Source organism: Tauraco erythrolophus, chromosome 7, assembly GCF_009769465.1.
Source record: "Tauraco erythrolophus isolate bTauEry1 chromosome 7, bTauEry1.pri, whole genome shotgun sequence".
Classification (NCBI taxonomy): Eukaryota; Metazoa; Chordata; class Aves; order Musophagiformes; family Musophagidae; genus Tauraco; species Tauraco erythrolophus.
Window position 1 is genome coordinate 47,652,147 of NC_141471.1, and position 144,179 is coordinate 47,796,325.

The 144,179-nt window shown below is 39.4% G+C and overlaps 3 protein-coding genes across 7 annotated transcripts; 2 read left to right on the forward strand and 1 right to left on the reverse strand.

Annotated features, from left to right (window-relative positions):
- Window positions 1-356: 356 nt before the first annotated feature.
- CAPN7 (calpain 7) lies at window positions 357-35,945 on the reverse strand. Of its 5 annotated transcripts, XM_086614297.1 has the most exons (21): window positions 35,781-35,945; window positions 31,373-31,481; window positions 29,736-29,893; window positions 27,428-27,495; window positions 26,447-26,638; window positions 24,828-24,914; window positions 23,820-23,946; window positions 22,991-23,076; window positions 22,005-22,098; window positions 20,327-20,473; window positions 18,552-18,658; window positions 16,919-17,039; window positions 16,532-16,676; window positions 13,501-13,600; window positions 11,695-11,830; window positions 11,186-11,261; window positions 8,689-8,834; window positions 8,076-8,138; window positions 5,328-5,458; window positions 4,005-4,097; window positions 357-3,922 (listed from the first exon to the last, which is right to left on the reverse strand). In XM_086614297.1, the coding sequence occupies exons 1-21, from the start codon at window positions 35,880-35,882 to the stop codon at window positions 3,778-3,780; spliced, it is 2,433 nt and encodes an 810-aa protein (XP_086470423.1). In that variant the 5' UTR covers window positions 35,883-35,945; the 3' UTR covers window positions 357-3,777. The 5 variants fall into 5 exon arrangements, with proteins under 5 accessions (XP_086470423.1, XP_086470424.1, XP_086470425.1 ...); XM_086614298.1 differs by lacking the exon at window positions 26,447-26,638; XM_086614299.1 differs by lacking the exons at window positions 8,689-8,834; window positions 11,695-11,830.
- Window positions 35,946-49,842: 13,897 nt separating this feature from the next.
- On the forward strand, window positions 49,843-112,036 carry COL6A6 (collagen type VI alpha 6 chain). The gene is made up of 32 exons (XM_086615163.1): window positions 49,843-49,889; window positions 68,218-68,303; window positions 75,552-75,901; window positions 78,538-78,616; window positions 79,127-79,272; window positions 79,364-79,456; window positions 80,779-80,832; window positions 81,912-81,983; window positions 82,442-82,468; window positions 84,956-85,000; window positions 85,231-85,284; window positions 85,527-85,589; window positions 86,617-86,682; window positions 87,808-87,861; window positions 88,811-88,846; window positions 93,820-93,882; window positions 94,654-94,716; window positions 95,619-95,681; window positions 97,244-97,306; window positions 97,744-97,794; window positions 99,787-99,822; window positions 99,949-100,011; window positions 100,330-100,392; window positions 102,614-102,649; window positions 103,528-103,564; window positions 104,120-104,131; window positions 104,243-104,730; window positions 106,644-106,734; window positions 107,865-108,536; window positions 109,411-109,504; window positions 109,699-109,970; window positions 111,864-112,036. The coding sequence occupies exons 1-32, from the start codon at window positions 49,843-49,845 to the stop codon at window positions 112,034-112,036; spliced, it is 3,612 nt and encodes a 1,203-aa protein (XP_086471289.1).
- On the forward strand, window positions 68,581-72,042 carry LOC147528453 (collagen alpha-4(VI) chain-like). The gene is given in 5 exon segments (XM_086614814.1): window positions 68,581-68,587; window positions 68,668-68,822; window positions 68,824-69,253; window positions 71,086-71,334; window positions 71,945-72,042. Coding segments are annotated over 5 exon segments (939 nt in total).
- Window positions 112,037-144,179: the final 32,143 nt, after the last annotated feature.

Sequence of the window (144,179 nt, forward strand, 5' to 3'; positions counted from 1 at the left end):
AACAAGTTAAAGGTTCTTTTTTGAGTAAGTCATGAAAACCTCCACTAAATGTACACAAACTTAATTCTAAATAGCTGGCTGGTCAAACACCGCAGAGCTTGCGTGGTCAAGGGCATGTTTACTGTACAAAACAGCTGCATGTAACTAGGACTGAATCTCAACACTTGTGGGGAAGATGGGATAGAAGCTGTTGATACCACTCACCTATGTACTACCTCTCACTTGAGTCTTTGAGAACTGATGGATTGGATTAACCAAGGACTAACAGGTGTCTTACGAACAAAGTATCTGGGGGATGCGTGTGTCTGAGGTGGTGTCTCACCCTGAGCTATCAGCAGCAGCATTAAGGTAGGATTTAAAAAAATAAATACACAGAAAAGGCTTTGCAGTGCATAAGGAAGGAGAATGTCAAAACTTCTGAAGAGGCTATCTACAGTATACTGATAAAGAAATAAAAATAATTTCTTTGTAGTAGTCTTCCCTTGGTGAATCAAAGAAAGCGTAACTCCTCTTAAAGCCCCTTGCAGCAACCAGATTTCATGTTGTCGTTTATCCCCCCCCATGATGTGCTTCAGAACTGTGCAGTGTGTGACAAACAACTTGGGAGGGCAGGATGCTTGTTAGTATATTTTACGAGGCTTTGTATTTTAATGTTTAAAAGCTTGAATTACACGTTCATAGGCAGAGAAGACTTCAGGGTCAAGAGGAGTATGACCATCTTAACTTGGAAGTAAAGTAACATGAGCGATGTACGTTTGTTACAGTCTGAGCTGCTGTGCAGCTATGTCCATTTTTGCACACACAGGCCTCATTCCTTTCTAAAGGAATATGTTGCTGCGTTATGTTTCCGTGCTTACATCAGCATCTGATCTTCTCTGGCATATGGATCAAAAAACACCAAATGGTATAGGGGAAAGAAAAGCTTAACCTACATTCTGGCCTGAGGCTGTGTTAAACTCTAAACATCAGTTCACTTTCCAATAATTTTTCCAGATTTGTCAGGAAAAAAAAAAAAACGTATTTGACAGAAAATATCAAAGCAAATTATAAGTGGTTAAATGAACACTTTTTTTTCTAAGAAAAAAGCGTAAGGAAATTTTCTTGTGAAATTAATTTGCCACAACCAGGATTTGTGGACTAGAATTTATAAGAATATTTTGTATTTCCTTTTACTCCACTTGAGTGTTCTGTTCTGTACCTGAAGGGAAACGTACAGTGACAGTATTCTAGTAGCCTGTGTAGGTGCAACATCTGAATGGGACTTTCGTTATAAAGGCCATTGCTACTGAGCTTAAATCCTGGGCGTTTATGGGGATAAGCCCAATCCACTGACTCTGTTGTATGTGTAAGAAATGTCAGTGTACCCTGGTGGGGACAGGATCCTTTATCCTTAATGCCTTTGTCTGGCATTAAGAAACTGAGTATATTCTTTCCTTTTAGTTTAGCACAGTATGGAAGCTGAGCCTTACGCTTGTTTCATCTGGAATAAGCTTTGGCACTACACCTTGTGCTAGGGGCAAGGCAAGGGAAAGAAAGAAAAATCCCATTCTGCAGAGTAGAAACCAACTACACGAGAAGAACAGATTTTACTGTAGGCAAGTCTACCAGCATATCTCAAACAGCAGAGGATGTGCAAGAACTTAGCACTGAAAGCTGGCAGTTCTGGCATCTGCCTTTTCTGCTGTCGAAAAGATACTCAGCTGAGACTTCCGACCTACCTCCAACTTCATAGGTGATAAAATATATGCAGGACTCCGCTGCCACTTTGGCTTAGCCTGAGCTAAAACCTAACACAAACTTGTAGGGAAAATGTGAGTTGAATGAAATTTTAATTTTGTAGGGATGCAGCAGTCCTTGGCACACACTCCAAAAGCCCAGATAACCACAAAGAACCTAATCTGTTTTGTGTTCAGCTTGTGCCCATGCTGTTCCCTCCATTGCTTTGTCGCAATAATCATCAGAAATTTCTCTGCAAAAGAAGGTAAGTCACACTGTGACAAACTTGTCACAAATTTCCTAGCCCAGATGGTCTTTAGGAGAACTGCAGTCAGAACGGCAAGTGTTTTCAGTGCCCTTTTAAAGCTAGACATTTGTTAAGCAGCTGTCTGATGAAGGAAATGAAACAAAAGGATCTTGTACGTTCTGGAAGGGGCTAATAGCAGACTTCTACAGGAGTAATTTTAGCCCACCGATATTTCTGATGCTCCTGTAAGCATGTGTGCTCAGTTTCCCCATCACCAAATGGTACCTGTGCTCTAAAATAAAATTTAAATGCTACATTTTTTCTTGGAAAACTGCCAAACCAACCTGAATGGCAAAGAACTTCCTACGGCTGTTTTAAAAACACGTTCTCTCCCAACTGTCATGTAGTGGCATTTTAAGTCTGTCATTTGTAAAAAGATAAAAAATAATGCAGTTTAGGATCAGTGAGGCAGTTAGTATTTAAATTAAAAAGAAAAACTTGGTTATCTTTAATCCTCTTCAGATATACAATGTATATAGATCTTCTGGAGGAAGAGCACAGACAGTAAGCTTCTAAAAAAATCTTATTCTGGACTAATTCCACTTCCGCTGTTTCCTTAAGAACTTTGACTGACCCTGTTCCTGTTGAAGGCACTGGCCAAGTGCTCAATTCATCCACTGGTTTCCATGTAAAAGAAAAAGGTACCTTTTCAAAGAAGATGTTTTGCATAATGGGATCAGCAAGTGCATTTCTTGCAGCTGTGGTTTACTACAGGGAGAGGTTTAAAGGATCCTTCCCCTACAAGCTGAACACTTATAAAAACATCAAGGATAAAACGCGTCTTTGCTGGGATGCTGATGGTGGGTAGTTCTCTACCTCCTCGCACCAGCAAATGAGACTACCTCAGCAGATGACATGGAATCTTACGGGCACCCTTAGATGTAAGCCTTCCACTGCTGCTAAGGGAAGGGTGTGCTGCGCTGCCTGTGCACTACTGCTGGCTAACCTCCCGGTTTTACTGCTGGTCTGGATCAAGCTAGGTCTTCCAGCTAGTAGGAAGAAAGCCATGAAGTACCTTGTGCTGTGATATTATGTATTAAAGTAATATAGATAAGAAATAACACCTCTCAAAGTACAGGTAACACCAGTGGAGCCACTGCTGCTTTTTTTTTTTTTTTTTTTTTTTTTTTTTACAAATAGCTAAAGCAGGAAACTTCCTTGTTCTTTACTCGTATATACATATTCCAGATAAGCTGAGCACGTTAGTCTGGAACACTACATGCTCAGCAGTAGTAAATTTACACTTAGATGCAAGAACTAGTTCAATGCTGAACACATTCAAGGCAGCAGCACAAATATGTAGTAAAAGCTATTTGGTCCTGAGACTGAATAAGCAGAATACACAAGAATATTTTTTTCTTACATGTTTACTTTTAAGAATAAAATCTTAAATCCATATACCCTGTATTTTGGGAGAATTTCCATCTTAGTTTTTGTCTTAACTTACTAGACTTTGATTTGAAGTGTAGAAAATTTGCAATAAATGAGAGTTCTGCCAGTTCATTTGCATATATGCATTTTGACCTGTCAACAAGCCTGTTGAACAGTGCCCACTCTAACACCATAGCAGCAAACCCCACAGCTAACTGTCCTGCCACAATTAACTGGCCAATGGGCGATTCTGTGGTTTTGGCTATAACTTAAGAATGTAGTTTTCTTTTATGCATATGTGTAGTAAGAGTTATTCACCTGTTCTCAGACTGTAGGACAGATCAAAACCACCTCCTTAAGCAGTAACACACAGATCTGTCTCCTCACTGCAGCTGTGATACCTTAAGAGGAGTAGCACTGTTAAAATCTAAGAAAAAAGGACCCTCTTGTTGAGGCAGGAACGTGGTGGGGATAATGTTGTAAACTCCAGCAAATACGTTCTCCACTTCCAAGTAGCAAAATCCACACCTATGACAGAAGAAACTACCTGTTAGAATTAAGATCTGAAGTATGTTTCAAACCTCCAAGACTTCATTAAGTGGCATATTACCTGTAGTCACCACTGCTCTTTTTCTGAAAGCCATAGGAACCAGGATCTCCTACTGTCGAGACTGTGATGAGTTCAAAACCAACGCTGTATTGCCTGCAAGAGATGTGACAGACTGTTACTTTAGTTATTTGGGTCATCAGGATTACCATGAAGAGGGCTATTTATTAAAAACTACACAATGTAACTGGAAGACATCTAGAAGTTTTGTCACATTTGTGACAGAAACGTTAAGTCAAACTTACCATGACATCAGTGGTAATGACATCTTGGAGCAAGATGGAACATGTTTTAGGTTCTCAACTAGACTATATGGAAAATGCCTGCTAGAAGTCTGCCTCTGCCTTTAGGCAGACTTCAAGTAGTTAAACTTGTGGTGACACACTCCTGTGCCACATGGCACGGATCCTGGGGTGTGATCTGATCCCTGTCAGAGGAATCCATGTCAGTGATCTCAGCTGAATTTCTCATGTTGCACTATGTAACTTGGGACAGTTTGTCTACTACCTGTTAACACGTGACAGGCACCGCTGCCCCTGTCATTCAAACTACCCAAATAATCATCTGCAAGCACAGGAAAAAATGCACAAGAAAACCTGCTCACTTGGTGGAACAGTAGAGCCACACCTTTGCACTCACCTCCGTTTCATGAGAAAAGGAGTCTCCTCAAAGAGGGGAGGATGGATAAAGAAGTGCTGCCATTGTGTGTGGCCTGCTGTAGAGCTTTGCACAAGATAAACACTTGACTGCACACCAGGAGACGTTGCTATTTGGAGGCGCTGTATACTGCTAGTTTGAGATTGATCATTAATTTTGCCAAAGGAATTTGACCTGCCCAGGTCTGGTCCATAGGGCACTGACATCCAATACCTCGGACCTGCCAGCAGCAGAGTAAATGCACTTTCAGAGCTGAAGCTACTGCACGGGCCGTTATTTGAGAGCCTGTAAGGGTTTAGTATCCTGCACATTGGCTCTACTACAAAAGAAAAGGAATTATGATCATAATTAGTTTTAAGAGGAAGAAGCTCCTAGTACCTTCTTCCCTTCTGTGCAAGGCCTGGCTCTGCTCAGACACCGAAACTAAAGACAAAGGCGGCTCCTGCTTTCCTTACAGATCAAGGATTTCCTCGGTAGCAAACTTGCAGGTTTAAATCTTTATTGATGGTGAAGTTTGAAACATAAGTAGTGCTAAATCTGAGGCACCTCCCATAGCTTATCTTCTGGATATTCAGGAAGCCTCCCCCCCTGCCCACGGATATCGACAAAGCTTTATCTTTAGCACATAATACTACGTGCTGTGTCGAGGCACGCTTATTCTCTACCAACCTTGGTCCCCGTAGTTCAATTAGTAATGGCCCATTCTTGTCCAGCTGGAATTGATAAATGGGGTTATTTTTGTAGGTGTCTCTGAAATTTCCACATCCTCCAGCACTGTAACCTTTCCACTGTCCATTAACCTGGAAGAAGTCAAGAGTACAGAAAATACTTTATATCTTGAGGATCGGTATTGCTTTTTTATACACACAAACAAGACTAGACGTTCCTCTCACTTTAGAGGTGACTGACTTTAGTAATCCCTCCTGATTTTTAAAGTGCCAGTGACAGACTGTATTAAGTATTCTGAAAGTTTCACTGCAGTCCTCCGCCCACCTCAATCAAAGCCTTGGAGCATTTATAAGTGTACTGTATTTTTCAGCCTAAGTACCAAGTGACTCTTTCTGACTATGACAAATTGCACCTAACAAAGGATCTATATTCCCATCTATCCCATGTCTATGCAGGTTTTTTTTTTGCTCAGACATTCCTCTGTTGTGCTGAATGAGAAACAACAGTAGTACAGGAAGAACAACACTACTTGTGCTGTAACATTTCCTTTTGAAATCACTGCCCCCACCACTGTCCGTTCACCTCTATTCACTCTGAGAACCAGCATTACAGGGACAAGATATCCATAAGGACAGACTCCGCAAGGACAAAGACATACAAGAGGAAAAATGCTGCTCAGACTTTGAGAAACACGCCATCTGTTTGCAAGTTCTCCTGCTAGTCATTAAACTGAAAGGTTAGACTTGTGAGACATGCCAGGCATTCACACAAATTTATAGCTGAGATCCGTTTCTCCTATTACTTCATTGCAGTTTCTATCAAATCAGCAAGGAACAACACTTTTTCTTGTGATTTAATTTCTTATTGTCCAAAACCCTCAAACATGGCAAGTTTGGAAGCAAGGGGGATTTCTTCCCCTGCCATACTGCTACCCAGGAACCTAAAACTGCTGTGTGCTGTTAGCTTTCTAGGCCTTTTCCACCTCCGCTGCACTTAGTTCCAGGAATCCCCTTAGGGCTTGGTGAGCTCCAGAGGTGACCGCTCAACTTTAGCATAAAACATCTAAGAGAACTTGCTTTTACTGGTAAACTGTGAATTAATTATACATGCTTATTTTTAAGTGTGGTGACTGCTAAGCAAGCACCAAATAAGCATAGGCAACTTTTTCTATTTAATCATAAAGACAGAGCTGGCCTTGGATAGACAGAACACACCTTTTATTTGAATACTAGACAGACATCTTCAAATAAATAACAGGAGGCTTCCACATACTTAAATTTCTTTTTAAACATAATACAACGTAAAACAGATATCCTGCCTCAAACAGGATGAGTTTTTGACCTGTTACAGCATTCCACCAAACAAAGTCCAGTTTTTAGCAGCTAAAAAGGACAATGGTTCCTGGAAGAGCCAAGCAAATAATCTTGCTGTTCCCAGGAATCTCTCTAGCCACTTACCGTTCTCCAGAACAGGCCAGCTTCAAGGGGCTGTTGCAGAAATAACAGCTGGTATGAAACACTGTCTGAACTCCAGAGCCTAGCTGCAGGCCAACATGTCCCCCTGACCCCAGAGTAATGTAATCCTTGGCTTCAGGCATGAGCATCCTAGAAAACAGACTGTTCCACTCTGGCTCAAACTAGCCTTGTTTCTCTCTTCCTGAAGAGGTTACTGCTTGGACAGAAGACTTCTGCCTATAGTAGGATTCCTCAAGGTATGCATTGTAGGTACAGAGATTAAAGTTAACAACTGCTGGCTTATTCTTTCTTGAGGATAAAATTGCTAATAGATGAAAATATGTGCAAGTTACATTATCCTGTGAGCTCCTGGCCATATTTATACTTCAGCTGAAGGTATAAGTGCAGCTCACATTGACAGCTGAAATATGAACAGCAGCTAGCCTCAGAACTGCCTGGGCTTCTTAACTGCAGTCAAGTTTTTTGCTCTTGCGTCTGCTGCTGTACTCTCATGGAGCATTTTTACGTGAAATGTACCATGGGTATATTCCCTTGATCCTGTTGTTAGGGAGCATGAGTGCTTATCCCAATGATTACAGACCTTTGAGATGTCTTAGCAAAATTTAGGAACAATAATGCATTGTGATATTACCATCCTAAGTCCATTTGTCAGAGTCTTGCTACTGGTGCCTTTAGTTTGCCATTGCTGATTTTGTTGGGTCACGCCAAGAGGTTTTTTTTCCCCCAAGAAAATCATGCAATTCTCTCAAGGGAAAAGGAGCAACGCTTTTGCAGGGTTTTTACTCTGCAGTAGTACTAGCACAATCTGATCTCTGCAGAGCAATTACGTATTAGGGTACAGGTTGCTCTTCTAAAGGCCAGTCCATCCTACAAAGGCTTTACAGTGTATATGGAACGGTACAGCTATAACAGCACACTCTGCCGTGAAGATGGAACTTGCACACCAAATGCCCATGAAAGCTAAGCCGCTGTCCATACAGAGCGGTGTGAACCAAGTGAGCCAGCCCAAGGGCTTTTAGGTTGGCACAAATTATGCTAACAGTGCAGCTAATTGTTTGGTAAAGTGTATCTAGCTTGAGTACAGGATTGGTCTTGTGCTAATGACGCTTAGATTAAACTTTAGGTAAGAAGTTTCATTTGTTACATGATGACATAAGCTGACATTTTTGAGCAGCAGTATAAAAATCTATTTAAAAACCTTGTACACCTCAAATACGGAAAAGCCAAACCAGAATTACTATCCACTGACCCATAAAAGAAAATATTTCTTTACCCGTTTGGAAATGGTGTAAGGCGTAGGAATCTTCGAAAAGGTGAACTTGCACAAGGAATACACCTGTGTTGCAAAAGAAGCAGCTGGTCACACACTCATCTTGCACTTTTCATAGGAAATCATGGCTTTTTTAAAAAAAAGCAGAATTGCCTATACATAATTTTTAGATACTTTTTAACTACATGCCTGTATTACTCAGACGACCTCATCAAACTCAAAATCCAGAATAGAGCTGGGACTAACTAGACTTAGTTCTGTTAGTTTTTATCAAAATAGAAACAATCTGCATTTTACTTTTTTCAGTGACAAAGACATCTAGCATTGATCTCTTGCCTATACACAGATACTAATTTTTTATTCTAGGAAATAAAAGTGTTTTTCAGCTGATTTCATTACTAAAATTTTATTACTAAAACCACGCACACTATATTGTCTTAACTACAACGCAGAACACTATCAAGCACTTCATCCAGTGGTTCTGCTCCATCATTCATAGCCTCCCTCCCCAAAATAACATTATTGATCCAGAAGTACCATTGTTTATCAAACTTGCAAATAAAGGACATGTTATAGTTTAATTGTTTACATGCATTATGAAATCAACACTACATACCCTAATGGTGTAATGGATAGTGTTTTGTTTCTCGTACTGGGACACCACTAAGGTAAAGGTATGGGAACCTGGAGAGGTCAGTTTTATCTTGGTCAGATAATGAGGACTGTTGATCCGAATACCATCAATATACGGAGGAGGATCAGCTGAAAAAGAAAAGGATGAACACTTTTCCCAGATCAAAAAAGTCCCCCAGCTTAGTAAACTTCTTAGCCATTTTACATCAGTGAATTTTGCCAGGAAAGTCAGACTGTTGGTACCAAGGTTAGACTGTAGGCAGACTTGAGCACTCTCAAAAGAATAGAGCCTCAAGATTTGCCCATAAAAAGGACAGATAATCTCTAAAAGCAACTATTCTTTTCAGGAGAGGTACATCACACATGACAGGACACAAATTCTGCACCTGAAAGTACAGCTCAAGTCCCATGACTTGCAAGTACTGCTTATTTGTCTCCCACCAATGTTACTATTCAAAGGAGACCTACTGTGATTACGTTGAAATTTAAAGAGAAAAATAAGGAAAGTTTGAGCACTCTTCAAAAATCTGAGGACTCTGTCCTTTCTCCATTGGCTGGACAGTTCCAGAATGCAAGCTGCCAATATCTTTGGCCATTGGATAAACATGACTTCAAAACATTTCAAGTCATTTCTTTAACTGACACATGCTCTGCTTCTCTCTCCAAATCCTTGTGATTATTACACAGATATAGTTGCATCCTAGTACCAATACACGAGGCACATATTATCAACATCCCAAATATTTGCTTTTAAAATTAGACAATGTAATTTGTTATTTGGCCTCTAATTGGTTCTTTCTAGACTTCTTTTAATTTCAGGGAAGCAGGAACGAGTCCAGCCAATTATTTCAATAAGCCTAGGATGAGGTTCTTTTATTTTCTTCCACAAAGCAACATGGGAGAGGGGAAAGGATTAATATAAAACAATGAGAAGCTTAGGAATGGGAAATCCTGGCTTCCCCGCCAAAGGATTAACCTGCTTTGTACTGATCTTATTTTAACAGATGGTAAAAATAATTCTGCAGCTTGACCAATCTATTTCCATGAAAGGTTTCAAATGCATTTGAGCTCGTGAGATTAAAGTTTATAAAAGAGTTTGGGTAGTGAGACAAAACATATGAATCATCCAGTTCTTGCTCATGGTCTTGCTGAAAGACTGTCTCTTCCAAGCACAACCAAACAATTCCCTCCACTATACTAATGTGTTTGGTTTGCCCACTTAAGAACAGTTTCAGTAAGACACGTGTAAAATAAGCACTGCTACAAGTACTAGTAACACCAGAAGCATGTCTTGGGCTGTAGGAAGCAGCAGATGCTTTATCAAGATCAGCTCTTGCAAAAACAGATGACGATTTGGTCAGGTCTCAACAGATGCTTTCCACAGAAAGACAGCTTGGATTCTATGGGAATTGGTTGGCAGAGTTCACTGAATAAGACCAGAGATGAACAATGCAACCCTTACCAGCTGTTCCAATAGAAAAAAAAAAATCCCACCACAAATTTCACTCTTTGTAGAAGAGCTTTAAAAGCTACTCTAACTGTTGCTATTACCTGTTGCATGAGCAGCTATCTGAATGCAACCCTGGTTCTATAAAGGGGTTCCTTATCTGTAAAAGCAACAGGCCAAATCCTACCTGGCCTAGGATGCACCTTCACTGAATTCTTCCAAGGAATATTTTTTACACTGAGACCTCTAACTTGATGTAAAGAATAAATAAAATTATGACATTATTAGCTCTACCTTAAAGTTGCGGTCTACTCTATCCATTCAGCCTGGGCATTACCTTTACTTCCTGCGTCTCAACCTGTGTTTCAGATCTGTTACCTGTCTTGAAATAAAACATGCATGGCTTTTTCGCAGCTACAACAAAGCTCGAAAAGCCAAGCCCCTTCTTCTCAAGGTGAGTAGAATCTGACCTATAATGACCAAGAGTAATACTCTGATAAAATTTGAACATCTAAATATTTTTCTTAAGCATTCCATACTTCATACCTCAAAATACATTGAAATGCTCAGCTCTACCTCATGAGCTTGCTTAGGTACTTTACTAAGCCAATTTCATAGAACAATTAACCTTGATTATTTTCATGTAGGGGAAGCCGTAAACCTTTAAATGATTTCACAAACGTGGGAAATAATTATGCTATCAGATAAACAGAAGCACAACATCTGTTCCCTCTAAGCATTAACTACTGTCACTGCAATACAAGCAGAATAATAAAGAAAATGCTATGCCAAAATAAGTGTCAGCAGGACTACGTAGACCTCTTAGCGTGTTTCCAACACGTACAGCTCGGTTTATTCTTTCACTGATGTTAGAGGTAGTCAAACAGGGCTAAACAACAATTTCAGAAGAGTGACCTCTTAAGAGTGAAGCATCTAGTTTTAAAGCAAACAGTGCCTTTCCTCTCCAAAAATATCCTTTGCAATTCTTCATGTATTTCTAATATCCTCTTCTCAACAATTAAGGTACACTAACCTGGATAGTAAACTTTTTTGCCATCAGTCTTGTATACGACCATTGTAATGAATTCCCGATTGTGTGCAAAGTCATCCTATAAAAAACACAAATCGAGTAGTGTCGTTCACTTCTGCGGAATGTAACGAATGCCCTAAGCAGAATCAAGTACGCGTTCTATCATCCCCTTCGATCACCACGTGGTATGATCTGGTATTTGTATTTACTAAGATACCTGAAACAAACACACTGCCACTAATTTCATTTACAACAGTTCTGAGTTACTTCATTACCTTTATGGTGGAGAATATAATTAATCATCTCACTCAGTTTTTACTCTGGGTCTATTTCAACAATTGTGTATATGATTTTGCATATCTGCTGAAGTTAAAATTTATACGTATACATAGGTGTACATACTTGAACATGAAAATATAAGCAGTAATATACGAATAACATAGAAAGCTATTTAAAGATTTACAGAAGATGTTATAGAACTCGTAGCAAATGTAAGAAAAAGAAGCCAGCACCTTGTCTGTGATGTGCCTGCTAAGCAGAACCCAGACGGCAGCACCACCCTGTGGGCACTGGACCTCCAGCTTGTACTGAGGATTATTAGCCAGGCTGTAGGCATCCTTCACTGGACCTTGCTTTGCATCCCAAGTACTGAAAGTAATACGGACACGTTATTAGATGAGTAAGACACTAGTTTGTGCTTTATAAAAACTAACTCCAAATCCTACATGTGTACAGAGCTATCCATTACCAGTAAAAAAGTTACTGAAGGCTAATTTTCTGCAGGAATCTATGACAGTGGTTACATAATGCATTAGTGTCCAAAGCATTATCTTACAATTTTGTTTTATAAATGACTTTACAAGTGTGATAACGGAAAACACTAAATACAAAGAGATTGGCTGTTCAGTGTGGTGATTGCAGCCACACAAAGCACAGAAAAGCTGCACCCTTCAGAGAGCCCAGGCTAGCCAATTATTGTAATGATTGCACACACCATGCTTAAAACTAAGGGAAAAATACCCATGCCTTAGTGTTACAAAGGCTGCATATGTAAGCTACAGTGAGTTCCAAAAGTTTGCCAAATTTTTTCCTCCAATTTTTATTCACATAATTTTTCTTTTAAAACTTGATCTCTTTTACATTTATAAGACTGTTTGCATGAAGCGTTAAAAAAAAAAAAAATCTTTGAGGTACTCTACTGCAAAACCTGCCTGCTGCCTCATGAACTGTCTAGGCAAGGAAAATAAGGTATGAAAAACCAAAAAGTTCTGATGACTGAATGCAAAGCATGACACACTGGGAGCAGAAGTAGATAAAACTAACTGTAAGTCCCACTGACTCTCCCACACTTTTAAAACTGAACAGCACGTGTGGACGATGCATTATCAACTAAGCTTCAAATTATCACCATTGTTACTCCACTTTGTATGGCAACTGCCACTGTGCTAGGCATTTCCCTACACAGAGGTACGACAATCACTAATAATACAAGGACAGGCAGACTATGAGCTTTGAGATTAGCATGCACATTATCTTCTCTTGCTACATCACCACAGTGTATTTTAGAATTAATTCGAACACAAAGATGGAAGGGGCCTTTGCAGATAAACTCAGCAGCTGTACTAGGGATGAAGGAGCTTGTGCAGAGCTAACATACGCAGAAACAGTGTGGAAGCAGTGGCAAAGTGCAATATAGTGGAGTAGAAAAAAAAAAATAGAGAAACTCTTGCTTTCAGGAACTGAGACACACACTTATCCTTGAACTGGGTGACAAAGAGACTCAATGTGACGGATACTAGGTAGGAGACAGGTATCATGTTAAAAAAAAAAGCAGTCAAGGAAGATTACTTAAGATAACTATGACTGGTGAAAAACAGAGTAGTTAAACTACTCTTAACATCAGCGAACACACCCTATAAAAACAACATGCACTGCACAAATGACTTGCAGCTGCCCAGGAAAATGAATTCCAAATAAAAGTTAGGTCACTTGAGCACTGTCTGGTTACTGCTTCAAGACAGACTGCACAAAAATCTGACTTCCATTCAGACAGACAGATGTGGGACTGAGGTCAGAATCTGGTTACACAACCTTGGGTCCACAGGAACATCACAAAAGTCACTGGAGTTTCAATGATGTTACAGAAGTAGTCAAAAACAAAGCCTGGGCTGAGAATTTAGAAGTGTAAAGTCAGGCTCAAGAGAGCATCGCTGGAGCCCAACCTCTTCAGCTGCAAATAGGAAGAATGGAAGGAAGGAAGCACCACATCAGAACATTTAGTCAGGTATTGACACAGAAGTTTTCTCTCTTGGACCAACCTGTGAATACACGTAGATTCTTTAAAGAGACTTGGGTTCCAACTCAAATAAATAACATCATAGTACTGGCAGAGGTCCTCCCAGGCAATCCAGAAAATGCCTGAAGAAGAAATGCTGTTACTGTTTCCTTACCAGACACTTTGATTTTACTTGTTTTTCAAAAGTCTCTTTCCAGGCAAATGATATAGCTTATATAAACCAACATTTCTGTAAAACTTAGTAGTAACGTCTGCATTGCCCAAATTTCTAAATTTAAACTTCACCCCCAAAACAAACAAGTTAAACTAAGAAAAACAAGTTAGTCTGTGCTTATCATCAGGGACTTTCTGAAGCTGTCAAGATGCTTTCTATTCTCAACCACTAAGCAGAAGGCATTAGAATACCTGTTGTATTGAAAGAGAACTCATTAAATAATTGACCTGCCTTCCCATTTCCTAGGTTTCTCAATAAATAAATAAAAAATTACACAGTCAAACAGGTTTCTCCAGTTCAACAACCTACTTCAGTAGTCATCCAGCGTAATCAAGTATTCAGTCAACATGTGAGCACGTTTGAATGTACTTCTAAGGCACTTCATCATATATCCACGTGACTTGCTTAGTACCCTGAACTGCATCATCTTTACAACATTCTCATGCATTTATTCTCATTTTCTATAACTCCCTTAATTGCAACTCCAGCCAACAACAATGCCTGCAAGCTGACAGATTCGTGATGAAATGAACTCTCAAAAAGGTAACAGCCTTACAATTCAAGTCTCTGACATACACAGTTGCAGATCTTGCAGTACTTAAACAGCCAGAATAGCTACACACTTAGGCAACAAGACCAGAATGCAAATCCAGTCAGAAGAAACAACTCCCTTAAAAAATTATCAACGTAATTCTATATAAATTTTAACTGCTTGATGTTACCAATATAAATTCCTTACTAAATGAATTGGTAAATAAATAACAAGCTAATCTGATAACTGTCACAAAGGCAGGGCTGCTATTATATTTAAATGAAAAGTTTTCCTTAGGCATTTGCAGAGGGCTTATCCTTAAATGCTATCATTTAATTGTTTTGGATGCATACTGTTATCAAAATAGTACTGAGCAAAAGGGCCCCCTCACAGAGATACAGAGACAACACCTAGGATATTGTAAGAAGAGCAGACATCTCTTTCTGAATGTAAAACACAGCTTCTGCGGAATTTCTGAACTGTCAGCAGCCTGCCCTTCCGCCAGCAAACCCACACTGACTTTCCAGATGTTACACTCTGCTGCTCCCTAGGGAAGATGGGACAGGACAATCACTCCAAGCGGCTTCTCTGGACAGTGACATAGTAGTGCCATTGTCTCAAAGATGGATCTCAAACTACTGTAGCTAGAAATAGAAAGTATGTAAAGGTTTGTTTACAGATACATTAATGTAATGCAAGGGAAAAAACCCTCCACTTACCTCCACTGCATAACCTCAAATATAGGCAAGACAAATTTAAGTACTGATTACAGTAAGCACGTTGATACATATTTGCAAACATTAGAGGAAAAAAAAACCCACAAAAAGTCTGTTTACATATTAAAAAGCAGCATTATACAGCTTACTGTCAGAATGTTATCTTTGCACTGAACTCCCCTACACTGGATACTGAGACAGCAGCGCTGAAGCAAAGAGGTGACTTCTCGTCAATGAATTTGAGATATGTTAAACAGTCCAGATTATAGAATCATAGAATGGTTTGGGTTGGAAGGGACCTTAAAGATCATCTAGTTCTAATCCCCTTGCCATGGGCAGGGAGATGGGCAGATGCTCCTGGAAACTATGCTAAGGTGCATGGAAAATAAAGAGGTGATTGGTGACAGCTTACATGGCTTCGCTAAGGGCAATCGTGCCTGACAAATTTGGTGGCCTTCTACAGTGGGGTTACAGCACTGGTGGATAAGGGAAGAGCAACTGACGTTGGTTGCTTTGTCACTTGGAGAAGGAAGTTATCATCAACATATTCCAGGAACCTCCTGGATTGATTATGCCCTGCTGTGTTTTCTCTCCAACAGATATCGGGGTGGCTGAAGTCCCCCATGAGGAGCAGGGCTCGTGAACGTGAGTCTGCTCCTATCTATCAGTAGACAGTCTACAGACTGTCTCATCTGCTCTGTCTTCCTGGTCAGGCAGCCTGTAGCAGTCCCCTGCTATAACGTTGCCTGTCCCTGCCCTACCTTTAATCTTGACCCATAAACTCTCAGTCAGCTCCTCATCCATCCCCAGGTGGAACTCCATGCACTCCAGCTGGTCTTTCACAGAGGGTGACGCCTCCTCCTCATTTTCCCTGCCTGTCATTCCTAAGGAGCCTGTATCCTTCCATTCCAACATTCCAGTCATAGGATTCATCCCACCATGTCTCTGTGACGCCAGTAAGATCATAGCCCTACAGGCACGCACACACCTCTAACTCCTCTTGTTTATGCCCATGCTACGGGCGTTTGCATAGAAGCATTTAAGTTGAGCCCCTGATGAAGCTGACTTACTGGCTGGAGTGGCTGGAATTTCTTTCTGCTGCTCTTCAGGTGCTCTCAGCTTGTCTTGGGCAAGCCTAGTGTTATTCCCCTCCCCCTTCAAGTCTAGTTTAAAGCCCTGTCAAAGAGCCCTGCTAGCTCATGAGCAAAGACCCTCTTCCCTCTTTGAGAAAGGTGAATCCCATCCGGTGCCAGCAAGCCTGGTGCCATGCAGGCCATCTCATTATTGAAAAAGCCAAAATTTTGGCAGTGGCACCGGTCACAGAGCCATGTACTAATAGACTGGGAGCATCTGTTTCTACCAATGTCGCTCCCTGTAACTGGAAGGAGAGAGGAAAAAATAACTCCAGACAAACCTGAAATGACAGTTTTAAATACACAAATACTTCCTAAAGTTTGAGGCTATTTAGTTTCTAATATTGGTTTTACTCTCCCTTTCCTTGTGCTTAAGCATTTCTTTCCACCTTCCTGCAAAGATACACCACAAACATGTACATTATCTGAAAAGATAGTGACTTTTTAAGCCTTATTACCATTGTCTATTTTCTGAGCTGTTCTGGGATCGAAGTTCAAGTATTTTTGTAAATCTGGAGTCCAATTTCTTGTGTCGTTTTCACTGTATCGTCCTTTCCAACGTAAGTGGCTCCAGGGATTTTTCAACTGAAGAAATCGAAGTCCCTAAAGAAATAAAAAATAAAATCGCTGGATTCATCTTGTCAAGGTAATTTTTGTATTTGTATTAACATGGAATACGGACCAATAGCTCAAGAAAGTACAGCATTATTAAGTTTTCTGAAATTTCCCAATGGAGCTAAGATAAAATAAAATGTATAAGCCATTAGCGCAAAAAATCAGTAACTACCCATTGTTGACACAGGTTTCAAACAGGTATCTGAAAACACCTTCAGTTTACTTGATACCTTATATTCTCTTATATCCAAGACTGCATATGCATGGGTAGGAACTAAACCCCATTTTTCTCCTTCCTCTTCAGACATCACCCCTGTTGCTGTTGTGATAAGGACATCTCCCTTGTGAAATCTGTTCAAAGAGAGGTGAAAAACAGCTTAATTAAAATTTTGGAAGATGCAAACTAACATTTGTCAGACACTGTAATAATAATGATTTTACACCATCCATTAGTGTGACTCTGCTTTATAAAAACTGGAACACAGGGGGTTTTGTCAGCACATATCACTCCTAAAAAAGCTTGAGAAAGTAGAACTATTTTCTTTCAGTATTTAAGTATAGACTTTAAATGAAGAAATATTTTCATGTAATTTCATATTTTTATTTTTTATAAATAAAAATCAGCATTTATCAACCTGAAGTTCAATCTGTGTCACTTTTTAAAGATACTTTTCTCAGTGGTACACAAATGTTTTATCAACACTTAGCCAATCACTACATCTAGCAAATTAACAACTCTCTCACACCCCCAGGATTCTGAAGGAGCTTCCCAAAACCTGAAGAATGAGAAGTTCATGCTTCTATACTTCTGCAGGTATGTATACTGAAGTTTTGAGTTGCCCAGCATGGGGCTTACAGGGTCTGAGTTCTGCAACTGTTCTGAATTGCAATTGTTAATTTTGCAACAATTATTGTTGTGAAGACACACTAGCCCATGCTAAAATCCAAGTACGTACCCAGCATCCCTAGACAGTTTATAGGGTCACTGGACTATGGATTGTCACATTTTTAGTCTAGCATAGGTGAACAATAGTGATGCTATAACAGCTAGATCCCATCCTAATTGCAGTCACACCTCCAAACTGCAAAGCCAGAATATCTAAGAAGTTGTAGACAACCAAATGAGCTCTTAACCTACTGAGAGAGCATTCTAGAGTCATGCTCCTTCTTCATGAATGCAGATGTTTCAGTCAACAGAATATCCCCTTATACTGCACAGAAATGCATAAGATACTGCTTGCACAAAACAGTTTTGAAAGAAATCGAAGTACTTGCTAGCTGACATTTATACGTTACAGCTATATCTTTCACCTTAAGTAGAATTGTTATGGTAGGTCTGAAGTATTGTAGTTTTCAAAGACTTTTGCTGCTCCTCCAGGAGATTTAGTAATGGGGTATAATAACCAGGATTTTGAGATACAATATGGTATTTTTAATTGTATCTGCTTCCTAAGGACAGCAGATCAATGGCAAAGTTCTGGGGAACTGTGTTGGAACCCAGAACGCATTTCCTTCTACTTTTTAAACGCTAATAACTTGCACAGTGGTTCCAACATACTCTTCTCTGACTCTATGTTCTTTTTTCTTCATCAAGAAATAGGCTGCTTTTTTTTTGTCTTCAAATGTAAAGAAGAAAAATAATCTCATATGAAATTTCACAGTATTTTTACTGTTCCATTCTATCAAAGCCACAGATACATCAATTTTTATTCTTCCGGAAAGCATATGGAGGTTTTATAAAGCACAATTTGTAGTCGTACCAAAATGCTATCAAAGGATCTGTGATGCTGTATTGCTTTTACAGTGGTAACTCAGCTACACACAGCAAGCATTTTAATTACTTAAGAAAGAATAATCTTCTACCTCTGATAAAGCATTCTGAAAGTACTATCTTTATTGAAAGCTTGATTGTCAGAGTGCATAGCAATTCTTTCAGGTATCCAACCAGTCAGTGCATGGAGATCAATATTCTGAAATGCAAGCATTCAAAATAAATCAGAATAGATAATCCATCTGTAAACATACGATGTCTGTACACAATTTATGAAAGTGCCTTGAAAGAAATCAAGTATACATAAGTTACAATATAGTTCTATACGTAAAAGGCTCAAGATTAAGACTATATTGAAAAACCAACCAAACAAAAACTTAATTGATTAGCTTAGGACAACATTTCAAAATAGCCTCTAAGAAAAAAAAGCTGGAAAGTGAATTGATGAAACAAAATGGAATTTCAGACCAACAGAAACATAAGAGAATGTTCAATTGTGCTTAATTCTATGATGTGTTCTACTTAGATTCGCAGACTTTTAAAGCACAGTCTCAGAAACACTATTTGACCTTGCTATTATATATGCATTCTAAATAATTTATGTTTTACTTCTAAGGCTCAGGGTTTGGGTTTTTTATTCTTTTGGTAAAGCTGACACTGACATGTATTTCCATAAAAAGAGGCTTTAATCTCCCCATTTCATCTCCTTGAAATATTACTTATTCCCTTTTCTTTTGCTTTGTACTCCTTGAAGTACCAAGAGACTATAAATGCTTGAAGTGTCAATAACTAGCAGGGGTGGGTGGCAACTTAAGGAATTACACAGCCAGTAAACAACCCTGATTATACAAGGAAGCTATAATAAAATTGATAGCAGAGGGAGTGGGAAAGGTGGACATTAAGTGTCACAAGACAAGCTGTTCTTCCAGACAGCAAGTTAGAGGATGACAATGGGAATAAAACACAGCTATTCTCACCAGTTTCTGTCCTCCAGAACAAAGCAGCCCAACACTGACATAAACATACATAAAAACGTATGCTGCGTTTACCCCATATACAAAGTCCCATTTGTCTCCATAGTCATTTTTGAAAAGGTGATGATTACCCCAAGAATGTGATTATCAGGACACCAACTGGAATGCGAACAGCACCATGGAATAAAAAGCACAGTGTCAAAACTTCAAAGAATTTTAAACTAAAATCAGAAATGCTTCCTAAGTAACGAATAAAGGTTATGTGGGCTACTCATTTCAGTAAACCATCCCTCTTTGAAAGAATAATTTGCATGTCAGTCTGGCTGCAGTACGAGGACTGTTTCGTTAGTAACCACATTGTAAGAACCCATTACGTATTGATGTAAATGAATGGAACAATCTGACAAACAAACTTTCACAGATCAAAGTACTTGCTCCCTCTATATACATGTACAAAACAACTAGCCTGTTTCTTTCCTAGCTGACTTCCCTACCTAATAAGGGAGAACTGCCCTATTTATTGAATTACAGTTAGAAATCAAAATCGGCAGTATTGATAAGGGCAAAAAATTTATGACTTCACCCAACACTTTCATCCAGACTTCATATAAAACACATATACTTCCCAACCATAAGTGTCAATCCTGCAGTCAGAGAACTAAGATTAACTCTGCCCATCCAGATGTCTTGCTCATTCTATTTTGATGGAATAAATGTCATCACGTACCACTACGCGTATTTGTTAAAGAAAGAAATAAAAAAAATTTAGGAAAATTGCAAACTCAATACTTGCCTCCCCAAGCAATTCACTTTGATCTCACTGGAAGGAAAGTTATTTGACCCAAGATTATCTAAGTGAAATTTTTGTCTCTTAGAAATAATCTGATACTTACAGAATTTGATCCAGGAAAATCATATCCTCCCATGACCTTCATGTAAGCCTTTTCTATTAGTGATACCCATAATTCATTCTTATTGTTAGAGTAAGAGCAGAGAAGTTCCCCGCTATGATCAACAGGTAACTGGTCATCTATGATTACCTGTGTGAAATAAACAAAAGAAAAAGCACCATAAGGTATTTTGAGAACTATTTAAAAAATACAGGTGGACACCTCTACCAATCCTGCAGTGGTTTGCCCAAGTGAACAAGAAATTCTATTGCCAGCTCTTACTTGCACTGGTTCACTGTGTGACCTGTGATCAACTGCTTCACTTTCCCCTATGTAATATGGGGATGATGACAGTACATTTTTGTAAAGCCTCTGGTATCTATTGAGAAAGGTAGATGCAGAAAGTTCAGTGTAATTACCAGCATAAAAAGTAAAGAAAAACCTAACAATATACCTCATCTAATTAGGAAACAGAGCATGGACTGTGCTCGGTAGCCAGCAGAAAAATAAACAAGTATTTGTCTATAAGGAAACAAACTATGTGTCAGATCACTTTCATAGTCTCTAGTTCCAGATTTAAGTTTCTTCTCTTTGGAAAGGAAAAACAACCCAAAGCAGCAGTTGTGAAAGTATTAACATTTCTTCTTTAAATTAGGTGGAATATGGTTGGCATTATTACAGATTGTCACTGCAGTTATTTGTAGTGGTCTGAAACAGCTTCCCAGAACAGACGTTTCGGTTGATGTTAGCCCATTACCAGCACAGGCTACCAACACAGCACGTTTTCGGGTCAAATCCTATCTGTGCAGGAATGAAAAATCCTTTTCATAGAAAAGCAAATGGCCATTCATCCTAACAAAAGGGAGCCATTATGAGGTATTTTGGAAAGAGTATTAAGAGCAAGGCGAGCACATAAATGATACTTCCCTGAAACACTCATGCAGATTCCAGAATTTTACAACTCAAGGACTTCCTGACCCAGAGGTTGTATCTTAGCAATTAATAGCCTTTGAGAACTTTCCCCTTACTCCCCTGCCCCGTGAATATGACCACTCAACTTCTGAACTCCCATAAACATTCATCCATCTCCATGATATGCAATAATCAGTGCTACAGTTAAGTATTATTTGAAGAAATAAATTATTTTATGCCCTTATTTATTGCACTGAGAAGAAAATGAAGTTGTTCGTGCGTTTACAAAGTTCCATCATACATCTTCAGGCATCTCCTCTCCTTGCTAAAAATCTGTGGTCAGCTGAGTTACTCCTTTATTGTCATTCCATGTCTATAATCTTCCCAGATGTCCCTCTCTGTACTTTTCAGTTCTGTAACTTCCTTTCTAAGATCAAGTGGAAAAGTGGATTACTTGTACACCCTAATCATAAATATGGGATGCATAATTTTTTTTCTGTATGGTTTTCATAATGCTTTTAAGCAATATAAGGATTTTTAAAATTAATTTAATGTCAGTAAGGCTATTTTCATGAATGTCTGTAGAAGAAATATCTACATTCTGTTACATGTTTCACAATCAAAATGAATTTCAAAAGTTTTAATAATTAAAAACCACTTTCCAACAAAATGTATCTAAAATGTTTGCTATGCAAACAGAGATTCACAGTGACATTTAAAATACATGATTTAAACAGTAACAGCATTAAGTCTCCTCAAAACCATTTACCTTTCTAGGTACACCATTGATATGAAGCTTCACCATGTATTTGCCACATGGATTATATTCTGGTTCTCCTTTCTTATTTTGAGGATAAATTATACTGTTAAAAAAAGACGAAATTGTGATGTAAATGACTTGGCTGTACATACACTGACAACAATGAAAGTGAGATTAACATAGTCTGTTTCTGGAATTTACACTGAACATAAATATGGAATTTTTAATGAAAGAGCAAGTCAAATTTAGTAAAAATGACAATGATGTTTAAATAGCTCTTGCTGCAGTTCTCTGCTTAACATAGTAACAAAAGAACCTAAGTAACCTAATTATTTCTCCAATGGCAGCAAAGCAAACAAATTTATCTTACTATTAAACAAACAGTATTTACATATCTACAGTATAAATATAGTATTTGCCTGACAAGTCAAACATTTGAAGAAGCAGACAGTGCAGAACTCACTGCTCTTGAAAAGAATACTACTTCAATTCTAAGGACTATAGGTTAAACAAACAAAAAAAACCCACCCAGAAACAATGTTCAGACGCTGGTCTAGCAATGAGCTCCTGGCATAGTCTGTCAAACCCGCACCAAATTTATTATGGGATGCCAGTCGAGTGGAACTGAGACAGTGTTGTTGACACTAATTCTATAATGAGATGCAAGATGGACCACCTGTTGCACAGCAGTTGGCATAGCAAAGTAGGAAAACACACCTATGAAGCATTACAAGTAAAATTTCTATTAAAAAGCAAGGAAAACCTTCCAAACTATTTATTATTCCTCAAAGCACATCTGAAGTTAGACTCCAGCATCTGTTTACATATCTATATTAAGTTGGCTTCCTTCTCAGAAGTGCTGAAGCCACATGAGTCCCAGGGAGATGAAGGTGAAACAAATTCTAGTTTTTACTGTGTCCAACAATTATAGAACACATTGCGGAAGCTTGACAGTATTAAGTCTGAAAAGATCGTAGAAAGCAACAGCTACTTACCTTGTGATCAATTTTTTGTTATATCTTCTTTCGTATGCTGCACTGATGGCTAGCGATGCCACAAAAGAACAATCTGACACTATTGTCTATAAAGAAAAAACCAAAACAGTGAGGACATTTACTAATAGCTTAGAGACTGAAAGACAAACGGGTTGTGTGGTGGGAAGGAAAATGGAGGTTAGTAACTCCCTTTGAAAGGGAAAGATTTGACCAGGAGAAGCAAAGTTACTACTAAAAAGGCAGGAAATGTATGCTTGCTCAACATGAGGCCCCTACAGAGCAAACCAGAGTTAGAATTACTAATGACAATCAGAGGCAAGCAGATTCCTCAGCATTCACTCACACTTAACTCTCTCCTCCCCAAAACACATTGTGTAAGATAAACCATATCCAACGGCATAATCTATTGCTGATTCCAGAATAGCTTGGGCCATCTGCAACTTAACACCGAACAAGACATTTCCACCATCCTCAAAAGGGCCACTCTGCAATTTAAAACTTTTGCGTATTATTTTTTACCATGCAGTGAATAATTTGTTACAGAGTACATTTTGCCTTTTTTCATACTAAACTCACCACTATTTCTGAAAAACAGGACTTTCAGCTGGAATTCAAATTTTGAGTTTCACTTCCACTGCTAACACACCTGTTTATTCTCATGGCTAGAAAATGCATGGAATCTGAAGTGATGCTGTTTATTTATTTATTTAATCTCATGAGAGCCAAAGAAAGTACTCTCACACATGGGGATTTCTTTTTGAACACGAAGGTCTTATATTCCCTGCAATAAACTGGTAGCAGCACACATTTCCCTTTAGGAACAATTTACCTGCTTTATACTGAAACTTGATACAGTATAAATCATCGTAGGGTTATTTGTTATGTCATCTGGTCGCACCCACTTGGCAAACATTGCTTTCTGTTTGGGGGATAAAGGTAACTTCCCACATTTATCTCTAGATTTAAGAGAGAAAAAAGTAGAAAAAAATCAATAGCAGTTTAGAAAAGTTTTTCGTGGTACGTCCAGTGTTATGTATGTCTGATAAACGGTGCAAAAATACATGGAGAACAATTACAAAGTTTTGTATACAGAGTTGTGAACCCATTTCAAACAACACTACTGCTAAATTTGTGATTTTTAGGGAAAAAATACAAAAATATTAAAAACATGAAATAAAACCCAAAGCTTCCTTCATACAGGACTGAACAGGAGAAGGGAATTCTAGAAAGCCATTTACATGAGCAGAAACATAAATTCTTCACTTTATTTCAATATGATGAACCAATAATAAAAAGTTTCTTTAGTTCTGAAAATAGAGGCTTGTTAGTGGAAAACTCAAAAAAAAAACCAAGCCAACTCCAGGGGTCTTTGTCTATTAAGGCTATGTCATCTTAACATATTATTATTGCTCATGAATGAAGGTCTAGCAGTTACATACCACTCTTCCTCCAAATAGGCTTTTACAGAGGAAATGGCTATCATCTTCATTGTACAAGTAACTGAGGCAGAGGGAGCTAAACTCATTAGCATGCAGAAGAATTGGGAAATGGACCCAAGTTGCCAGCCCAGCCCAATCCTCCAAAAAGCCAAATATAATGTTGTCCTTATAGGCCCGAGGACACAACTGCAAAAGTACGCAGAGCAGGATCAGCTTACATTAAACAGTTTTAAGACTGGAAAATGGAAGCGTTAGTATTTAAATATATCTGCCTGAATTATGCTTTAAAGCCTACTTAAACAATTCTAAACTCTGAAAAAGAAAACATAGAAATACCAAATATGGGAAAGTTTTGGAAATAAAAACAAAAGTAAGTTCAGTAACTGAATAGCACTTACGAAAATGGCATAGGGAAGGCAAAACGTTCTCTCAGATCAACACTCATGAAAGGTACGTATTCAATGCCATTAATTTTTGAAGTCTTCCTGCAAGCCATAAGAGAAAAATATAGCTATAAATGCATCTACAAAGACTAAGTTCCAAAAGGTAACAACAAAATTAGTTTTTAAAAACTAACGAGCCACAGTGCTTCTGAAGACAAGACGACTATATCTTGAAAATGAAACAACCTCTATATGTATTTGAGTTTAAAATATGCAGTACTTGATGGCTCAGTCACTAATCCTGCAAGTACGTACCTGTGGACAAGTCCTATGTCAGGACAGAAATGATTATCAGCCACAAACCTCTTCAAAGGTCTAGAAGTCACATTTAAACGTACATTTGTCTAAACAGAATTTCGTAAGTCCCTTAAGTTTCTCATTAAAGAGAATCATAAGATGACAGCAATTAGCAATGCTTAGATTTCATCTAATTGGGGGAGTACTTGGAGTCCTTTGCCAAAAAAGTTAACAAAAATACTGCATATGTTTATTAGCACATTTTTTTACTAAAGTGCACAGAACATTTTTTTTAAAAATGAGAATATTTAAACAGGAATGTAATTTAAGTTTCAGACAAGGAGTTAACTGAAAAAAGTACACAAAATATTTTTAAATCAAATGATGATTGAAGACGTGAAACAACTTGAAGTTCTCTTACGAGACTTAAAAAAAAAAAAAATCAACAAAAATAAACCCCCAAAACCCCAAACTATCCACAAAACCAGAAACATTTACTGCACAAGCACTGCAAGAGGAAAAAAAAGTGGCATTTTAATAAGGTAATTGCTAATGCTCTGCAACTTCCCAAACACATGTACGTTCCTATCTTGAGGACCACATCCTCAGTCCATTTAAATCCCCTAAAGACAAGAAGCAGACAAACTGTTCTATGATCAAATACTAGACTGTGTTGAGCATCACCTCTGTCACAATCTTTTTTATGGCATGAGAAGGAGGAAGGTTGAAACACTTATCAATGTTGGGTTTTTTTGTGATGCTGCTTTTTTTTTTTTTTTAAAGATATGTTTGATAGTCTTCCAAATTCACAATTTAGGCTAAAGGTTTTATGGATTCTTTATTATTTGTAGCTAATTCCGCCTATAATAAAAAACAAAGCAAAAGGAACTGGACATAACAGAAGTAACAATCCTACAAAATATTATGCTTCCTCAATTTCCAGTGAAGTAGTAGTTGTACAATCTGTAAAAACACCTTTGTACCTTGGCATCTCAGAGACAGATCTTTCATGAACTCAGTCATGTGGTAGGTTATGCGTACCATACAAAAATAAGGCTATGAAAAATAATCCTGGCAGTCAGTTACAAGAAATTGTCTTCTAAATACACTCTAGAAAGTATGTTCTGTGAATAAAAGCCACTAATTACATTACTGTAGAGAATACAATGACTTATTAACGTGTAGGCAATACCAGCAACAAGCTTTGTCAAGAGGTGGTTTTCCAACCCTCTGTTTATAAACCTCATGCTTTGGCTGTTTCCATCTACTAGAAAAGATACATGAAGGATGTGAGCACAAATGATAAAAGTTTCGAAAAAATCTTGTCTTCAGCTTACCTGAGCACTTCAATCTCCTCTGCAGTGTATTTCTGACCTTGAGATTCACTAGCTTGTACTGCTCTGATTGTCTGCGGTTTATCATTTAACGAAAAATCAGGTCCCAATGGAAAGAATGTTCTGACTGGGAGATTTGGTTTAGACTTCTCCTTCTGAGATGACTTTGACACAGATTCCTTCAGTGCCTCTGCTCTAAAGCAAATAAAAATGCATTTTGTTTACAACAATGATAAAAATATAGTTATGGTTCAATTATTTATTTGCTTGGTTCATGTTCCCACATACATTAAACAGAACAAACAAATGCTCAAGTTGACGAATACCACTTTTCCTAAGAAAAATCAATTTCTGATGCCAGTACTTCATTATTTTCCAGTTCCAGAATCAATTAAAACATAGTATTTCAAATTCATATATAAGCTACTTCTGGCCACACTATTTCTGATGCAAGCCAGTCCATTATTCGCCATCATACAGCTGATTTAAAAGGAGTTACTTTGAACTTACACTCACCTAACTTGTTTCAGATATAGACTCCATTCCACTAGATCCACCCATGCAATTAGATTGCTACCATCAAGACAAGTATTTCCCAGTTTCCAACCTGTCTTCCTTACCAAGGGATGCTGACACTCTTGACTTAGTGCTGGCCTGAATTCAGCATTTTTATACAAGCCAAAAACTGTAGTAGAGTACTCTGATTTATATCTATGAAGACTGAAGTAGTGCACTTGCACTAAAAAATACAATCCTTTCCTAAATCTGCACATCCCAAGATTCCCAGAGGCTTGGCGCAACAGCTACTATATTCAGCAGTATAGCAGCTGGCAGCTATCTGCCAGAAGAACTCTACAGGAGCTAGGTCTACCCAGAATCCACACTTTTTGCAGTATAGAACAGACACACTAGATCGAGAATTCAACTCTGAGAGTGCACTTAGACCTGACAGCAAGTACGTTTACTAACATTGGGAATACTCACCTATCCAGCGCTTGTCGAGCCAGCTGTTTCAGTTTTGACTGGAGGCCTGCTTCTGAAGTTTCAGTAGCCTGAAGTGCAAAATAAAAGAAAAAAGCTACACATCGAAAAAATCCACAGGTTTTATAGGCTCAGTTTGTCAAATTCCACACTTACAGATCATAGCAAACAGTAACTAGCTATTTTTTCCACTCCTCTTTCAAAATGAGCAAATATGTGTTTGTTTTTTTTTTTTTTAAATCTCAGCATAAAAAGCACACTAAGTAAGTAAATATTTTGCTGTTCTACTGAATGTTCATGGAACAAAAGTGGTATTTAAAACTCTTCAGTATGGGCAATATTGCACACACAAAAAATTTGCCAGAAGAATTAACCATATTAGAACACTACAGGCAGAAAGAACACAAAACCAAATGTTAGGTATACTACTGAGCTTAGATGTGTTCCTCTTCTTTTCCCTAAATGAGTCAAAAATAATCGGTAACTTAGGAAAAAGATAAATGTCAATGTTTACTTTCATAAAATACAAACAAACAAGGTTGCTTGCAAGGTAAAAATCTTGTTCTTGCACATCAAAGGCATAAAATAATCTGTGATAGGGCACAAAAACAGATTATCAAGAGCACTAACTTCTTTTCCCAGCTGGGAGGTCAGCTATGGCCATTTACTCATACAACCAGTTTACACTTTTGTTTTCCATACAGATGAAGCATGGCTACTGCAGCTAAGCAATCTGCAAGAGGCACAACTTGAGGTCTGGCTTCTTCTGCAAACAAGCAGGTTGCAGGTTCTAGCTTTGTACCTTGACCAATTCTCCCAGGTCAGCTAGGTCAACTGAGGAAACAAAAGACAAGCTACCTTCACCCCAAGAAATAAAACTAGAAACATCCTCTATAAGCACTATTTTCATTTGCAAATAAAGTACACTCCAGAGTTCCTGGTTGGAAAAGATTTTGAAAGATGTATGAAGGTAAGCAGTGGAGATTGAACACCAGTAGACCCATGTAGGAGTCAGCCATAGAAAAGGAGGAATGGCTGCTTTCTGAGTACTTCAAGGGTAAGGAAGAAATAAATCTCTCCACCTGAATATACTGAGGAGAAAGACAGAAGTAAAGCTTCAAGATAGCAGAGTTCCTTCAATCTTCTTTCATCCTGGCAAGAAGAAGGTACTTTTTGATCACCCTGAGGGATAAAGCCTACAGTCATCTTAAAGTAATATGCTAGTCAAGATTAAAAGAAACTTCAGCAGTATCTGTACCTAATCAAATACCCGATAAAAGCAGTTGTTAGTATGAGATAATTTCAGACTAACTTCAATATATGTAAGTAATATTCGCATGCACTGACACAACAGGAGGACAAATACAGCAGAGGAGGAACAGTGTGCTGCCGCAGTAAATTTTATGTAATAGACTGAAAATGTTCTGCTCCAACAGCTCAAGTGGAAAAACTAGAGCAAGCTCTACTAACTCTTGAGCTGGTTACACTGTATCACCAGGGTTTTTAACCTACATAAAACCAGTTTACAGAATTCGGAGAAAAGGAGATTTTAATCTAGCACGTGGCAAAAGTAGCATTCCCCTCCCAACGACCCACCTATATTTACATTATAAAAAGGGAAAAGAAGGGAAAAAGAAAAACAGACTTGGTGGAGTTACATTATGATGGTGAGCTCTTCCTGTAATGAGTTAGTTAAGGCAACTGGACTTAAGGGAAAAAAGCAGTACCTGTAATTATATTCTTCATCATTTATGTAATGGCCAATTCATCCTTAACATTAATTTCAGTGTGAATCGAATTCACTTGCAACGGCTTTAATGTTGAGCGCTGAGTAATCAAGTAGTATTTTTACTAGTTTTGGCATCAGGAGACTACTACGTTTTCAGAAAGTGATAACACACAAAAATTTCCCTTAAATTGCTTCCTTTAATGTAGTCAGAAAGTAATATAGCTGACACATTAGCAGTTTTGACTGTTTTTAATTTCTGGTTTAGTGTTGCATTCACTCCAAGGCAAAAGTTAACATCAAAAAAGTTCCAGAATATTTTTAGTTTTTAGTATAAATCCAGTTCAGAAAAAAAAACATAAATCACAAGTCTCCATAAATTTATAGTGTTGAATAGCAACATAACATAAAGACTGGAAGAAACACCAAATAAAAAAAAACAGTGGAAAAAAAAGACTAAAAAATAGTTTTTAAAGTACAGGTACTCCATTTTTAAGTCAGCCTTTAAGGGTCAGTCACTTGCGTAAGTGGAAGAATTTCTTACCATCACGTAATTCCACCAAGTTAACCTGTAGCTTAACATACTGTTTTCAAACAGAGCTCCACCGCTTCTGTGTACAACTCTACAGCTTCTTCTGCATTGCCTTTATCGTCTTCATCAAACGCCTGTGTAACTAGGAAGTGAGCACGCTCCAAGTCCAACTGTTGCTTTGACTTCAGAGGGTCTGTGTTCTGTGACTGAACTAAATGAAAAAGACTGTATTTAGCTTTCTACAGCAGCAGACATGTAAAAACATCCTTAACATGGTACCGAAACACCAGCAGTTCTAATCGGATTGGTAACATCTATTTCTCAGCTGGAACCCAAAACTTTTTAAACTTTGCTAAAAACATATTTGCAAGAACAAGAAAATACCACCACCACTTACCACCCCCCAAAGCAGAGACACACTCAGGCTATTTCACATGTCAAATAATGTAAATAAAATCTCTTTCATACTACACTGAGGACAAGGATGTTTAAATATGTAAAATATTGCATGATTTGTGACTTGGGTGTCTACCTCATTTAATACCTTTATTAATGACCTGAAGGGGATTATGGAGTGCACCTTCATCAGGGCTGCAGACCCCACCAAACCAATTCACTCCAGGACAGAGCTGCTATTCGAAGGGACACAGACAGCCTAAAGTAATGGGCTGACAGGAACATCAGGAAATTCGATCAGGACAAACGCTATGCCCTGTATCTGGGACAAACATCCTGCAGGGTACAGCTCTGCGGAGAAAGGCTTGGAGTCCTGCAGGACAGCTGGGTAAGCCCAAGCCAGCAGGACCCTGGCAGCGATGAAGGCTAACAGCACCCTGGGCTGTGTCAGCAGGAGCACAGCCAGCAGATGGAGGGAAGCGATTGCCATCCTCTACTCAGCGCTCAGTAGAGCTGTATGTGGAATACCACATTCAGTTTTGGGTTGGAGCTGGAGGACTTGGCCTTTTGAGAAGAACCTGAGGGAGAAGGGCTTGTCCACCCAGGAGAAGAGATGGCTTTGGGGGACCAAAGCCATGTCTAATAGCAACCTGCCAGTGACTGTGAGGTTATCAAGAAAACAGATTCAAGCCCTTCACTGCAGTGCAAGGAAAGGGAACAAGAGCCAGTGGCTATGACCTGAAACAGGAGAGAATCCAACTAATATGTTGGGGGGGGGCAGAAATCACTTGAAAGACAATTGCATCCTGGAACAGGGACCCAGAGGCACTGGGGAATTTCTGTCCTTAGGCATTTTCAGGACCTGACTGCACCTGAACAACCTGGTTCAAAAATCAACGTCTACCCTGCTTTGAGCAGGAGATAGGTCTTTAGACCTCCCAAGGTGCCTTTTTGTCCAAGGGATTTTGTGATTCTAAATAAGAACTGTACGAGTGCAAAACTTTGAGATTTTGGTCTAGGCACTGAAACTGGATCAAACAAGTTCCTAAGAATATGTAAAAGGAAAGAATACCAACACCCAAGTCCTTAGGAAGTAAGTCTCTGCTTCATTTCTGATGTATTTCACAATTCAAAACACTGTTGTGCTCATTGTATTTGTGGTCTTTCACAAAGGACAAGAAAATTAGAATAATGAAAAACAGAGCAAACATTACTTATACGTATTTCACAGCACCAAAAGGCTTTCCACTCAATTAATTTAGGCAGAGGTTTAATTAGAAAGCTCCTTACCCACCTGCTGAATGGAGAGCTTGAACTCTCTCCAAGTACTCATTTATTTTTTCTTGAATATTTTCCAAGTTGGACCCTGCCATTCCAGCATAAATCAAGGCTTGTGCAGCTTCCTGCAGGGAGAAGAATTTGAGACAAAGTTAATGTTCGCTGCCTGAAAAATCACTTTCCACAAACAGAGGGCCTACAGCAACCATGAGTTGCATGAAAGCAAGCCACTACATCTGCAAAAAGACTTAGTGGTTGCAGGAAAATTCTGCTGGAAAGAACAAGTTTTGAGTTATAAACGAGATCACATTCAATTTCTCACATATGGGACAACCTGTAAGACTATAAGAAACCTTCTGAGGTTCTGTAAGGCCAGATCTTAGATCTGTCTGCATAGTCATGCATGGAGTTAGGAGATTTTAAGCCAAATTTTTAAAGCATGCACAGAAATCAGTTAAGTAAATCTCACAAGCTACAAACTGCCTTTTATTTTTAAAGCTGCAGATTTAAGGTTAGGAAACAAAAAAAAGCTACTCACAAGTTATTTGCATTTAATCTGATAATAATGCAAGTAAATCAATACAAAAGCTTTTCAAAATCAAATGTACAGAATTTTGGTTTAGAAAGTCTTTTCTTTTCATATTATTTACATAAAGCTATCAAATCTGGAAAGCCCATGAATGTGAAGTTTCCTAGCTCATCAAACTTTGGGTTTTTTTGAATGTTTGTATATACACAAAACATGGGATATTGACGAAAATCTACTTCCAGGAGGGAGCGTAGGCCTTCAGCTCAGAAGCACAGTACATTATCCACATTAAGACTTTTCCTGTGCTGCACAAATCTATTAAGAAAAAACGCCTTCAGTTGCATAAGCTGTCTATCCATTCACTAAATTTATGAAAAACATGTAAGTTTTGGCAGGATTGTAATAAACAGTCAGAGCTGACACAGTCTCAGAAGCATATGGAGAATTGAAATTTGTCACTCACAAAAATGAGGATAAAAACCTTATTTTGTCCTCATTACTGGCATGGAAAAAACCCCACACTTTTGTGGCAGTGCTTGTCTTCCCAGCAGCAGCAGAAGAAAGGAGGAGGTGGTTAGCAGGCTGAGTATGTAGGAAGCAGAACAATAACTAGAGAGCTGCTCCACAAAGATGGTGCTCAGAGACGCTACTCTGCACAGGGCAAGCACAGAGCCATGGCCAGAGGGTCTCATGTGCTTTATAGCCATGATTTTTGTCAAGCTTAGCAGTTTGCTTCCATACACATCTGCCTAGTCTGCCCAAGCTTCAAATTGATCCTGATACAGCCAGTACTTATTATCAGGATAAATTTTCACTGACAAGCTCACAGAGCCAAGTATTCCCCCTCAACATCCATCACCATATTACATCATGTGAAACGTCCACGGCAACAGAAAGGTAAACAGAATTACCATGCCCCGTTTATATGTAGCAATTAACTACTGTTAAGGTCTAGCACACAACTATTCTTTTTTTTTTTGGGGGGGGGGGGTGGGGGGGGTGGTGAGGGGAAACACTACAGATATCTGCTCGAAGAATGTATATATTTGTCTGTGACATACCACTAGTATAGACAGACAAAACCAGTGCTGTATAACGCAGAGAACAAAATTGGATTTTCAAACTAGTGCTGCAAAAACAATGCATAATTGATGTTGCTTCTGTGATTTCAAGCACAACTGCTCTGCCTGGTTTTAAGATGTAAACATAGTGAAAACAGTCTTTTACAAATTAAGGTTCTAAAGGACTGAAGCAGTTGAACACCTGCCTGCAGAACCAGCACACCAACTATTTCCAGTGACAAGATGGACGTGCAAGTCAGAGTTGATATTTATGACCTCTCCAATGCCAATACTGTTCTTTGGCATGAGTAGTGTGCCACAGTCGCATTAAGTGAACTACTGATCATCAGTCTGCAAGTTGCATACTGCTGGTCAACAGTAAAACTTACCAACAGCCTTCAGAAGTTTTGCTAAAGTCATCAAGTGCCCAAATATGTTTCTGACATTTCTGTAGAGCACCATTAACAAGTTACCCTACGTGAGTTCACACGAAGCCCTCCTCTAGGGATCTATCAAAGTTAGACGATAGCAGGAAGCGAACAGCACTTGCTAGCCACAGGAACTTGACGCAGACAGGTCCACTGCTTGTCTATCGGCAACAACTAGAAGCATTTCCCATGCTTCATTCTTATGGTCAAGTTCTTGCAGAACTTGTTCAGCACCCAACTTTTCCACATGCTTAGTAATTGCACCAGTGGGCTCTGAACTACTTAGAGCAGTTGATAAGAAAGTTGGTGATAGGCCAGAACTTATTTCCACTGCCAGGAAAAAAAAAAAAAAAAGCATAAAGTAATCTCAAAATCTGAGATGATATTTTGTAACTACTCTTGTTTAATGGACATCGAGAGTCTGGAAAGCCAAATCTATCCAGGCTAAATCATACATAAAGAATTCTGCTCTAATAATACCTTCTGAGTTTTCTCTCACTTTTGATCACAATAGGTTTGAACACCAGCACCTTCACATACAATCTGACACAAGAGTCGACACCTAATCTTGAACTGTCAAGAGTCACCTGTCCGAATAACAAAGATGGTAGCTGCAGAGTTTTGATTCAAAGCTTTCCTATTACACAGCAGTGTCCATAATTGTGCTGTTCTGTGGTCTAGCTTTTGCAGAAAACATTGCCTACATTACACTCTGTCATGTGCAATTTCAAGTGCACCAAGACTGCCAGAGATTCATTTCTGCACTTTGCAAGAATATCCACCCGTACATTCAGCAAGTGAAAAAGATTTTCCATACACTGTATAAAAGCGTACAAGAGCTATTACTTGCACAAAAAGATGGTTTTCTTCTGAAGAGCATTCAATAATTTCTTTCAGATATACTGAGAAAGGTACTGTAATAAAACAGTATCATGCACAGCTATGAGGCCACGCACACACACTGCTGCTGATAAGCACAGACCTTACCAGCATTATTATGGGTAACTATAACTTTTGCATATATACGCACACACGCTTTACATATGTAAACTTAGCCCATCCTACATTAACAACCAGGTTAAAAAAAAATACTCTTCTTCCTATCCTTTCACATGTATAGACCACCATGATAATAACACTATGCTTTTTATATGTTTCAAAGACACTTAGTCCTCATGAAATAAAAGGCCAACTACAGAGCTCTTGGCAAGTTAAGGGAAGAGAATTACTGTGGCAGGATAACGGAACATGTGGAATGATTACGGCAACAAGGATAAAGGTAGGCTTCAAAGAAATCCCTTCTCGCTGGTGATAAGTAAAGCCTGCAGGATACAGAACTTGAATGTAACTTTTGAAAATGTAAATCCAACAAAGTGAGACAACTTACACAGGCAGAAAAACACATAATAGTCATGCTGAAGCTACTAAACACCAGTAGTAAGTTTGTAGATATTGAGCAAGACACTGAATCTGTCTCATCACATCCTCCGTTACACCAACCTGAAGCTGTATTGAAATCACAGAATCACAGAATGTTAGAAATGGATTTTTAATAGAAAGAATATTCACATGTGGTTAAAAATATGTCATAGGTAGGTTATGATCTAAAGCTGGCTTACTGCTGCGCATCTTGTATTTCATCATGTACTTTTCTACTGATTTGATGACTGATTATACGACAGAGTTGTTTCCAGCTGCAAACTCAAGAACTGCAGTATGCTCACTTGCAGTTCTCCAAAACACTCAGCACTTACATCTCCGACATAAAATTGAACAGCTTTTCAGGCCTGGCAGGGGCAGGGCAGAGGCCAGGAACGAAAGTGGAGAACCAGCAGGGCAGAGACGTTTTTAGCTACGTTACGACAAAGCTTTCCGAGAAGCACCGAGGAGGTTACATGTGCAGGAGCTGGAAGAAGCACCCGCAGCAACTTGTCAGGCACCGTAGCTGCAGTGCTACCCCCAAGCCCTTAAGTGAACAGCAGCGCACGAGCAGTACTTGTTCCCACCTAAAAATAAAACGCGGGGAAAACATTTCGCAACCTGCCCAGAAGGGCGCTGCTCCTCCGGAGACAAACTTTCTACGCGCACGCCCGGCCTTCCGCCTTCTTCTCGGCTGGAACCGTCACGTCTTCTCCGAGGCCAAGCAGCGCTCCGTCTCCACGACACACCGGCGGAGGGCATCGGAGCGGCTGAGGCAGCGCTACGCCAGCGCATCCCACCCCGCCGGCAGGGCCGCGCCGGGCCGCAGGGGCGCGGCGGGCCACCCCTCCCTCCTCCGGCCCTCTGGGGCTGAGGGGCGGAGCGCAAACCTACCGGTAGCTCAAGGGCCTCAGGGCTGCTCACGGCGAGGGGAAAGGGGACACCGGCGCCCTGAAGGAACCGTCTGCCGCCGAGCACCCCCCGTACCTTGTAGTAGAAGACCGCTTCCTGGTAGCGCCCGCTCTGGTCCCGCTGCACCGCCAGCTGCGCGAACTTCACCGCGTCCACCTCCAGCGTGGTGGCATCCATGGCCGGTTCCTTCTGGGCGCCGCTACCGGCAGCAACACCTCTCTAGAGCAACCCCACCGCCGGCTCCACGCCCGCCAGCCGGCCGCTTCCCCCTCCCTCCTGACCCCGCCGCGGCCGCCGGCCCCGCCCCCATTCCCGCCGCCCTCTCCCGTGGCCACGCCCACCTGCCCTGACGGCGGCGGCCCCAGCGCCCGCCGACCCGCCCGGGGCCGCGAGGGGGGAGTGCGCATGCGCCCGGAGGGTTGTTTCGTTTTTGTTGGTTTTTTTTTTTTTTGCGTGTGTTTTTTTTTTTAAGGCGCGGGAGGGCGGCCTCGCGGGCTGTACGGCGCGTGCTCGGGCGCGCGGGGCTGGGCGGGCTTCTCGGGCGTGGCGCGAGGTGTGCGGTGAGGGGCCGGCGTGTGCGTGTCTGTGGCGCTTGAGGCAATGGCGCGCGTGGGGCCGTGCGTCCCCCATCCCGCCGCTCCCGCGTTTGTGAGCCGCTGGAGGGGCGAGTTGCGCCGTTAGGCCGATGAGGGAAGGCCTAAGGGCGTTACTGCTGTGTTTTAAAACAGAACGTTTGTTTGTTCGTTTCCCTTTCTTCACTTTTTAATGGCGGTGCTTGAAATACTTAGTAGCTTCTTCAAAGCCCTAAGCTGTAGTGGTGGGTGTTTTAGTCCATAGTTAATGTTTTGCTCTTGAGGGTGTTTTTTTCTAGCCTTAAATAGAGATTTTTGGTGTATGTCATACAAGTGTAAAGTAGAAAGCAAGTAAGGAAGGGTGTCTTGTACTGTCCCCTCTTTAGAAAAAAAACCCCACACTTCTGGTGTGTGGAGAAACTTTCCAGCTGCTGCAGCATCCTGTGAAAGTTCCTTCCCCATGCAGGCCAGCTGAGAAACACCTGCAGCTTGTTACACTGGGACAGTTGTTTTGAAACAGGTGTCGTAGCGTTCAGCCAATTGCTCCGGGAGGTGGATGGCCAAGAGACCAATTGCCTTGACCCATCTGGCGAACCACGTGATTTGTAATTAATTAAGGTGGGGCATTTCCTCCTAGAAGGTGGGGTGTTTCATCCGGAAAGCCGGGCATTGCCCTCTGGAGTGCTGGAGGTGCATCGGCCTGCTTTGGAGTTGCAGCCTGAAGACTTCTCGTGGTGATGCTTCTCGTGTGCTTCAGGTTGGCAGTTCTGTAACATAGCTTTCTTCTCTAGTGTGTTAAGGTTTCTTTTTTTCTTCCTTAGGAGCAGTTTAGGGGGAAACCACCCTCATTGTGAGACAGGTGCCAGTGTGTTATTTCTTGTTTGTGTTACATTACCTGCTTTTCTCTCTGCCCAGCTTGTGTTGCAGGATGAATTTCTGATGCTGGGCTGGTCTGAGAGCCCTGGGTTGGGGAGCCTTGTCTGTATTCCTTCTGGAATCAGTATCTTCAGGGCTGTGCTCTAGAAGGATTGTGTCTCTGAATTCAGAAATTGCGCTTTACTGTGAAAACCAGTATAGCTATATGTTTATGCTTTCAGAGTTTCTATTTAATAAGAGATGGAGTCCTTGAGGGGCTCTTTTATAGTAAGAATGACTGTTCATTGGAACAGCCTCCCCAGGGGTGTGGTAGAGTCCCCATTACTGGAGGTTTTCAAGATGGTATTGGATGGAGTGCTCGATAATCTTATCTATGCTCTTTTTCCCATCGAAGGCTGGACCAGGTGGTCTTTGGAGGTCCCTTCTAACCTGGATAAATCTGTGATTCTATAGGCTTGTATTTCTGCCTGAAAACACAGCTTATTGCAAGACATTGTTTTCATGACATGTAAAAACACTGCCTGGCAGTTTATTCTGAAGCTCTCTTCTATGAATGTGTGACTTTTCAGTCTGTTTTCTGATGATAGATTTACAAAGAGATGCAGCTAAATGCAGGAATACGAGGTACTGAAATACTAAAATCCATTATTTTTCCACTCTGATTTTCTGATGTACAGACTTAGTATTCACATTCTGTCTTCTCTTCCTTATCCCTTTTGTGCTTTACAGACTGCATTTATATAAAATGCAGTAATATTCTGTGTAAGATATCTCTTTTTTTTTTTGTGGTCTGCTATGTAGAAGGCAGTTCTCGTAATCTTCATAGCTTTGCTTTTGGTTGTGCTAATGATAAGGTTGGTGCTTGCTTTTTTTTTTTTTCTTTCAAAGTGTGTTTTTTTCTACTTATCTGAGCACAGCAAAGATCCAGATTACACTAAAGGATTTTCCTGAATAAGGACATACTGCTTCAGTATTTACTTAGTGATGCCATGAAAATGAATAAGGAATTTCAGTCAAAGTGCTTCAATTTGGTGTTCAGATGTCGTGTATATACTCATATAGCCTAAAATTACTTTGTGTATCATGGCTTCGGACTAAACCATTTACAGATCAAATGCAACTCTGAAGTATCCAGTGACATGCATGATGAAAAGGAGGCTGAACTGGACAGAACAACAGATAATGTTATTCCTTATTTAAATCTCAGTGTCAAAAACATTTATTCTGTAACATAAACTAAGATCTCTTCTAGCTAATCGGGATCAGAAATGTCACCTACAAGAATTAATTTTTCCCTAATTAATGGTTACTGATGATTTGCCCTCTTCAGATAATAAATGGCTTGTGGTATCCTCTCAATACCTTTGATTTATTGTTGTGGCCCTTTCCAGTCTCCCCTATGTTTTCTTTGAGATAGGGTGGCCAGAATGGTGTGCAATACTAGAGTTGTATTGTTAATCCTGTATCCTGATGTACTGTTTTATTTTGCCTTTTTCGTACTGACTCCTAACACTGTATTTGCCTTTTTAGCCACTGGTAGCATTGACTGAAGTTCTGAGAATTCTCCAGAATGGCTCATCTTTCCTGAGAAAGGATAGATAGTTTTGCATCTGCCGTTATATGCTTAACGTGTTGTTTTCTGTTTTCTCCCCTGTGATTTAACAGCATTTCATTTCTTAGGCTGTTTGTTACACATGCAGTGATATGAGATCCTTGCACAACTTTCCATGGTAGGCTTTCACAAACCAGAGTACTTGCATTACTGGCGTACCTTTTCACCTTGTTGTTTTTGCTGTTTCCAGATAAATTCTGAGCTTATACAATGATTCACCACTTTGTTCAGAAACAGAGCTGGGTATGCTGTGTGCAGGTTCTGTAGAGAATTCCCCCATTGCCATTTTAAGAACTGGTAGCCCATATATTTTACCAATGATTAAATTTTCCTCCATCTTGTTGCGAAAGAAAGGCACTGTGTGGGAACCTATAAGTGCCCCTGTATTGAATTGCCTTCCGAATTCTTACTCTCTTATGAGAGACATAACAGACTATCATTTCCCTAGTGCTCTCCTTTCACAAGGTGCTTTCAAAACCTTCTACACAAGATGCTGTTCATATGCTGAGCTTATTGGTTAGCCAGGATGGTGTTATCTCATTGCTTCCGTGGACTGTATTGTTTTATGTCTAGTGAGACTATAGGTAATCGCCTTCTATTCTTACAGTTCCAAATACAACAGGACTATGATGGAAGTGTCACTACTGTGAAATAAGTAATAAAATTAATCACTGTATCAACCCCCCATGTCATTTATATTATTTTAGTTAAGTATGTTGAATAATCTCTTTATTATGCATTAAAGGATTGTAAGCTTGCGTTATCCAGTTTGCTTGAGTACAGTAAGCACCAGATAAAATTATTTTAGATGTGTGATGGTTAATATCTTAAAGACCTAGACAGGCCTTAGACTTAGAGGCATGCACCAAAGTGAAAAGAAGTTAAGGAAGGTAAAATAACTTACTAAACAATGACTGCTGTTTGTTCAGAACATCATTGAGAATGAATACTTGTTTCACCAATAAGTTGTTGAACCTATATACACAATTGTTAAATGTGTTCTGCAATGACTTAGAGAAATGTTGCCTGTATTTTTATCAATTATGTAGGAGTAACTCGTGTCTGTATTTGTGGGCCTGCTTTGCTTGGGCTGTTCCAGAACAAATGCATTTTAACAGATGATTGGAGTTTTTGTATATTCTCTAATGCATAAAATGTTTTTGATTTTGATAGGTCTGATTTTGACCTATCTTTATGCTAAGTACCACCAACTTATTGTTACATAGAGTACCTAAGTATTGTATTTTTGGGGTTAAAGCCTTACCTATTGCTTATATTAAACTTTTCACTGCAAAATGAAATTTTCCTTGATTGAAGGTGTCTGAATCTGAACCTAGACCCCTGATTTCTACTGATGGTACTTATATGAAATTAAGAAGGCAGGTAAAGCACAGCTGAAAATAAAGCCTTTAAGTGTGTATATGGTATTTTAATTATTAACATGCTAGAAAGCACTTCTATCGATAGGACTTTGAATATATGAAGCTACTTGAAAAAAGGAGTCAGCTATATTACACCACTAGATGTCCATCTACTGTTAGCTTGAAGCTAGAAGTTTTTGTGTGGTTAAAAGAACGGAAATTGAACGAATACATTTTTAGCTTGGCTCTGGTTTAGTTACAAGTGTGGTTGAAGTTGCTTTGGTTCGTTTTGGTTTTAAAGTTTTCTTGACTCAGTCACAGAGATTAAGATTTTGTTTTTGCAGTCAAACATCCAGTATCTAGACTGGCCGGAAGTTTTGGGTCCCCCTGCCCCGGAAGACTAGAGAAATAGCAGTATGAAATATAAAATCATATTACTGTGATTCTGTAGATAATTTTTAATTAAATAACAATGTTTGAGCAGAGATTATTACTGCCTTCTAAAATTTCTTAAATGAGCTTCTTACAAAAAGTACTCTAAAAGTAAAGAATTCCTCCTTACACAGTTAAAACACTGACTCTCAACTTTATGGGCTGTAATTTGTGGTACCTGTTTGGAAGCAAATCCTCACAGTATTAGGGACCATGATCCTAACTATGGAAAGAGGGAAGAAAAGTGAGAAATATATGTTGTTAGAAACAATATTCCTCACCTTCGTAGTTAGTAAGTGTGCTTCTTTTGGGAATTGCAACTGCAGATTCTTTCTTCTGACTGGGAAAAGCAGCTTAATAATGAAATAAAACTTTATATGAAATAAGTTTGAGTGGAAGGCACCAATGGCACTATGAACTATTGCATTAACTAAGAGATGTCCACATGCTATTTATGCATATGTATGTAAATAATCACATGCATCACAGTCTGTAATCTTGTATAAAAAGTAAGAAAAAATTTCTGCAGTGAATTATGGCAGGGTGGCATTTCTCAATTTGCTTCAGATATTCTTGGGTTGATGACTTCGAATTTAGTAATCAGAGAATTGTGGAAAATATTAAATCCTGAAACTATGGCAGTCCTCTACCCTCTGCTTAGATTTCAAAGATGAGTTCTGTGGTTTTAGAAGGAGTCTAGAAAACTTGGTTTTGACTTGTATGGTGCTTTCTAAAGGATGCAAATATAAAAATATTTTGGATTGCAGTAGGGAGAGGAATACAAATTTTGTTCAAGTCTCGTACATGTGAGCTCTGATATGTTAAGATGTCATGAGTGTATTAAATTGAGGTGAAATTTTGAGTTTGTGGAATGACTTTGCAAGGAACAAGATTTCCCTTTTTAGGGACTGATGGGAGAGACTAGTGTAACTGTGTTTGATAATCAAAGGTCTAACTGGAATCATTAGTGCAAAAAAAATTAGTTAAACACTGCTTTGTCTGACAGGTGTGATAACAGTAAAGTCAGTACAATGTAAAGGTGAACTGTAATTCCTATGTTGTCTTTTGCTAATTTATGTTGACATAGGACTGGAAGAGTTACTCTGTTGCTCACCAAAAGGTATCTAGCATGCTGCTCAGTGTGCTTTGTGTAATTTAGTTGAATTTTTTGCTGTGCTGTGAGCTATCTCCTCTGACTTTTCGTCTTTCATCGCACTCACTGTCTACTTTTCAATGCTAATTTTCTCCATTCAGAAATGAGTTACGATAGGTACATACAACAGCATCTTAAGAAAAGCTAGATTGTCACTTGACAGCAATTCTTTTCTTCTTGTGTGCTGCACTGTACATCCAGGAAGTGCTCTGGAGCAAACTAACACCTGAGCACTGATAGTTTCTTGCTATTAATGTCCCATGTTACTATTCAAAATTGCCAAAAGTAATCAGAATAATGAATATAGCCCTAGTTAGTCTTTTTTTTAATTTTAAGGACAGAAAGGTTCTAAAATAGATTGTCAAGTGCATCTCTCATCTGTTGAAAAACATTTCTGTAAAGAAAACAGTATTCTTTACAGGATAGCAAATTTTTACGAGAAGGAACTCGTAAAGGTTTTATATGAACTGATTTGTTTTCTTTTTGAAGAAAAATAACAAATAATTCAAACTCTGTGCATTGAGGGGGAGGGGGCTTTTTTTAAGGTGCTCTTTACTTTCTCTCTTCCAATGAAAGGTTTTTAATTAGCATGAATAATGTTATTTGACAGAGACTTGAATTTACTCAAGCAAGTTCTTTACTGAAACAGCTTGTTATACTGTAAGATTTGTACTCCCAAGGAATTATAAATTTGAAGCTTTATACGTATTCCTCATTGTGATGGGTTGGCTTCAGCTAGTAACTAAGCTTGCATACTTCCATCCCCACAGCAGGACAATGCTGGGGGAGGAACAGGGAAAACAAGAACAGGAATGAGAAAACTTATGGGTCAACATAAAGACAAGGAAATCATTCACCAGTTACTGTGGTTGGCAAAACAGACTCTAGTTGGGGAATTTAATTTAATTTATTGCCTGTTAACATAAACGTTTAATTACTGATTTGGACACTGAAAACCAAGGATAACAGACATTTAAACACTTTGGGAAGACACTTTTCTTCCCCCTTTTCCAGGCTTAACTTCACTTCAGACATCTCTCTTCCACGCCTTGTTATTAATGCAAGTTACATGTAGTACATTCAGTGAGGCGGTGGGTGATGCGGGAGTTAGGGGGTCAGTATGTAGCAGTTACTCTTTGCTGCTTCTTGTTTCTCTTTTCTTCTGCTGCTCCTTTGTACTTACTTGTTTGCTGTGCTCTGGTGTGGGTCCTCCACCAGCTGTAGTCCCCTCAGGGGTGTACATGCTCCAGCGTGGGCTGCAGTCCCTTTGGGGTTGTACCTGGTCCAGCATGGAGAGCCTCCTGTTCTGACCTTGCTGCTCCTTTGGTACCCTATCTCAGTCTTTCTGCCCTTTCTTAAAACTGTTTCCATAGAGGTGTGACAAATGTTGACTGGCTCAGCTTTGGGGTGCAGTGGATCCATTGCCAATCCGGCTGTGTCTGACACAGGGCAGCCCCATACCTCTTCTCACAGAGGCCACCCCTGCAGCCCCACCACCACTACCTAAACCTTGTTCATTATACCCAGTACTCTCATAGAAGTATTAGCTTGAAGGCAAGTAAGAGTTAGATTATTACAAATAAGGATTATTTTTTCCTCCTCAGATTTGTAAGCAGGCAACTCAGTAAAGCTAAGGCAATCAGTTGGACTGGGTTAGTTGCTATTGGATTTTACACATGTAATGCATGACAGAAGACCTGTTGAAGGATAACGAGGTGCATAGAGAGGTTACATGGACTTCAGGTTCCCATTCCAAGGTTGCCCTGTGCTATTTGCAGTGGGAGAACCCTGAAGTGAATGTTGTAGGTTAAACTAAATCCACAGTTACAGAGGGAAGCAGTCCCCACTGCCTAAGCTGATGTTGCTGAAACGCACAGGAAAGACCCTTGTTGAAGACCCTGTTGTAACATGTTGGTGGTCAAGTTAGAACCACTAATACCTCCTGTGCTTTGTCTCTCATGTGCAGGTGGTATGTCTCTGTGGCTCCTGGTCTTGTGAAGGTTTGGATATTAAGAGTGTTGACTTCTGCTGATGGAATGTTGTTAATTGTGTCTTTACCAGCAAAGCTATGGTGTGAACTTGATGAGTATCTGCTGCATTGTGCCAAGTACCATGTAAATGCTTTCACCCTGCAATACTAAATAGTAAGTGTGAGATCAGTGAGAAGAAAAAAACACTTCTTTGTGCATAGTATCTTTGAGAGTGCAGTGTGCTTGGGGCAACTGCTGATAGACTTTACACTTGACCTTACCAATCAGCAGTGGTGTTTGCATATCACACTCTTAATTGAGAGTGTCTCCTTCATATGCCTGATCCAACTCTCTTGACTCTCTTTCTTTGCACCCCTTCCTTTCCTCTGAAGCTTATATCTTACATTACGTGCTAGGTTCATCGGAATTGAACTCCCTTTCAATTCCTAAGCCATTTGGAGAAACTTGGCAGAGGTGTTCTTTCCTGTAGAATATGACATCTGAGATGTCATTTTATCTAGGTAGGAGTTCAGGGTGCAGAGCAGATGTTTTTGTAGTGTCTGCTTCCTGTAAACTCTGTGGCCCAAAGAAATTCTATCAAACATCCATTTCTGAACTGCATGTATAACTGTCTGTAGAAACATGAGTACATACAAGAGAAGTATTGATGGCTCTTTCAGAGAGACTGCATATACATTGTAAAAGAGACTCCAGAACCTGGAAAAGATGCTTCCTAATCTTGCAACCGAATCTGGGCAGGTGGAATTCATTGGTTGGTTTTGTATACATCTGTTTTCAAGACTGGTATCATATCCCTGAGGAAGAGACCAATCTTACATTGCGCTCAAGCTTTGCTCACTCTCTGTGATTTGAAAGCATGTTTAACACTTCTTACAGATTACAAATATGTCAAAAGGGGTTAAATTTCAACTTTCATTTAAGCATGGAAACTCCCAACAATGTAGAAAGTTTGAAGAAAATTCACAACATTTGGATGTAATTAAAAAGGTCAACCAAGTGGGCTGTGGGGAGACTGATTTTGTTGGGAAATCCTTGGGATCACTGTAATGGTCTCTGGATCACAAGTGGGCTGGTTTGATAGAAGACTGGATAGTTCATCCTCTTGCTGATACTGATGGTAAAGTTGATCCATAAACTTTGCCTTGTAAAATTCCTGATTCTTTTGCTGGATATGCTTACTCTAATTAAGAAACAAGTCTTTGTTTCAATTAAAAGGGTGCTGCTTTGAGAAAGTAAATTCTTGCAGGATTTCATCAAATATTCATACTCTTAATTACTGTCTTTCAGGGCCAGCAAGACATTGGATGGTCGACAGTCTTTCCTTCATTCATGAACTTCATTACTGTACTAATGACTTTGGACCTAATTTTGGAGATACCTTTTTGGTAAAAGCACTTTGATGTCCTTATGCTATAAAATCTGGGTGGAAAGAACAAATGTATATGAAGGAGTGAGGAAAAACTGCTCAGAATACCTGTAATGGGAGGATGCTTAGGAACTGCTCCAAGACTGTTTTGATCCGTTTTAGTAATTGTCAGTATACTGAGAAAGTTTGTTGTCATGAATCAAAGCAGAGAACCCATTTGATAGCATTTGGAGTAAATAGCAAGCCTACATCTTTAACTTCCCCCAGTCTTTCCTCCTGTGCATAAATACACTTGTGCTCAGTCAAGCTGTTTTTTCCTATAGATTATTTCCATTTTTAAGTATCAGCAAATGACATGATTTGTTTGAGTTTGTGTTTTTGCAGGAGGCCAGGCACACTGTTGTTGGTAGACAGGCAGCAGGCAGGTCTCGCAACATATGCTAAAATAATGCTATTTGCACTGTATAGGAATGCAGCAGAAAAAACAATGACGGTGAACTCATGGTGGCACAAATGTGTGTGTAATGGTGGACTTCATTCAGCTGTTGCGTATTCTAAACTTTTACTTTATCCTTGAAAACTTCACTAGGATTAAGTTGTTCAAGTGCAAAAGTGTTTGTACAGCTGGAACAAAAGAAGTTTGTTCAAATGTACGCCACATTTGAATCCTGTAACCTAACCATAATTCTCCAGCTATTAAAACAAGCTTGCAAAAAAAAATTGAGTCAGTTTTTCAAATTAAAATCCAGCTATTATTTTTTCCTTCTGTAAGTAACCAGAGTCTCCCTTCAATCCTGTGGGACCATTGTGCAGTATTTGACTGCATGATAGAACAACACTGAGTGAAATTTATTACGTAGTGGGTTTTATCATCCTCGTTGTTACAGGATGTCTGCTCTGAACTACTGAAATCAAATGGATGAGTACAATCAGAAGGAATTAAGTACAGAAGAACTTTACCTGGAAATGTCACTTGCAACCTTGCTATCATATCCTATGAGCTTTCCACCTGGTAGTGGCTTTGCATATGACTCTCTTGGTTTTATTTTTACTTATGCATTGAATGTTTTAAAGTTAGGATATTTGTTTGGTTTTCAGTGAAATAATGTCTACCTCAGAAGACTGAGTGAACAGAAGGATAATATGAAACTCTTCCTCAGAACTAAGACAATTTCTGCTCTTTGTTTATTTCTTAAGTACTGCAGGCAAGGAAGTTGACACTGAACATGGTCTGGAAACCAGAACGGGGACCTCCAGCAGTATTGGTAGATGAACGCTTCTTTGCCTGTTTTGCTGCCTAGAAACAGACAAAGGAGTAGTTTAGAGCTGGAACTGGAGCAGTCTGGAAGTTATAACTGTTTAGGACAAAATCCCTGGTGTTCTTTACAGGAAATTGTGTTTCTACTCTGTTTTACAAGTGGCTTGCACACGTGCTTTTTTAAAGTGGACCCTACTGTTAGAGCTTAACTTCAGACTCTTGGCAATGACCATCTTTAACCTGAGTTCTAAGAGGAGTCTTAGTGTTCTGTGTGACAATAAATTTGTAAGATCCTTGGTTTAGCAAAAATTTTTCAAGTTACATTTCCCCTCTCCCTGGAAGTGTGTGTGAGAAATGTGCTACTAGAAGAGCTCTTGTCCTTAGGCAAGTAGAGTGTCATTTGGTAAAAATTAGTGTTGTTCTTTAACAGGCATAATCTTTTGCTTTTCAGAGGCAATAAATAAAATGCTGCAACAGGACTGTCCTTGATCTGTAGAGCTGGATGGCTTGGATATCTTCTGATGGTAATTTTAGCATTTGGATAACTAACCATAAAAGTGTGAATGACAATGGTTAATATGTCCAAGTGTCCCTCCGAGCTGCTATCTTGTCTCTGACAAACAAGTGCATCTCTATAAGAAGAGTACGAGAACGCAGCAGGAATGTAGTAATACTCAAGGACCAGGGACTCCTAGAGCTAAAAGGCAGCATCTTTATTGGCCTCTGATACACTTTACTTTCAGTTTGTCCACTCTTCGTTTGTGCTCATCTGAACCCTTAGCATTCGCATCCAGCTGCAAAGTGTTGCACAACTTAAGTGCCTAATACATGAACCTTCATTTTGCTTGCTGTGAATCTGCCAGCATCGAGCTTCAGTTGATATCTTCTCCTTTTGTTGAAGAGACATTGTCTCAAAGATGCTCATGGTTTTATAAACATCTGTCGTATCTTTACTCACTTGCCTTTCTTTTTTTCAATAGACTAAATAGTCATTTTGCTCTCAGAAGTCTTTCTGTAACTTTGATTTAGCCCTTTTACCCTGCTCTGTGATTGGATAAATCTGCTGAGTTATTGCTGGTCTCTGAAATCACTGTTACTTTACTCCAATGAGGACATGGGAATATGATCGCATGGGAGAAAAAAGAGCAGGAAAGAGAACACATGGACTTGAAAGATACGAGTTCTCCAGTCAAGTTCTCTTGTAATTAGAGGTAACTATGCAAACATTGCTGCTTCCTTCTCTCTCATATGACTCCCTGCAATAAACTTAGGCTCTTCAATAGATCAAAATCCTCAAAACCAAACAATTTCAAGAAGAACAGAAGTGAAAAAACAATTAAAACCAACACTTAGATGAGGGTAATACAGATTATGAAACACTAAAAGGAAATAAAAGAAAAAAGTAAGGATGTGCAGTTGTGAATGTTTTATTAACTCGATCTAATCTTATTTTTATGTACTAATCAAGTGGAAAGTATTCTAGTTTATGTAAGAGTGCTCAGTAAACCCTCCATTCTTAGGAACATTGCAAAAGTAATTTTGCCAGATGTTCTCATTTCCTTTCTTTTGTATGAAAAGCATTGATTGCCAGAGGAGGAAAACATATTTCCGTAAAAGATGTTGTCTTGGAGGATTTTCTTTGTGTCCTTTGGTTGAAATCTTTGTTACTGTCGCTAAATACCAAAAATTCCCACAGCAAGGTTTGACTTCAGTGATTACCTACCTCAAAAGCCAAGAGTTTAGCAATAAAGCAGAAAGTGTAGCTTTAAATCTTAGAATACTTTTTTCACTGTTAAAGCTGTAGAGGTTTTACTTACTACATTTCCTGGTTTGAAATACTCAGACTTTTCAATATCTGTAGTGGGACACAAAACAATCAAATGGAAATACAGCTTATTAGCTCAATGTTTGTTCTTCTAGACACTGCATGTGCATGCAGACCAAGACCCTAAGGACATCATGAAGATTTAATTTGCTGGAGTGAAAACGTAATGCTGCAGGAGTGGCACGGTAGTGTGCCGGTAAGAGCAGTTAGTTTTCACCATAAGCCTGAGTTTGATCCCTTCCCAAATAATCACACAAGAGTTGTATTGGGCTCAAAACCTAACCTCAACAGCAACAAAATAAGCCTGCCTATTGCTCCCTGCCCCAGTTTGCTCTGTCTGTGAAGTACCTTAATGTTTCCAGCAATGTATGCAAAAAGAAACCAAGTTCCCAAGAGACCTAGTTAAAAGCTTTGCTATTCATCATAAGAAAATCAATTATACAGTAGTTTTCTTTTGACCCAGAAAGCAATATTGTGCTTTGAGTTAATTAAGGAATAAACACTGATCTTGCATTTAATTGTGAAAGAGTATACAGATGCAGTGATTTATTAGACTAGCATAGGATTAGTCCTAGGACTGAGTTTTGACTGCATTTTAATAAGTTGTTTTGTAAGAACATGTTGACTTTTTTAATACAGAGAATTAATTTGCCTCTTACTGACTTCTGCAATGCAGATATAAAGCTCCCTGTGATGATCTTCATGTGATGGCTTCAGTCCTCTAAAACTAAGAGACTTTTTTCTTCTACTTGAAACAGGTAGCCACCTAAAGCATCAGACTGTTGACATGGTCGCTTGTCTGTATTAGAAAGGGTGGAAATCAGTTTTTTCCGGCAGCTAATACTGCTTCTCTGACCCCATTCTTTAACTTCACTAAGCCCTGCCTAGTTTCTTATAATTTAATTCTCCCTGTCCGTTCTTTCATTTTATTTAAAACTAGCATTTTTGACAAGTGGTGCAAGCCTGTGGGCAGATATAACTGCCTCGTAACAGGCAGTATTTTGTATTAGCTTTATTTGGGAGGATAAATGAATTCGGTGTTATCAGCTAATGGGATTAGATCATCTCATATCAATGTCAGCTACCCAGTTTTCACCATGTAGATATTTGTGTTCCCTGGTTTTGCTGCTGTTCTTTGACAACATGCGTTCGCTGTTGGAACTACTGTGAAGCCATGAGATGTCACTGCAGAGTTGAAAAATGAGCTAGTGATATTTGTAAGAATTTTAAAAAGTTGATTTCTTAAATGTGTTTTTTATGAACAATCTTCACCTTGCCTTGCTGATGTATCAAATGTGATTTTCCTAGGGAGTGAGGATTTCTTATCTGTATGGGATTAAGGCACCACCTGTGTACTGTCATCCCGTGAATGTGCCACAGGACCATGGTGGTTTCAGGTATTCTGCAAATAGGTATAGTTTGAACGATCCATTGGGAAGGGCAAACATGCAGCAATGTCTGTCCCATCCACTGACCAGGGGGCCCCCTATTCCCCAGGTACAGGAGAGATTAGCAAAACGTTGCAGTACTTGATACCAGAAATCAGTTGTTCAATAAAAGGCGTAGTAAAATAGAAGCTGTGCTGCCATGATAATTTAGCCTGCTACAGCCAGCGGTAGATCTGACGTGCCTTTGGAATGAAAAGGATAGCGGATGAGCCTTTATTTGTCTTTTAGGACAATGGAGTGTAAATGCCGATGCATCAAGCTGATGAAACTAAAGATCATCGCCCTTTCAGGTGAGAAGCGTGCCTTACAGCCAGCTGTTTTTTTATCTGATGTCATATTTATTTTAGAAAACTTTGTAGATCACTGTAGTGTTGACAGTTCAAACCTGTATCAGTGCTTTTATTGTGTTGTAGGAAACTGGCATTTAGTGAACGGTTATAGGTCTGCCTCTCCATCTCTGACAGAGCAATATCTTGTAATTTACAGGAAAAAAAAGGAAGATGGTTTTTCCATTATCCTTTCATTTATCCTTGATTTTGTTTATTCCATAAATAGGGTTTATGAAGTGAAACTGTAGTAGAAATGTTACCACATGGAGTTTATTAGGTGAGCTTAATGTTGCAACTCCGACTAATAAACTGATGCTCTTGGTGATATTTTTTAATTCATGTTAAGATTGAGTTGTCTGAAAGAAAGCAGTTGTGGCAGACTGACAGGCCCTGTCTTCCCATGCATTTACACTATATGTGGTACGTATAGGTGGCTGCCCTCTAAGGCAGGTGTAAAAGTTAGTAAATCACAGAATTTCTACTTTGCTTAGTCTGTTCACATCTGTGCTTATTATCAGGTAAACTGAGACAACTTGTATCCAACTTAAAATTTACATGATTTATCACGCTAGGTTGATGTGTTTTCATCCTGTCTGTTAATTAAAAAGAAACAATATTATGCATTTAAATTTTAATTCTGGGATTAAAGATTCTGATGCAGATCCTGACCAGTGTTGGGCAACTACAGTCTCCCTTATGTCAGATACTAAACTTGTTAGCGGAACCCTGAGCACATCCACCTCATTTGCTGTGACCTATTTTTCATTGCAAAAAAAAAAAAGCACCAAAAATTCCTTAAAGGTACTTCCTTGAGTATATGTGCTACAACTGTTTGTGTGTCTTCTTTAAAAGCTGTTTTCATCTGAGAGTGTCACAGTCTCATGAAAAAACAAGATGGTGTCAATGAAGTATGAAAATATTAGACTTGCAGAAGTGCACCTATGTGAATGTGCAGCCATGAGGAGGGTGTTTCAATCAGAGATAGTGTATATTTTCTGTCACTTAGTCCTTTCTCACTGCATTCTTAAATTTTTCAAGTGGATTAGCTAGTTTTCCTCATGACCAGCTCTCAGGATTGTAAGCTTAGTGGTAGTTTTGCCTACGGCATGTAAATTTCCAAATTTAACTTAGCAGTGATGACAGCACTAGTTTTGATGGTTGAGTATATAGAGACTAAAATAAAAGTTATGAAGAAGGACAACTGAAAATTTGGGGCCTGGAATCAAGATCATGATAGGATTCTTTTCTCAATTAGAAAAATCTGTTACAAGCAGTGAACACCATAGTTGGACTTACTGCTTTTTCTGCCTCATTGTAATAAATTTCCTTCTTTTGCATCTCCATGATCCGAAAGTATTTTGGACTTTGTATCACTTGTCATCCCACAGAGACTGTCATGCTTCTGCCAGCAAACTGGAAGGAATGCTTTTTTTTTTAAAATTAAAACCACTACATCTTCCCTAAAAAAACCCCAAGCCAAACAGTGCAATTGCCTCACTACTTGGTGTGCTATAGTCCAGTGTGTCGAGTGCCTTGTGATGGGAGCAGGGATAGATTCTGCAGAAACATTAACTATGTGATCTCTGTTCCAGCATTAGCCTTGCTTACAGAGGCATAATTAGCTCATCCACATTATGGCTGCATCTCACCCTGTTTTTTACACCTTTTTCACTTACTGTGTTCAGAAGGTATGGACTTTCCTACTAAATCTCTCTTTCGCTGGAAGTGAACCAAAAGATCTCTCTAGTACCTTGAAGTAGTGTGACCAGTACAGTCGCTCTTAAAATAGTTGGTCATTGCCAGTGCCAGGCAGTCTAAAGTGCAATAGCTTTTTTTTCCCCTTCTAAGGAAAGAGATTAATGGAGAGGTTGGAATGAAAGCCCCATCTGTATGCCAGATTCTTATCTACTGTAAAATGTGATAATGAAGTCAGTAGTGCTTTGCTGATTCATATCCCAAGGGATGTGTTGGATAGGAAATAAATTGAAAAAAAGCAGAATTGCTGCCTATCTCTCCTGAGACAGCTGATTGCTGTGAAACAGAAGAGAACAAAAAGTGTGTGAGTTTTGAAACTGTATGATACATAGAAAATGTTTCCTGGGGGGAAAAAAAATGACGACACAGCTGTAGGTTAAAGCAAGTTGAAAATAAAATGAAAAACTGAAGAGAAAAAGTCAGAGTGCATAGAGGGAGTCAGGAAAGCCAAGGCAGAGCCGGAGCTGCACCTGGCTAGGGATGTGAAAAATAACAAGAAGGGTCTCTTCAGGTATGTAGGACAACAAAGAAGGAGAAAGAAACTGTACAACCTCCCCACCCCTCTTGCCCCCACCAGTAAGATGTCACTGGTCTCTAAAATGGAGAGACATGGATTTGATGGGTGGATCACTCAGTGGATAAAGACTTGGCTGGATATCATACTCAAAGAGTTGCGGTCAATGGCTCAATGTTTAGTTGGAGACCAGAGACAAGTAGTGTCCCTCAGTGGTCCTCAAGTATATGGACAGTGGGATTGAGTGCACCCTCAGCAAGTTTGCAGATGACGCCAAGCTGAGTGATGTGGTGGATACTCTAGCAGGAAGAGATGCTATCCAGAAGGATCTTGACAAACTAGAGAGGTGTGCCTATGCCAACCTTGTGAAGTAGAGCAAGGCCAAGTCCTGCACCTGGGTTGAGGCAATCACAAACAGTTGTTGCTTCCGTTTATTATTTTAGTGAGCAAAATCAGCAAAGCTGTACTCTACATTTCTTTTTTTTTCCTTTTTTCCTCTCTACTTTTTTGGGAGTTTGTTTTATTGGGTGAAATTGGCTCAAGCAAGGGTCTGAGGAAAGCTAAGCAATGTCAGTCAACAATGAGAGATGTCATGGGAGACAGGAGCAAGAATACCTTTCAGAGGCTGTGAGTGGTTAGCACCATGCGTCTTCTCTTTAAGATGGTTTAAACAGCCCTTGGCCTCCAAACCCTATTGCCTCTGACAGCTTGCTGTTGCTTTGGGGGTGGTCCCCATCAGGCAGAAGTGCATTTTGCAGCCCTATGGTGAACTGGCTTAGGGAAGTGATCAAGCTGAGAAGTACCTGCACAGGAAAAAAAGGTGATTTTTTGACTGCGAGACTTTCACAGCACAGCATCTTACTCCCACTTTTTCAAGCTGAAGCTGATGGGCCTAAGATTAGGCATTATTGTACAGCACTGCCGTAGCTGGGTCTTTTTAGTTAGTTGAAGCTAGAGCACCACTGAAGTCAGATGTCAGGGAGACTCTGATGTTCTTGAAATGATGCTTCACTGAACTCATGACTTCAGTGATATTCCTCGTAACAATTTGTATTCCTCTGGAATGTGAATACTTTTACCAGAGATGTGAAAGCTGAAGATGTCCCGTAGTCTTGCTTAACTTCATACATAGCAGAGGAACCTGAATTTGAATCGCATTGATAAGCTATGTGGGTAGACTTGATTGTCTTAGCAGTGCGTATTTGACATCTGCACTGTATCTTGGCAACAGTTTTGCTTAAGAGTAAATTGTGTGACTATTTGCATAGGTAGTTGTTATAATAAACATGCCAATAGGAAATAGTGAAGTGGAAGACTTATTCTATTCCTAAAATCCCCTAAATGACTATATATGGCAGTGTTAGACTACACCCAGTGTTTGCCGGTTAGGAAAGGCAGATTTGAGACTGAAAATTGACTCCTAACTCTTCCCATTTATGATTACAGTTTCCAATATTGAGCCTAATCCTGGGTCCCAGCTGATAAGGACATGGTGATATGAGGTTTAGGAGTATGCATGAGACATCTTTGTATTTCTTTGATCCTGATGAAAACTTACGACTGATCCTGAGTTAGTGGCATCTCAAATGCTGAGGAAAATTATTGGCACTGGCATAGCTACTACAGTGAGTTTATTCCTTAGTTGTGCTAAGGGCTCCTTGTGGTGTTCTCAGAACCTTAAAGAGTTCCAGAGAACATCTCCTTTGCAAGAGTCTTCCTCAGCTGATATGAAAGCCTTAAACATGCTAAATGTTCAGATTTTATGACAGAGAGCGGTCTGGGTGTGTGCAGGAGAGGAGTGCAGTGAGATTTGGCTGTTCTCTGCTTTCAGTATCCACAGATGCACATGTTAAGTTTATATGGCTGCAGAATTTACTCATCAGTGGATTAGTTCAAAGGGGCTTGTGCTCAGGAACAAAAGTACTGTGTACACTTACTACTGGGAGAAGGTATAGAGGCATATTTTCTCCTGCTGCTTTTACAGTACTGCTTCATGTTGTCCTCAGAGCAAAAAGAACGGATTTTCCTCAGGCTCTTCCTCAGAAGGGTTGACCAGAGTTGTTCAACTCTGGAAAGAACACCTTTGCACAGGTGGTCTGACAGCGTGCTAAAGATAACCCTACTGGCACAGCAAATCTCTGACAAGCCCGTAGAAATATCCTGAGCAAGCAGTTGGAAACTGGTGCCACTTTTTCTGTCTGTTCTATTAAAAAGCAGCATTGAAATGACCTGAAAATTCTTCTCCAGTTCATTGCCTTTATATATTTTAGTCAAGCAAGTAGTTATATCTGTGCTTTTAAGTTGTCAGGTTACATTTGTAGAGGCCGTCTGCTTCAGTAGTTGGAAGAATAAGTGATAGAGCATTTTTATCAGCCTAATCCACAGATGAGAGTTTGTTGACAGAATTAACCATTTTTAGGAGAATCTTTTAGGATTTTCATGTATTCATGCAAGTAATACCTATTGAATTAAATTGTGATGTACCCACATGAAGTTAGAGATCTTGACCGCTGCTGTTCTGCTAGTCAATCTGTTTAAGTTTTCCAAATAATTTTTTTAAAAAATGAGTGAACATGTAATTTCCTCATAAAGCACTCAAAATGTTTAGAAACGCTGGAATACAACACATTTGTTGACTGCAAAAGATCTGTGATTTTTCTTATTAGCTGTTGAGAGCAATACAATTTCTAGAAACTTTCTGTGAGCTTCAGCAGAACATAAATGAGTTGTTTATTTCTGTTATGCTCCTTGATCTTTTTATTCTTTTTGTTTTTTTTTAATTGTTCCAGCATGTGGCTATTACATACACTGTATCCTGAGAGTAGAGTAATTAATAGGGAGTGGGAAGCCAGGACGCTTTTTTAAAAATCCCACATTTGATGAGTACATTATAAAAAGGTGGTGAGGGACAACATAACCCCTATGGAGACAATTCTGAAGAGTGTTATGCTTTTCCATCCCCAATCCATTAATTAAAGAATCTGAAAGAGAAGTTGTATCTAGATGTAGCTGTTCTATATATAGCTGATGAGCACAAGCTTGGTGTACTGCGTATGTAAGTGAGAAGATACCGAGGAAGACTGTTATTTTTAATACTGTACAAGTTTAAGTATTTTTAATTAAAATAAAGTAACACTTTTTTCTCTGTAAGATTTAGGCTTGTGCACTCTCCCCTTTGAGATTTTTGTCTTCAGTCGTTATCTCTGATCTGGGCAAGTGAGCTTTCAGCAATTTCCTTCCAATTTAAGTCTGAGACACCTCAAACATTTCTACAGCGTGTACAAGCATTTTTCGTACCTAGAACAGCTCCAGATAGATTTGATTACGTGGTCGCTGCTGTCTCCCTTTCATTGAAAGGATATTTACTATCTGTTGAGGCTAGCATCACCAGGTGGTACTGGGACACACTTTGATGCTCAACTTTCATTATATCCCAAGAGCTCTGCTTTCAGTGTTTGGAAGTAATTAGAAAACTTTAAAAAGGGACAGAACTGCAGTTAAATGATGTATATATCACCATGTTGGGCAATACAGTGTGTAAAATTTGACTTTTTTTGTTGTTTTTGCTTTCTTGACACCTGATGAAGTAAAAGCATTTATTCAGACACTCTTTTGAAACTGAACTGAACCTACAACTTTGCAAAGCAAAATTGGAATGTAGAAACATAATTGCTTGTGTAAGAATTCCAGTCAGTAAATAACTAAAGGCACATGGTAGTCTTGAACTGAAACATTGGCCAGGAAATCTGAGTAGTGGTCAGGGAAAAAACAGTGATGCTGTATTTATTCTGTTCTTTTACGTGGTCCTAAGGAAACAGAGGATTCTTTTTGTAGATGGCGTTGTAGAAGCCAAATTCCATGACTGACTCCCTGTGTATATGCAGTATGAACCAGTGTTTAATTGTATGTTATCTCAAAGTGTTTTTCCTGCATAGGTTTTTCAGTGTGCATGAAGAACTGGCTTTGTGGATTTAAAACAAAATAAAGTAGTGAAGGCGGCTATGTGCACAATTCTTACTTGATTTATTGGAACAAAAGGGACAGGGCCTTGAAGGAAGAGAACTCAGCACCTTCGGTGCTATTCTAGAGACTCAGATGATACTCCTGCATCTGCCAAGGTAGTCCTGTGTAATACTGGCTGATCATATATGACAAACTATTGACAAGTAGTCTCTAATTGTGTGTTCAGGAGTTTGGAGTTTTTGGTTTTGTTTGGTTTTTTTTCTCTGCATGCCTGATTTCTTTCTTTATTTTTTTTTAATGCTGGATTCTAGCTTTTTTTAACAGAGATCAGTAAGAGCTGTACTTTGAGTGCTAGGTACTCTGAAATGCCACAGAAGTTGAGATAGCAGATATTTTTATTCTTAACAACTTGATTCCTTGGCTTCCCTGTGTCAAATGAAGCAAAAAGCACCCTCATTTTGCAGGTGTGATACAGCTCGTTTCAGTGTTTAAAAGCTTGGTATTGTAGTATTTCCAAAAAATTGGTGGACACTGCTTTTTAAGAAAATGCAGTACTTTGATGGATACCAAATTATTTTAAAATTAATTTCCCTTGAAGAAGAAATTGGAATTTTTGGCTGTTATTTTGATTGTGTGAAGTCATGTTTTTAAGTTCCTCAGCTCCTTGTAAAACTCTTTTTTCCTACTAAGAGCTCTAGGTGTCACAAAAAGCATTTTCTATGTTACCTGCATAAGTACTCTAAAGGCTTGAGAAAGTGTGAGATTTCCGCACTTCTAGCATATACTTTGGTTTGTTCTTATGATGTGGCAATATAAAACACACTGTTTAATTTTCATTGCTTTTGCAACAGCTGTAGTTGTAAAGATGATGGCCATAAAGCTATTCAGCTTTGATTTGCCTGCATACAATTATTTACATAATTCAAATCCAAATGTAGTATCATTCAGTCAAACAAATCCCGTTCGTTTCAGTGAATAAGCAAAGAGCCTTTGGATAAACAAAGCTTATTCCAAATGATTCAAAGTAAAATATGCACCTAATAATAATATTAGGACGCTTCAGAAATTTATATGTAACATCCTTGGGCTAAAATCTCTTCCATGTTGATATTAAAGACGTCTCATTTGGCAAGACATGATGAGCTTTGAACTAATGATGGATGACATGGTGGTGTGCAGTAAGGAAGGATAGGATGAGAAAAGTTGCTGTTGCTTTTTCAGTTTTCCTAGAGTTGTGGCAATGAGAAAAGCACTGGAAGGTTTCAGAGAAGACATTTAAATTAACAACATCTTGTTTTCTTTATTTCTTATTGCAGGATATATTTTTTTTGCATCTTTTTGAAAACTTGATCTAAATTTTATTTACTTACTTTGAAAGAGTAGTTGTAAGCAATTATAAGCCTAGAACTGGCAAGAAAAAGGAGGTATACCTCACATCTGTAGCTGCAAAATGACAGTTTTCCAGTTGTTTTTAGGGCAGAGCTTGTGAAGATATTAAGAAGCAAAAGTCTTGATTCTCTCTAGCTTCATGTTTTCCTGCTATCAAAAGTGGTAGATTCTGGTAAAACTGCATGATTTTCAGCATTAGAAATGAGAGGGCAACTAGTTTCTTTTAGCCAAGTGATGTTAGCAGAAGTTTTACATCTATTAACTATGGCAAGGTTTCAATTTTCTTATATAAGGCTTTTATAAAACAAGAACCTGCATCTTGCCACCACAAGTAAGCTCAGGTTGTTAAAGTCCTATTTCAAAGGTATGTCTAACATATGTTAGTGGATAATGTACTGGGGGTTCAAAAACTTCTGTAATGTTATATGTAAACTGTTGCCCTTAATTTTGAATTCCCCATTTTGTGGTAGTTCAACATGAGTTGACTTACACTATTTCTATTCTAAATCAAGACCTTTTATAAAAATAATTTGTTCCAGATGAGACTGGGTTTGAGTACTTACTCCTGTGTATAGGATGCTTTCCCATTCAGTATTCCTGGGAGCAGGAGAGTCACATCTGCTAGTTTTCTTAAGCACTTTTGGCTTTGAGAAGCTGCTTTCATGAATGAAATGTTTGTGTTTAGTTCACTTCATATCCTTTACTAAATGAGTCAGTGAAGCACATGTGGGTGAAGTTGATATTCTTAGCCTTTATGCCGTTCATGTTTGTCTGCTTTCCAGTCAAAGGAACTGGCAAGGATGTGGCAAATAACTTGTATCATCCTCCAGGTTTAGCTGGCCCATTTTACAAGACCTGTAAAAAGGTTTTCGTCTCCTGCTTTAATGCTTTTTATCTCCTTTGTATTCGTTTCTATAAGCAATCAAACTTGATCCTTGATACTTCTTTGGTACTGCCGTGATACTACATGTCTTATGCAAAATAGGTCTAAAGCCAGATTGATAGGAAAAAGAGAAGAACAGTAACAAATGCATCTCCTGCTCCTTAAGGACTTTCTGATTTGGGAAAGTAATCCTCATACTAAGGAGCTCTTTTGCCCTCATTTACTTCCTTTTAACAAATTCCTTAGTAGGAGGCTGTGATAGTTTGATGTGTGGGGGGGGTGTTCTGGTGGCAGGGGAGGGGATTTGCTCCCTGTGCCACCAGATCTGAGTCCCATCCCCCCCGGGGGAGGTTGAGCCAAGGCGGCGCCTCTGCGAATTGCCCTATTTAAGTTGGGACAAAGGGGCGGGAAAGGGCTTTTTTGCTCAGGAGCGAGGAGAGAGCAGGAGGGCGCGGCCCTCGCTCCCGGCTCCCGGCCGAGCGGCTGCTCGGGCCCGGGCCCGGGCCGGCGCCATGTGCTCAAGATGGCGCCGGGGAGCCGCATGGGGGACTCGGTAAGCGCCCCGCTCCCGGGGTGCCCGCCGGGCCGAGCTCCCCCAGAGAGGATTAATATCTAAGAGAAGACAACCACAACGACCGGGTCAGCAAAGATGGAGCAGGAGGAGGTGTACTGGAGCTGAGGCTTCCCTTGCAATCGGTGTGAGATGGCAGGCGGCCCCCCTGCAGCCAGGGTGTACTCGGCGGAGCAGCGACCCACTCGTGGCCTGTGGAGAAACCCACGTCGGGAAGGAGATGCCTGAGCCCAGGAGAGGTCGTGGAGCAGGGGATGCGCGACCAGGTACTGTTGATAATGGGGCATGGAATGCACGACGAGGTCGTGGAGGCATCTGGAGACCGTGGGACGACCCACGCCGACGCGAGTGGCAGCAGCTCCCTAAGAGGCCGAGACTGGTAAAGCCCGAACTGGTGCGATCCATGGGGAGGATTGCAATCCTGCGGGCAGGACTTACTTTGGAAAAGTTTGGGGACTTTTTCTTTGTGAGTAGGGGATCCACCGAAGCAAGGGAAAAATGGTGTAAAGACTCCTCCTCCTTTAAGAAAGGAGCGGCAGTGAACAACATGGATGAACTGACCTGTACTCCCCCATTCCCTGTCTCCCTGCGCCGCTGGGGGGAAGGCAGAGCCAGGAACGAAAGGAAAATAGGGGGTGGGGAGGTGTTGTTTTAAGATCGGGCCTTGTTTTCTCTTTCTCCTCTCAAGTAACCGGTTTCGTTCCCTTTTGTCTTTTGTTTAGTAACTGTTAATAAATTGTTTTGTTTTTATGAAGAAAGCCTGAGTCATGTTTTGCCCGAGACCATGGTTAGTGGGTGCTCCCTTTTCGGTTCTTGTCTCGACCCTCAGTCGAAAAACCACGACAATTTTGGCGCCCAACGTGGGGCTGAGGAATTCGAGATAGGAATAGTGATTGGGAGAGGTAACGGGCAAAACATGGACTCCAGAGTGGTGAAAAACAGAGGGACCTTGGGAAACTTTGATTGTTGTGTTTGGTGAAGGGACTAGGGGTGGATTGTTTGTGAAATGTGTGTTCTTGTTCAATGTTTTAAGTGAAGTTGTGCCTAAATAGGGAATTCGCAGAGGCGAGGGGTGGAATGTGATAGTTTGATGTGTGGGGGGGGTGTTCTGGTGGCAGGGGAGGGGATTTGCTCCCTGTGCCACCAGATCTGAGTCCCATCCCCCCCGGGGGAGGTTGAGCCAAGGCGGCGCCTCTGCGAATTGCCCTATTTAAGTTGGGACAAAGGGGCGGGAAAGGGCTTTTTTGCTCAGGAGCGAGGAGAGAGCAGGAGGGCGCTGCCCTCGCTCCCGGCTCCCGGCCGAGCGGCCGCTCGGGCCCGGGCCGGCGCCATGTGCTCAAGATGGCGCCGGGGAAGCCGCATGGGGGACTCGGTAAGCACCCCGCTCCCGGGGTGCCCGCCGGGCCGAGCTTCCCCAGAGAGGATTAATATCTAAGAGAAGACAACCACAACGACCGGGTCAGCAAAGATGGAGCAGGAGGAGGTGTACTGGAGCTGAGGCTTCCCTTGCAAATCGGTGTGAGATGGCAGGCGGCCCCCCTGCAGCCAGGGTGTACTCGGCGGAGCAGCGGCCCACTCGTGGCCTGTGGAGAAACCCACGTCGGGAAGGAGATGCCTGAGCCCAGGAGAGGTCGTGGAGCAGGGGATGCGCGACCAGGTACTGTTGATAATGGGGCATGGAATGCACGACGAGGTCGTGGAGGCATCTGGAGACCGTGGGACGACCCACGCCGACGCGAGTGGCAGCAGCTCCCTAAGAGGCCGAGACTGGTAAAGCCCGAACTGGTGCGATCCATGGGGAGGATTGCAATCCTGCGGGCAGGACTTACTTTGGAAAAGTTTGGGGACTTTTTTCTTTGTGAGTAGGGGATCCACCGAAGCAAGGGAAAAATGGTGTAAAGACTCCTCCTCCTTTAAGAAAGGAGCGGCAGTGAGCAACATGGATGAACTGACCTGTACTCCCCCATTCCCTGTCTCCCTGCGCCGCTGGGGGGAAGGCAGAGCCAGGAACGAAAGGAAAATAGGGGGGTGGGGAGGTGTTGTTTTAAGATCGGGCCTTGTTTTCTCTTTTCTCCTCTCAAGTAACCGGTTTTCTTGTTCCCTTGTGTCTCTTGTAACTGTTAATAAATTATTTCGTTTTAAGAAGTAAGCCTGAGTCATGTTTTGCCCGAGACCATGTGTTTGGGTGCTCCCTTTTCGGTTCTTGTCTCGACCCTCAGTCCAAAAAAAAAAAAAACCACGACAGAGGCAAACCCACCTTGCTATGAAATGCGTGTAAATATATGTATACACATTATTGCTTACAATCCCAAATTATCATGAGGTCATCTTCTGCCCTTCTTTTATTGAGGCCAAAGAACAAAATGGTTAGGAGTTTGAAAGTGAACTTGTTCTGGGTCACAATGAGTCATTGCTAGGTGAGAACTCATTTAACAAGGTTAAGAGACTCTTCAGCTTCACAGCTCCCTTTATAGGTTTTGATTTTCAAATTCTTTCGTCTGTCTGGAATGAAAGGTGAAATGTAACATTCCACCTGACTTCTTTCTTGAGGAAACTAAACCAGGACAAAAGTCTTAAAGCCATGGTCCTGTATACAGTAATGTTTGTATTTTAATGACAGCATGGGATAGTCTCATTGAATTCATGCACTTGAAGGCAAACTTCAAGTGCATGAATTAACTTCAGCTGAGTATAGCAATTAAACTAGGGTGTGATTAGTACAAAGCTATTTGCAGAGCATGCAAAGTGAGGAAGTGAGAGCTTGTTAGGCTTTCAGAATAGCCAGCTGTGGTCAGGTGTGGTGAGTATTCTGCTTAGGTCTTATTTTCAGCTAACGGGGTTTTCAGCCATTTGTTTTATTTTATTCTGTGATAAAGATTAGCTTTCTGGGGAAAAAAATAGACTTTCCACTGAAGATTTCCCAAAAGCGAAGTATTAGAGGTTGGGGCAGGCAGCAGAGCAGTTTCAGAAATTTTGTTGTCTGAATCTTACAGAATTTTTAGTTCTGATACCTGGCAGGCAGCAAGGACAGCTGTACTTGTCCACCTGCTTTATCTCTTCCTGGAGGAGAGACTATGATGTGTTGTGGGAAGTGCAGGCTGATCATGCCAGGCTAGGGGAAGGTGAGTAGATAGAGCAGATTTTTAAAGGCCGCTGAGAGCTCAGGTCCTGATCCTGAGGGAATATAAATATGTACGCAATACATTCAACACATTTGACTTCAGGAGGGACTACATGGGTATGGTTACTTGAGATATGGAGACATCCTAATTAGTTGGGTGCTCTGATAGATGCTTTGGTTTTGGACCATCCTTTTGACTGGAGAGAGAAACTATAATTTGATTTTTAATTTCATGGTAGGTTAAGAACTGTTAGAGGCTGCTAGATTACCAGGATTCATTTTTAAAATTTTGTTAAGGTATGCTTATTGCAATTTGTGCTGTTTAAGCCAGCAGGAAGATACAAGTACGAATGGTAATGAATGTTTAATGCTTACAGAATAAGAACATGCTAATTATTAAGCTTTATTCAGAAAGAAAAATAGACAACAGGCTTATAAAAGGTGCATCAAATATGGAAATGGAAAATTTTTATGTCTCTCCATTCTTTAAAATCAGGTCAGCAAGTAAACGTCCATCTCACTAGCTTGCAGACAGGCAGACACCAATTCTAATAGTAAATGAAATTGACTTTTAATGTCAGTCAATTTTTCCATTTAAGACTTGGTGTAGACACCTAATGGGCTGATTGTGTGCTTGTAGGTACATATGTCTATATGTGGGAGTGTTCCAATCCTTACGGCCAAATCCTTTCCAGCTGTGGCTGCTTGCCCTCCTAAACGAAACCACTCTTTGGAACATCTTGAATGTCATGTTGATCACATGGACTTCCTAAGTCAGGTAAGTCACCTAGGGTCTCCTTGCTTGAATCAGTGTCTGGCCATGTGATTGCACCTGGAATCATTAGAAAACACTTACTTTCTCTGAGAAACCTCCAGTGAGTAAAGCTGCAACTTTGTTCCTGAGACATTTTGGTGCTAACGAAAAGGTAATCTACTCATAGGAAAAAATGTGTCTGTAGAGAGGAGATAACTTATAAAAAGATTTCTTCATTTATATAAAGAGCTGACACTCAGAAAATATTTTGCATTATTTTTACTGCATTATTTATCCTTCTTCTGGTATTAGTATGTCTCAGTGGTGAAAGCTCAATATGTGGACATACAAGGAGAGTGGTGAGGTGGGAGGATGGGGTGGATTTCTCCTGGTTTTACTGTTTGATGAAACCAGGAAGTTCCACGGATGGAATCCAGGCTTTCAGTTTGCTTTAGTGAGAGAAAAGGGGGTGGCGGAGGAAAGGGCTAGCGAACTAGTGCATGTGAGCTGAAGCTGTCTGCTGCACTCCAGGACTCAGGCTTTTTCCGAAGACTTCAGAAGGGATAAAATCAGCATGTAAAGTTGAAGAAATCTAACTGAAGTACTTCAGTAGGTAGGAGAAAGCTGTATGATCACATTCATTTGCACTGGTGGAGGTGGGATTTGAAGTTGTCACAAGAAAGATTGTGTTCCTTCGCTTAGTATATACAAACAGAGGAGGGAAAATGTCCCCAAACCAGGGTGTGCAGGGAGATCCTGTATGCAACATGGTTATAAGTGAAAACCAGATGTTGCCTCAAAATCTTCATGCTTTAGATAGTGTGCTTAAGAAGTGTATTCATGTTTGACCGTGCATTTTGCTCTGGGAGCAAACATCTACAGAATTACTTTCTCTTACCTGCTTAAAACTTTGGAGCAGATGAAGGTAAAATTGGGACATTAATTGATTAAAAAAAAAAAAAAACAAAATATAGTTGCAAGCAATCTTTGTGAAGCATTTGAAGAATTCAGAGGTACTCTTGATCTTTTTCTTCCTTTGAGATTTATTGTATACATGTTGGTGGGTCTCTGGGAACAAATAAGGAAAAATGCTGGCAGTAAAATCAGCTTTAAAATATTTATCCTTTTATACTTTTTTCTAAGGGCTTTTAATAATTTTCATACTGTTGTCTCCTAAAATAGCATTAAAGTGGAAAGAAGTCTTAGATTTTTGAGAATTGCTTAGAATCTTACATAGATTATGCCTATACAGATTTATATAAACAACTACAGCTATGCATATTTGAGTAGCTTATGCTAGGACCTTTTATATACTGTTTTATGTTCAAACACATTTTGAAATTAACATGCTGCTGGCTTAATATGCAGAATTGGTGATGCTATGTGACACTGTGTTTGAGGGAGTTATTTAGGCTTTGATCCATAGTATCTATGAGCCGTATGACATGAGTTTTCCATTAAATGACTTCTGTTGTTTTACTTCAGCAAACAATGAAGAATACACGTAGAAGGTGTAAAGTACCTCTATTTTTGCAGCTTGTGGTGCGTGGTTGGAATTGTCTATGTGAAGATAAGGCAAAATAAATTGTACAAGTAGGGAAATCAGTCTGCACGCGTTTTTAAATTGCAGAGTCCCTGTGTATTTAAAGAAGCTGCAGAAGGTCAATAGAGGATACTGGAGGGAAAAATAAAGAGCAAGTGGGAAATATGTTCCCATCTGCACTCACTGTTTAGGAAGAGTGGGAGAGATTTTGCAGGTGTAGAGTATCTGACCCTATGAACAGGGAACATTCTTGAGTCATGAGGTTGGAAAAAGCTGAAGGAGGCAAACAGACTTCAGCTGTTAGAAGGTATGGAGATAATTGTGTAGCTCAACAGTCACTGATTGTTGTGTGTGCTGTAACAGTAAGAGCTAGACTTGGGTACAAAGCTCAAATGTTTGCCTTGCTGAGGAAAGTCTAGCCCTGTGCTAAAACAGCAGCTGTGTTTTGCTCATCTAACTGTGGGCAGCCACATACACCCTGGAAGCATGGTGATATTGGTGCCTTTGAGTTTTTCACAAACCCATAGTGGTGGAATTTTTTAGAGCAAAACACTAACTAGAGGCTTTGGAAAGACTGGCAGCATTTTACTTAGCTGCCCTTGAATATGTACGTTTCTATCTGCATCTATAGAACTATGTGCGGTTTATTAAAACAAGATAGTTCAAGATGCTTACTGCTCCTCTGTGTATAACAATAACTGTGCTATCAAAGTAGATATTGCATAATGCAGTAATGAAAGTTAGTAATCATAATTCTTTTCAATAATATTAAAATATTTAGTTGTGTCTCAGTATAAACTTTTTTCTTAACATCTAAAAAAGAGGCTGATGTCATGAGGCATATTAGTGAAAATAGATAACTTGGAATCAAGTCTGTCAAAGTGATCAAGGAGAACTCTTGAAAGGTTCTTTAGCTGTCAGGAGTATACACAGAAAAAATTATTAAATCCAAGACAAAATTTAATTGTGAAGATGATACATAAGACGATTGCAAAACATTTTTATTTGTCGTGGTTTCATATATGACATACCTCAGTTTCCCTTGTGTTAGAAGTGCTTATTAAAGAAAAATGTGATGTGCAGAGGCATGAAGATTTCCACAATGCACAAACCCCAGCATTGCCTTCTGGTCTTTTTAAAGACCACATAGTACCTGGAACCCCTTTTGTTGCATAGGGACCTCAGTTACCTCTGGAATATTTGTCTTACTGCAGTAGTAATAATAGTAAAGAGTGCTAATATGTGATAAATGTCTTGAAATACAAGAAGTGTGGCTTTTTTTCTGCCCACAAGAGAAGGTTCCAAATAATCCCTCAAGAGCTATAATGAGGCTTGGTGTGGAGATACTTAGAAATGAGTTTTGCTACTGTCCAAGGGTAGAATATAGAGTCAAACAGATGATTTTGATTAATTACTTATTACAAGACCTAGGGTAATATTACATACAGTTACCCTAAGAATCTGAAACTAAACCCTCTGCTATGATGTTAGACCAGCTGCAGCCTTCACACTAAATTGTCTTTGCAGATCCAAGATATAGTTTAAAAACCAGTGTAATGAATTGTTAACAGTAGCATTTCGTCATCAACTTATATTTTCACTATTTTCAGAGATATTTGGCTTACTTTTTCAGTAGAATATAAATGATGTTTACAATACGATAAGAAATCTAATTGGTTTGTGATTTTAATATAAAAGTATAGCTGGCTTCAAAAGATACTAGAACATCCACACAGACTGGAAGGGATAAGATACCTACATTCTTTAACTTTCCTTTTATGCTCTTTCCTTAAGCTAATGGCCATTGTCAAAGATAAAGGACTGGGTAAGATGGACCTTTGCTCTGATCACTAGGGCTTAATTTTGAGTACTAGTGGCAAAGGGAGGTTTATCAAGCAAAAGTGACAGAAATAGAGGAGCAACCCGTGTGTATAGGTAGATACCCTGCCCCCAACACAGACCTTGAAGATACTGAAAAGGCTAATGTATGGCTTAACTGGATATGCTGTAGCCATCACGTGGATATCCTCTCCCTCTATACAGATTCAGTTCCACATCCTTCCACAAGAGGAATTTACCTGTGTCTTAAGACTGGTTAATTCTGAGAAGGATGCCCCTTGGTTCCAAGAAGCATGCCTAGGAAGTCCCCCAGTTGCTGGGAGGATGAACTAGCTTGTTTTTTTACCTGCTGTCTGATTGCTTCTGTGTGTCTCGGCATACATTTCTCTCTGTTACTCACAAGTTTAGGCAGTATTCATGCTGACATAATTATTAGATGTTAAGTAATGGCAGAGACACAGATGCTGGGGAAATTTGTGTGCAAATCAGCTGCAAAATGAAATTCTAGATTCATTGTTCTCACCAGAATTCCAGAAGCTGTGAAGCCTTTTTTTTTTTAAAAAAAAAAAAAAGCCAAGCCAGGATCCTGGGTTTACTGAGGTTGCACTTGTGTCAAACCGAAGCCTGGAGTATAAGTGGCTCAAGCTGTCTCTTCTGATCTGAGCGTCTGCCAGGATCAATGAACAGGTTCAAAAGATAACCTGAGACAGAGCAGTGTCAGCTTATTCTCTACTAATGGGTAGCTCAACAGTACTTTGTATTAAATTTTGGTAGTAAACAGATACAGATGGTAGCACATGAAAGTCAGTAGCCATGCATCTTCCACATGAGTATATCTTTAACATAGCCTGTATATTAAGTATGAGATTCTTAGGGCAGCCCCAGTGCTTTTACTTGTCTGTTTTAAATACTTGAGTAACTAAAGGTCATAGAATAAGTGAGCACTATACCTCATCCTCCCTGCTGGACATACCTAGCCAATCTGGTTCTCCGTTACTCACATCACCATGCAGAAGCCTTTGGCCTTTATATTGATAAATTTTACCAAAAATCTTTTCTTCCACTTGCTGACATCAACCTTGTGATATACAGTTTAGTTTTGATCTGGGACGGAATGTGAGGGTGGAAGTAGGAGGAAGGCAACTGGAACTAGTCAGAAAAGAAAGAAAAAAACAAAACCAAAAACAACTTCAGCAACTCCAAAGAAAAACATGTGAAATATTTTCATGTTCATGCTTTTTTGCATACTTGGCCTCCTAGGCTCTGGTTTATTATCTTTTTTTATTCTTTAAGCTATTTAGTGTACATGTGTTATAGAATTGAAAGTTTTTCAAAACTCTTTTGTTCTCACCTGTTTATGGTGCTTAAGTTCAATGTGGTTTAATTTTGTACTTTCTTCCTGAGAGATTTTCATTCCCATTTCTCACAGCATTGTGTCATGACACTTTTATATAGCAAGTGTCTTCATTACTGGCCAACTGGCACGTTTTATTTGTAAATGAATGCTTGTTCTTATCTATGTGTATTGTATATAGATGCCACCACCAAATTTTTCTTTTAAAGATGTGTGGGTGGGCAATTTCAAGGTTAGAGGAGAATCTTAGAAGCATAACTCTCATTAATCTTACTTTATGAATAGCTTGCTTTTAGATGAATTTTAGATCCTGGCAAATATAGCTGTGTGAATCAGAACAAAGCATGATTGTGAGAGCAGAGCAGTGAACAGTTCATTTTGGTTATATGCTGTACATCAGTGTCAAACTCTAACAGCTCTGTGTTCAAAGCCTGTATGTTAAAAGCTGAGGGAAGAAAATATGAATTTAAAGTGCTGCTTTAAATTGCATACAGCTAAAAAGCCTCAATATTGCTAATAAAATGCACTTACCTCCACAATTAAAAATCTCTTTCTGAGAAATTTTGCTCTGTATTTCTTACTGTCTTTGTTTTTTTTTTCTAGGGAGGTTTTCAAAATGGATGACTGGAAACCACTTCTTGTTCTTCTCTTTGTTTCCACCTTCTGCTCTACAGATGCACAGCAGACTGGTAATACACTAAAGAAATTACTTCAAGTTAAAAAGAAAAATATTTTGTCCATATATACCCAATGCTAGAGAGAGTTGAAGAATCCATGACAGTTTATTCTTTGTATAACTGAGGATAATGTGGTGTGTTTTTATGAAATACATATTTAAGCTAGGATAGGGGTAGATAGCAAAGTAGATAGCAAAAATAAGTGCAACAGCCGGGGAGGGAAGGTGAGGGGAGAAAGAGGAAGAAACAAACATGCAACACAGTTGCAATTCACTTCGTGAATGATAAAATGCACAGTCAGTTCTTCCTTGCTCGTGAACAAAGCTGGAAAAGAAGCTATAGTAATTCATTGTTTTATGTGATCTCCCTTGGGCAGCCTGCAGAAAAGCCACGTTGGCAGGTGTTGTTTTTTTTAGTAGATATTCAACAAGTATTGGCCAGGAAAACTTCCAGAAGGTGAAGAACTTCGTCTCTACCTCAGTTTTAAGTCTTTATGTTGGTCTCGATGCCAGCTGAGTTGGGCTGGCACAAATACAGTGATGAGACTTACCAAGAATTCTTCCTGAATAAGTATTTGAAAAGTGATGTTTTGGAGCAGATTGAGAATTTGCCATATAGGAGTGGAGAAGCTTACACAGGGAAAGCTCTGGATTTTGTCAACACAGAGTATTTCACTGAACCTGCTGGTAGCAAAGCTAAGGGCTATGTCCTGCAGGTAGCCATGCTAATCACTGGTGGAGAATCAAGTGATGAAGTTGAATTGCCTGCCAGGAAACTGAGGAACAGAGGCATCTCCCGGTATGTCGTTGGAACTGTTGTCCAGAATACAAATGAGCTTCAGCAACTAGCCAGCAAACCTTTTGGTAAATATCTGTATAGCGCTGGTAATTTTGATGACCTTCCAGATTTTTCCGTAAGACTTTGGGGAAACTTTTGTTTTGCAAGTGAAAGTGAGATAAAAGGTATGAATTTGTCCTTAGACTTGTGCCATTTCAGTTGTTCATACTGTGTAATTGTGAAAATAAAGTGTAGAAAAGTAATGCTCGTTTTGATGTTGTTTGTATCAATGTTACTGTCATGTAATGTGATTGAAAACAATAGGGCTAATTTTGAGTTAGGCTGCAGTTCAGGATGACATTCCTGTTCTTTTTAACACGTCTCAGTGTCTGTGTTGAAGTCAATGAAGTTTAATTGTTAAAATAAGAGGGTAAGATTATGCTCAGTGCTCTCTGAAGCTGAGACTTAATGTATTGCAAAGAAAATCAGGGTCAGATTAACAGAGTCTATGAAGTACATTCAGTTTCATCTCGTTCGGGCTGGTGGAGCCTTTTTTAGAAAATGTTTTGATGTCGTTGAAGAGTTGGAACAGAGAATTATTTCTCGACTAAGCTATACTTTTGATAACTCTGAAATCCTCCAAAAACCTAGTGCAGAAATTGAATGTTCTAGGAGTGACAAAAATGAAGGGAAGTCCTATTTTCTCTTTCCATACATTTGCCAAACAGTGAAATTCAGAAAATGTATTTTCCCTCTTTCTTTAAGGACCATTATTGCTGAAGTGAAAGAGAAGAAATTTGTGTTTAAAACAATAATAAATGTTTAAAATGTAAAGTAGTTAGAATTTAAAAATTAATTCCTTTTTTTCCCTGATTTTGCAGAGGTCAGTGTGGATTCCTCCACTAGTTTTTGTCAATGAAGAGAAAAGGTTAGGGGTTAGAGCCTATGCTGATAGTTAGGAACTTGGCTTTAATCCCCTTCTCCATCATAAACTGTTACACCAAAGGATGCATTTAGGTCCAGTTTCATTTGTCTTGCAACTGATATGCCCTCCAGATACGCATATCACTTTTCACTGACTGTAAGTGAAGTTATAATCTATATGTTCATGTGCTGGTGCCTCCTCTGATATTCAGAGGAACTGTTTGCTTTGGAGCAACTCCTCATGAGGTTTTCATGAAGGTCAGTGTATTCTGAAGTGCTCAAATGGATCTAGTTCTCAGACGCAACCTATATTTCAGTAGTGATGTAGAAGACCTTGGTTAATGAAGTATCAGAGGAACGGAATAATGTTAAAAGAAGAGCTAACTGTCCCAGGTAAAACTAGGAAATAAAGTATGCAGTCTCACTCCCACAGTCATAATGAGAAGATTCAGTGGAAGGAAGATGAAACTTTTATCTACAAAAGTACTATCAGATGTAGAGTTTCTCAAGACGTTTTCCTTAGGACTTTTTTTTGCAGAGTCTGTTTCACTAGAATTCTTTGTTTATGTTTAATTTGTCAAAATGTAGAATTACAGCAATTATATAGCGTGTTAAATGGTATGCTGTAGACATAAAACTTCAGTCTAAAAATTGTGGAAATCAATGAAGAGGTGGTAATTTTTGTTTATCTTGCATTCAAAGCCAGGTCTGGGTATAGGTTGACAGTATTCCTTTTGACAGCACATCCATCACTTTTTTCCCCTCTCTGTGCAGCATTTGCGAAACAATATGCTGATGTTATTTTCTTTGACTCCACTGAGAACATGAACCTTTCAACCTTTGGGAAAGTAAAACATTTCATCTCCCAGATAGTCAGACAGCCTAACAACTATAGGATTGGCCTAGTCCAATTTAGTGGCATAGGGCAGGTGGAGTTTTAACTGAACACACAAGAAAATGAAGAAAAGATGCTTGACCACATTCAGCACAGCATTGCGTTTTTGCAGGAAAACTTTTTCATGGATAGTGCTGGAAGCTGGCTCAGTGAAGGCACTCCACAGGTTGTAGTGGTCATCAAACCCTCTGGATCCAGAGACAGTATCATGGAGGCAGCCTGGATGTTACAAGGGGTATCATGGAGGCAGCCTGGATGTTACAAGGGATGAGGGTGAAAGTGATGCTGGATACTTTAATGAGGCAGAAGAAAAGGTGAGAGCCACCTCTAGCATGACTTCCCAGAGTTATGAAGGAGAGAGCATCGACCTTCTCCAGCAAAACATTGTCAGTGATATGGAAGCCTCACTTCAGAAGCTTTATGATCTTGACCCAAGTGTGCCAGCAGGTACGATGTATCACCAAAGCAAAAGCAGCAGCCTGAGTAGCTTCTAACTCACTGCTAATCCAAAGCAACTTCTCAGGTCACTGTGAGGTAAGAACAGAGTGCAAATGGCTGACACTTGCCTGTGCAGAGTTTGTTGTAATTACCTGTATTAACCAAGAGGAGCAGGGCAGTGATCTAGAGGGGTTGGCTGCAGTAGAATTGCCTGTTCTGACACAAAAAAACTTGCTTGAATTTTGTAGAAAATGGCCATAGGAGAGTTTGTATTTAACCACAGAATAGCTTCCCTAATATCCTGGAGTGTCCTGATTAGCAGTCACTCTGCTGGAGAGCGAGAAAAGCATTCATCTAGCAGACTTGCCTGTAGTGTGAGCAAGGAGCCAGCTGAGGTATGATGTTTATTTCAGGGATTTCTTTTACTGCAGAAATCAATATATAAATCTTTGCTCTTCGGCACTGATAGGGATTTAGATTTCATGTTTTGTTGTTGCACCATCTTGCTTATTACCTTGAGATGATCCTTTTTGTATCAACCTATTCTGATTATCCAACCAATTATCCCATGGTGTGATCTACGTTAATCTTATCTTCCTTATGTTTAATTTGCTTTTAGCGTGTTCCAGTGCAACTGTTGCAGATATTGTGTTTGACTTTGATTCCAAGCTCTGTCTTGTTATGACTCTGCCAGCTGGTCTTTTAGATGATATGTAAACATCTGCGATTTCTTCAAGTTAATAGTGGAAAAAGATGCATTTTATGTATACACGGAAGGTCTCTGGGTCGAAGTAGGATAGATGATAGGTTGGCCTTGCATAGCCTTGCAGTGAACAGCTTCTGTGACTAAAGATTTACACGCTGCAGAGAAAAAGGAAAAGATTGAACACTGTCAAGGTTATGTTCCTTACAGAACAGTCCTTCCTACAGAAGAAACAGAAGGTGGTACCTCTTGCTACATCATCTTGGTGGCAACAGTAGCTTGGATGCCGTACAGTCTGAGAGGCTCCCAACCCCAAAGAACCTAAAGGTTCAGTATTGCCTTAGATTAACGTAGCAACTTCTATCATGTCGGATGCTAGTTTTGTATCTGAGTTTATTCCGACTTCGTGCCGTGGTATCAGTCACCTTGTCATGTGGGAATACTGAAGCAGAAAACATACACAATTGCTCTTTAAAATTACACCTTTATGCCAGTTATGTAGTACGATAATACTGTAGATGTGTTTGTTAAGTTGCAAAAAAAAAAATAGTAGTGAATGGCAAATCGAAAAGCTCTTCCTCCACTGAAGGTGAGGGGGACCTACTCTGTGTAGGTGGATGGCATTGATTTGGAATAGCAAGAAGAGACGGTGCTGGAGCAATTCTCTCTGTGCCTGTCCTTACAGGGACTGTGACTGTCCTTTAAAGCTCCTTGTTGTGTTCCTTTTGTTTTCACCATATAAATGATGTTTTACATGTGCTGGATACATGCTCCTTGTTCTCTTTGTTATGCCATAAAACTGATCCTACCCACTTCTCCAGGTTTCATTGCCGTAGTGGCCAGAGACTTAGTGTGGTAAAGGAATACTGGGATGACCACGCTGCTTGTCTAAGGCTTTTTGTAGCAACAACTGAACTGTTGCTCACCAGCCTAGGCTGCGGCTCCAAGGATGTTGTTGCATATTCTGCAGCCAGGAGGAAACGGCCCGCCTTTTGTAGGCAGGGCCTAAACCTTGATTAGATAATTACAAGCCAGCTGGGTGATAGACATACTGAACAAATGGATAACTTTGCCTCTCCTGCACCCTGGGCTTGTGAGATCTTAAACACAGTGAAACTGACTGGTGTTTGCTGGGGTGTTAGGGGCCAAGATGAAGAGCTGAGCCTTCTCTTCTACAGCCAGAAGCTACTCTCTGCATGAATTATATCCGCTCAGGTGGTTTTCAGAGAGGAGGACAGCTGGGCCTGTTTCAGTATAAGCTCTACACCCCCATCCTCTCTTTTTCCCATCAAGAGCTGAGCAAACCTCCAACTGAAAGGGCATCTCCTGGCTCCTGAAAGCAGAGGGAGGGCTGCTGCGGAAGTGGAGTGCACTGCGATGGAACAGCTGATGCAGTAGCACCTCCTGGTGTTTTATGGCCAGAGAACAGGGAGATTTAATGGGAGATACAGCAGTAAACTTTTAATATGTATACAAGCACATTTGTTGAGAGAGAGAAGTTAAGGAAAGCATATTGGCTTTCATCTCACAGATGCATGTATTTATTGTTAAGCTCTGCATAAATTTGTCTCATAAGACAGAGATCAACTTCCTGTGAAGCCTATTTTATCTTGGCCTGTCATCTGTTCTCCTATATTCGATGACCTTCTTTCCTGTAATAGATCATCTAATTCCCCTTCTCCAGTCATCTTCTCTATAAACTGCCAGATTTTTCAAATTCGAAAAACTACATTCAAGGTATGGAAAGTCAATAGGGGAGAAAGATGCCTTTGTAGCCATAAGACGGGGCAGTTTAACAATGTAGATCTGTGTGGGAGAACAGGGATTAGAAAAAGAGGTTAGCTACATGGAGATGTTTACTCCTGCAAATAGAGATGATCAACGGAGTATAGAGTACCTAGCAGAAGCTGGTTTACACATTCTCCTGCACAACACAGTAACACAAAAATGAAATTACTTCTGTTTTGGTGTTATTACTGGCACACTGGGGAGTTGGCAGGGAATGTTTTAAGAGATAGGCAGCGTGGATGACCAATTGTCAGGGCTAAACCGCTGAGTCCATGGCTGCCCTTCGCACTCCCTCCAAATTATGTGGTTAAAAAGACCCAGATCTCAGACAAATCTCATTGTGAAAACATACAGTGTGTGTGCTGGACATGAACACATACTGGAAGAAACATCCAATAAATTTCATTTATATTCATGGAAGTATTTAATGAGAAACATTTCTCACAATTAGAAAAATTCTGTTTCCTGAACTGCTCATGACCTTTGCATCACAGTTGTTCTGTGAATCTTGAAATCACATGTGCTGTGTCACAGCCTGGCTAAGGGGCATGACTGAGGGGTGTGTGTAGACATACGTGTATATAGATATATTTAACTTTTAATTTTTCTTATAGACTAAACAGAAAAGCTGTATTGATTCCTTATGCTGCTGTGAGGCCTGAATGTTGGATTTTTTAGCCATAAAAGCACATTCAATGTGACCTTTTGCACTTAGATTTTCATGGTGCTTACCAGCAAATCATTCACTCTAGGGGGCAGTTTGTACCACAGGTGAAAATACTGAAACCTAACGATGGCCACTCCAAGGGGAAATTATTTCTGGATTTATTTGATTAGAGCTGAACACATTAATCTTTTTCATGAGTGAGGGAAAACCCAGAAAACTGTAATGAAGCTTATATGGAATAATGGTCCATAGGAATTAGCCCAGACTAGCAAATATGGAAAACAACCTTGTGTTTGCTAAGTGTTTCAGAGTCAATGGGTGAGGGAGGAACAAAATTAGGGAGAGTGATATTTTGCAGATAAAATTGCTTGCTTCTGACATCCTTGCAGAGGTACAATAATGGATGATAACGCATCTAGGGGCACAGAATAAAATTCAGCATGACACATGAAGAATCAAGGTATGAAAGAAATAAGCCGAGTGGTTTAGCTGCTTGGTGAGGGTCAGATGAGTGGGGAGGGGGAAGGAATTAACCAGATAGCAGTATTTGCTGTTATTTTTGGGAGGTATGCAAGCAATTCCATAGCTGAGGTCGCCCTCACCTTACAGCAGCTGTTAATCACAGTGGATGTATGACATTGCATGTCAGCAATGCTGCCTGTTTCTCTCATGTTTGTTTCTTTGGACTATTTTTCCACATAGGTATGTATCATCTGGTCTTCTGATAAAGCACAGTCAGCCATGAAGCTTCCCATTGTAATTGGAATATGTGTTGCACATTGGCAGTTAGTAGCAAATCTTACGGAAACATTTGCAAGGTTAGGCCCTTTGGGGACATGTGACAGCTGGAGAACAGTGACCGCTAACATAGACCTTAGTATCTGCAAGTTCACATAGCCCCACTGAAACAGGTGATATTTTATATTCACGGAAAACCTGCCTCGCTGATTCTGACTTCTAGTTTTAAATCTACCGTATTGAATTTTGTTCTACCCCCATGATTCTGACAAAAGACAAGATCATGAATAATGTATGTTTATAGTTTCCTGCTGCTTCTTCTTTTTCCAGATTGTGACATAGATCTTTCTATAGCAATTGATATTTCAAGGCACGTGCGGCCAGCATCCACAGTGCTTCTGAAACAGAAATTGCAAGCATTCCTCCCCAAGCTTTTACTCCAGATGAAATCGCTTCCAAATACCAGCTGTAACGCTAGCTCTCCAGTCAACATTAGATTCAAGTTCCAAGTATTGGCACAGACTAAACAATTCATCTTTGACTCTGATTTTGAAGACTATAATGAAGAGATCATCCAGAATTTCTTAGACGCACAAACCACTGTGGACACCTACCTGGATGCAGACTTCTTACAGGCAATTGAGGAGAAGTTCTTCAGTGTGACCTCTGCTAAAGTGAAGGTAATTTAATGATGTAAGCATATGTGTTGGAAAAATAATGCAGTTTTATGTTTACAGATTGATGCTGAGTGCTCCAGAGAGACAAAAAGGTAGTTTAGGAATTGGTGAATTCAATAAACAGAATCACAGAATTTTTGAGGAACCTCTGAAAGTCATTTTGTCCAACCCTCCTGCTCAAGCAGGGTCAACTAGAGCAGGCTGCCCAGGAGCATGTCCAGATGGCTTTTGAGTATCTCTGTAAGAATGGAGTTTCCATGATGATCAGGAAAATCTGCATAGGCACTGCAGTTAATTCATCCATCTTAAAGTGAGGTGAAGGGAGAAGCTTAAGGCTTGATCTAATCTCTTCCAAAGTGAATGGGAAATCTTTCCACTTAGGTCAAAGAAAGTTAGATCTCATTGAAGTGTTTCAGGGTCGTTGCACTGAAGGTTTATTTTTAATAAAGCACTGACTCAGTAAAACACTGAGCATGTCCTGTAGCAGCTGTTTGAGTATTATCACTTACTAAGGTTTCCATGCAGGAAGACCTTCCTACTGAGGAAGGACAGGTTAGCCCTTGCAAAACGCATAAGGGGTTTCCTCCATGAACCTTACTTTGATTTTTATAAGATGTTAATTTTAATCTGATGTGGAGTGAGAAAGCTGTATTGTTATGAATTCCCCTGCTTTCAGTTGCAAGTTGGCATTCTGTTTTTTTTACAGCATTTGCATAGGTATGGCTTACCAATTTAGGTTTTAATTTTGTATATATTTAATACTATTTTTTTCCCCAAAGAATTTTTAAAACATCATATTATTCTGAACGGGGAGCATGACCACATAGGATTTTGCTTCTTTTGGGCCTCAGTAGAGAGAACTTGTGTGACATACAAGTTAAAGCAGTGCTTTTGTCTCCTAATTGCCAATTCTGTTAGATCCCTGTTGAAGATTAGAGTTAAGCAAGGCTTCTTTCTGCTTATGCGTTATTACTAGAAATAAATATCCTGCGTATCTCAGCACTTTACCAGGGGTTTAATATTCCTTTCTGATACTGTTTATGTGCAGATTGAAAGTACAAGACTTTAGAATGCATGTGAAATCACAATCTAATCTCCCCAGGACCCTGAGCAATAACATGGTTGTTCTATAAAGATTATTAGTTACAAACCTCATCAGGGATAGCGATTCTCTGTTGTTTGCATTTCTTCTTTTCTTTATTATTTGTTTGTGTTTCAGTGAAAGAGTGAGACCTAATTCCAGCGTTTTTGACAAAGCAAGACTCAGATGTGTTCCAACAAGAGCTTTATATGAATGAAAGCTTTGAAAACATATATAAGGCCCATGCTAATAACTTACATTTCCCGCTGTCTCCTTGTTTTTAAAATGAAGATTGCCAAAAAAACCCACAAAAAACATCAAGCCCAGGCCTACAATGTTGTTTCTAACAGTCTGTGATCTGGATTACCCCATCCATGGTCCTGCTCTCCACTGTATCACACTCTGCTTGAGCAAATGTAGAATTAGTACCAGTGCCTCCATAGTAGATGTTTGGGAACTTTCTGCCACCAAAACCAGTTGACTCTGTCCACTCTTAAATTCTAGTCTGCTTGCTGCTTCAGCACAGAAGTAGAATGTTTCATGTGGCAGTCACTTCACTTACCTTTGTCACTTGTGGAAAAATTCACCTTAACAGAAGTAATTCTCTAGAGTTTGCATTGGTTGGAGCTGTGCATTGTATAGGAAATGTAAAATAAGGAGGATGGGATGGAAGGAGCCCTAGCTGTGCTTGTCCATTTGTTGGTCAGAGAGTTTGAGGGCTTTATTATTGTCATTATTGTTGGGGACAGGAGACAGTTTACCTATACAGCCTCTTTCTGGGAAACCTAATTGCTGGATGAGTGGGGCCTGAGAAGACTTCTGCTGGTTTGGAGGGGGAAGGTGAGGAGAGAAAAGGGAAGAGACTGGTCTCTTGGAGGAAAACTGTAAGAAGTTGTGCTTTCCTCAGCCCTGAAAGAGGTTTAACTATAACTCTTTGGCCTGAGAAGGTGGGAATGTAGCCAATACAAAGGCTTAGGATTAACGTCCTTATTTGAGCTAAGCCTTATGTCTTAACCAGGGAAATACGGCAGAGAGTGGAGCCGGGTGGTGCGCACTGCCTATGTGGAAAGGGCAAGGGGGCATAAGCATCTGTGGGGGGAGGTTTGGACCCAGGGAGGATGCACTTCCTTGTGTGACTCAGATGACGGCCAACTGGAGCTGCTTTGCAGAAAGGGAAAATTTTGTTTGCTCAAAGTTCTTCATACTCACGTATAGGAGAACTCTTCTGACATCAGAGAAAGCTCTTCAGTGGATGAGTCACAGCAGAATCAGCCTTCCACCTAGCATATGGAGACGGTGACAGATATAATTAACAGCAATGCTATGAACTGGTCAGCGAGACAAATCCCTCAAATAAGAGTTCTGTCAGTGAAGGGAGGCTTTTTTATTTCATTCTCCTTGCTCCTCAGCACTTTTCCCAGCACACATTTCAGATCTACCACAGTGTAGTGCAGTTTGACCATCTCATAGCCAGTTTTCAATGCAAACTGTAATTTTTACAGTGGCTCAACTTTTAGTCTCTTCTCAATTAACTTGACATTACTCCCTTTCCTGACAGGTGCTGTTAGTATTTTCAGATGGGCTGGATGATTCACTGGAAGATCTCAGAAAAGCAGCTGACTCCCTTCACTTTAAAGGTATTACAGTACTGCATTGATGCTTCAGCCTCCTACTACCAGTACCCAATGCATTGCTTCCCTGCTGCAACTTTTCCACATAACATTACCTCTCCACGCTCATATGGCATTCCTCAGGAGTCACTGGGAGAGTGTTTGCTTCTCCATGTGAACCAGTACACGCGATGCTATCTTCTGGAGTCCAGCTCCACCAGCTGTGACAGCCCCTGTCACTGATGAGTGCAGCACCAGAGGTTAGACCCAACTCTGACTTCTGCAGGAGAAAACAGTTTTACACTTCTGTTTGGGCACTGAGTAGCAGTCCAGTCTGACAACTGGGGAGAGAAGTTGATTAGAAAATTGCTGGTTTGAATTTTTCTCTTGTACAGTGTTCTTGATAGCTTGATTTCTTTTAACATACTGTGTTGAAACCATAAAACTAAGAGTCTTTTAGAGAACTGCTGTTATTCACAGTGATATTGTTGGTTAAATAATACAGTTCACTAATTTAAGTCTCTGCTTATATTGAAGGTCTTGATGCACTTCTATTAGTTGGCCTGGATAATACACAGAACTTGACTGAACTTCGGGAAATAGAGTTTGGCAGAGGGTTTGGATACAACGAACCTCTGAGTGTTGGGTTTGCAGACATTGCAAACATCTTGCAGAGAAACTTTGTAAGTCCTTCTATGATATCAACAAAAGGGGGAAAAATCAGTCTTTATTTTATTATTAATATACATAAGCAAAACATTTCTTGTTTTTCAGGATACTGTTGCAGAAAGGAAATGCTGTAAAGTTGTTTGTAAATGCCTTGGAGAAAATGGTGATCGCGGTGGCCAGGGAAGTCCTGGAAGGAAGGTAAGAGTGCTGAGATTTTTTAAAAAGTTTTCATTTTTTGTGGTATTTTAGAGCATGTATTCATGCATGTGCCCATGACCTTTGCTGTTAGGACAGATGAAGGAGAAACATGAAATGTTTCTTTGACGCATGTTCCTATTACGAAAGTGGTTTTGTAATGAAGATTGTTCATGTATATAAAAATCATTAAGCACTCTCCTTTACCAATTCAGCAGAAAATGCAGAGGGATTGAAGACTTAAGTCTGATTAACCAAGAGGCTTATTAGCTCTTGTGAAAGAGAAACTTCAAGCTGACAAGCTGAAAGTACAAAATAATCCTTCTTCACTAGGTGTGAGCCTTGTCCTTTTGTGCCTCCAGTTATTCCAAATATCCTCTTCTGTGTTTCTTCGATCCAATACAGTACTAATTTACATTATTTTCTTTAAGATTTTATATTGTCTGTTTTAAGCCTTTTGAGTATTACAAATATCATCACTTCTACAGCATGCTAGTAGACTTCATTATTAAAGTTTTTATTACGTCTTCTCCATTTGACTACTATTCATTCCCTTATTTCTACTTATTCCATTTATATTTATTCATAAACTAATTTACTGATTTCTTCCATTACTCTTGTTGATTTTCTTACACCTTTCTGGTTTATTAAAATGTCTAGATTAATGTGCTTAGACAAAGCAGTGTTCAGAATGTAGACACAGCTGTTTTGCAGACAGACATGATGCCTGGGTTGTACAGTCTACAATTGCGAAAACATGTTTTTGCAGCACAAGTCCACGTTTCATTTTTGTTCATTTCCATTCCTAAAAATTCTCTTTGTTCTAGTTTCTCTCTGTTCAAGTTTTTGCCCTGAGGGTATGAGATTTGCATCACTTCAAATACAAAGTTGAAATATTCCTAAAAGTCTTTGTAAGGTATTGCAATATCTTTGTCCTAACAGGTTTTTGACTCCTTATATTTTTCATTTCATCTCAGAATTAGCTGTGTAATGCTTCCTTTTCCAAATCATTAAGGCAGAGATTTAATTTGACCAAATGTCTCAGTGAGCTTGGTTAACCCATCAGGCAGTTTCTTGAAATAACATTATGAAATTTTGTATTAAACATTTTTGGTTTGTTTTTTTTTTTCACAGCCATGTCAAGTATGTAGGACTGCACAGAGTGTCTATGTAAATGTAGTTGATAGAGCCTGCCCTCCTCAGCATTAACCAGATCTAATTTTCAGGAAATGTTTTCTATCTCCATATGCAGAGTAATCTGATAGAAATGAACCCAGTGTGCTTGGAGAACAGTGTTACTTATCTCTTAAGTTCCTGTTTTTCAGGGAAGCACGGGTTACAGAGGATCTCCTGGCCATCCTGGTGAAGAAGGTGGGATTGTAAGTAAACATTCTTTTTAGTAAAATACTTCCTGCTAAGATGATGTTGGTTGGTGCCTGAACCTGTCTTGACTTACTCATTCACTCAGTGCTCATCAGTGTTAACCTCAAATGTGTTTAAGCAACGTGTATCTCAAGGCAAATATATGGACTTGACTCTCTGTGCTTCCACACCTCACCATAGTGAAATATAACTTCTAATGCAGAAACAGAATCTATTAAAAAGAATGTGGCATATTTGTGGCTAACTCATATATTCATTTTTTGTGACAGACTATACCAGATTCTGTGCTGATAGTTCTTACAGAAAAAGCCATCCCTTCCCTTCTTAGCATGAGTGAATATCTTCTGACTGGATAACAAAGCTAAATTTCGGAATGTGTTTTGGTGATTTCCAAATCCTTTGTGGTGTGTTCTTCCTGACATGAACTTGAACATAATATGCATAAACCAAAGCACAACTCACTAGGATTCCTCTTTTGCTGTCTAGAAACGAACAAACAAAAATCTCACAAAGAATAAACATAATTTGCTTAGCACCATAAGCACAGAACTAGGTTTACAACACTGCACCCATGACATGAATATTACTCCTAATTACAGATGTTTACTGTGTGTTCTCGTTTTGTTTGTCATTGTTTACCTGTTTAGACAGCAATTTTAAGGGAATCTGCTGGGAGATGCTATTCTCTTTTCAATTTTTTTAAGATTTTCAATTTTTTTAAGAGCTTCTGTCCTAACAAACCTGGAATAGAAGTCTTCAGAGACCAGTGACTAGAGGAAAGGCATTCAATATTCAGTTAAAAAACAGCTCACCAAAAGGCCCACCTCCAAGTACAGACATTTCAGTCAGAGATTGATAGTGCAGTCTAAAACATGGCATAATAGTGAGAGCAGAGAACAAGGGTGCAGCTCAAACCAGTAATTGACTTATGGCAAGTATGAAATTTTCCAGGTGACTTCCATTTGTGTCCTTAGTGCAGTGAATGGTGTAAGATTAAAGCAAGACCGAATTGTGATGATTTGAGCAGTAACCATCATTGCATGGATGAATTAGAACATTCTCTTTTGTTTCATAGGGGGAGAGAGGCCCAGCTGGTTTCAATGGGACTCAAGGAGACAGGGGATGTCCAGGTGCCAGAGGCCATAAGGCAAGTATGTCACTTTGGAGTGTTTCCTAATTCTGTTTCCCACAAAACTGATTTCTGTACTGAGGAGAAATTCCCATACTGTCGTCTTGAAGCGTGGATGGACAGTAAGACCCAGCTGTAAGAATAGCAGGCAATTCTTGCTGTCTCCTTTTGAGGGGTACCTTGTGTAACCGAAGCATGGTCAAATGGCTGAAGAGTTTGCTGACTTTTCCACCAACTCCTCCAGACTGGCCCTAGGTAAAAGTATAAAGCTTTACAGAGTAGGAATGAAAATGAAGGTGATGCTATCTTCCCACAGGAAAGAAGTCAATCTCGTATGTGGCAGTAGGGGGTTTTACAGTAGGGACTACGAATACTGAGCCCGACATGCCTCTCTGCAGCAAGCTATTGTGCCCTGCTTCTCAAGCTTAATGAAAATACTTTCATCAAATTTCATCTATGTTTATTTTCAATTCCAGGGGGCCAGAGGCTATAGAGGAACTCAGGTATGTGTTTTCATGTGTGAGAACAGTGTTCTGCTTCCTTTCCAGTTTGTGTTACCTTGTAAGATGAAAATATCAACAAGGAAGGAAAACAGTGTAAAAACTTCGTAGTGTTTAATGTACTTTTACTATGGTTGTATAAGAATAGATTTAAGTTGAAGCTGTTAGGTATCACATTGTTAAAAATCAGCAGTCTTACTGGTATTATATTTTTAGCATAGTTGCAGTCATAGTTGTTTTGGCCTAATTGTCAGGAAAGGAATTTGTTTACTGGCTATTTAAAAAATCTGTCAAGGTGGTAATTCTGGTGAGCTGAATCTCATATTCTAATTGTTAAGGAAGCAGAGCAGAAAGGAGGAAAAAAGATTGATACTAATGTTTCTTTTGTATTTGGACAGCATTTTAACTGAATCATTATTGACACTTTTTCAATATCCAGACTTCTCTTGAGCTGTTTTTGTCATCCGTTGATCTTGCAAGTCTGCTCATTTAACCTTTCAAACATACCTGTTCATCAAAAAGGTGTCACCAATTCATTAATAAAATGTGAAGCCTGGAAGACAATCTATAATGGCAATATTAGTTTTCAGGCTAGAGCAGTTAAAATGGAATTCAAATTGTATTGAGTACTTTGATACAAAACCACTCCTAGAAAAGATTTAGCAGTCTCAAAGACTCAGAAGATTCTTCCTTCCAAACCTGAGCAGCTGTACATATGAGAAAATTTGGAGAGTGTTTCTGATACCTCAGCTCTATTTAAAGTACTGCTCTCTACTGGCTTTTTTAATCCTCCTATGTGTTTTTCTTCCCTTTTCTATTTTTTACTCTATTCCCTGAAGTAACTTGTCCTCCTTTAAATATCTGAAACATCTGATAATAGAAGAGTGACAGTACTTGCTGACGATTTTGATTTATCCAAGTTGAATTATACAGTAGGACTCATCTGGAGCACAAACCCTACTGAAAGCCAATGAATATGTGAATGTCCTCGTTACGTTGTGTCATTATATCTAGTAATTTTATTTTAACTAAAAATACGAAGCTTTCAGCGCATAAAAAATGCAACTCAATACTGCTAATTTAGTAAGGTTGAGGCAGTTTCTTGAAGTCTGCAAGGCATTTTAGTACAGCTGTTTGAAGAAAAAAAGACAATACTGAATATTTAATACTATGAAGTTTGGCTAGAGTGTTCTGAGATGGGGAAGAATTAATACTATTAAGACTTGAATAAAAGTCATGATTGCTTACTTGGTGCTCAAAACTTGTCTGGAATACTTAGTCAAGAAATTCTTGTGACATATTAATCTTATAAAAATGTACAGCCAGCTATTTTTTTCTTATAGTACATACAAAACTGTTATAAATGAATGAAGATTTTCCTCAGGAACTTTAACTAGGTGGTTTTGCAAAGTCAATTAAGCATCAAAACCTAGAAAGCAGTCGTATCTGTAGTCTCTATCAGAGTGAGACTCCTGTTGTTTTAACTAACACTTATAACATGCTCTTGTGCAGCTTTCAGTGATTCGTTGAATATCCTTTCAGCTTTCATGGTAGTGGTCTCTGCTAATTTTATTTCTGACTACAAATGAAAACATTACAGTTAATTACTTCGTTTTTATCCCGGTAAAGAAGAATGGAAGAAGCACTTCAAAATATCCTTTAAAAATTGAGTGTGTTGTTTGGCCAGATGTGAAATACTGTGGAGCACTCATAAGTGAAATAAGAATCTGACAATTATAACGCTATTCAGAGGGCTCACTCTTCACCTGAACAATGAGTTAACATTGCAGACTCCCTAAGGTTGGGACGGGTGTTTTGTGAGAAAATGACTTCCATAAATGGTTGCAATATGGTGATTCGTTTTTGCAGATAGAGAAGTGCGTGTTTGAATGGGAATGTGACTGCTGTTTATGGAGCAAGCATCACCTTCCTGGAATAGTAGTGAATTTCTTTATCAAGTCCTAAAGCCTAAAATCAGTCTTCTGTAATCACTTTTGTCATGGTTATTCTTTCTAGCTTTTCAATACACTGTTCACGGTACAAAAATATTTAAAAAAAAAAAGGCAAGCACAATACAAATAGATATAATAGTTGACACTAGAACGACAAGATTATCAACATGTTAGATCAGACATTAGTAGCTATATTTTGGAATATGTCTAGATTTTGAAAGTGCTGCAGTTGGGAAAAAGATTTGAAAACTGAAAACTAACAGATGGAAAAGAAGAATTTAAATCCTGGTGAAGATCTATAGTTTTAATAACCATTGTTCTTATTAGGTATTCTTAACTATGAATTGCTTTAAAAGTTACTAATTCATTTAAAACCAAGAATAATTCCTGTTTAAAATTTTTATTCTTAATTATTCTTGCTAGCCATTGAAAACCACTGTTCTTATTCAAATTTCCAGAAGTAGGGTGAATACTTCTTCCCTTGCTCAGAGAGGCAAGTGGACTGATGCTAATAGGGGTTTTTTGCTTACTGCTACAGGGTGAATATGGTGAAAGTGGACTTGATGGCACTGATGGAGAGCAGGTAATCATTGCTTTAAATGTGCAGTGCAATTAAAGATACCTACCTCAGGGTTCAAAAGCACAGATTTTTGTGCCTTTGAGCTTTAAACCTGAACAGAAATTTTGTTATTTAGTGTTTATGGTTGCATATCTGATTGAAGTTGGATTCTACCAGACAAAACTTGGGAACCGCATTCATCAAGAAGAACAACCATTAATTTTTTCTTCTTTCTTCTCGCTCTGTGAGCATAGGGAGAACATGGATTTCCTGGACCTTCTGGAGAAAAAGGCAGCATGGGAAAGCGGGTGAGAGATCCTTTAGAGTAATGTTTAGATTTTATGGAAACATCTTTCCAAGATGTAATGCTATCTGTAAATGCCTGTTGGTTTTCATAGCTGCCTGTTCTCTCATATGATGTGGCTCCTGCTGTAAATCAGTGTGGCTCCATTGACTTAAACAGATCTGTGTTCTCTTATCTGGCCTTCCTCTGCCACGAATACTATTTCTACCTTTACCTGAATTGCTTGTGCTCTTTCTATGAATTTAGGGCAGAAAAGGCCCCAGAGGAGAACCAGGTGAACGAGGAGAATCTGGTCTAAGAGGAGATCATGTAAGTGTATTCCTTCATTTTTGTTAGGTTGCACTGACTTGTGCCTGGATTTTGTGATGGAGCTGTCTGAAATATGATTTGAAGAGTTTTTCACAAATCCTAGATGGTGCAGTGTTCTGCAGGAAGTATGGCATATTCCAGGAGTCCTGAACTCTTTAGATGCAGATGGACTGATAGGTTTTGATATGTTGCTTGGAACCAAATGGTTAAGCCTCAAGTGTCCTTCTTGCTCCTTGCATTTTTGTTTTATTTCTTTTTTTTTGTTTTTACCATGAGCAACATAACTCCTTTTGGAGCTACTTAGTTCTCCCTGGTGGTTCCCACCCTAAAGAGGAATTTCTGGATCACTTGAAAACCCTGTGCACTGACTCTTAATTAGCAATTTATAATGATGCAAAGGCAAGTTACTTCTTCATGCTGACTTTTTTTTTTCCTTGTATGCTCCAGAGCCCTGTGTAAATTCAGTCCCTGAGGACTAAAATCTCAGTGGAGACACTACACTACTTCTATCACAGCTTTAAGTCTTGTCACATGTATTTCAAAAACCGTTGTTCCAAACAGTCAAATACAGTGTTGACTCCTGTCTTCTAAATGCTTATAAAAAAAACCCCAAACAAACAAAAACAAACCACCAAAAAACAAAACAGGTGTCATGGTAACTTGCCTCTTTGAAAGATTAGGATTTCACCTGTGTCTAGCATTAAGTGGCTAAATGGAACTCTCTTCTAATCTAAACCCATCTGAAACTCAGTAACTAGTTATGATCTTAATTTACTGTATCCAAAGAACAGCTTCACATTTTCAGGGTTTAATTTTTTGCTTTTCATCTTTTTGCAAAAGAAACTTGTGGACTTTGCAGAACTTCCTACATAGTGTTCTTAAGCCTCTTCATTTAAAATAGCCTTTGTATTTCTTGTTGGCTGCAAGGACAAATCTCGTTAATCCTATTTTCATATCCTGCCTCTGTAATCATAGTAATAAAGGTGTGGTCACTGAAAATGCTGAGCTTTCTGCTTAACTTTTACAGGGAGATCCTGGAACTAGCAATAATGTTCCTGGTCCTAAGGGTGAAAAGGGAAAGCTAGCACGGCAGGTAAGAAAGTAGTTCGATATTACAGAGAGAGAATTTGCGTAATTGCTAAGTTCTATTGGCTGTCCAGTGACTAAGCATCTCTCTTATTTTGTATTTTGCCTTTAGTGTATGTCTGCAACACAGGAAGCTTTGAGAAGTGCTTGATATTGTAAAAAAGAAAAAAAATAGTTAAGGTTAACAAAGACTATGGAAATATTCTTATAATATAGAGCTAAGGGCACATATGGATTTAGTATAAATATATTATTCTACCACATATTTACGTCACCAACCTGAGAGGCATCCAGTAGTGGGTTGTAAGGATACTGTTAAAAACCATGCTGGGAGAAATGCATTGGATATCAACAGGCTGTACTCGTTTTACTGTAGAAATGCTATTTCCTCAGGGTGGTGGATAAACTCAGTTTTGACCTGTACCTAGAATATAAGAGCTGGGATATGTGCTTATATAGTGATGTCTCAATTTTTAAGAGGTGTTTGAGCAGTACCTCAAGAAAAGAAACACAACAGAAAAGCACAGCCTATTTTACTGTTACACTTTGTTTGGGAAGAATAAGCAAGGATGATAAGTAGTTGGACAGTAGTATATGAATGATGGTGGACAAAAGCTTAAGAGGATGAGAACTGGCAACCTGTGAGAAAAATCCACTATTTTAGATGTTTGGTTTCTGTCTGAACAAGTAGGGTTGTGTGCACATGTTCAGGCACGTGTGTGTGCATATGTCTATGTAAGTGTGCTGAAAGCAGTAGAAAAACTGTGAGGGTCACTCTGGAGGAGAACTGTGTTTTGATGACTTTTTGGAAACAAACCTCATCAAACTTTCTCATCTTAAGAAGCCTAACCAAAAGGCTGAAGTCAACAAAAATGATTTCACAAAAGCCTTGACCAAGTATCAGCTGTTAGTAACTGATGGCTTGGAAATCCAAAGCGAGCATAATCTTTCTGGTTTATAATTTTTGATTGTAAATCATCTGCAGAAAACAAGAATCTGCATTTAGCATGATACAACTGATTGCAATGAAATGACTTATGAGAAGAAACAAGAAGGAACGTATAAAGAAGAATGTGTAAGTACAAGAAAAGAAAAAGTATTTAAAGAACTTATTCATTACTTTGTTTTTCAGGGAGACCCAGGACCACATGGACTCCAAGGAGAGCAGGGTGATGCTGGCCCTGATGTAAGGATAGTAATCAGTACAGGGTGGAAGTAACTGATGCAAAATACAATAGGGTTCCCATTGAGAAAACCAATTTTTCTCTTCTTCCATTTATCCCACACTTGAAACTCCTGCAATGAGAGGGAACAAAAATCTTCTAAAATTTTCATAGTGGAACATATTTGGCTTCAAATTTAGTAGCTTATGTGTACTGCAATATGTTCTGGTTTGTTTTTTTAAATCAGGAATTTACTGTCCCATTAATTCATGTGAAGTCACAAGCCTTAAACTCAGTACAACCTTTTCTATGAGCCTTAATTGCTTTATAATTTCACCCTAGATAAATCTATCCCTTCTTCCTTCCTGTGACTGCAAGTTCCATATGTCTGTTCGAGCTTATATATAAATTCACTGTCAGCTGAACTGCTCTTTTTAATCCACTGGAGACTGGAATTTGTGAAGGTACCTCTTCTAGTCTGTCAGAACGTCTGGAATGATGATCACTTCTCAGTCAGGCTGCAGAAACATCTTAAAGGCCTCAAGCTGTGAGGTTTAACAGTAACATTCACTAGTGCTGCTGAGCAGTGTGCAGCGGGAAGTGGTGCAGACCTCTTAGCTCAGAGAGAACAGGGCTCTTGTTCTCTTTATTTTAGCCAAGGGGCAGCTGACTGGGAAGATGTTTTCCAGAATTTTGTTGAGATGCCTTCCCTTGGTACTCACTAAGGGTCTAAAGCCTTTAAAGCCTTTATTTTATTTTTTATTTTTATTCGATAAGGATTACTTGTGTAAAAATTTCTGTCCCAAATCCACCCTTTTCTCATTCTTACCTTAAACCTTTCTTTGGAAATAATGTCTGCGTTCTATAAGCTGTATTTGATTTGATTGTATGTACAGTGTATTTTATTATAAGCTGTTCTTTTACATATTGCTCAGTGTTCTGGATGTAATTTCTCATGCTGCTCCTTCCTAGGGTGCAACAGGTCGAAGAGGCCCTCCAGGCACAAAGGTGAGTGGCTGACACTGCTGCTGCCTGTCTATATGCAGCTACATGTCCAGCCTCAGCCTTTGCTCCTCTTAAAGGAGAAATTTCAGTGTGTCCCAAGATACAAATGTTTAGCAACCAAAAGTCTATTTCAAACCAAGGCAGCCTTTGGATCTCAGGTGGATGTACCAGAGGCCCTCCTGACTTGAAGGATTTAGAATTAGAAAGGAGCTTTCGATGAAATAAAAGGACAGTTACTTTTATTATTAAGGCAAATGTGGGAAGGTAAATAGAGAAGAAAGTCGCTAAAGATGATGGGAATGAGTAGTCAGGCTGCATTCCTGCAGCATAAGGCCAAAAGTCTGACAGTTTTTTCCTCCTTTGCTGCATGCACACAGATACATATATGATGTGCATATGCAGCAGAGACGAAATTAAGGCAAGTTCTAAATGATGCTTTACTAAAACGTAAACATAAAAATGTTAACTGCAGCTCTAAAAATTGACTCTAAACATATAAAAGGATCAAGATTTTGAAAACAATTTAATTTCCCAAGTAAATATCTAAAAGAACATGGTGTAGTTTAAATGCTGGTATAGGATGTAAGGAATAGGTCAGCCCGAGTGCATGCTGACTGATCATTCCAGACAGATCCTCTGGTGGAAAATTTTCTCATGTCATTGTTAGATGGTAGCCCTGGTTTTCCTAGACCTATACCCCCTGGAGCCACAATGAAAGGAAACTTTCCTGAGATGTAAATGGTAAAGACATCACTGCCATTCTCTTAAATTAAGTTTTAGATAATGTTCTTGGAAAAGAAAGCTTGTTTGTCCCAGAGTACAAATTAAAAAATACAATTATCAAAGCAAATCTAAAAGCAACTATATTCAAGAGTAGATAAGTGCAAGTAAAAGTTGAATTCTAGGAACATGAGAAGACTAAGTTTTTGTTGTGTTTTTTAATTTTTTTTTCCTTTTTTTTTTTTTTTAATAGGACAGGGTAGAGAAACATTTTGCTTAGTTCATCACCCTGGCGGGAGTCTATAAGAACACCTGAAACCATAACTCCCATACATCATCTTGCAAGATATATCCCTTATCTCTATTCTGTTGCTTGCTTTCTCAAGTATAGGTTACGTGATCAGTCGAGAAAACACATTGCTCTAGCATGAGTAGGTCACATTTGACCCAATCTCTCTGCAGAGTTGCTAACATAGATAAGAAAGATGGAATATGCCTTGGTATAGCATTTCCCATTTGTCTTAGTTCATGTAAACTCAGGGAAACATCACAATTTAGTGTATGACACTGTCAGTACCTGCAGGATGGAATATGTCTTGAAGTACTGCCCTGTGTTGGAGTCTGGGGAATGGGCAGAGTTGTAGTTTCTGAATAAATGTGCAAACCAGCATTTTGAGTAGAGTTTTTTCTATGCAACTCTTCACTCAGAAGCATGGTCAAGGCAAAATTCAGACCAGCTTTACCTCATCTCTTCTTTCCAAGTCATACTCCTGCAATTCCAGTGCAGTCCTAGTATCAGAGGAGACAGGTGAAGTGCATGCGGTCTTTATCTCAGTCCTCAAGTAGCGATTGTTTCAAAGTCTGTGCTAAAGCCCTGTTTCCTTTCTCAACATTCACAATATGAAAGTGTTTGGCCTGTAGAAAATATGCTGTTAGAGGACACCTGTAATAGTTTACTCAGTTTGATAAGTTTGGTATGTTTCTTCTGTTTTCAATTGTGGATGCAATATGTAAATTTAAGTGCTTGCTGTGTTCTTAATTCGACAAAAGGTTCATGATTTTTCATAAAACTTTTGCATGGATTGAATGCTTTTTTCTGCAACAGCAACAAGGATTTAAACTGAAGATCAAGTGTAAAATGTTAATAAATAACAGTAAGAATAACTGTAATGATGCAATATAGAACATAAGTTTCAGCAAAGGAAAAAGGCTACTGGGAGGGGTGTGGTGTCTTTTATGGTAATGAAATTTCTTCAGCAGCGCAGTGTTTGATTTGACTCTCATTTCTGGGCTTCCTGTCCCTCTCCTGTTGAGAGGAGCAGAGTTTTGGTATAACTTTATTGCTGTCTTCCTGTGTGCTGCAGCCAGGTAACACAGATTTTTTTTTTTTACATTTATGTTGATTCAAATTAATTTTTTGCTGGGAAATGACAGTCAGAAGTGAGAGTCCTGCAGGTTCCTTAAAGTACAGTCCAGCCACACTCCAGCTTGTGCAATACACAGATAGGCCGTGTGCTGAAGCCTCTGCCTCACTTGGTTTCTGAAAATCCCTATTTGGATTTCACTTTGAGAATCCAGAATTTTCACTGTCTGAGGTATCGCAGATAGGAATAGAATCTGAAAGATTTCGATACTGTATGCCAGCAGGGGAAAGCACCATGCTTTGGCTACTCACAGGGATCAGCATAACTTGAAAGAATACAAGCATTTTATAGTTACTGTTTCCTATTTCTATCTCAGAAATTCTTTACAGCCTTTATGCAGACGGAGGTTGGATTAGATGATCTCTAAGGTCCCTTCCAGCTTATGCCATTCTATGATTCTATGATTTTTAGATTAAAATACTGAACAAGATTCATCAAGCTTGCCTCTTAATTATTCCAGTTCTGGCTTAATAGCTCAGAAATCTATTTCTTAAGTAATTATGTAACTTTGTGCTTTCTTTTTTTTCCCCATTTGATTGCTGCTGAATTCTAAAAATCTTTGTTTGCGTTTTTCTGTCAGGTACCAGCAGAGAGAAATAATCCAAGTGAGCTATGAGAGTAACAGGACAAAAACTGAAGTCTGTGGAAATGGATTTATACTTTATCTTGTTGTGCTAACAAGCACAAGAACTCTGTGGTTAGAAAATAAGAATGTTCAACTTTAGTAAAATCAGAGAGTGTAGAATTAGCTGAACCTTTTGAGACAACCCTCTTCGTCTCCAAGGGGGCCCCTTCCCCCAGTGATGAGGCCACCCTCTAGTAATAGGGTAGAGAACAAGAGAGATGACTGAACCTCATAGCAACAGAGAACTGCCAGACTGTTTTCTTTTAAGTATTGATGTCCAGCTTTGACATCTAAAAGTATAACAAAAAATATTTGCATGGGTCAGTAGGCAATACAAGGTAGGTCCAAACTCATATTCAGAGCATAGCTTGTGTAAATAATCTGATCATTGAAGAGGTGTAAGAAGCAAATGGCAAAGAGTATTACCCTCTTCCGCCTTCCACATCTCCTGGAGGAACTAGATGGAACAGGAAACCCTGCAGTATGACACTGGCGTCCATCCTTGGGTGAGATTTTGAGTGTTGCGTTCTCCCACTGAGATCTCTTGCATGGCAGGATGTTGCAAAGCTGCCACAGGGCGTAGCTCTATCAGCAAAAGATATGAGAACTTCACTGTACAGGCTTCCTGGTGTCCTTAAGCCAGGAAGCAGAACTGTGTAGCCCTACTGTTTGCAGGGTCTTCAAGGGCCCTTCTGTGGACCACAGGATCTGGCTCTGTAAGGAAATATGATATGGCCAGTCCTTTTGGAAGAGGAAGGTTTGTGCTGAAATGGAATGGAAAGGAAATGAATGCCTCTTTCAGATAAAGGTAGATATTGATGGTGGTGTACTCAGGGACAAATAATCAAATTACAGGCAGTGAGCCAGAATTCACCCAGCTAAGGCCTAAGAACTTCTATCAGGGTTAGCTGTTAATAAAATGCGCTGAATAACACCATCGTCAACAAAGTTAATTTGCCTCACAGTCAGCCTGAACACACTGCTTTTCACCTTGAAAAGGACAGTTTTCCAGGACTTCTGGTTCAAATTATCTGTCATTTTTTGTAATAAAAGGAAGACTTAACTTTTTGAAATAGTTTAAAACAATAAAGCACAGCTGGCCATTCTTAACAGTCAGAAGTAGGCAGAAGGAACAGATAGTGTGGTGCAGCCTCAGAGAGGTGTTTGTCCTGGACAAAAACATTGCAGCCTGTGTTCTGAAAGCAAAGCAGAATAGTGAAAATGGAAAGGAGAGGTGTGAGAGAAAAGAAAAGGAAAAAGAAAAAAAAAAAGAACTCTTCTGGATTTGATTCAAAGTTAATTTAAGTAACTGAAAACTTTCTGTAGGTTTTGAATTCTGGTAGAGCGTGCCTAAGAGATGTGTCCATTTTCATTGTAGTCAGTGATTTTTTGTGTTGTGTGGGGGTTTTTTTTGCTATTGTTATCTTGCATTTCATTCATATGATGGAGAATGGAAGTACAGCCTTTTGAATGCAGTTTTCCTCAGGAGATCTTTTCCAGAACCATCTGTTTCTGAGACGTATGTTTAGAATTTCTCCAGTGAAGAGAGATCTCCAAGGCCTGGGAAATCTTGATGCTAATTGTCACCATTTTACTCAGTCCAACAGACAGCAAATATTTCTTATGGATGTCAGCTAAACTTGACTCATCCTTAGAGGCAGCTCTATGTAGATGGGAGCTGGAAAAGGAGAGTTTTTTCCATCATCAAGGAAGATTTGACTTGCCTCACTGAGTAACCAGAGAGAAAGATGGGAAGTATAAAGACATCTAATTCTAGGGTGAATTGTGAAGTCATGGTTCCCCCTCAGTCCTCCATGGGTAAGAGTGAAGGGAATCAGCTCCTGTGGCCCTGGCTTTATGACTTTTCTCATGGTCTCTGCAGCGGACAAGGGTAATGCAGGAATATTGCTGAGACCATGGTGTAAAATGCACTAAGCAAAATGCAAAGCAGATAGAACTGCCCTCTTGCGCTGCAGCTCTTATGTTCATTGTGTACCTTAAACAGAAAAAAAAAAAGCTACTCAACTCTTCTGCTTTTTAATTACATTTTCTTCAACAGGAATTTGGAGCTGCTTGAAAACTGCTTGAGAGCATTGAAAAACATTCCATTAACTGATACTCTGTGCGGATATGAAATTATCTGTTGATGTACATGTGACAGGTGTTAATTTGTTTGGTTTGCTTTTTTGTTGTTTTTGTTCTGGCAGGGTGAGCAAGGAGATCTGGGGGAAGCAGGTTACCCAGGAGACTCTGGTCTTCCAGGCCCACAGGTAGCTAAAAGAACTTCTGAGTTGTTTTTGTGTTAGCTATGGAGAAGGTGAGTTGTCAGTCTTGATCTTTTGTTTTTCTTTTGGAGTGCTTCATTTACTTCAACTAAGGAATATTGTGAGTAAGATTCTTCCCTGGCAAATCTCTTCTGTATCTCTGAGGAATGAAATGTGACAAGTTTCTTTTTCAGTTTAACTAACACATCTGTAGCTTACAGGATAGTATCAAGCAGATATCTTAAATTAATTCGTTAGAGATTGCTAGAAAGAAGTACATAAAATCTTTTTCATTTTTGAATGTACTGTATTTCCAGGGTGCATTAAAATGATATGCTATTGACAAAACCAATGAGGAAAGCTTTGTGTTTTAAAAATTTGCTTGGTGGAGTAATTTTGAAGAGAATTATGGTGGTAAACTGCTTACAGTAGCTTCTAGTTTTAAGATACTCTTACATGCTCTAAAGGAGCTCTTAACTTTAAGTTTTAAGATACAGGCATCTAGAGAAAGTGTGCCTAATTGATAGTGGGTTGCTTATGGCTCCCTTGGTATCTTAGACACTGCAGTGGCTCTCTGAATATGGCCCTCAGGCAGTGACCATCTCAGCTGCTTCACACAGGCAAATCTTTACAACCAAGCAGCCAGAAGTTTTCACCTCTGCATTAAGGCTTATGAAACAGGCACTTGGATTCTGGTCATTGGAGCAATCTGATCTTCATTGAAAGGCTGTCAGCATTCAACTGACTTTTTTTTTTTCAATGGCTTTTTTACATCAGGGCCCAAGAGGACTACAAGGGATCAGAGGACCTCCAGGACCACAAGGCATGCCAGGCCCTTTGGTTAGCTTTAGATAATATATTCCTGCTGTGCACATTAGGGCTTTTCATTCTCAGTGTTGATATTATTCTTATAAAGAGTTTTAAAAAAACTCACAGAAGGGAGAAACTGAGTATTTTTCAGTATAGTACCTAAGGAAACTGATATGCAGCCTCATACGATAAAATAACAGCCTTGAAAATAAGTTTAGGTGGGTGAACAGGAAATGAACTTCAGTGTTACCAAGCTTTTGCATGATGACAATGAAAAGCCTTAGCTCTAGATTACACTCTCAGTTCTATAGTATCAGGACTAACAGTGTGGCTTGCAGCATGTATAAATACAGATGTACAGTGGTGTAGTTGGGGGCAAAGTTAGATAATGGTCAGGCGTTTCATTAAAGTATGGCCTGTGAGATTTAGTGCTGGTGTATGATGAGGTTGTAACTATTGAGTGCTGCCTGCTGACCTTCTCACTTGTGTGATGCTGTTGATTTTGGGTCGTTTTATTCTGGAATTACACCAGTGGAGCTCAGGACCGGAATGTCCTACTCTGTCAGCCTTGGGCATCTGCTTCAGTCATGTAGTGATGCTCATGCTTACACATACATTTGTATGTGTGTGCATATATGTATTCATATTGTTTGTGCATATATGCATGTACTTATTAGGTGTATCTATGTAGACAGAAAATAACATTAATGTCATACTTAATAACATCTTGAGAATTTTAAAGCCATTGTACAGAAAACAGAAAGAACTGGAGTGATACTTTGACCAGTAGCTTACTGTGATCCTCAGAAGTCTGTTAATGTGCTAATATTTGTACTGATTCTATAATAACTCCAAGTGATAAGGAATCCTTGAGTACAATGAGGCCCTGATTTCTTCATTGGGCACCTTTTAACTGATGCTTTTGATTACAGGCTAGTCTGGGGGCCCCAGGTTCACCTGGCTCTGTGGGGAAATTAGGCGCAAGAGGAGCAAAGGTAAAGATTTTTAAGGTACCTAACTGCAGCAATCTAACTGTATCATTCTTTCAAGAATCTAACTGAAGAAGCATGAACTAACACTTGTGTTGTTCCTACGGAACATATGAAGAATGTTAAGTTTTATAGAAGTTCTTAGATTGCATAGGAAGGCAAGTGATATGTTCAAGATAATCTTACAGGTGTCAGAGCTATACTAAGAAGTTTTTAGTGTTACCATGACTGCTGTTCTAATTGCTGTTCTGGTCATTGTTCTCAGTGGGGCCTGGCTTCTCTCAAAATGTAGTAGTCCTGACCCTTGGCGCTTGTTCTATGATTCCTAGAATCTGTCCAATCCATTGAAAGTATTTACCAGTTAATCACAGAGTATCTCAAGTTGGAAGGGACCCATGAGGATCATTGAGTCCAACTCTCTGCTCCTCACAGGACTACCTGTGACTAAACCATATGACTAAGAGCATCGTCCAGATGCTCCTTGAAGTCTGACAGGCTTGGTGCCATGACCACTTCCCTGGAGACCTTGTTCCAGTGACTGACCACCTTCTCAGTGAAGAACCTTTTCCTACTGTCTAGTCTGAACTTCCCAGTTTGATGAAGCATAGCTGCTTATTTTAACCTTTTTGTTCTAAAGGTTCCTAACCACTCCAAGGAACCTTGACTGTTATGACATCTATTATACAGGAATTAATATGTTGAGAAGAACTAAAGGTACATCAAGTTAAACAGAAAGGCTTGTACTGATCGGTGGTCCACATTACGGTTCATTTACTTATAATAATCCTTTACTTTCGGTAATGTGCATTGATATGGGAGACTTAATAAAAATAACTCATTTTAGGTGTTGTTGCATCTTTGCGTCTAAAAGGCATAAATACCAGTGAGCTGAGCCTTTCAGTCTCTTCGAAGGGTTATTACATCCAGTATAGTATTACGTTCAGTGACAGAGAGGTATCGGAAGGTCAAAGTGCTACTGTGAGAAGAGTCACTGTGTGAAATTGTACAGTGAAACAGTGGCAAAAATTAGGAAGAAACATAGGGATTTAATCCATCACACATTCCATTTTCTCAATCTGGCTTTCTGCTGTTTAATGTTGGAGTTCTCATTAGAAGAAAGTGAAAACCAAAAAAGGAAGTGAAGAAAAGAAAACTTGCAGGAGGACTAAGAGCCGAGTGCAGACAGCCTGTCTGAGAAATATTGTCTGCTATCAACAGATGCTTCAGGCTCATAGAATTCCAGGCTATGTCCCACTACCATTAATATAACTTCTTCCGGAAAACACTCTGTTCACTGTTAATTCTGTATAACAATGGGATTTTTATTGAATGAAGACCTTTGGGGTTTAGCTGCATGAATGTTAAGTACTTCACAGTTCCACTGCAAGGAACCTTTCTTGAAACATGCTCTGTAATGGAAACATGGTCTGTAATGGAATGCTTTTGACTGGCATCAAGTAGTCCATAAAATGTATAAGCACGCTTCAGTCTAGCAGAGAAGTATGCGTTTCAGAGAGAATTCTCCTGAATGAGCCAAATCAATGCCTCTTATGTTTCAATTATAACAGGGTGAACCTGGTGACCCTGGAGAGAAGGGCTCAGTGGGACCAGCTGGACAGAGAGGCATGCCTGTGAGTCTTTCTGCCCTAATTCAGGGCCCCTGTAGTTTAATACCCATCCATCTGAATCAGTAGAGTTAATTCCCTTCCATTTTCTCTGTTTTATACAATTAAAAATATTTCACATTTGGTTCTTCATTTCCTTATGGATGCTAGATTTCTTGTGGGCTAGAGAGAATATCTTTTCCCTCAGGTTCTCTAGGAGACAGAGAATATGCTAGAAGTAAGTCACAAAGTGGAGAGGAACTGTGGCCTTAATCCTTGTATTCTCTCTACAGATTTTGCCACCATTTGCTCCTGGTTTTAGACTGTTGTAATAGCTCACCCTGCTTCATTGGTCTTAACAGCCTGGACACTCCATTGTAATGAGAGGTCTTTATTCCAAACTCGTTGGATGTGAAACTAATCCTCTATTAAAAGCTAACTCATGATATATTCAACCTATGCAGGGTATGGATGGCAGAGATGCATACGGTCCTGAAGGAAGCAAAGGAGCAAAGGTGAGTGCTTAGAGACATCCTGTCGCGTCAAATGTCGAATCAAGCATGACCATCTATATTTCATTCAAGAGAAACGTAAGACATGGCCACAGTGCATTTCTGAGGTTCAGTAAGAGGCTTAGCCTTCCCACAACCATCCACGTGCGGAATTCTGCAATAGGATAGTCTTTTGAGAACCACTCTCTCTTATTCTTTCCCTTGATGTGTGTATGTGTGTATATGGATATGGGGGACTGTACTTCTTGGAGCACACAGTGCTTTCTCCCCACTTCAGTCTGCTTGACTAGCCGCTCTTGTTGGCAATATTGGTGGGCCAGTCACCTTGGACTCTTTTACAGAGGAGGAGTTCCTTGGCTGCCTAGGTGAGGATGATATTTTCCAAACATCTTCACTGTTTTAATGTGAAGTATTCTTCCTTATGCTCCTGTGGTCATCAGTAAGATCTGAGGATTAACCTCTGGATTGCTACATTTTTAGGAATTCTTACCATTCCTTTCACAGTCCTGGAAGAAATAGTAGTGAAATACCTACTTCTCTAAACACATACAAGAATCCAGCTAAAATAAGAAGTATACAGAAAGGATGAGGTCAGGGTCATGGCACCAGTGGCACCAATGAGTCAGTCCGTGAGCAGAATGGTCAGGACGGTGGAAACAGCTGCTATTCTGTTTTCAAAGCATTTGTGTGCTGTTACAGTACTAGTCCTTCCGGTTGCTTGTGAAAGAGAAGTGGTCCAGTGGATCTCACTGGAGGCTCATCTGTCTCACTCGCCCTTTTTGTGGGAGAAGCAGAGTACTGCAGAAGCTGCAGAAAAGATATGAAAGGCTTCCCAAGAGCCTCTCCAACTGATGAGCTCCTTTTTTTAAAATGGCTTTTTATTAAAATGACCCTTAATGCTTCTTATTTATCCTGTCTCTTTTCTTACCTTCTTAGCCCCAACAATTTCCTTTGATGGGAGAGTTTCACGGGTTACACATAGGTTACTTGTAAGACTAGTTCTTTTGACCTCTTGGAATCTCCCACTTGTTCATTTCAGGGAACATCTTCCTTGTTATGGGAAATGAAGAAAAAAAGGTTTCTGCTGAATGTTCTTGTCATTATTCATTGTTTTAAAGGATTGATTTAAACTCCTTCTTATACACTGATGTGTCTGCCCAAGGTTTGGCAGGGCCTGAATTAAAACAATTAATAAAAACAAACAAAAAGCCAATTCATCCCAGAATAGTGGTCCAGAATTGCTTTCCCCTGATAGCTAAGAAAACAGCCTTTGGTATAAGTTTTACTTAAGGTTGCTATGAATTATACAGGTTCGTAGTCACATTATGCTTTCTTAGCTATGTGAGGCCTGTGTGCATGTAATTTTCTAGAAATTGTGGGATAAAGTCATGTGATGTTTGACAAACATGTCCACTTTCCTAGGAAGAAACTCTTAAAGACATACGTAAGTAGTGTGAATTCTGATAGTTACTCTAATGCCAAAGATACACTTTGGTTCTGATTGATCTTCGTGAGAGTTCTCCGGTTTCTCATAAATGAGCAAAGAACACACCAAAAACTGAAGTAACTGAAAACAATGATGTGGCTTCCAATATGCCAACGAAATATTATGGTATCACGTTTAGTACAGAGCATGCAATGTTTTGAAACTGCATTCAGACACTGAGTTCTGAATGTTATACTTATGATCACTGAACATGAATTCCGCTGTATGTTACTAGGAGGTCTAAACAAGTTTTGATAAAACACTTGTTTGAGACACGGAATACTTTCGAAAAATTCAGAAGCTGTTGGAAATTTTTAAAATACTCTTCCTTTAGATGAACAAGGTGTTAATCTAAAATGATGTTTAGAACAGAATAGTATTTACTGTTACTTGATCAGGGTGGAATGCTAAGAGTAATTTTGAAATTCTTTTTGGTTTAAAGACATCAAACGCGAAGCAGATCATAAAGCTCTAGATTCTTAGGAAGTCTTTGTCCTTTCTTTTGGTAGGGAGAATCTGGATTCATAGGATATCCTGGTCCAGAGGTATGATTAAATAGGCATGCTTGCTTTCTTTATGTCTTGTTTTGCATTTTTCTTGTTTAGAAGTGGTTCTCTGTCTTTGTCTGTCTTCTCCTTTCCTGTAAAGTTCTGGATTTCATTAATTTTCAGGGAGAAGATGGAGACCCAGGCGTTCCAGGAGCTGAAGGACCCAAAGGAGTTAGGGGTAGAAGAGTAAGAACAATAAATCTGTTAGCTTTGTGAAGAGTTCTATAAGCAAAGCCCTTATGTCTTAAGTGTTTCCTTATCAAAAATTTTTCAAATTGGTTCCTACTCTGATCTTTTATTGTTATATCCTCGTCAAGAGGTTTTGAGAAAATGCAAGTCTACATCTTTAGAGATGTTCATTCCTAATAATTCTTAGAGGTAGTATTCTGTCTTTATATAAATGCAGGATCCAACTCACAATAAGGTTATAGAGGTTTTTCTCTGCTGAAGTTCTGCACCTGTGTGTGCAATTATAAAGAATAAAACTTTTATTTCTATTTTTAGGGTAATGCTGGCACACCAGGTTCTCTGGGAGATCCAGGGGACCAAGGGCCATCAGGACCTATGGTAATATTTTTTTATTTTAAAAAAATCACTTTTAGATTGCTCTTAAACTTGCTCTTAGATTAATGGAATGTATAATAATGTTTCATATAGTAAACGATGCTTAATCAGCCTGGCAGTTGTATAGAGTTACGTCTTGCCTGTGGATGTGTGTGCACAAGAGCACCTGGTGTTGGAAATGGAACTGCAATGATGCAATGCAGGGCAGAATTTCTTCCATGGCATTTGGTATTGTCTGTTGGCTGGGTAAATAGCTTTTTAAAAAAGAAGAGAGTACTAAAATGTAGAACTGGATTGTTCTGCTGAAAGCCAATGTACTTTTTCATTTAAAGAGAAAAGCCATTTAAAATCAGACTTGCCATAACAGGCACTTAAAGCTTAAATTGGCTGTAGCCTGTTAATCCTTTTAATGTACTTTTCCAGTGTCTGTGATCTGCATTTTATATAACAAAAAGTTTTATTCTCTACTTAAACAGGGGAAACGATCATGGATTTCAGTGGGATTGAGGACTAACATTGTAGGCAGTTAGGAAAATCCCTGTCTCTATCTTTATCTTGCAGCAGTTCTGTGAATCAGCTCCATGGTGACTAGAAATGATCCCTACTGTTAATTATTTTCTTGTTAAACTTTCTTAAACTTACTTTTTTAGTATAAATGTGGAACACTATTGATAACAGTATCTTTACCTGTATAACAAGGCCCATGGGATACATGCAACTTAGAAAACAAATATTATTCTTTTTGTCATTACACTGTGCTGGTCAATGAGTGTACCTGGCCCGCTTCATGTTATGATGCTGGGCACAAGAACGGCCAAGAGTACTGGCTGGAATGCATTGTCTCCCTGCTGCTTGGCTGCTCACATAACCTTACAGACAGACAGACCTTGTGTGCTGATGAGCCAGGTAACTGTTGGCCTTGCCAATCCATAGTCCAAGAAGTCTTCAGAGATATTTCACCTCAGGACCTCCTCTTCAGATGTAGAAGTGAGAGTGGAGCTTGGGAAGTATGGGCTTGGTGGGACTATTGTAGTAGCAGTGCATCAGTGAAGTGGGAAGTGGAAGAGAGAGGGATGCAAGAAGGGATACAGATAGTATGCAGGGTCAGCCAAAACAGGCCTATTTTACCCATCCTTCCTGACTTGGTGGCATGATTATCCATACGGGTTAAGTCTGCACAGCTCAATCACCACTACTAAGCTGCTGCAAGTAGCATTCATTAGGACTCAGGCATTTCAGAGTTAACTCTTGCTGAACAGTAACAAAGAAGAACTGGGACCTGCTAGGAAACATAAGAAGATAAAAGTATGGAACGGCTGTGGTGGTTCTAGCAGCAAGACAGCAGAGGAGATGAGGAAGGTAGCTCAGGCAGGAGGTGGAGGAATGGAAGGTTAGTTGGAGAGGGAAGGAACAAATATGGAGATGGGGTTGTAATTTGAGGATGTAAGGAAGCGTCTGATTTTGGTAAATGGTAGTGTTACAGTAGAGAGAGGCTAAGGTAAAAGTTGTGGCATGTGGAATTCAAATTTTTCTGGTGTGTCTCACTGCAGCCACCTGTGAGTAAGTAAAAAATTTTCAGTAATCTTGCTATGCATCTGAATTGCACATGATGAAAACTCTCAAGCTGCCTTGAAAAAAAGTTCTTTTCCATGTATTTTATTCCTTTTATGAAGATTAAACAATTCTTTTATTTTGAAAAAAGATGCTTAGAATTCTGGCATTTGCTCCAGCTCCCAAGGAGAAGGCTGCAGAGTAACCAAAGTTAGCTAGACTGGTTGAGCAATTGTGATGTGTGTATCATCTGCCAGATCTCTGGAGGAAGAACTGTGGGGATTGTGCCCTGCAAGAGAGGGCAAGCCTATCATGCATCAGAGGTTGCAAAGGATGTTAGGTGTAGATAACTCAACCACAGCGCAGGAATTGCTGTTTAGAAAGGAAATCCAATTCTGAATTATACTGGTTCTCAAGGGCAAACATGTATTGAAGATTTTTAAAACCATTAGGGAAAGTGGACTGAGAAATAGGTCTGAGAAGTAGCTTGCAACTCTATTTGGAACAATTCCACAGAAATCCGTGCTGGGAACTGATGTCTCCTCATATTTCAAATTCACAAATGGTTGTCAGGGAAACACTGTATGCCTACATTTTCTTTGAGCTACGGAGTCATAGGTGGAAATACCTTATTAGGGTCTGATTTTCTGGACCTGTGTTTAATTTGTTTCAGGGTGCCAAGGGACCAATGGGCACCATTTTAATGGAAGTAAGTAATCACCTTACAGCACGCTGCATGGAATTAACAGTTGTAGTCTTTCATTTATAAGCACTGACTGCACTGAGAGCACAATTAGCTGTTATAAAACAGTGTCCTTTTCAAATACTTGTCAGAGTGCGGTGGGTTCTTGTGTTCTGCAAATAATCAAGGAATGAGAAGTAATTATCCGTATGGATTAACGCCATGTCCAAACTTCTACAGACTGTTGAACTGTTAATATTCCTTTATCTGTTTATCTGTTTCTTCATTCACATCAGTTTACACACCAGCTCAGGTTTAGGGTTACTTTTCACCTTTTCACCCTCTTGTAAAGGAAGATATTTCCTCAGCAACAACGGTTATTCCTCGCTGGGAATAGCAGGGCGGGATTTCTTCAGAATCCTAATCTCCTATAAGAACACTTCTGAGTAAAGGCTCCATCTAACCCTTGCATGGACAACTGCCTGCAGGCAATACTGTCGCAGGTGTGTTCTATGTCCAGAGGTGGTCCTCTCATCATTTGTGGATCTCTCTCTTCCTGTTTGAGTTGCTATTGAAATGCCTGTTCTTCTGCAGAAGTGCCATTGCCTGGTGACCTCCTAGATCAGATTATTACACAAAATAAAGAATGGATAAGTGGTTTCTCTAGAGCATGATTGCGTGCCAAACACAGCATGTCTAAGAAAACCCCTTAGTTTCTGCAGCAGGGGCAGAGCCCCTGCACTATTTGAAATAGAGAGGAATTGGAATGTGTGATTCTGGTTTTACTGTAACGACAGTTAGTTCAGGAGCTGGGATATGGCCTTCAGCTCAAACCAATAGTAAGATTCCCAGTCTGGGATGGTCTGGGGTTTACCATTAACTGCTTTTTTGTTTTGCTTCTGCAGCCTTGTGAACTAGTGAATTTTACACGAAAAAACTGTCGTAAGTAGAGAGTATCTTCTTTTACCTCTGATTCCACTTAGTCACTCTTCTTAAATGGAATAGCCTCCACTGGAAACCCTGTAGACTTGTAATTTGTATCTGGATTCAGTTTAATGATGACTGGTAGTTATTAACTGTGAGGGGTTTTCAGCAGGTGTATGAAACAGGCTTACACTTTTTGCTTATTTTTCCTCTCTCTTAATTACAAAAACTGTAACACATGTCTCTTCCTCATTTAATATTAAACTGATTCTTTGGCACTGTAGCAACCCTTCTTTGTAGAGTTCTCTGAGAGAAAATGATATTTGTATATCACCTGTCCTCCATATTTGAAGTGTTTGTTCTCTCTGACTTGTGTGCTCAGCAGAACCCAGAACAATTTCTTTAATTCTCATCCAGTAAAATTGCACTATTTTGAGTATCTGATTGTGCAAGAGGAGTGTTATCTCTGTTAGTTGTCTGAGCTTTGGATCAGGCTCTTTAGTGAAAACAAGTGAATATATTAATGAATTTGAGTCCAAAATAACTTATTTGATTTCCATCTCTTCATTTTAGCTTGCTCATCAGGTAAGCCCATCTGGCCTCTGCATGTCTATTCTTTTATAGACTTGGAGAAAAAACTAACAATAGTTGAATTGTGGAAAGGTTCTCACACAAATTTCTTATTTCACTGTACAGACACATGTCCAGTTTATCCAACTGAAGTGGTGTTTGCCTTCGATATGTCTGAAGATGTTACGCCAGCTGCATTTGAAAGAATGAGGAACATTGTTATGTTATTGCTGAAGACTGTTAAGATTAGTGAAAGCAATTGCCCAACAGGCGCTCGTGTCTCCGTTGTTTCTTTCAATACCAATACGCGCTATCTCATCCGATTCTCAGAATTCCAAAAAAGCAACTTGCTGCTACAAGCTGTCCAAAGAATACCACTAGAGAGGTCCACTGGAAAACGTAATATTGGAGCAGCCATGAGATTTGTTGCAAGAAATGTCTTCAAACGTGTTCGTCAGGGCATCCTCACAAGGAAAGTTGCCCTATTTTTTGCCAATGGTCCATCACAGAACGATGTTGCCATCAGCACAGCTGTACTTGAGTTAAGTGCCTTGGACATCACTCCAGTGGTTATTGCCTTCAATGAAGTGCCAAATGTCAGACGTGCCTTCTTGGTAAGTATATAGGCTATAGAAAATTGAGTCAGTCATCCGTTTGCTTAGTATCTACTAGTATTTGAGTAAAGCGTGTTCTCAAGCCAGTAAGTTCCACAGGAACTGCCCAAGCCCTTATTAGAAAGGGGTATGTTAAAGGTTACTATTTTAACAGAGAAACACTGATAACGCTTAACCATAACGATCACCATCTGATCTCTTTGTGCACGTGAATTATTTTTGACTTGTGCTTGTAGGCCAAATCACAGAATTTCAAGAACATTGTGTTAATTTCGCTTGGTTACCTATGCCATTTCTCTTCTGATGCTGTGACATGTACTAACCATTTAATTACCAAACTGTGACCCTAGTTTCTAGAAAAAGTTGTAGCAGAAGGCTTGAAGTACACCATTTTTTTTTCAAAAGAAAATTAAATTAAGCAAAACCCCTTTCGATAGCTGTATTGACATTAGTACAGGAGAAAATTAACAACTTTTGTTTTGAAATACGACTGCATATAAAAAGATAGTAAACAAAAAAGCAATCCATTTTACTGGGTACCAAAGGAAAATGATACTACGTTTCTTTAAAGTTTCATAAAATGTATTCCATATTCTCTCTCTTTTCAATTTATTTTTGTATCATCTGTGCTCAGTTTTAACTTTTTTGGAAATAAATTTCTTCCAACTGCGCTTTCTTCAAAACTATCCTTATAGAAGGAAACTATGTTTACTTACATGTGACAAAAAGTGCAAAACTTGGAGTCTAAGTTCTGCTCTAGTAGCACCCAAGTCAGACCTTTAATCTTCGTATGACATTAATTCCCATGCAGCCTCATGTCTATTAGTCAATTTACATGTTTGTCTGGCTGAATGTTAGTTTAGCAGAATGCAAAAATTCTGCTGGCATATGAGATGGAAGCTCATAGTTTATTCACTGGGTTGCTCCAGTATTTTGTTTACTTAGCATAAGCAGATTACGAATCCGAATGCATGTGATGACATCTGGTATATACAAGGGTGCCAACTTTCCATAAATTAGTTTTCAGAATAGAAAAACTTAACAAAGCTACTTAACAGGGGAAAGGCAAAAAAATTCACTGCCCAGCTCTCCTTTATGGTTACAGTGATGGGAAGGCAACCAGCCTCACCACCACCCCCCAAGAAAATATAAGCTCCCTTTTTTTTTCAGGTGGACTTCTGCCCTTGCAGTTTGAGAGGTGGTTTAATCTTCATGATCCTACCAGCCTGTAGCCAGAGATACTTACTGGCTTTGGTTAGTTTGCTTTAGGAGCCTCAGTTTGGAGATCACTTAAACAGTCATTGCCAATTCTAATTCCTTTCAAGAGTCCTGTCTGTAACATCCTTTACAGGCATGAATCAGAAGTTAATTGTGTTGTGTGTAGCACACACAAAGCTTAAGTTTAATGCAAAGACGTAATTATTTCATTCCTCACCATTTTAGCTTATCCATATATATGGTTCATTTCCTGCAATATCATGGTATTTTACAGCTGGTTTTACTTATCTTAGTCCGCAAGGAAATGTTTTTTCCCTTGAATCACATTTGGTTGGGGTTGGGTGGTCAGTGAAATTGTAGGATGTTGGATCTTCTTCAGGGTTCCTCAAGCATTTTGGTGATCAGGTCTACTGGGAAGATTGTCTTCAGCTGATCACAGGTAACGCGTAGGTTTTTCTAATGCTAGAATTTTGTCTCTCAAGAAACACATCTTCACTGTAGGAGGATTTCTCTTTGTCTCAGAAAGAGCTGAAATAGGAGATGCTGCCCATTTCTCTCTAGCACCCTACTAAGAAAAGAAAAAAGGTGATAGCTCTTCACTGGCAAAAAAAAAAAAATAGTAGTAGTCTTAATACCTTTTACCTGTGCTTTACCTATCTTTTTAATGTTACTTTTGTGTCTGCTTTAAAACATAGATTGATGATACTAGAAGATTTCAGTTATTTGTTTGGGAAAGACAACAGGATGAAAGTTTGGAGAGCATCACATATTGTACACTTTGCTTTGGTAAGACATTTTACAAATTCCAGCTGTTGCATTGGTCTTTTTACCTTTTCAATAACAAATCCTAGAGACTTTTTTTAGTTTGCAATGTGGTGTTGGGGAGTTTTAATGGTACCCCTTAAATACGTTTGTGCTTAAATATAGAAAAGAATATTTTATGAACATTGGGCAGAGTCCTGCTGCCCTAAGTGGTTCTCAAGGAGTCCGCAAAGATGCGTTAAAAGCTGATTCCTTATGTATGCTTGCACTGGCAGCGATCCCGTGAGTGGTTGTGTGAGGCGACAGCCCAGCTCTGCTGGCCAAAGGTAGCCCCTGAGTGCTCCCATTCCAGGATGGCTGCAAGACAAGCTGTGGCTGTTTCTTGTGGTCACCAAGAGAAACTTTGCGCCCTTACAGGGAGTTGCTGTCTCTGGCATTCCTGTGTCCAGCCAGTTTAACCCTTTCTGCAATTGGGCCTTCTTGCCTTCCATGCCAGATCATTCCTTGGTTACAGATTACTACTGCTGAGAAATTACAATTTGTATTTCCTCTTCAGTGGATGGTAAGAATTAGAATCTCCAAACCACAAAAGCTGTTTAATTAGTGGCTGTCTCAGCTGTGTGAAATGAATTGCTATGTTTGACATTTCCTTTTTTTATGGAAATGCACTTAAAATAGCATTATGATTCTGGGAAACCAGGCTCATTTAATGTTAATTCTACATTGTGAGGAGGGGAGAAGCTACTAAATGATAATATTTCAGAATGCTGAACAATGATCTGAGATGGAAATAGTTTGTTCCAGTGTCCTTTACAATGTTTGGGTTTCAACAGAAGAAAATTTCTCAAAGAAACTCCTAGCTGTTAAGTTTTACCTTATTAATATTTTTTGCTCTTATGCCTGAATAATTTCCAATGGTATCTCAAAACCTTGTTCAGGACGACTCACTGGTTGCTCCTTACTACAATAACAAGATTTCAAGTTGCCCAACCAATTTTTTTTTTTTTTTTAAATCAAAATTTAAGAAAACTAAAATAGATGAATAGGACTGTGTGATTCCCCGCGCGCTCCCCCTGCCCCCCCCCCCCCCCCCCCAACTATTGCTTTTGTTGTATTGCTAAGTAGTTTGCTGCCTGTTGACTCTTCCTCTCTAGATAAATGCAAACCAAGTACCTACTGTGAGGTGCCTTTTTCTCCTCCTGTTCTGATGGATATGGATATCACTTACATCATAGACAGCTCTCGCAGCATCAGCAGTGAAGAGTTTCAGAGAGCCAAAGACTTTGTGAGCAACATGCTAGATCAGTTTGTTGTTTCCTCACAGCCAAACGAATCGTATGGAGGCATCAGAGTGGCACTGGTGCAGCAGGCTCCCAGGGGCTTCCTGCCTGACAGAAACCAGACCCCTGTGGCCTTGGAGTTTGATCTAGTCACATACAGCAATAAAGATTTGATGAAGAAGCATATCGAAGAGTCTGTTCACCAACTGGAAGGGCCATCAGCCATTGCTTCTGCCCTACAGTGGACTGTTGAAAATGTATTCTTTAAAGCCCCCCAACAAAGAAAACACAGGATCATATTTGCAATAGTTGGAAGCAAAACAAGCACGTGGGACAGAGAGAAGCTGAGAGAGATTTCACTCGGAGCCAAGTGTCAAGGTTTCACCTTGTTCACTCTTGCGCTTGGCAATGATGTGAGTGACAATGAGCTGATGGAGCTGTCAAGCTCCCCCACAGACCAGCACTTACTGACACTGGGCAGGGTTTCAACATCTGAGGTGGTATATGCTCAGAGGTTTAGCCGGGCGTTTCTAAATCTTCTGCAACGTAAGTAGCACACAACAGTGTTTGCTTAAGTTAAGGAAAAAAAGATAGATGCTGCATAGAAAAAGCAGTCAGTGTATATGTGCTGTCATTCAGTTTCTAGTCATAATTTAGCTGGCAAATCTTTCATCTTTAGTGTGCTGCACATGCTGGACACTAAGGGAAGTGCCAGTAATGACAGAATAGCATTATATTCTAATTGTGCCCTAGGCCAAGATCTTAAGTAGATTTTTTTTCCCTTAAGTTTGTATTTAACGTATGGCTTTGACTCCACTTTCGCTGAAGAAAGACCCTTCTTTAGCCAAGAGAACACAGTTATATTCCTGATTTAGGCCTACGTTTCTCCTCTGACCATTGGTCGGTCCAGATTTACTGAGCTGTTTAAGCCTATTCAGGCTTTGGGGCAGGTACAAGTTTTAACATTTAGCAAATTTAGCGTTAACCTCTTTTTGCTGCAGTTATTCCTCCTATGTAGAGCAGAAAAAGAACTTCACTTTTCAAGACACGTTCATGCAGATTAGCAGTGCTTTGAAATGCAAATAAGAATATCAAGAAGGAAATTGTCAGTGATTTAAAATCCTCATCAGAAACATGTACTTAGAGATGTCAAAGTTTCCACAGAAGGATAAATAGTGTACTACAGAGCAAGGCAAAAACATAACAGATTGGTTCAGGAGTCATTCTCATTTAGCTGATCTCCAACATAATTTAAATTTTCCTGGACATAGTGCCAGTCACTCTAGATATACGGTATGTTGCTTATTGGAAGATGCACACTCCAGCTGACAACAAAAAAATAATGTAATGCTTTTTATTAAGTGTACTGGGATTTGGAGGACTTCAAACCTCACCCATGGTATCTGTGCTTTCCTCACAGAAGAAATGAACAGTTATCCTTCACCTGAACTTCAAGAAGAGTGTGAAAACTTAGATCAGGGAGACACACAACAGCAAGTGTCTATGATTGAAAGGTTTGGAATTGCCTATTAAACTTTTTGAGTGTGTACCTCTGAATAGTAGTTATATTCAAAGTAGTTTTAATAGAAACCATATTAGGATCAAAAATTTTTTTCATCGTATTCAGAACGAATGAACCAGATGCATTTCTCAAGGCCATACTGGTGCTTAAATACTTACTTTTTTTTTTTTCCCCTCTCCTTGGAAGGGTGCCTTTTCCTGGAACTGATGAAACTGGTTATGGTCATGGTTTAGAAGACATTGAAAGAACTGAAAGTAGAGTCCTGAAGAATATTAGAGATTCCACCACAGAACCTGTATATACAATGCCAGAAATGAGATATGATTATGAGGAGAATGCGTATTTCACAGAGGAAGATGCTGAAGGAGAAAAGCCACAAGAGTATGGTGAAGCTCAGGAGAAGAATGAGGAAAGCTTAGAGGCAACAGTAGAAAGTAGAGCTGCCTATAGCGATTATGGTATGATTTTGGAATATGAAAATCTTTTTTAATTCAGTAAGACCATAGATTGTGAAAGGCTCAGTTGAATATTTACGCAGTATGAAGCACTTCCATTGCTTACGTTTTCAAAAGTGTTTCATCACGTATGTTTGTATTCAGTCCAAATCAATACAATAAGAGTTTGTAATTAAAAGCTGAACTGCAGGTGTCATTATGACTTTAGCTTTGATTTGTAGCTTTTTGTAATAATATAATGTAAAGTTTTAATCCCCTTTACTAAAACAGCTGATCATTTTAAATCCCCAAGTTGCACTATGATTACTGAGTTACTCCTGCTGCTAACTTAGCTCTACATGGAGGAACTAAATATGACTCTGATACTGTCTGTTCCTGTAGGAAGAACAGGATCCCTTGGCAGAGGTATCCTATCAAAATATATATTCATGTGTTTTACTTTGCTTCCTAATTATGCATTTTGCTTTGCAGATTTGCTGTTGATACAATAGATATGGGAAGCTGAGTGAGAGATAATTTGTCACCAACCTTCTTTTAACATTATTGAGTGTTTTTATTGTTTAGACTTCAATTAGAGAGAATTTCTGTGAAAAAAGAAAATGCAATGGTGTCTGCATCGCTTTGCATGTGGTAGCGCATTGTTACAGCTGCCATCCCTTTGTTTTTCATCCCTCTCCACTCAAAAATGATTCTGGGAATGTCTGGTAGCCCCATCCCTTATGAGAGAGGACCAATGCTTTTGCAAAACTGTTTTAATATTGAATCTTTAATAGCTAATTTACCTCTGGGAACGCCATACATCCACAGTGCATGAGAGTTGCTCAGCACAGATGGAATTGGTCTCGTCTCCTAACTGCACGTGTACAGTCTTGAATCAGTGCTCCCATTAACCAGTTCATGAACTCTCTGGTCACACAGAAAATTCAATAGCATGAAGATATATTAGTGTTTATACTTTACAAATGAAATATTTCCTGTGAGGAAGTAATCATTGTGAGGAAGGGTCATTGCACTGATGTTGTGAGCAGTGACCTACGCTGCTTATGGGAAATGTATGAGCTGCCATCCCCGATCCTGAGTTGCAATTAATGACCCAACAGTTTACTTCTAAAAACATGTAGCATAGTTCCAGAACATGCCTTTTGAAAGATGTATTTTGTACTGATCTATTGCTTGAGATTGTTTTTCATTTTAAATCTTTAGGTTGGATAGTTTTATCAGTATTTTGCTTTAGTTCTCAGTGCTTCCCCTTCGATATTGTGCAGATACCAAAGCCTAGAGCTGCCCTTCTGACGTCATTTGAGTAACTCCGAGTTTATATGTGTGAAAGCGGATTAGATCTGTACTTGCTGAATACCAGATTGCTATAAAGTATGCTACTCTAACCTACTTTTCAGCTAATTTATGCAATTCAAATCTGTGTTAATCTGGGATTTGGCTAAGAGACTATAATGGATAATGTAACCATCTATGTATGTTCATTTATGAAATTTTACGGATGGATACCAGTATAACAAGTTGGAATAAAGAGAGACATTCTGAAAAGCTTTGTTTACCTAGTCTCTATAGACCAGGTATAATCATTTTACAATAATTTTAGAAAAGAGTCTCTATTGGAAGACTAAAGATCTTTTAGCATTCCTTCTGTTAATGCCACTGAAAATCTGTTTGTTTCAGATGTTCTTTCTGGTTAAATCAATCATAAGCAGAGGAGCTTCAGACCACACTGGCACTGCGGGTTTGTGTATGAATGCTTAGCGAATCTTTGTAAGACCTTGAATGTTGGCTACCTCTTTCATCTGCCAGTTTGCACTGAATGTTACTTTTCCCTGAAATTACAATGCTGAGAAGGGTGGGTCTGTCTTTCATTAAATCTGTCTTATTTCCCTTTTCCAGATGCATGTGACCTTGTTCAAGATAGTGGAGAATGTCAGAATTACCTTCTGAAGTGGTACTACGACAAAGAGCAGAAAATGTGTGGTCAGTTCTGGTATGGGGGCTGTGGTGGCAATAAAAACAGATTTGAAACGCAAGAAGAATGTAGATTCTTGTGTATAGAGTCTTCCTAGTGCAGAGATACTTTAATTCTTCAGTTAAACTCTTAGAGTGATGGCGAAAAGGGATTGAAAGAAAAAGCTTTACATAGCCACTCATCTCCTACTTCTTGATTGTGAAGTTATTATCTAGTAACTTAATAGTGAAAATAAAATTAAATCTATTTCTCAATTGATCTTACAGAACATGTTGAGTACTGAGAAACTTCTGTTAGCCAACAGTATATTGTTTAAAAGGGGTAAAAGTATTGAAACTTGACTTTCTTCCAGGGATACCAAAATGCGGACTTTTTAAAGGTACTGAATAAAATAAAACAATACCTCAGAGACTTTCATGAGATAACATTGGATGCGAGACACTAACGTCAAAATGTTTTGATGCATTTGCTTGTGTTTATCCTGCTTATAGAAAATACCAAAAAAGGCATTTAGCTCTCAAAGGACATACAATTGCTAGAATTTATTTCACTCTGATTTAGAGGATTTTCTACCATAGAGTCATTCTTGGCTTTTTAATTATTTTTCCGAATAATCCAACATGTGAATAAAATCAATCATTCTCAAATATTTCACTTCTGCTGTTAGTTCTTGAAACAGATGTAAGCGTATTCTCGTAGCGTGGCTTCTCATATGTAAATAAGCGTTGTTCCTGTTCCCCTTCCCTTCTTACCAAAGGTTAGACAAGTGCATTCATTTTAGAATATTAGATTTTCATGGTTGCTCTTGAGGGAAAGAAAAAGTCCTGAGGACATCTTCCAATTAAATATAGTAAATGTAACTCCCTGCAGAAGGGTGGGACTTAGCTGAGCTTTCACACTCTGCTGACTTACCCAAACTCTGTTGTTGCCTGTTTTGTCTGTAGAAGTCATGGTGTGTTTAACTTTGTCACCATGGGCCACTCTTTGTAGAAGTGACCGTAGTCACCTGGAGTTTTGTTCTTCTCTTTATTTGTCTACAACAAGATAGATGAAATATCTCTAATAAATTTGCATGGACTGCTGGCCAAGAGTTCCTCAGTGAACTTAAGGAACATACATGAACTTGAATTTCCAGAGCCTGGTGCTTTTGGCTTACCCAGAGGGAGTCTATTGTGAACCGTGTGAACCGAGTGGACTCTTGTGAGGCTCTGCCAGCCTCAGGGCTGTAATAATGCTGAGTATCTCAATGCTAAAGGTGACAGTGCCACCCTTAGCTCATGTCTCATGGGTTACTGCTACTGACCCAAACCCTGAGTGGGGATGAGTGAGCTGATGAAGCCATTGGTCTTTCACCGTTGGGTTTTCTTGCAAATTACAGAATGAGACTGCCATGGAGTGGGAGATATTCTGCTCTTTGTTTCTGTTCTTTTTCTGCATTCATGACTGGGAAATGGTACTTAAGGAGGGCACCTGAGCTTTCTGTTTGGAGGCTAGAACAATGTGTGCTGGCAGCCCAGAAAGCCAACTGTATCCTGGGCTGCATCAAAAGAAGCGTGGCCAGCAGGTCGAGGGAGGTGATTTTGTCCCTCTACTCTGCTCTTGTGAGACCCCGCCTGGAGTACCGCATTCAGCTCTGGAGTCCCCAACACAAGAAGGACATGGAGCTGGTGGAACAAGTCCAGAGGAGGGCCATGAAGATGATCCAAGGGCTGGAGCACCTCTGCTATGAAGACGGGCTGAGAGAGTTGGGGCTGTTCAGCCTGGAGAAGAGAAGGCTCTGGGGTGATCATCTTGCAGCCTTCCAGTACCTAAAGGGGGCCTACAGGAAAGCTGGAGAGGGACTTTTTACAAGGGCGTATAGTGATAGGACAAGGGGCAATGGATATAAACTGAAAGAGGGCAGATTTAGGTTAGATATAAGAAATTCTTTACATTGAGGGTGATGAGGTACTGGGACAGGTTGCCCAGAGAAGTTGTGGATGCCCCATCCCTGGAGGTGTTCAAGGCCAGGTTGGATGAGGCTTTGGGCAACCTGGTGTAGTGGAGGATTTCCCTGCCCATGGCAGGGGGTTGGAACTAGATGATCTTTGAGGTCCCTTCCAACCCTAACCATTCTATGATTCTATGATCCCTTCCAACTCAAACCATTCTATGACACTATGAAGCAATTTTAGAAAAATCAGAACATTTTTCTCAGGTAGCCAAGGAATGGAGTGAGAAGAGGTATTTAATTTTTCTGCAGAAGGAGCAGAGGGGAGATTAGCAGCAAATAAAAGGAGTTACAGTCTCAGATTCCCAAGCGATATAAATCAGAATAGCTCCATTGAAGTGAGATTGACAATGCCAGGTAAGACTGTCCTTCTAGCTTGGCCTGTATCTTTGTCTGTAGCCAGTAGTGGATGTTTCAGAGATCACTTCGTAGCAGGGCTAAGTAAACAGTAATGCTTCTTTGAGATGACTTCCTCAGGTAGAGATTTTACAATCTGAAACAATTTTTACAATGTTTAACTTTCCCACAGCCACACATCTCTTATGTGTCACCGATCAATCTGCCCTGTCCTCACTGTCTGTTATTACACAGAAACCCAGCAGAGTGAGGAGAAGATAGATTGAGTAGTTATCTTACCCCCTGCATCAGAGCCTGATTTCAGAGCCCAGGGTTGGAGGGGTAGGGCAGGAGAAATGGAGAAGCTACCACAGGCTAAGCCCTTCTGATGTGTGCAGGAGACTGTCATGCAAGAAACAGTGGAAAACAGAACTGGAGATGAAAGAGCTAGATTTGCTGAAGGGAGATCCAAGGGGATTCTAAATTGGTACCAGTCCCTTTGGTGTGTGCTTATGCCTCATCATGAGGCATCTGTTGTCTCATGTTTATTGTCTCTCTCTTTTTTTCCCAACGACAACCTTGCGAAGAATTCCCTGTTCTGAACAGCAGGCAAATGGCAAGAAGAGCTATAGTGGGTGACCAGTGCAGGCAGTAAAATGGAGTATAAGCCTTTTAGCAAAGATGCTATTAACTGCAGAGCAGTAACAATGGAGAGAACATGTGACTTCTTGTAACACTATGGCAGCTGCATGGGAAAGATGAGAAGATAGACAGATAGGCCTAACAGCTCGCTCAGCTGTACCAAAGACTGTTTTACTTGGGGTGTTGTGTGTTGTTGGTCAGTTGTCCTGTGTCAATAAACAAATTGGGTATAGAAGTGTGATTTGGGATTGAGTTTTAAAATACATTTCAAAATATCTTTGGTCTTAGGTTTGGGTGGGTTTTTTTTATCTTTCTGTTGTTTTTTAATTTCATTTACTGGGACTGTGCAGCACCATTCAGCTAGAGACTGCTCTCATCTCTGTTCGAGTGAGTCAGGAGTCCATCTGCTAGATTCAGGGAACTTAAATCAGAGTAAATTCAGTTTGTTTGGATTTGAATCTGCTGATATTGCCAGCTGTGTTGCACAACTATATAAAACGAACCTAAAACGAAGCCAAAAACCTGGAAAAGTACTGCTTGCTGCTGTGACCAGCATACTCCTCTGTGCATTTGGCTCATTCCCTAAGTCTCACCCTGGAATCCTGATGTAAATGCATTTTTCAACTGAATTGTTGCCTCATTGTGATTTTTCCCTTACAAAAGAAAATAGACTTTTTCCTATTGTTTCTCTGAATGATCTGAATTCAAGGGGTGTACTTCAGGACATAACTGCACAGGATCTCTCTTCACCTCTTTCTTTACAACCTAAGGAAGTGTCTTGTGGCCACGGGCTCACTCTAATTTCACACTGGTGTCATTCTAGATCAATGTAAAGGCGTTCTTACAAAACTGAGATGGAGGAACAGAGAATTCAGACCTGTAATTTCTCTGATGTCTACCTCAGCTTTAAATCTGCTATTGTAGCAGGTGGAATGATGACTTGGAGCCACCAATATTTGTTACTATTTTAATGTAAAAAGAAGTGCAACTTAAAGCTTCTGTTTTTCCTAAGATCTAAATGATTAAGTGAATATTTATATTGACACCCAAATCAACTGTGTGGTCTTGAATCATTAATCATTATTCACCTAGGAAGATTTTTTTATGTTGAGCCTTTTACTGTCTCGTCGTTGTCACCAGCACCTCATTTGAACCTCTTACAGAATTGTATTCCATCAAAAGTGTGGCTTTTACAGCTGGCGTTTCTAATGGATACCACTCACTTTCTTCATGATGCATGTCTATGTAAGGTACAGAAACTGTTTTTCAGTGGAACTGGTATTTATATTTCTATTTATTATAATTAGGTTTGGATCATCTTATAACTGTTGTTCTGGAAGGAGCCTCCGCTTTTCAAAACCTCTGATCCACGGAGTTTGGGAAGGGATTTAAATATGGAATTCACTTAGATATTGGCATGACAGGTATCGCTAGCAGGCTAAGTTCTTGGTAAGCTATTTGATAAAGAACCAATGTACACAGTAAGATATTGGGTAAAAGAACTGCACAATCAGACCATGAATATCAAGTTTGGTAAATACGACTAAGGAAAGGAGTCGTGCTGTTAATAGAGCATAAAGTCCAGTTGTATTTTCATGGTGAGTGCTTCCAGTAAGAGCAGGAGCAGAGCCATGAGGAAATTTTTGGAGAACACATTTTCATCTGCAGTAACTTCTTTTTAGGAACAATATTGGTGAGAGAACCTGCTGCTGTTTGTCTTTCAGACATACTGGGGAAGAAGGTGAAATTGGAGATAGGGGAAAACGAGGGATAAAGGTAAAAATACATCCTAGCTTTGTATTGCTAAGTTTGAGTAGTAAATAATGATGTGCTGCATGTGGAAAAAAATCACACCTTGGGGTTCCCACCTGCAGGTGGTACTTACTGCCTTTGTCACAGTTAGTGGTGAGTGCGATGCACAAAAATGATTCTGCAAGTGAATGCAATGCCGCTGGTGAGCGTAATCAGTATTCAGTGATGTCTTTTACCTCTGGGAAGGCCTCTTGTCCAGGCTGATGCTATTACCTTGCACGTCAGGAAGAAGAGCTGTGGATAATGAAAATAGGTTTTTCTTTTCTGAGCTTCTCTTAAGTGGCAAATAGATTTCTAATAGTCCCCTTCAGCTGGAATGAGTGATTTAGGTGAGAACAAAACTGTCTTTTTGAGGCTGCTGGTAACTGAGATACCAGCAAATGATTAATGCAAAGAAAAAATGGCTTAAAACCAAAACACCTAGCTCCTTTACTTGTATTGGTAATTTTAAATCTAAGCCAGTTGATTCTTTCACTCTTAGCTGTCTGCTTTTGGCTGCTTTGGAAAAGGCAAGAGGATGAAGATGTTTATCTGCCTACGTTTTACGGCATGATTTTGGTGCATTTTTCAAAGTCACAATATACACTCTGCCTAACGATGCAGGAAGAGGAATCAGTCATCAGTTATGAGTGGTATGGAGACTGGGGAATGTTCCATAATTGAGAGCTTATCTAAAGATTCTAATAGTGATTTTGCTTAGCAACCTGCCTGCTTTTCTCTAGAATGTGTATCTTTCAGTGATCTCTATTCAGAGCCATGAGGAGGTTCCTAATGACTGCTTGTGTTCCTAATGACTGCATTTTTTAGCAGTCTTGGAACAACTTAGGGTAGCAATTGGTTGTTTCTGCAGGAGCTCCAGAAAGAGCCAAAATCTTATGAGAACATTGCATTTCATTTTGATAGTAAAGATTTCTATTAAAGTGGAAAGATGGAAAGATGCCAGTGAAACACTACGGGCTAGGGAATTAAAAGTCAACCCAATCAAACAAGCAAAGCATACTTTAAATGAAATTATTTGTCTTTTGATATTTTGTTTTTATTTCTTTTTACTAATTAGGTGTCCAGTTAAGGCTAAACCTCCGACATCTGTGACTTCTCTTGTGTTCTTTTCCTTTGATGTAGTTAAGAAATGATGGGAAATTCTAAACTGTAGTTCGGTAGTGTAACATTTAATTTGATTCCATCTTAAGTAAGTTTTTTTGACAGCTTCGATAATAGTTGAGAGTTCTGTCAAATGCGTGCATTAATTCTAAGCAGAAACATGTTCTATCATGTGGGTATTTGAAGAATATATTTTTTCAAATCATCAGGAGTGCAAATATGGTAGAAGGATATCCCCTGTATAAATGAAAAATTGCTTTATATGCAGTCCTGATGAAACTGGAGGCTTCAGATTTTCTGTCTCCAACAGCTGACAAAATGGGCAACTCAGGCTTATAGAGTATTAGTTCACGTGTATTTTTTGAGCAGCCATAGCTTTATTTTGTCCTCTAGCTCACCTCTGCTTTACCAGAGTTAAAGAATTCCCTTGAGTCTTTTCACGCTTATCATCTTGTCCCCTGCACAGCATCTCTTCCACCCTTTGTTCTGCTTTCATTATAAACATTAAGTAAAGTCCAGGATAGGTTTGCGGGTGCGCTCACAGGACAGCTATGCCCTGCTGCTATTGCTAATGCTCTGCCAGGCCAGATGGTGGGTTACTGCCTTGCCAGGGCAGACCACAGCCTCTTTTGCCTGCCAGCATGGCGTCTGTAATCTGATTATTTTGCTTAATGCTGTGAGTTTTCACAGGAGCTTGAGTGACCATAGTAGAGGGTGCTCCTTTGCAGCCTCAGTTGAGGCTTTGCTGCTCCAAAAGATGAAGTACAAAGCAACCCCTTGCAGGGTAGCACTTTGCAGTGCCGATGACTAAGTGGGGTAAAATTTGGTGGATCAGGCACTCTCTCTTTTTAGCCTTCTCTCTCTCAGGAGGGAGTATATGTGAAGGCTTTTCACTTTTTGAAAAGCTCTCACAAAACGTTGTGCCAGTGTCAGTGCTTCCCCTGCCTGGCAGCATAGTCTAGGCACACAAAAGAAAACAACTACTTCCACAAAGCCCTACCTCAGAATAGCTGTTGTGCCAGGCTAGATTTTCACTCTCCAAACATTACCTTGTTGCAAAAGAGACCTCTTAATTCAGGTAGGAGCTTTATTTTGGCCTATGAATCTTTTCTTTGCATGGGGGAAGGGGAATGAGAAATTGGAAGAATGTTCTCTCTGTGCTGCATAAGGGTCATTTAATACTGAAACATTAGGAATACTCATTAAGCCTGTGCTGAGACTTAAAGCCCAGGACAGTTGTTTCTGGTACAGCTTTCATCTGTGTGGAATCATAGGGGAATAGAAATGCCCACTTTGTATTCAGAATGATTTGTTTTGCTGATTAAATATCTCCTAAAACAATTCTCATCAATCATGTGCATTTTAAGATACTATCCCCACAGCTTAGTTGTTTACTTATATCCCGCTTTTCTCCTAGGCTCCAAACCAGGGTGAACAGTGCACTCTCAGCTCTTATGTAAAGATCTGTTACATGAACTCCCTCAAAAATAATTGGACTAGAATAAGAAATAATGTGAAAGAACTATGTTGAATCAGAAACATGAAGAAACTTCTTAAGTTTTGTGACTTTAAGGAATACAGTCTAAAAAGAGATTGACTTCTAAAAATCTACCTGGACTACACAAGGAAGGACTCTACGTAGAAGGTCTAACACCTCTGCCATATCTGTTCAGAAGATTTTCCTGGCTAACACGTATTTGGGGCTTATTTTTTAAAGCACACTCCTTTCTTACAAGAACGGGTAACAGGCTTTCTCAAGTCAAATCCTTAGTCAAATCAAGTCAAAATAAGTGTCTTGGAGAAGGCATGTTTTATCCTATGGGTGACAATTGCTCTTTGGTCATCCTCAACATACTTTCTTGCACATTCAGACTGACAAATGTGGAGCCATTAAAGTAATCAGTCTGATGCCAGTGGGAAGAAGCTCCAGTCGCACAATCATAGAATGGTTTGGGTTGGAAGAGATCTTTGAAGATCATCTGGTCCAACGTCCCTCACCAGCAAAGACGAAAGAGCAGTTGATTGACTATGATTGACTAAAAAGGCATTGAAGAAGAAACTATTTAAAGCAGAATAACATTGAAGCCAATGACACTTGTTTTCTACCCAAAGCAATGAAACATTCTTTATGGAAATGCAAAATAAGCATTTATGTATAACAGATTATGAATCTTGTACAAGATTTTTTTTTTTCTGTCAGATTTTAAAGATTCAGTAATTGAAGTATATCTCAATGTTGTCTTGAAATGTACAATTATTTGCTGGAGACACTTTAAAACTTTGAAAGAGCTTTTCCTGAGGCCTGCAGTGAAAGAAAATTGATCACCCTAGAGCATCATGGGGCTACCTTCAAATTTACAAATAAGGCGTTAGTGATGAATTAAACTGTTAGTAGCATTAGAGGAAACGTTAGGAAAAAAATCATCAGTAAAGAAGTTGTTTGCTATTCAAGTTTTCAACAGTGTTTGAATCCCAGAGTAAGCAGAGGGACAGAATGTGCAAAGAACAATATATTAGCCCATTTATTTTTTTCCAGAATTCCCCAATAGTTTCTGAAGGTCAAAAAAGTGTTATAGCATTATTTCTCATCTTTTAACTTCAGAGACCCAATAGTGTTAAAGGCAATCTGGGATATCTTTGAGAGGAAGGAGAACTGGTAAGTGAAAACACTTTAAGAGCTTGTGTTTGTGAAAACTAAAACTTTTGAGCAGGGGGAGGAAAAAAAAAAGCACATCTGAACTAGCTAAACTAACTTGCAAATCTCTGTTACGGTTCAAGGTGAGAACTCCCTCACATCACTTGAATAAAACAGAGACAAGATCCTAAAAATTTTCAGTAACATTTCTTGGGATATAATTACAACTGCATGATTAGTCCATGTATGCAACAGAGTGGGTGCCTACTTAGCAAAGCTATTTGGGAACTTGCTTTTATTCCTGTAGAAGACTTCTACAAAACACAGGTGGTTTTTTTGTTTTCCTCATTTTTTTTTCATATTTTTGTAAGTTATCATTGAAAAATCAAAAACAGTCTTGTATGAGAAAACTGAAAGTAAACAAGCGGAGACAAAACCAGTCATTTTCTGTAGAAGGAACTGTTAATAAGCCAGTTCTGGCCAGTCAAGACCAGCTTTTCAATCTAAGCATTCCTTTTTAGATATTTTTGGTTGTATCCAAATTAGATGTGTTTTTTGAAGGCCGTCCAAACCTTATCCTCTTGATTTGCTTCGGGTGTAGTCTTTTTTGATGCTGGTAGGTCGCTGAAACCAAAAACATGAAAGGGAGAGACTGGGAAGTGTACTGCAAGGCTGTGACCACCTCTCAGATTGATGGATACATTTGCTCCCAAAAGGGCAAACAGGTTTCATCTATATAGCTTTTGTTTCAAATAAAAAAAATAGATTGGTAAATAAGCAAAGACCCATCAGTGGAAACTAAGAGTAACTACAGTGACAGCGAGGAAGTAGCACAGCAGTGTAATGGATATCAGAGAGGAGCCTGGCTCAAGCTGGCATCAGGAGGATGCAGTAACTGTTCTGTTGGTGTTGTCAGCCTATTTGTAGTAGTTTGTAGGCATCGTTCTGGAATAGTGCTCACTCAAAAGCACGTCTTTATGTTATCTATATGTTAAGATGCAGTGCTCCAAAAACAAGCCTGCAGATGTGTAATGGCATCATTACATTGTATTTGCTTTACTTTCATCACACTATAAAAGGAAGAAATTTTTCATGGAAATCCCGTCAGCCGGACCCATAAATACTAGTTCTGCTCTGTGAGATTTCTGTAGTTGTGTGTAGTTTCATATTTAAGATGCAGTAGTATAGTGATACTTTTTTACAGGAGTTAAATTTGTCAAAATGGTAGCTGGAGACCTGGGATTGTAAGTGTAATGTTGATATTAACTGAACAATGCATATGGCTAAAAAGAAGTCAAAATTATAGCAAGGGAGATTAAAAATATATTAACTTTTGCTAGGACACTGCTGATACATTTGATCTTTCATAGGAGGTCACTGAATTACGAGGGTTTTGCAGTTGCACATCTCCTCTCTAATCTGCAGTCAACCAGGGACTTTACTGGGGCTACAGTTCTTGAGAAGAATGCTTTCCAGGACTATGGGACCAGATCTCTCTAACAGACAAATGAGCTACCAGCTTGTGTAAATCTCACATAAATTTAAACAATTGGATTGTTCTTTTCTGTCTTTCAGGGCCCAAGAGGTCCACCTGGACCACAAGGAAGACAAGGCAATATGGGGTGTTCAGTCAAGAGAGGTTTAAAGGTTAAACAAAAATTCTGAAAAGACTGTTTCATTGTGATTTAGAATAATCCTTCAACATTTTTATTACATGTTATTCTAAATTTTGTCATTTTTTTCTTTTCAGGGATTTCAAGGATTTGTTGGAAAAAAGGTACAGTATGACTTTAGACAGTCTGAGTTTGTGAAGGCAGTATTCTTTAGGGCTTTGTCCTGCACTAAATGGAGGTTTTGAGAGTTTTGCAGAGATGTCAATGAGTGTTAAGTCAATGCTAATTTTTTTAGGCTACTTTGCGATGTCTGCTACAATGCCCAGTTTATGGTTTTGCCTCGGGAACATACGAGAAATGAAATTTCAAGCATTAATTCCTGTGTTTAGTTTTTCTTCTGTTTTTTTTTTTTTTTTTTTTTTTTTTTCCCTGATCTTGGTCTACGTCATCCTATTCTTCCTGGAGTTTGTAAATGTGCACTTGTTGTTTGTATGAAAAATTCATGCACATTTACTATTTCAGGGTGACAATAGGGAAGATGGGAGTGATGGAATTGGAGAAGAGGTACATTATTTTCTTTCTTTTACCTTATCGACCTCAAAGTAACTGAGTGATAAAAATGAATTAATATATCAGATTTTGTCTTGAAGGGATCTCCTTCCAGGGTTCCTGGAAAGAAAGGAGAAAAAGGTGGCATTGGATATACAGTAACATTTTGTTACCTTCTATTGGCCAGGGTTTGGATTTAAGAACAATAGTATGGCTGTTTCATGAAGCTATCTCTGTGAGAAATGTCTTTCATAAGCTCTCAAGCACAAGAGAGAGCTTGTACCACAAAGTTACTTGCACATTTTTTTGTTTGAATTCCTATCAATCAGGAGAGTTATTACAAGATTTCCAGCATCTGAGGAAGAGCAAACTACTAATGAATACTCATCAGGTGCTTTGTAAATAGAGTATATACCCAGAAAATAGTTGCTTTGTGGGATGTTTCTATTTGAAAGAAAATTTGAAGAATAATTAGATCTGTACCTTAGTCTTCTAGGTGGGCATTTTCTCATGTTTATTAAGAGATCAAGTAATTTCTGCATATGACCAATTTTTATTTGGCTAAAGATAGATATGAAGCCTTCTACTTCTGTGGTACCCTGGCAAGTTCACATACGTGAGACAAGAGGGTTTTTTCATTATCTGTGTTTGCCAACATCAGATAATTTGTTTTTCATAAGGTGTGGAGCAGCCCTATTGCCTTTCCAGTTACCTTGCAGTCTGAAACAAGGTGTGACTTAGGACTCCAAATAGCCAAAAGAGATACTGCCTTGTGTCAGCTTCAGTAGGTAGTTGGAGAATGGACCATTTGTCTTTTCACTGGTGAGATATCATTTGTACAATGGCTAACTGAGGCAAAAACCCCAGCCTGGTAGATACTGAACATTTTGTCTTAGTCCATGTAATAAAAACAATCCTCAGTGGGAACCAATGTGATAATTCAGGTGATTGGATACAGTTTAGCCTCCACAATTCTAGACCTGCTTTTAGGAGTGGCAGGTTGGTGGGTGGCCACCGTGCAAATTTGTGCATGAATGATTTGAACTTGAAGGAGCAGCAGCTGGATACTTATTTCAAGTGTGCAAAAAAAATTCGCTTGGAAAACTGCTTGGTACCTCACTTCCAGATGAAACTGTCTTACCCTTTCTGCCCTTATACAAGTGGCCAAGGAAGCACAGGGCTGATCACTACTTGAAAGACTCTGGTTATTCACAGATGAGGCACTGTTACATTCAAAACAGGAAATGTGTGTTAGCACACACCTTTCAAAGATGTAGTTTACAAAAAAGTTCTTTGATATTTGGAATAATTTCTGGTTTGTTGTAGTATTTTGAATGTATTCCTTAGCTAAAACAAACAAACCCAACCCTAACAAAAAAAAACCCATGAAACAAAATGTAGAGCACAGTGCCTGTTTCTATATTGCTTCCCATCCAAGAACCCCCAGGTTTCCATTTTTTTGGGAGTGGAATCGGGGAAGAAACTGTGCGTGAGACTGTTGAAAAATGGAGGTTGAAAGGTTTGAACATGGACCTATCTCTTGGCAATTCCTGCATGAAAGTAGTGCTTCAGATTCTTACTGAGATGTGTTCTGCTTTCAGGGAAGTCAAGTGCATCATTATTTTCTAGATGCACACTGTCGTCTTGTAGGTACTCACAGACTTTATACATAGTCTCCTGTGCACCAAGGCAAATTGAGATGTTCGTCCAGTGCGGTCACATGATATTGCAATGACTGTAGCATGTCCAATACATAGGCTTTTTATTAACCCTTTGTCATGATTTAGCCCAGTCAGCAACTAAACTCCACATAGCTGCTCACTCCCGCTCTCCCACTCCCAGGGAAAAGGGAAGGAGACTCGTGACTTGAGATAAGAACAATTTAATAATAATAATATCTGAATATATATATATGCATATAATGATATCAATATATACAAACAAGTGATGCACAGTGTAATTGCTCACCACCCGGTGACCAATGTCTGGCCCATCCCAGCAAACAATCCTGAAACAGATAAGTCCTAACACCTCAATCCTGGACAAGCAAGAGGCCAGAAAAGAGAACGAGAGTGAGACAGCATTCTAAGGGTCCAAGAGTGAGAGCCTAGAAGAGCAAAGGCCCTTCTTTCCATTCAACCCTTATCTATATACTGGGCATGACGTTGCATGATATGGAATACCCCATTGGCCAATTTGGCCATCAGTCCTACGTCTAAATTCAAATCATAAGGGGGGCCTTTGTCCTGGACATGCTCTCCCCCAGCCTGTTGTGCTCCTATCCACTGGCAAAAACACACACGGGAAGCTGAAAAGTCCTTGAGGCCTCAGCACCAACTACAAACATCAGTGGCTATCAACACTCTTCTCATAGCAATCCCAGGCTAAACCCAAAACTCAGTTCTTCTAGCTGCTAAAAAGAAGAACTAACTCTTTCCCAGCTGAAACCAGGACACACTAGCTAGTGGTATCAGCCAGTCCCATTCAGAGATGTGTAACTGGTTGCCTCTGGTGGTCGACGCCATTTGCTGAAAGACTTTGACAGAGAATATTGTTGTGGGGAAGTCCCACAAGGCAGATTTTGACAGTCTTAAAAATTTGGCATACGAAAATGGACAAAAGAAGAAATGAGAAATAGCAATGATGCTAAGGAAATATAATTTTTCATGTAGAGTATGAGGGAAGAAAATAAGGTTCATGTGGCTCATCAGGAGGCATAGGCAACACGGTAACTTCCTTTGACAGAGGAAGCTTGTACACAATGAAAATGAAAAATAGTTCTTAACTTGCTTGAGGACTTTTGGTAGCAATATTCAATTTGGTGAGTAGTAATACTCTTATTGTTAAAAAAAACCCAAAAAACGTTTTCCTAAGCAACATTCAGAATGGCTCTGGACTACTGTTTTTGTAAATATCTCTTTTTTTTTTTTTTTTTTTGGTAAAAAAGAATAAATTTTACGCTTGATTATCTTTCAGCTGAAAAGTTTTAATGAAGTAATCGCAACAAGTTAGCCACTTTTAACAGCATTCGGATGATACCTAACTTGGCCTCACAGCCATTTTTTTTTACCTTGTCTTAGGGAAGGACAAAGGGGACAACAGGGACCAGAGAAAAGAACTGTGTTTTTCTGATATCTGCCCTTTTCCGTGTAGGAGCTTGATCAAGAATTTTGAAAAAGAGAATTCAAAGTGATTGTAATAGATATATTTGAGAAACGTTTTTTTTTTTAATTGATCAGGAGCCTCATCTGGACCTTTATGTGTATGCTTCATGGTATCACACTAGAACACTTTCAGGAGTACGTTCCAAATATATCTGCAAATTTTAGGTATTTATAGTTTGCATGTAAGTACTGTTAGATACATTAAACTTATTTTCTCATTTGTATCAATTTTCAGCATTAGGCCTTCAAAAGCAGAAGGTGCTGCTTTTAATGCTCAGCAAGTCTTTCCTGGTGACTATAGTGTTAAATGATTTTCAGTGCCTCAGATATTGTCCGCACACAAGATTTTATTTCAAGAACATTATTGCTGTGTGGGTTCAGGAGTGCTATCTTTGGATTGCTGTTGCTGTGTTGTTTACTAATTCATTCTGAGTCTGCGGTGTTCAACATTTTGAAATCAGACTGATTGCATAGATCCTCTGGGTTTTTTCTTGACATCTGTAAATGCAGAGAATATATTATCCATAGCAGGAAGATGTAAAGAAAAAATATACCTTTTGAATACAATAAATCTCAATATGTTACTGTCTGTTAGGTCACATGAAAAAAAACTTCACAAGACAAAGATTTGTTGTTATTGAAAAACAAGGTGATTGTAGACAGCCTGGTTAGTGTGGCTTGCAAGGAAAACAAGGGTACAAAGGACCACAGGTAAACATTATTATTAACCACAAAAGGAAGAAAATCCAACACTAGTGGTTTGTGTATGTTAACTGAACTCTTTTGTACACTTTGTTTTTTTAAGGACAAAAAGGCATTGACAGTTGAAAAGGACAAAAAAGGGAGACCAGGACATAAGAGTCCTCCAGTAAGTAATATACTGAAAGCATGCCATTTTATTTAATTGTAAGATACAGGACGTGTAACCAGCTGAGGATTGCAATCCGAATGTTTTTCATTACATGGATTTTTCAAGTTTCTTCTCAGTACCTGGTATTGACCAGAAAAGGAGATATATATTGCTAAGAGACAAAAGCAATAAAAAAATTCCATAGAACTTAATTATTACTGATAAAATATTAGCTTTCTAATAAAGCCACCTTCTTAGCAATAATGGAGAAAAATGTGATAGTGTAAGGCACTTATCCTGCATCAGTATTTTTTTCCAAGCTGTGATAAATTCTGCAATTATACCTAATACATTGTTGTGGTTATCCGTAAAAAGCTATTAACAAAGGACTTGACAGTTTTATTATAGTAAGCTAAGATGGAAGAAAAGAAAGGTCACAGATTTGGTCATGAAGAAGCCATCAAGTGTGAATTAATGTTATTAATCTAACAATTATCATCGTTTTAGTTCATAGACATTCTAGTTCTTTCATTAGCAAAAATCTGTCTCAGAGAGGTTTTCTGCCTTTGCTCCTTAGTCTCCATTCTGGCTGTAAATCTTGTTCCAAGAGCTGTTGGACAGGTTTTTTTGTAAAGGCTTGCTTTCAAAAGCAGTGATGATATGGACATTTTGTTATGAGCATATTAACCTTTTTGTTGTCCGTGCTCTGACTTCCTGCAACCTCCTGTGCATTGTCAACTGATCTGTACAATTGTAGTTGAATACTTTAATTCAAAAGGAAAGTAAACAGACTGATTTTCACAGTCCGGTGAAACAATTTGGCCAGACAGACTGAAAGTTGTTGGTTAAACATGTTAAGTAATACATATGAACTAAAACCTCTCAAGTGCGTGTTCCCATAAGCCCTCTTACTGGCTTCCCAGTAACATGCAAATCCCAGGAGTGTCCCTTGCTCACTCACTTCTTTCTCTGAAACTACCATTCTCTCCTCTGTCAACTGCCAAACATTTCTCATTTCCCACACAACTGTGTGTTTTCTTGAGCTCCCTTCCCTTGTACTTCGGTCATTTTTAGGGGGACGTGGAGAAAGGGAAGTATAGCTGCTGCCTTTTGTACCGAGCAGATCAATGGTCATGAAACCAGCTCAACCTCCTGCTTTCTGGTCTGATTGCCCTTGCTCTGAACACACCAGCAGCACTACCAGGTGGAAGGCATGAGAGGGGTGAAGGATGTTACTCTCTGCAAGGGTTTTTTCACCCGGCTCATTTGTATAGTGTAGCCTCCTCCCACAGAAATTTCCCTGTTTCCTGATCAGTAATCAGGACACTAAGGAGACAGTGCTGAGCTCCTACTCGTGGCAGCCTTCACAGGTCTCCCTCTGTCCCTCATTTTGCTATTTCTTGTTGTCCTTTTGAAAATAAATACTGGTAGGATTTGAGGAAATCATTGCTTCTCAATAAAAAAAGAGTGAAAATACTGCTTACTCGATTTGAGGCAGTACAAGCTAAATCGCTCATGGGGCTCTACTTTGTCTGAATGCCAGTCGGTAAGTGGCTCACTGGACGTGAGTCTCATTTCATTGTAATGTTGTTCCCCGAGACTTTGATACTGAAAACATAATTACATGTATGAAAAGGAGGGGTTGTATTGATGAGAACTGAAGGCTGCTCTCTATCTAGTATCTCTGTGTTTTCTACAAAATTAACACCTGATTTTTTTTTAAGAGTCTCAGCCTGTAGAATTTGAAGCCTCATTTTAGTTGAGGATGACCTTGGTGCTGCAAAGTCATGGTTTCCATAAAGCTTTTTTAGAATCAAACATAATACACTGGGACTCTTTGCCCTACTCTGCTTCCGTTGTGAGCACCAACTTTGGAACAGACTGCTTTTGAACTGTAAATGTCCTGTAGCTCACTCATGTATGTCTTCTTTGCTATTCTGGTGCCAAATTCCAAGACTGTCATGGAAAAGAAAAACTGTTTTCACTTGTATTTTTCAGAAGCCACTCAACATTCAAGTCTAGATAATATTTTTTCATTATTTGCTTGTCCATAACAATGCTGTCTTTTTGTCTTAAGAACAAGACTCTTAAAGCAATATTTTCTGCAGGCGTGGAATGCTTGCTGTTATTTTGGAAAGACATCTTGAATACTTCCTTGATGTGCAAATTAATTTTTTTATATTCAGTCTTATTTAAAGATACATTTCCCAGCAAACAATTTACCATGGGAACCAACTGTTTATCATTTTCCTCTGCCAATAGTGAGCTGAGCAGGCTTCAGTTTGACTTACGAAGCACATCTCTTGATTGAATTTCATTTATTTTTGTCAGCTCTGCCCAAGAGGTGTCCAGTTTTCTCACTGTTTTCAGTGTTTTGCAACCAGTCCTAGACGTTTTGATTGAACATGCTGTGTAGGTATTAACTGTTGTGTTTATTTGCAAATGTGGTGTTCAATGACCAAAAAGGGAATTGATTTCCTGTCTTCCAGTTAGCACTCAAATTGCCATGCTATGTGAGGTGGGTCACTACCACCAATTAGTGACTAGAAATCATGTCTGATGACTTTTTTTTCCTTGCCCTTTATTTGAAAACCTTTTCTTAAAGAAATCTTGTATCAGAATATTTTTATACAATACATTATATGTTGGCATATGAACAGCCAGGACTGCTACTGTGTTCTTAATTATGTACTTAGAAACTCCTCTCCTTCCTCTAGCAGAAGTGCCATTATTCTAAGAAGTGGAATCTAACTCTGTTAGAAAAAACATCTGAGATCCAAATAGTTAGTCCTGCCCCTAATGAAGCCATGTTGGCTGTCACCAATCACCTCCTTATTTTCCACATGTCTTAGCATAGTCGCCAGGAGGATCTGCTCCATGATCTTGCCAGGCATGGAGGTGAGACTGACTGGCCTGTAGTTCCCTGCGTCTTCTTTTTTCCCCTTTTTAAAGATGGGGGCTATATTTGCCCTTTTTCAGTCAGTGGGAACTTCACCAGACTGCCACGACTTCTGAAATGTAATGGATAGCAGCTTAGCAACTTCATCCGCCTGTTCCCTCAGGACCTGCGGATGTACCTCATCAGGTCCCATGGACTTGTGCACCTTCAGGTTCTTTAGATGGTCTCAAAACTGATCTTCTCCAGAGGGACCTCGACAGGCTGGAGAGGTGGGCCCGTACCAACCTCATGAAGTTTAACCAGGCCAAGTGCAAGGTCCTACATCTGGGTCGTGGCAATCCCAGGCACAAATACAGACTGGGCGGAGAATGGATCGTGAGCAGCCCTGAGGAGAAGGACTTGGGAGTACTGGTGGACGAGAAGCTCAATATGAGCCGGCAATGTGCTCTTGCGGCCCAGAAGGCCAACCGCGTCCTGGGCTGCATCAAGAGGAGCGTGGCCAGCAGGTCGAGGGAGGTGATTCTCCCCCTCTACTCTGCCCTCGTGAGACCTCACTTGGAGTATTGCGTCCAGTTCTGGAGTCCCCAACGTAAGAAGGACATGGACCAGTTGGAGAGGGTCCAGAGGAGGGCCACGAAGATGATAAGAGGGCTGGAGCACCTTTCCTATGAGGACAGGCTGAAAGAGTTGGGGCTGTTCAGCCTGGAGAAGAGGAGGCTCCGGGGTGACCTTATAGCGGTCTTCCAGTACCTCAAGGGGGCCTACAAGAAAGATGGGGAGAGGCTGTTCAGGAGGGCCAGTTGTGATAGGACAAGGGGTAATGGTTTTAAAATAGAGGGAGGTAGATTCAGGTTGGATATTAGGAAAAAATTTTTTACCATGGGAGTTGTAGAACACTGGAACAGGTTGCCCAGAGAGGTGGTGGATGCTCCATCCCTGGAGACGTTCAAGGCCCGGTTGGATGAGGCCCTGAGCAACCTGATCTAGTTGGAGATATTCCTGTTCCTTGCAGGGGGGTTGGACTAGATGACCTTTGAAGGTCCCTTCCAGCCCTAACGATTCTATGATTCTATGATTCTCCTGTGGTCAGTATTTTGCCCTGCAGGTTTTCAAATGGCCATGGTGATAGACAGCTGCAATTTTGTTAAGATATTTTTGCTAAGTATAGAGTATATGGACAAATAACAGTACTTGTTTGGAACTGAGAGAAGAAAATATTAACATGATGAAGACTAGAAAAAATGTACTATCCTAATAAAATTAATAATGGCCTCTATGTTTTTAAAGCTTCTGCTATTTAAGAGAGGGAAAAGGAAGAAGTGGAGTGTGCTATTTTACAACTAGGAAGCCGAGTTTTGTTTACATTGACTGACTAATCCCTGCCAAATGCCTGGAGGAAGGCATTTAGTTGGTACTATATGAATTGGTGGTTGTCATTCTGCAGCCGGATACTTCAGAGAGAGGATACTGAAGGATGTGGCAAAGTTTGATTAAGCCAAAGTCTTGTTATATCAAAAATACCTACATTGGATTAAAGTCCTGGAGAAAATAGGGTCTTATTCTCTGACCTGCTTTCAAGACAAATGCTATCAATATTCTTAATTTTAATTTACAAGTAATAGAATAGCACCTACAGTTTTCTTCCTTTTAGTTTTCCTCTTGGTCATTCTGTTCAACTGTGGATTGCAGATGAATCCCAGAATCAAACAGGAAGCTTGAAGTGGAGGCAGAGGCTGATCTTTTTGATACATCGTCTTGTGTGTTATCTGGAAGATCAATCTTTTTCTGGAACCTTGAGGGCTCCTTTCTAGGGGAGGGCTGTAAGGAGGGGTAGGTAGTGGTTATGTGGTCTACAAATTTTATGACTTGAGTCAATTTCTATAAAATGTAAGTCTAACCTGAGAAAGAATCTGTGTTTTCTCTGTGTTCTTATTTTACACAGTAGTATTTGTCTCCTTTTGTTTATTTCAGAATGAACCAGGAGCTGTGGGTCTGACAGGGACTCCTGGAGCCCCTGGGAAAACAGGAATTAAAGTAAGGTTCCCTTAGTTAAATTGCTGTATTGATTTTGTTTGTTTAATTCTCTCCCTTAATGTTATTGACTTAAAAATGGCTTGCCTATTCTGTTCTTGGAATCTGCACATCTAAGTAAAGGGTAAATACAAAGTTACTTTTAACATAAAAGTTGGGTTTAAGGTACTTTTTTGCTTGCAATCCTGAGGCTGCTTATCCGATTTTATAAATCGGAAGAAAGTAGCTTGAAGGTAATAGCGTTGTTGTATCTTCTTTCAGATTACTCAAATTCCTTCGTATTTGTGGATGAGCATGTGGGATTTGTCAACTGGTATAGTCAGATAGTTATTCCATAGGATGAAGGAAATTCTTCCATGCCTTTTGAAATTGGATTGTGAGACTGTAAGTTGTCTTTTTGGAGCCGGTAATTTTACGCCTTTGATACTCATAATTTCTCATCCTTTAATAGAGGCTGTTTGACCTGACACTAGAAATGTTTTCTTCTTTGGTTTGGAAATCATATATTCTTTGAAAAAGCGAGTTGCCTGCCCATATTATGAAAATGAAGTTTTTAGTAAGACATGTTTTCTAAGAGGAAATCCATGATTGCTCAAAAAATTACAAGTGGAGGATTTCCTCCGGTTAGTTTATTAAGTAGTACAATAATGAAAACTGAGTGAAACAACAAACTTATATCCCGTGGAAAAACACAAGTGCACCTGAGTTGGTCCCAACTCAGGATCACAACTTGAAAAATTAGACTTTCCAGAAACAGACTGAGCTTTTTTTTCAAGCTGAATGTGAAATATAGAGCCTCAACTAGTTCTAAAAACAATGAAAATGCTGAATGATTAGATTGCATAAATAGAACTGAGCTATGAAATTGATATTCTGCATTAGACTTCAGCTAATAAAGCTGTTTAACATCTATTCTCTCTGTGTATGCAGAGCTATGGCCACAGCAAAAGCAGAGTCATTCTGCTGAACATCATGGCGTGGAGATGGTGTGAACAAGTTGAGTGCCAGATCTCTGACCTAAACCTTCCTGGTAAATGGCCATTTATGTATAGAGTAAAGAAAAGTGAGGAGTGCCTCAGGTTCTGACAGTTTACTGACTGATATACAGTCCCCCATAGATGTAGAAAATCTGACAGGGGCTTGCTCTTGCTGGTATCACTGGACATTTTCAATGTTCTGTGCACAGAAATTGCCTGTTAACATTTTCTCCAGTATTTTCACTTACACAGTAATTAGGGATTGATTAGAAATTTCCTTCAATAAATTGAACTGCCAGCTCTTCACTGTTCTCATGGGAAATCAGTGTGTGCTTTAGTAAACAAGAAAATAAATCACATTTTGGAAGCAGCACACTTCTGCCATAGAAGGTATTGTTTGGAGAGAATACACCGCAGTCAAAAGTATGGTTTTGGGAGATTAGAGGGAGAAGCTTTTTCACTTGCGTGAAGCAAGATGTTGCATGTCTTTTGTTATCTTATGAGGCTGCATTAAAGTAACAGCTGCATCTCGTTTTATTTTTCCCTGGTAAAAAAAAAATCATTGGCTGGTTATTGTGTAGGTTTGGTTTCGAGGTTTTTTTTTCATGAATATGTAAGTAATTTTTCGTGTGCCATCTTTCATATGCCTGTGTTTCAGTGGGAAAATGCTGTCATAATTTCTTGAGAAGTTTGCATTTTTATCAGAAGAGCCTGTTTTCACATTTTAATTACATTTTTTTCCAGTTAACTAGAGTGAAGCTGAGGACGAGGGAGTTGCAAGGGAATGTGGGCTAAAAGGATGCAGAGGTAGAATGGCGAGTACCTTATCATTGTTGTTCTTTAATGGATATTTTTTTAATAGCCGCCTCCTTGATGTGCTGATTGCACACTTGTATTGATTTTTTAGATGTTATGTCTGTCGTTTTCGAAGGCTGCTAATGCTGGCCATGCTCTGTCCCTGTGTACATCACACTAAACAGAAGCAATGACCATTTCTGAATATCCTACTTGCTGTTCCAGTTCACTTTCCTTTTGTGCCTTTTAGATAAAAAAACTGCTGTAGAAGAAATCTGCAGGTTTAAGAGCAGTGTGATGATCCCATTTATTCTCCGCTGATTTCTTTGTTGTGATTTTTCTGGCTTCTTGTGTGTTTCTTTCTCTCTTTTTTCCTCAAGCTTTTCCACAGCTGAATATTAACTTCAGATCTTCTCTGCTGTGACAGGAGTAACAAGGGCTGGCTGCTCCCTACAGAAAGGAGAGCTGGTAGCCGTGGGTGGTAACAAACTAGGAAGAGTTCAGTCCCACTGAACTGTTTTTACTCAATACTGCTTTTCTGAAAAGGTCAGAAATTAAACAAGGCTCTTGCCAGCAAAAGCAGAAATGTGCATGTGCTAATTTTATTTTGAGGATTGTATTTCTAAACGGGTTTTGAATATATTGGATGAATAATACACTTAACGAAAAGGAACTGAACTACTAGAAGAAAACTGGTGCTTTGATACTGTCCAGGTTGTTTATCTCTTAAAAGTGAAAATTATGTCAGACCTGATGCTCTTCTTTCTTCTCATTTACACTTAAGTCAGTGGAACTTTAGCATGTAGCAAATAAAGGAAGAAGGAAGGAAATCTGTTGATTTCCAATAGAAAATGTAAATCTAGTGTCGCCTGTGTATGTTCTTTGAATACCACGTACGTAACATGCTACTATTCATAGGCTGTTCTAGGAGTTGCTGGTCTGGAAGGCAGTCCAGGAGATAGGGGGTCTCCAGGATGCAGAGTAAGACCTAGACTCCATATATGTTGCTGGTACTGGAAAATATGTTTGTTCTTTTTAGTTTTGAAAGGAAACTAAGGAATGAAACAAAAAATTTTCTTCCTGTTATGGTGGTCTGGAGTAGTAATATAAGCAGTGTTCTGATGACTGCCATTGATGTGTTGTGCATATGTTGTAAATTGTGTGATTGTGTTACACAGTGAACTGCAATATTTTATTCAATAAAAAAGATTGTGAATTCATCTGTGTTTAAGCACAAATCATGTACTTCCGAATGCAAATGGCTAATTGTATACCTATAAGTGTAATTTTCATAAGTCACCATCAAACATGGCTAGCTTGTGCATATTTGAAAAGTGTACCTGACTCATATTTTAAGCCTGTCCTTTTAACTAACGTAAAGGACAATGCTTACTGTATTTTTGGCCATCAGTAGCACAAGTAAATTTTGCAATTATGTGTTTCTAACAAACCCTTTAGTAGTACCATGGTGGGAGTTCAGTGGTGTGTATCTTATGTTTCAAGTGAAAGATGCTCACATTAGAAATATTTATTTCCTCTTTGACTTTCAGCTTTGCAAATTCAACATGGTATAAAGGAGAAATTGTTGTGTGGTTTTTTTCCTCTCATTGTTACCGCTGCTAAGAAGTCTGCAGCTCATGATAAGCTGGTAGTTTCCCTGTATGTCTTTGTTAGATATGAAATGATATGTTGTGAACATCTTATACCTTCAAAATAGGATCATAGGTGAAATTAGTTGCAACAACCATGTACAAAAATTCCTCAAAGTACTAAAGGTCTGTCCTTGCAAACAAAAATACAGATCTTTTCTCGCCCTTACTGAAATAAAAATGTACACAGGTAGTGGAAACCTTCAGGTCTACTGTAGACTTTCAATATCCCCAAATCATGGTAGACATACACATTTTTATTATTTTAATGCAATCAGCCCTTGGCTTTAGTTGTTTTTTTTTTCCCTGTGATTAGTAAAATATCTGAGCAATTAGGTGACATGAAGATAACATTGCTGTAATCTTTTTTCTTATTTCCTGAGGGAGTAAATAACTGAATGGACAAGCCCTATTTTCTGTACGTATCTCTAGAACACTCCATGTTACAAACACACACAATGCACCGTCTCATTGGGTAGTCATGTGCTCATGTATGTCTCTTTTTTCTTGTCCGCAGCCATGTGAATTCATTGACTATGGCCGCAAACACAGATGTTCAGCATTCAATCTTGTTTTGATATCGTAAGCCTGAGTATCACCACTCGCTTTCTTCCTTGTCTTATTAATATCACAGTAGTTCTGTGTTCAGTGTGCCTGCGAATTTATGGTCTTGGCAGGCAGGTGCTTGAAAAATTAAGTTAGGGCTCAGAATGCAAAATTTTTTTGTTGCTGTTGTTTAGAATAATTTCTTTTGCCAAAGTTACTGTAATACAATTTCTTAGAAATGTTGCATGTTGCGTATCCAGTGGTTCCAGTTACCAAGAAGTAAGTTTGCATTATTTTTTCCTAGTCTACCTATCCTAATTCCTTAGAAAGTGACTGTGCCAAAGAGATGGAGTTTCTACAACTAGTGGTATATTTATATCTCTAAACTCTGGTAGAAACCCCTCAATTAAAATGTTTGATCTAGAGCAGGGCCAGGTCCTGCTTGTCCTTTTACTCCAATCTCCAGTAAAACCAAAGGGAGTTTTGCATGCATACATAGCAGTGGAAGACAATAATGCATGCATCCTAAGTCACTGAAAGTCTTAAAATCTGTAGAACTAGGGAAACTAAATTTAGGGTATGTTCCACCAGTGAATTCAGCTTTTATTTTTAAAGCTCTTCAGATGCCAGATTTTTTCAATTAAACTTTGTTTCTCTCTGCCTTGCTGGGATGGTGAGTACTGCTTACTGCTCTGATACTGTTACTAGACAGGCAGAATGGTGTGCTCATTTGTCACACTGTCCTAGCAGAGATCTCATAAACTGTGAACTACTTTGTCTTTGTAATATTAGGCTCCACTCAACCAAACATTCTGAGTTGTGTGTTCCCTTCATGGGGGTTAAATCCTACATTCAGAGCCAGGTGTTTATTGAACTGGAGCTTTAGTTTCTTAATCCATGTGTAGGATGGGATATATCTCCTTTTAATTTAGCTATCTAACATGCAAGTGTTTAGTCAGCAAATGCTTCCTCTGCAGTTTGTCTCTCTCCACTAATGACTAAGTGCGACTAAACCTGTCAATATTCGTAGCTGTGGTAGGCGTTCTTAATTAAAACCATCAGATACTATCTTACCTCATTGGTAAGAGTATTGTTGGCAATACCAAAATAGCTTGAGTTCCTCCTTTGTAATTTTCCTCTGTTATCTATGTGATGGTGTTCAATTCCTGTGCATATTCTTTTTTTCTTGTTTCCTTCTGCTTGTCCCTGAGACATGTAGCTAGTGTTACCCTTCTCTGACCCTTCATAATTCTAATTATCTTGCAGCTTCAGCATTGCAAATTAATTTTCTTCCTTGTCCCTTCTCTGACCTTCTTTTCTGTTCTTCACTCCCACCAGTTCCTCCACTGCTTTACACTGAGCTGCCAAATAATTTTATCACACCTATTAATTTAAAATGTTCTCTGCTTCGTTTGTTCTGATTTCAATACTGCTCTCCTTTGTTTTCCTTTGTGGTTTTTTTTTTCTTCCTTAACTATCCTCTTTCCATTATGACTCAATGTCCCTCAGTACTTGGTGCGTTCCGTGCCCAAATGTTTCTGATACAGGTTATGTATAGGAAATGATAATGGAATTTTTGTCCTACACTGAACTTGGCTGGAATGAGTCTTTCCTTCTCCCTTCTTGAATGCTAAATAAATGATCTTCTTATTACTGTAGTTATGTTACCTGCTATAGCTTGTGGGTTTTAAATTACGTTTTTCTTCCTGCTGCAGCCGATCATTTTCTCCAACACAATTTCTACTTTTAGATGTAATATTGTGGCTGGAGTAATTACAAGATGAAATGTGTTTTACTCCAGAATTGTCACATGCATTATCTAATCTTAACAGTGCTCCTAAGAGTAATGCAGTAATAACAGCATCAAATCAGTATCTACCTGAGCAGCACAGCAGACCTGAGTTAGTGTAGGCCCACACTGTGCCCAAGAGGAGCTTTAAAAGTGAATATTTTGTGCTGGAAATACAGGATACTTCTATGCAACCCGATGCAGACTGTTGCAAGCTCACTCTGAGGTCAGTAATGTAGGTTCTGCCCCTGCAGGCACCTCCATCAAAGGGAGCACAGACTGCAGCAGACTCATATCCCACTGGTTCAGAGTGCAGGTGAATGTGGAGCCTGTCAGAATTTGGACAAAGCCAAGATAATTTCTACTCCTGTCCCTGTTGTCCTGCTTGGGTGATGCTGGAAAAGCCACTTTTACTCTCTGTGCTGCAGCTTGTCCATCTGTAAAATAGTACTAATATAATTTAACACTATTTTGCACATATCTTTGTAAAACCTCTTCATAAGAATGAGTAATTTGTATTCTTCTGTGCCTCACTTCATAAGTTGGGCAGATTTTTGTCTGGCTCCTTCTTGTTTTTTTGTTCATGTATCGAGTGCAGGATATAGTTTAGCATTATATCATTTTATGTATGGCTTTTATGTGCATTACTCTCCATGTCTGAGATGCAAGAGAACAAAATAATTTGGGAGTGGTTTTTGTTCCCTAGGAAAACTGAAATGCCCAGTATATCTAACAGAACTAGTATTTGCCTTGGATACCTCTAGGACACCCACTCCTGAGATATTTGAACTAATGTTCAGCTCTGGGGCCCTCAAAATAAGAAGGATATGGAGCTGTTGGAACAAGTCCAGAGGAGGGCCACAAAGATAATCCAAGGGCTGGAGCAGTTGGGGTTGTTCAGCCGGGAGAAGAGAAGGCTCCGGGGAGACCTTCTAGCTGTCTTCCAGTATCCAAAGGGGGCCTAGAAGAAAGCTGGAGAGGGGCTTTTTAGAAAGGCATGTAGTGATAGGACAAGGGGTAATGGCTTTACACTGAAAGAGGATACATTTAGATTAGATCTAAGGAAGAAAATTCTTCACTCTGAGGGTAATGAGCCACTGGACCGAGTTGTCCAGTGAAGTTGTGGATGCCCCATCCCCGGAAGTGTTCAAGGCCAGGGTTGAATGAGGTTTTGAGCAACCTGGTGTAGTGGAAGATGTCCCTGCCCATGGTAGAGGAGTTGGAACTAGGTGATCTTTAAGGTCCCTTCCAACCCAAACCATTCTATGATAATGAGAGAGATCATAATAGTGATAGTGAGTGAGGCCACAATCAGAGACAGCAACTGCCCAGTGGGAGCCAGAGTCGCTGTGGTTTCCTACAACTTGGTTACCTACCGCTTGACCCGCTTCTCAGAATTTCACAAGAATAAGCTACTCAATGCACTAAAAAATATGGGACACTGGAGGTGTGATGAGATTCATTGCCAAGAATGTTTCCAAGAAACTCTATAAGATCCTAATGTGAGAAAAATATCTGTGGCTTTCAGCGGTGGACCAGCCACAGATGCATCTTCTGTTAAACAAGCTGTCCTAGGGGTGAGTTCAGTAGAAGTCATTCCAGTAGTTATTGCTTTTGAAAACACACCTCATCTCCCAAGCTTTCCAAGTAAGAAATTTACTAAACTTTTCTTCTTTATACTCAGTAATGTTAGTTGAAAACAGGAAACATGTATTAGGTCATGCTTATCCCACCTGTAATATTCTTGAGCATAGTGGCTCACCTGTAACAAACTTTGATCCAAATTCTGCACACAAGTAACAGTCAGTTAATCTTTAGTGATGCTAATGAAAGGTGCGGAAATACCAGAGATTTTATCAGCATATATTTTATAAGAATAAATAGAGACCACAACAAAGATAATGTGTGCAGACCATAAAATACATGAGTATCTTTATAGAGGAGAGATTTCATGGTCAATAGCTTTCTGATTAAAGCATCTGTTACAACTCTAATACTTTGGAACTATTCCCATCTGCTTATAATCCTATGAAGCAGATCATAGAGCAGCAGGTTCTCAGCTCTCTAAATGATTCACTCTAAAATAGTAAAAACTTACAGAACATGTTTAGTAGAAAAACCTTCAATGTACCAGGAAGCCTTGTATAGTAAATAGCTAGGTCCAAATTCCAAGTTTTACCACTTGGTAAAGCAGCTAGCAAAAGAGGGTGGAATTATGGAAAATGCTTCTAATATATAGTAAATCATCAAGAATTTAAAACTCCTCTTGTTCTTCATACTAGCATTTCCATAGCTTTAATGTATATGAAATATATGTAGTGATGAATAGAAAGGAAAAAATCAAAGAACTAAGATATTGAATGCTACTGATGTCTGATCTTGGCATGTTTGCATGCTAAGTTTTTCAAGAGCTAACCACAGGAATAGTTAAGATAGCAAGAACTATCTGTGGTTTTCTTGTTGTCTGCACTTCAGGAGTCAACTGTTACGAGAATAAAAATGTAGTGGTTTAACACTGGAGATTTCTGAAGAAGACAATTCTTCCAGTGCCCCTGGAGCATGCTCTATGCTTCCTTCTTGTGGCCCTGTTACTAGATAGAATCATAGAATCATAGAATGGTTAGGGTTGGAAGGGACCTTAAAGATCATCTAGTTCCAACCCCCCTGCCATGGTTGGAACCATTCGCCAGATGCGAATGATCTTTATCAAGGTGATAAATGCAATATTAGTAAAGGACATCCACTTTCACTGACAAGGATACCAGAGATTCTAAAAACAATTTATCAGATTAAAAGGCAGGCTTTGTTTTCTAGGCCAGTGTGACTTGAGAGCTTTTGCTGAGGCTCCTTTTCATCACCTTTTTTGATTGCTCTTTCATAGAAACAGATGCTATGTGAGTAGTGAAGGAGTGTGGTCATCTCTCCCAAGGTCTGTATGTTGTGCTTTCCTGGCAAAGTATTTCAGAACCTCTCTCTTCTTTTCGGTGGCAAATGGTTCATGCATTTGGAATTTGTTTTTCTATGAAATAGCATTGAAATGAGGTTGCTAGCTTTATCTCAGAAAGTGCTTGTCTTATAGTTTAAATCTTACTTTCTTACCTAGAATCAATGCAAATAAAGATTCTGCTCTGCCTATTCCGTTATCTCTTTGCTTCCAAGTTCCTTCCCTAATTGCAAAACAATTGTCCTGACAGTTACTTCTGCAAATGAAGTAAGATCACATACTTGGAGACACAAACTTAGGAGTAGACTTGTGTTGGTAGATTGGATTTTCAGTATTCTGGAGTATGGCAGATATTGGCTGGAGTTTTGTCACACAAATACCTGTGGCAGTTCAAGGTGTGTGCTCTTCTTTTCCTTTTTTTGTGGAGGTGCTCTAAAACCACTGAAATGCCTGTGGGAACATTATGAGTCAATGTGTTTGGAACTCTGAGAGAGTAGAAGGGGTAGTTTCCTAAAACCTTGGGTTACCAGAACTGTACTGTCCTGCTAAAGACCCTTAGGTGGATGTTTAAAACAAGCCAGTGTTAGTGATGTATGGGGATGTGCATCTCGAAGGTACATCTGTCTAGCATCATCTTTCTATCACTTGTGAAGGTGTTCATGATCAAAAATGGTGCTAAGTCCTTTCCTCGCTTCTTCTTTCATGGGCTTCTAGGAAGTTAAACGTACGAGGTATTATTCCAAGAAAACATCTAAAAGACTCTGTCTCAAGGCTGTATGGCCAGGTGACCTGTTTTACTTTGTGCTGCATCGTATTGGATGAGGTTCCTTGTTGTGAGGAACTGGGTGAAGAAGGCATGGCATGGAGCTTCTGCTTCAAAAGAAGAAATATAAAATGCCTCTGCTTGTCTGTTCTGGTGCAGAGCAATCTACTTGTAAGTTGATGTGTCTGTCCTACTTTTACCTGTGAATGAATGCACATTCACTGTACAAAACAAGTTCTCAGGAACACGAGTAGCACTTTGCCACCTTAAGTGCTTTCCTCTTGTGATCTTATTGTCCTTTCTCTGACAGTTCTCCTAAGAAAATGGATGAAAGGCCAATAACTGGGCTTCTGCCATCTTGCCTTAGGAGCACAGTGCCATGAAGGGACGTTCAGAAAAGCCATACTGTGAGGCAGTGCATCTGACACAATTTGTGCACCATTTTCACGGAGGAGAAACTGTGAAACAGCATAAGTATAGGAAATCTTTGGAGCTGGAAGACCTAGTTCAGCTGAATAGCCTGGCTACTTATTTGGATGTTGTGGCCCACATTGCAAATTTCTCCTCTCTTTTGTTGCAGTAACTGTGTTAGAGTTAACGTTATTAAAGTAGATGGCCCTTATCACTGATGACTTCAAAATCCTCAAGCCAACAAACTGTCTCTCTTGCAAATTACGAGATGAAACAATGCTGCCCACAAAGCAGCTAATGAAAATTCAAAACCTGCTTTGAGGTGTTTTTGCCTTTTTCTTACATTTTAAGTAATAAAGCTCAAAATTATTAGTAGTCACATTGCTCTTAATATGGCATTTTGTACAAGTACTGCAGGTAGATTTTATTCTCTAAAATAAACTGCTATACACTGCAAGTTCACTGAAGTATGGATTAATTTTTATTATTATGCTGTTTAGTTTCTGAAAGGATGTTATACTCTGGTCACTTGCTGTAAATAAAAAAACATTAGAAAGGATTTAATAACTGTATCACTTCATTTTATACTGCCAAGTGATCCTACAGGGAAATGTGATTTGTGTATTATGAATGTCCTAGGAAATAATGTAATTTCATTTTAGACAGAAAAGTCCAAATTCAATGACATACGCTTGGCATTAAAAATATGTTATGGAGTGAGGATGTATTTCTATGCCATAGTGTAAAAAAAAATTGTGCAATAACTATAAATTTTGTGTTGTGAGTAAACTATTTCTTTGATGAGGAGTGAGAGAAAGGATACATGAAAAGAAGAATTGTGAGCAAGACATGGAAGATTTTTACATTAAGAAAATTTAGTTATTAATATTGTGTTAATGTTCACCAAAAATATGTGACCTTGCAGAAATTATAATACTGCTACATAGAAAGGATTTTATGGACTTAAAGGATGTATTTCTTCCTTTCTTCCCTACCTTATAAAGTAAAACTGTTGTTTTCAAATGGATTAGGTTGTGTTTCTCTAACATGCAGTTGAGACTCATGGAGCAATGTCCATGATTATTCTAGCCTGTTGGGTTTTTATTCTGACTTGCATTTTTTAATTACATTGTCTGGGAAAAGACTTTCACATCATGCATAGCCTACTGAGAGACTATATTAGGTACAGTGGGACTTGTGTGTAAAACCCCAAAGGGAAACTGTGTTTCTCATTAAGACTGAAATTTTAGTCCCATTCCTGTGCTTTCTATTGCAGATGAGTTATATGAAATGGAAACCTCTTCCTTTTCCTCAAGTGACATGCTCAGTTTAGAGGTTTGCAGATGAGAAACTGAAGCTTGCTGAATCTCTCTGGTTGTGCACACACCTCAGGCCTCCTCATGAGAGCAAGCCCACCAGGATCTGACCTGCCATTTCTTTGAGATTCACTGGATTTTACTTATTTCCTAAAGCATTCATTGCCTTCATCCAAAAAGGTGTGACTTCTTTCTAAAACTAATTAAAAAATTAGCTTTAGAATGCCGCCATAAAAGATTGTATAGTGTGATTACGGCATACGTACTCTGGGATCCAGCACAGATTTAAACTTTGTTCACCTTGCAAAACCAGCACAAGGGGCCAGCGGTCACTGCTGCTACTTCCTCTGTGTGAGAAGTCACATCCTAGGTAGGTAGGAAGTTCATTGTCTTTCTTCCTCTTGTAAATACGAGGAAGTTCATTTCAAATTGCCTCTGTTAGAGCAGAGCAAGTGGTATGAGAGGGCAGACACAGGGCACAGGCCAAAACAAAGAACTAGTTTTGTTTTTTCAGGTCTTTCTGTAGGGAAAAACAACAGTTGTCTGGAGACAAAGTTCATAAGCGAGGATGAAAGCGATCCAAACAGCCAGTACCAAATGACCTGGAAGCCTCCCAGGGTTTTTGGCCCAGACAGATGATATTCCAGTCATTACATTCCCTGTATTTATGATAGTGAACTCCAAAGTCCTCCCTTTGTTTATTCTGAAGGAAGGCTTGTTGGAGTAACTCCTGAAAGGTGAACTGTGATGACAGATACTGGGAGAAAAGGAAAAGGAAGGAAAAGCATAAAAAAGGAAGAAAGATGGTTGCTTCCCCAGAGCAACCACAGCTTTTGAAGGTGTTATTGGTGTGGATAAAGTTCTGCTTGTTATCACTGCTTATCATTGTCCTTCCCTTTAAGCTGTGAGAGAACCCAGGCAGCCATACTCATTGAGGGGTTTGGGCCGTGGCACAAGGACACAAGAAAGCATGGAGCTTTTCCGGATTTAGACAAACAGTGCTGTAAAAAGTATTCTGGTCACTTTCCCCAGAGGTGCATAAATATTGATTCCTAGCAGAGCCAGGGTGTCTGTAAGATAAGGAACTTCTTTTTAGGAGGATATCAAAGCTCTGTGCAGTTTTGTATGTATGCCAGACTTCACTGGAATACTTTATGACAGTTTATTCACAGTTCAGTAATATATAATAATATATGGAAACCACATATGTATAAGTATAGGTATCTAAACACAGGGATAGATGTTTATGAAAAATGTAAGATTTTTGTCAATAACATGATTTGCTTTCCTTTTGTGTCCATTGGTAGCTTTAAAAAATATTTTAAGAAGAAACAGCTATTTTCAAATGCAAGTGTTGAAGCAATATTTTAAAGAGGACAAGAAATCTGCTATCAAAACCTCTCATTTTATCACACTCTGAGAACGCAG

Coding starts and splice junctions, on each gene's coding strand:
- CAPN7 (XM_086614297.1), bottom strand. CDS start 35,882: ATGGATGCCACCACGCTGGAGGTGGACGCGGTGAAGTTCGCGCAGCTG. Junction 31,482..35,780: donor AAGCGGTCTTCTACTACAAG/GTACGGGGGGTG, acceptor TTCTCCCTGCAG/GAAGCTGCACAAGCCTTGAT. Junction 3,923..4,004: donor AAGAGCAGTGGTGACTACAG/GTAATATGCCAC, acceptor CTTCTGTCATAG/GTGTGGATTTTGCTACTTGG.
- COL6A6 (XM_086615163.1), top strand. CDS start 49,843: ATGCCGATGCATCAAGCTGATGAAACTAAAGATCATCGCCCTTTCAG. Junction 75,902..78,537: donor TGACCTCTGCTAAAGTGAAG/GTAATTTAATGA, acceptor CTTTCCTGACAG/GTGCTGTTAGTATTTTCAGA. Junction 100,012..100,329: donor AAGGAGTTAGGGGTAGAAGA/GTAAGAACAATA, acceptor TTCTATTTTTAG/GGTAATGCTGGCACACCAGG.